Here is a 144,179-nt window from a genome sequence, read left to right on the forward strand (position 1 = left end):
CTGTCAGTCATGATCGTGAAGGTTGTGTTTGGGTCCCAGGTGAGTTTTCTGTCAGAATCATCATTGGTCCAGTTCTTTTTTAACATTAAAATAAAATGATACACAGACACCCAACTATGATGCTAATATTTAAAGCTGTCTTAATTATGAGTATGTTGGCTACCCATGTATGTTGGGTGCTGATTTCTGCTGTTATGTCCTCACCAATGTCAAAATCAAACCTACGCCCTAGCAGTTTTGTTTATCTGCTTCTACAATTTGCTCTTTTTTACACCATCACTGAATAATACAATCAGATACAACAATAATTTCTCAAATATTTATTACAATATACACTGAGAAATTATGCACTTCAATTGTTTGAGATGACTGGATGCTTTCAACTTATTGACACGCTAAGCAGTTATCTTCGGAATGGAAATATATGGATATTATATTTGTAAACATAATACTTTTTTCGCTTATTTCAGTTATTATCATAGCGAGCTAAGCCAGTAGTTGAACTGACAGTGTCGTGTAAACATGGCTGAAGGAGAGAAAAGTGGAGGAACAGACAAACCGTGTATATTGAAAATAGCAGAGGGCCTAAGACAGATCCTTGTGGCACTCCATACTTCACTGGCATTAATTGAGATGATTCCCCATAATTGATAACACTTGGACAGGTAGGATCTAAATCATCTTAAACTCTGCTCTTATAAATATCATTACATATACATTTAGCAGATGCTTTTATCCAAAGCGACTTACAAATGAGGACAACAGAAGCAATCAAAACCAACAAAAGAGCAACGATATGTAAGTGCTGTTACAAGTCTGTTAGCCTAACGCAGTACACTATTATTATATATATATATATATAATAAAAAGAAAACAAGTAGATAGAATAGAAAAAGAATAGGGAACTAGTGTTAGAAGACCTTTTAAAGAAAAAAAAAAAAGCAGTTAGAAAACAAATAATGTTAGAGGTTCAAGTGTTTTAAAGGAAAATAGGATTGGTTATATGTAGACAGACACCATGACAAAAAGGCCATTTTTATTCATAGAATTAAATAACTCATGAGAACATTGGGATTAAATCATACATTTTATTTAATGTCAAAATATTAAATATTTACATTTTTCGTCTTTGTTTTGTTTGTTTCTGTAGGCACATTAAGTGACAATTTTGATACTGTAATCATAAGTTAACAGGTGTTACACTTCCTGTGTGTGATCATGTGATCTGAATCTGGCCAATCGCAGCTGCCAGAACACAACATATACTCCCTATTTGTGTTTATATACAAATACAAATTTGACATAAATAAGATTTTGAACTAAATGGTGAGTGACCAGAGAGATCTCTGAGAGATATAATTTATTGGAGTACAGTATTTTTGGAGAAATAAAAAGATAACATAAATAAACAAACATATAATGTCCAAATATACATAAGGGGAAAATAAAAAAGGACTAACTCATTGCTAACGCTGAATACGGCAGCACCACGGAGAAGTCGACTGACCCTGACCTTATGGAAGCACATTTCCACCACAGACTTGCAGTAATTGTGACTTTTTATCTCACAATTTAGAGAACAAAGTCAGAATTGCAAGATATAAACTCAGAATTACGGACATAAACTTTTTTTTATTTATTTTTTTTTATTCGGTGACAGAAACGGCTTCCATATGACAGAGAAGTCACGAATATCTCAAAAGATTTCTTGTAAAGTATGTAAATTCACATATTGTTATCACCTGGGAACATTTAAAATGGTTTCAAATAACAATGTCACAAAAAAATCCCATCAAGTATCCTTGTTCTTCCATTTCATGTATGTGAGATACTCGTGGCGTCTCTTTAAGGGTCACGAGCGAACTTTCTCCTTAACGTATAAAGTATATTACGCCGATGTGTAACATAACTTATCAACACACTGTTCATATAAATTAGGCATTTTGTTGTGATCGAAATGACCAAATGCAAAAGTACAACAGAAAAAGCCAGCACAAACAAACAACTTACGGCCAGAAACATACTGCACGCAAATACACCAATGCAAACGACTGACTGATGTAGCCTACATAAAATTATGCATCCTTGTGTTTCTGAGGTGCTCAAAGTGATTCCTTCAAATGTCTCGGTCTGTAGCTGTTTCCATCTAAAACTTGCAAAAAAATTCAAATATCGCATGAAACATTTGTGAATAAAATGATGTTTCTATGCCGTAAGGTCAAGCAAACAAAATCTTCACTTCCTGGGAAACTGGCGCAAAGTATCAGTAATAAAATAATAAAAAGTTGCGGTAAATGTGTTTCCATCGTAGTTTATGTGTATGTTTTCTTACCGAACAATAAAGTAGCCCCCTCAATACATTTTTCTGAGCATTTTAAGATTTATATGCACTTCTTGGAGTTTCCATCCAGCATTTTTATACGATACCCAATTTGTTTCATGTTGTTAATGTGATCCCCCAATTTTTTTCATTTTTTTATGTAATACCCAATTTTTTAAGATTTTATGTGCTTCTTGGCATTTCTATCCAGCATTTTTTTTTGTGTGAAACCCCAGTTTCTTTTAACATTTTACACATTTTTTGTCATTTCCAGCCAGTGCTTTTATGCAAAACCCCAATGTTTTTACGAATTCATGGACTTCTTGGCATTTCCATCAAGATTTTTTTGTCATTCCCCAAAATTTTCAGATTTTCTTTTTTTTTTTAGACTTTTCCATCTGGCGTTTTTTTTTTTTATTATTATTTTTATGTGATACCCCAATTTTAAAAATGTTATGCGCTCCTTGGCATTTTAATTCTGCGTTTTTTATGTGACACCCCAATTTATTTAAGATTCAATGCACTTATTGGCATTTCCATCAAAATGTTAAAGAATTTATGCACATCTAGACACTTCCATGAAGTGTTTTTTATATGATGCCCCAATTTTTAAAGATTTTATGCACTTATTGGTGTTTCTATCCAGCATTTTTATGCAATACTCCAAATTTCCTTTAAAAACACGTGAAGGGAAACATAGGTAGTGTTCTTATAAAAATCGTCTATGGATTAACTAAATTTATCTAACTTGCTTAGCAAGACTGCCTTTAAACTGCACCTCCACCTTGATTTAAAAGAAAAATTGACTGTAGAAGACAAATTGCAAAACACAATGATGCACCAAACGAAGTTTGCATTCGTGTACTTTCGCAGAGCTTGTTTTGGGCCGGATGCACCTGAACGCAAGCACCTGTACGTGAAAGAGGTAGAGCACCGTCTAAAGAGTCCAGGTCGGCCTTTTCATAGTTTGCTAACAAAATCAACCTCGTCTGACAGTTTATCTAGCAATGATTCGAGATCGAATGCACAATCCGCAAGGACTTTGCACTCGGGCTGGAGACGCGCTTGTTCTTCGGGAGGGTTTTAGAGACGTCCCAGGATCGCTGCCATCGCTCAGATCGCCACTGGTCTGATTTAAGGATCAGGACCGTTTCAAGTCCTTCAGTGATTTCACAGGAAGCAAACAGGACCCACTTCCACGTGCCGCTGGTCTCCTGGACTTGAGGGATGGAGACCTTGAATGTCCACGATGGGAAGCTGCTGAGTGACCTGGGTTTGAAACAGGAATCGTGACTGATGCCAGCTGCCATCACGGATCTGTTCAGAAAAACAGGCAAACATCTAGATACATTTTCTGGAAAGTAGGTTACCCTGGGTCAAAATTGCAGTTAATAGAAAAAAAATATAGATAAATCCATTTTTTTTGTATTATACCCCAAAAAATATTTGGCCTGAATTTAAAATGTATGTATATGAATAGCTTGTAAAATTAACATACATTTATTACACAGTTTTAACAAACTATTAAACTTGTGATTCATATTTGTCAGTCATGCATAAATTAAATTGGTAAGATTTCTGCACTCAAAAAATCATGGCATAGTTTGTTATTAACCATATGCATCTATGTGATTTGATTGAAATAATCAGATTTTCAAAATGCATTTATTATAACCAGCATAAATCTATGCATTGTGAAAACAATTACATTTATTCAGTTAAAAAGTGTGAACATGGCAAAATATGACTAGCTGTGGAACAAGCAATATTTAATGAGAGCTCTAAAATGTATGAGATTGAAACAAATTTGTTTTATTGATAAATATATAAAGCTGGTTATTGTGTGTATTCAGTTGATTAGTACTATTACAGAAATCTGACCTGTTTCATTTATTTATGACCAATAAACATGAATCACATTGGGTTTATTAAGTTGTTTTTGGTAAAACTGTGCAATGCAAATGGATGTAAATTTTAAATTTTAAAGTACAAAAATCTGAAAATTTTCTTGAGTGTACATTCAGAAATAATGTAATATACCGGTAAATTAAAAAAGAAAATACAAGCGTTATAAACACTATTTTTTTTAGACATAAATCCTTTAAAATTAACATTGTGGTACTCTCCATATTTCCATAATGGCGGTAGAAGTTGCTCAGGGGAGAAGAATTGCTGAATAAAGTCGTTATTTGTGGGGGGGTTTTGCGCACAAATAGTATTCTCGTAGCTTCATAAAATTAAGGTTGAACCACTGATGTCACATGGACTATTTTGTTGATGTTCTTGGTACCTTTCTGGACCTTGAATGTGGTAGGACCCTTGCTGTCTATGCAGGGTCAGAAAGCTCTCAGATTTCATCAAAAATATCTTAAATTGTGTTCCGAAGATGAACGAAGGTCTTACGCGTTTGGAACGACATGAGGGTGAGTAATTAATGACAGAATTTTCAACTTTGGGTGAACTATCCCTTCAATGAACTGGTTCAATTCACTAGTTTGTTTACGTAATCACAAAATGATGTAACATATGCGATTATAGTATTAAAGCATCCAATAATGATGTGAAACAAGGATGTTTTAAGTGCCTAAATCAGATGAAGTGAATAAACTAGTCTTCATCAGCTCACCTTTTTACATAAACAGTGAGAAATCATAAAAACATGCGCATATCAGTGGCTCATCAGTCTTCAGCTGGAGTTGAACAGTTTCCTCAGTTCAGCGACTGTTGGAGCAATTGGAGCGCTGAATCAGTTCATTACATCATAGGATCAGATTTGCCGCTATTTTGGCTCATTTCGAGTCGCAGTGACTGTCAGGCGTCTGAAAGTGAGTTTGATTGAGTAACTTGTAGATCTGTGCGGCTCGAGCCGCAAACTGTTTCAGTTGTTTCAGTCTGATTTAGAAAAAGAACCAGTTCAAAAGAATGATTCGTTCTCGAACCAAAGAATGATTCACTCCGGATCGTTTACTTGAGGCTCTGGATTACAGGTAATAATGTTGTAAATAATGTTCATGTTCTTGCACAGACTGATTGTTTTGCTTCATAAGACCTCAATATATTGTCAGGAGCCATGGATGTTAATTTTGTGTCGTCTGTGTGTGCTTTTTTGACTCTCAAAGTGCCGGTAGCCATTGACTTGCATTTTATGAATCACCAAGGACCACAGTTTCAGCTAAAAGCTCACTGGTGACATTTAAATTTTTGGGTGAACTATCCCTTTAACTCAGACTCCGCTCACCTCACAGTCGTCCAGAACCACGTGTGGACTCAGAGACGAGTTTTCCTTGAACACCTGGCCGCTCCAACCCCGGAAACGCAGGGCTCGAGGCGTCTCCATGGCAACTGTCGCCGGGTCACTGAAGCAGTGGAGGGAAACAGTCTGGGTCGCCGTGATGCTCAGCAAGTGTAAGAACTTCATCTGGACTTTCCCGACATCAAACGCGGCCTGTGAAGTCAAACATCCAGCTTCTTAAACTGTTTAGATAATCAACATTTCTGCGTTTTGGCAACTGTGTGTTTATGGCTGAAGCTGACAAACGATCAGGCTTACAGGAAATCAGCTATTAATTCAAATCAGATTCGCCTTTCAGAGGAAATGTGATATCGCAGCTTGACATCAAATGCTTCTCATTTATTTTCTCTTTAGTTTGTCCGTGATTGCATGAACCCGTCGAATCCTGTCTGCACAGTCATGTTCAGTGTGTCATACATCTGGACTCATTTTTACAGTAAAATCTCAGCAGGGTTAACCAAAGCTTCACGGAAATAATGCCATTAAATGTGCAGAATTACCAAATAAAATGTGTGAGTTCATCATAAGCACTCAATATCTTCACAGAGCGGCTTTACAAAATAAACCATTTTAATTGATTCTCACAGTGTCATTTTAATATTGCATTTTAATATTTTCTCTTTTCATTTTAATTTCAGTTCAAATTTGTGCACTTTTTTGGAATGAGAGACTAAAATAATTTTTGTTTTGGACTGTTGGACAAATGACAAAACATATTCAAAACATTTTTATTCGTTTTTGTTTTAAATATATCTAGTTATTTTAGTACTTCAACTTAACTAAATGAAAGAGAGAAATGTTGCCTTGGCAACTAATTGATACACATTGTTTTTTTATATAATTTATTTCAGTAATGTTTATTTCATTAAAAAGTATTTTTTGAATAATTCTAATTTTAGTTAAAGTCTTAGCAATTTTGTTATGTGTTTTTGTTATTTTCAGTAGTTTTTGTTTTTATATATGCCTATATAGAATTAATTAAATTAATTCTATAATTCTAATAATTAATTAATTTTATTTCAGTTATAGTTTAAGTTCAAGTTAATTAATTTAGTTTTTGTCATTTTTATCAGTTTTCTTTTTAAGTTAAAATCATTACTTGAAATAAAATAAACATGAACTAAACTTTATTATTTATATATTGTATTTCAGTTAATGTTTATTTTATTTCAAGTAATGATTTTTTTTTAGTCTTAGTTGTGATGGTTTTAATTTAGTAACATTGAGAGACTATTATATTTCCAGTTTTCTTTTTTCTTTGAAAGTTTTAGTAATTTTGTTATGTGTTTGTAGTAGTTTATATATATATATATATATATATATATATATATATATATATGTCTGTATGATTTTTATTTAAATGTTGTTATTTTAGTACAAACTACATTAAAATGAGACATTTTACTTTGGCAACTAGTTGAAATGAAAGGTTTTTTGATGGTTTTAATCTTAGTTTTAGTTTAAGTTTTAGTTAACTATAATAACTCTAGGTTAAAGAGAGTAACCCTGCTTCTCGTATGTGTTTATATGCATGTATCAGCTGGACAGTATGTACAGTAATAGCAATGGTAGTATGTATATCACAGTACCTTATCCGTTGTAGCGGGGTTTAAGCACGTCTGTCCTCCTGCGGTGAAGTTACAGAACACCTGGATGGCGTCAGACGTGCAGCCCACATTTGGATCGATCCAGAACAATCCTGATCAACACAGATATGATAAAACACTCAATCAGTGAGCTGTAGAAAGAAATCAGTGAGTGATTTAATGCAGCGGTTTTCAACCAAGTGACCGCAAGATGATTGAAAAGTATTTAAAATAATACATTATTATTATTATTATTATTATTATTATTATTACACTACAAGTCGAAAGTCTGGAATATTGCATATTTTGGTTTTCACAAAAATCTGAAGCAGCACAACTGTTTTCAACATTGATAATAATCAGCAATGTTTCTTGAGCAGTAAATCGGCATATTAGAATGATTTCTGAAGATCATGTGACACTGAAGACTGCAGTAATGATGCTGAAAATACAGCTGCACATCACAGAAATAAATTATATTTTAACAGATATTCACATAGAAAACAGTTATTTTAAATGGCAATAATATTTCACAAATGTACAATTTTTACTGGATTTTTGATCAAATAAATGCAGCCTCGGTGAGCAGAATAGACTTATTTATAAAATATTTAAAGATCTTAATTATTCAAAACATTTGAACGGTATAATCTAAGTTTAATCTAAATTAAAAGGCTAAAAGAACACACCCCCACTTAATAACTATTTTCATGGAAGGACATATATTTCTTGAAACTTTTGGACCATGAAATGAATCCTGGTTAATTAACTGAATATATAAATACTCCCAGATTCTCTTAATAAAAAAAGTTTTAAAACAAGCCACTTTGTCTTTACTGCTAAATACTGCAAATATAAAGGGTGCCTTTAAGTCAGGGTTATTATCATTAACTAAAACCATAAAAAAATCTGTTACTTAAAAAATAAGCATTAACTTAAAAATAAAACTTGATTTATTTCAGCTAGTTTCCAATGCAACATTTCTCCTTTTCATTTAATTTGATTTTAATAAAATTTTAATAAAAACTACGTAGATATATTTTAAAAAAGCGAATAAAAAAGACAAAAAAACGCAACAAATTTACAAAAATATTAACTAAAATTAAAATGAAATCAAAATCTAAAAATAAAATCTAACTGAAAGTATTAATAAAGCTACACTACTATCTGAATGCTACTCAAATAACACTGCTTGGAGTCAGAGAGGTCATGATTGGTTTAAGCAGGTGTGGATCTCACCGTCGCTCATCTTGTGTCGGCAGTCCAGCAGGTCTCTGCAGAAGCGGGCCGGGTTTTCTCTCGTTCCCAGCGGTGTTTTCATGCTGTCGATGACGCTGCTCAGATACTGCAGCGTCCTGAAGATCTCAGCGCTCTGCTCCGACAGAGACGTGTCTGTGTTCTGATAACTCTGAGAACAGCGAAAACAAGAACAAAAACCGCAACAATAAAGTAAAAGTGTTTTGGTTGTTCTTCATTAGTGCACATTTCAGAAAGCAATCTAAAAGTCTTCACCTCCAGCTCTAGATGTGCACTGGACTTGATCAGCTCGTGAACGTCCATATCGATGCGTATCTGTCAGACAAGAAAAAATGAGGATGAAGAAACATCCTCAAAGAACCTTCCAGAAACCTTCGAGTGCATCTTTTCTATTTCAGTAGTGTGTGTCCTTGAAGACGACAAAAAATCAGGTTTATTTAAGATGATTCCATCACTCGCTCTCCAATGGATGTGAATGGGTGCCGTCAGAACGAGAGTCCAAACAGCTGATAAAAACATCACAATAATCCACACCACTCCAGTCCATCAGTTAACATCTCGAGAAGACAAAAGGTGCATGATTGTACAAACAAATCCATCATTAAGAGTGTTATTAACTTAACCATTAACAAACCTTAACTTCCAGCTAAAATACTAGTGTAAAAGTGCATCTCCTGTTGTCTCTCACATCAAAATCCAGCCACATATTTGTTTAGAGCTGTTTTGGCTTGTAAACGCTGCTTGATCTGCAGATTTCTCTCCTGATTCACACCAGAACACTTTCTCACTGGAGGAAGTGTTATTATGGACTCATATTAGTTAAAAACATGTTAATGATGGATTTGTTTCATCTTTTGTCTTCTCCAGATGTTAACTGATGGACTGGAGTGGTGTGGATTATTGTGATGTGTTTATCAGCTGTTTGGACTCTCATTCTGGCGGCACCCATACACTGCAGAGCATCCATTGCTGAGACACTGATGCAATGCTACATTTCTCCAAATCTGATGAAGAAACAAACTCATCTGCATCTTGGATGGCCTGAGGGTGTGTAAATCCTTGGCAAATTTTCATTTTTGGGTGAACTATTGCTTTAAAGCAAACTTACATAAGATAACCAGTCTTGTTGTCGGAAAAAAATGGATCATAATTTAGTGACTTTATGTTTAAATCAAGAAAAAATGTCTGCCGTTTTTCATGCTCCATTGGCAGATATTTTTCTTGTTGTAATGATAAAGTTACTTCATTTTGAGATTTTTTTTTTAGTGAACAAGACTTAATATCTAAAGTCATTTTGTTTCTCAAGTAAATCTTGATTTAAAAATGTTTCGATATTTGCACAGGAAAACAAGACTTGTCTGCCAAATGAATGAATGTAAATAATGACACGTGTAAATGTTTAATGAGTGCAATTACACAATTACAGTGAGTCAGATGACGGGTTTGAGTCTTACCGACGGGCCGGGTAAACCTGGAGGCCCCTGTCAAACAACACAGAATATAAACAACATTCATATTTTATCATATGATAAACGAACCCTAATGCATGTCTGTAGCCAAATTATATAATGCTATGCTTAGGCTTGAATCAATGTTAAAAAGTAAATATTCTGATTAATACAGAATCAACATTAAACATGATTATCTTTATCATTTGTCTGTGTGTATGTACCTGTGGCCCTGGACTGCCCTGCGGCCCCTGAGGCCCCTGTAGAAAGAGATCATCAAAAATTGACATTCACTCGTTTCTCTAAAACATTTATACAAACTAGCGCTTCAGTCGTCCAGTTTAATGAGTATAATGAGCTTTCTGGATTGGAAATCCTGAGTCTACAACCTTACGCTTATGAATTCTGTACTTCCAAAAACACAACATAAAACTATAAGAGTATATCAGTGACAAAAGCACAGCTGATGTGTGATGGAGCGCTGGCGCCCCCACAGGCCCCCACAGGTACTGCAATCTGAGATGAAGTGAGATTGTTTATCCTCACTGTTCTGTGTGAGCAGTTTATACAGACGCTGTTACACAACCGTTACACAAGAACAAGCGGATATTTCATTATGAGATGATGATGATGAAGAGATTTGTGATCTGGCAGCAGACTAAACAGTGCTGATTTATGACGAGCATATCTTACCATCTCTCCACGGCTTCCTTTGTGTCCCCTGGCACCCTGAGAAAGCATCAAGCACATCCTTTATTTGACATTCATCAGGCACTATTGTGAGGTCATAGACACAAATAAAGCCTCAGAATACTTACAGGCTTCCCCACCGGACCGATCATACCCACCGGACCTACAGGACCAGAGAAACCCTGAAACACACACACACAGACACACCATTGAGACGCATTAGATGACAACAGACGTTTACATTCACACTGATTTCCTCAGAAGATGAAGAGACTGACCAGAACTCCCGCCGGCCCTTTGAGTCCAGGAATACCAGTGAACCCCAAATCTCCGTTTGGACCCTGAAACATACAGAAAATGATGCATTTAATAACCATTTTCAGTGGTTGGCTGAAAGGTCGATTGGTTATTTTGACCGTATGAAGTGTGTCTTGAGTTTGTGAACTTGTGAAGCATACCTGAATATTAAACATTCTGGAGTCATTTTGTTAATGGAAATAATACTCATGGAAGTAACAAACAACAATTCATATACTACATTAATGATTTGCAATTTGCTATGATGAGAAAAAAAAAAGATTATGATTATATATTTGTGTGTAGATTAATATTTATGTTAGTAGATTAAATTAATGAAATAATTTAAATAATAAATACATTTTAAGTAAACGATAGATAAATAAATCAATGAAATCGTTAAAATTATATTAAATGATATATATACTTATATGACTTATACTTACTTCTAATATTTGTGTCGATAGAAAATGTTAATAAAATGAAAAAAAATCATGAAATAATTTAAATAATACATTTTAATTAATAAATGAAATTAAATAATTAAAATATAATTTAAATTATGTTAAATCATTTAAATACATTTTTAAGCTAATGTGTTCAATATTTATGTGTAGATAGACAAAAAAGACAAATTAAATTAATTTAAATTGAATGAAAAAATAAATGCATTTTAAGTAATACACAGATCAATAAATAAATGAAATTAAATAGTTAAAATACAATTGAAATTCTATTATATAATTGAAATTCAATTTCATATACATTTTTAAGCTACATAGATAGATATGTAAGTGTAGATAGACAGATTAAATAAGGTATGAAATGAAAAAATTCACTTAACTTAATTTAAATTAAATTAAAATAAATAATAAATACATTTTAACTAATAGATAAATACAGGTGCTGGTCATATAATTAGAATATCATCAAAAAGTTGATTTATTTCACTAATTCCATTCAAAAAGTGAAACTTGTATATTATATTCATTCATTACACACAGACTGATATATTTCAAATGTTTATTTCTTTTAATTTTGATGATTATAACTGACAACTAAGGAAAATCCCAAATTCAGTATCTCAGAAAATTAGAATATTACTTAAGACCAATACAAAGAAAGGATTTTTAGAAATCTTGGTCAACTGAAAAGTATGAAAATGAAAAGTATGAGCATGTACAGCACTCAATACTTAGTTGGGGCTGCTTTTGCCTGAATTACTGCAGCAATGCGGCGTGGCATGGAGTCGATCAGTCTGTGGCACTGCTCAGGTGTTATGAGAGCCCAGGTTGCTCTGATAGTGGCCTTCAGCTCATCTGCATTGTTGGGTCTGGTGTCTCTCATCTTCCTCTTCACAATACCCCACAGATTTTCTATGGGGTTAAAGTCAGGCGAGTTTGCTGGCCAATTAAGAACAGGGATACCATGGTCCTTAAACCAGATACTGGTTGCTTTGGCAGTGTGTGCAGGTGCCAAGTCCTGCTGGAAAATTAAATCTGCATCTCCATAAAGTTGGTCAGCAGCAGGAAGCATGAAGTGCTCTAAAATTTCCTGGTAGATGGCTGTGTTGACTGTGGACATCAGAAAACACAGTGGACCAACACCAGCAGATGACATGGCAGCCCAAATCATCACTGACTGTGGAAACTTCACACTGGACTTCAAGCAACATGGATTCTGTGCCTCTCCACTCTTCCTTCAGACTCTGGGACCTTGATTTCCAAATGAAATGCAAAATTTACTTTCATCTGAAAAGAGGACTTTGGACCACTGAGCAACAGTCCAGTTCTTTTTCTCCACAGCCCAGGTAAGATGCTTCTGACGTTGTCTCTGGTTCAGAAGTGGCTTGGTAGCCCTTTTCCTGAAGACGCCTGAGCGTGGTGACTCTTGATGCACTGACTCCAGCTTCAGTTCTCTCCTTGTGAAGCTCTCACAAGTGTTTGAATCAGCTTTGCTTGACTGTATTCTCAAGCTTGCGGTCATCCCTGTTGCTTGTGCACCTTTTCCTACCCAATTTCTTCCTTCCAGTCAACTTTGCATTTAATATGCTTTGATACAGCACTCTGTAAACAGCCACACCTTTCAGTAATGACCCTCTGTGACTTACCCTCTTTGTGGAGGGCGTCAATGTTCGTCTTCTGGATCATTGCCAAGTCAGCAGTCTTCTCCATTATTGTGGTTTCAAAGAACAAGAGATACCCGGAATTTATACTGTAGGGATGGTCATTTATTCAAACTCAAATGTAAATATTCTAATTTTTTAGATACTGAATTTAGGATTTTCCTTAGTTGTCAGTTATAATCATCAAAATTAAAAGAAATAAACATTTGAAATATATCAGTCTGTGTGTAATGAAAGAATATAATATACAAGTTTCACTTTTTGAATGGAATTAGTGAAATAAATCAACTTTTTGATGATATTCTAATTATATGACCAGCACCTGTAAATCCATTCATTACAATAAGTAATTAAAATATATTCTAAATAAAATAAAATAAAATAAAATTGTAATGTTCCTGATTAATGAACATGATCTGTTGCAGGAGTGAACTGTTGTGTGTTTGAGTGACTCTTGTGATCTCGGTTAGTGACCCGTCCGAACACATCTCCGCCGCTCTGCTCTAATGCGGTTTAATGCTGAACACTAACCTTGGGTCCCGGAAAGCCCTGGAGTCCCAGCATGCCTGCGTCTCCCACCTCACCCTGCGGGAAAAAACAGAAAACCGGGTAACTATCCAGACTACAACAACTTCCTGTTCCCTTCTCCCTCTTCCTTCTGTCAGATCCTGTCACTGCTTCCTGACATGATTTCACTGACGGCACGGATCACTTTCGTCTTCAAGAGGACATTATTTAAGTCAACATCCACAGTCGCACCCGTTCATTCATCCACCCGCGGCCTGTAAGACGATATTCCCGCTCCGGACGCTTGGAATTCCTGCTAGCTCTTGGCCTTTATTGTCTTTTCCTGAGTTATGTAAGAAAGTGGAGCAGCTCGTTTGTTTCATGTTTACTCAACGATCTGCTTACAATCACTCAAACTCTTACATAAGAGACCCGCTGACATTTAGACCAAGTCCAGGAAAAAAACAAAACCTGGATTTATGATCATCTGTCACAAGAACGCAATCAGACGGCCAATTTTTTTTATGGTAGAAAAATACATAAATAAATCACACGATATCAGATTCAGAGTTATTTTAGTACCACTGAGATAATATTATAGCTTTTGCTAATATTTTGAATGTTTCTATTTTTTGTTTTTACTTTAATTTTAGTTATAGCTTTAGTAATTTTGTTTAGTTTAGTTTTTTCCTTTTTTCTTATTTTTTCTATGTATATACGTTTTTGTATTATTATTAATTTATTTTTAGTTATTTTAATACCAGTTAAACTAAATGAAAGATATATATATATATATATATATATATATTTTGCACATTCATACATATTTTTTTATTAATTTCAAAATAATGTAAAAGTCTGAAATTTCTGATTAAGCATTTTTTCTTATCATTTGGGATGTGAATTATTTTAGTATTTTTAATATATATATATATATATATATATATATATATATATATATATATATATATATATATTTAAATATTTTAGATTATTTTATACATAAAAGCTTTTTCTAGCATGACCAGAAAAATATGTACTTTAAAAATTCTGTACAAAATTATTATAATAATTTTATGTACTTTTAAATGTAGTTTTAGTAATTTTCTTGTGTACTGTTGTCATTTTTATTTATTTATTCATTTATTTATTTTAATATGTCTATATGGCTTTTTATACATTTTTATTTCAGTTTTAGTTATTTGAGTACTTAAACTAAACAAAAATGTGAAATTTCAGAAACTAACCAAAATAAATAGTTAAAAAAAAAAAAACATATATATACATATGTGTATATGTATATATTTAATTTTAGTTAATGTTTATTTAATTTCAAGTAACAAAACTGTTTTTATAGTTTTAGTCAATGATAACCTTTTCATGGTATATACACTATAGTATACTTACATCTCCAGAAAAGCATGGTAATACCATGGTACCATTCAGTAAGTGTTGCCTAAAATGATGTGAGGTTGATTAAATACAGACAGGAGAAATGACGACACTCACTGGCTCTCCTTTGGCACCTTGCTCTCCTTTCACGCCCTGGTCTCCCATCGCCCCCTCCATGCCTTTAGCACCCCCGTGTCCTCTGTCACCCGCCAAACCCATCTCACCCTGCACAGGTCAAAGCTCAAGGGTCAAGGGTGCATACTGTAGTATATACTGTGTGTGCTGCACAGTGCACATGTTGACATATATAATACTTTATGAAAGTAAAAATAAAAAACTAAAGGAAGAACTCAGGGTTTTTGACCTTTGACCCCGCTGGCCCTCTCTCTCCGATGACACCAGGAAGTCCAAGCTCTCCCCGCGGGCCAGGAAGTCCCGCCCTCCCCTCCAGACCGGTATCACCGCGCTGACCCTGCACACACGTCAATCAAAGCAGCAGCCAATCAGAGCTCAGTAAAGAATCCAAAACACTGTTCAATACAATTCCTATAACAACATCTTGCAAAAAGCGTAAGCAAGCATGAATTGCATGATTGCACAAAAAAAGAGAACGCGAGCTCCAAGCTATAATTGTATAATAATGACATTTGCTGTTCAATGACAAATAAAACACAAGCTGAACTGATGGAATGGTTTGCATGTCGCTCAGACGCAACATTAAACTTCCTCACACGCTTTAACGTGCCTAAACCAAGACAAGGCTTTCATTGTGGGGAACAAACACATAAAAGAAGAGGAAAGAACATGAGCTGATGAAGGACAGCGCTGAGTCTGGGATTCGTCTGAAAGAGTTTATGAGTGTTACGTCAAACACAGAGACAGAGCCAGTTAAACACATCCAGTGATGTTCACAGGAACAAACACTGAGAGAGACACTAGAAAACAACACTGGACTCTTTGAAGTTCACTGGAGCACCATGTAAACGCTGGGGTTATTAGTGTTCAGTAAAACTAAAACTATAAAAAGAATTGAAGAGTTTATTTGCAAAAACAGATAACCCCATTTTTATTAATTTTCTTAAATCATGTTTTTTTTTTTTTTTTTTGTGTTATGTTTTATTGTGTTAATTAGCTGTATTTTTTTTTATTATTATTATTATTTAATCAAAACAACCAAACTGTAGTTTGATTGATATTAATTGGAATGCAGGACAAAAAATAAAATAAAACATGATTTTTTAACATTTTTAACAGAGTTACCTGTTTTTGCAAATGAACTCTTCAATTATTATCATTTAGTTGCCAAAGCCACAATTTACATGGAAGTACTAATTATTTAAACTAAAACTGAAATAAAAACCATATAAACTATAATATATATATATATATATATATATATATATATATATATATACTGTATATATATATAAGGAATTATTAAAATAAAAATGATATCCCCAAAACTAATGAAATATAACAAAATGTAAACTTATTTGGTTTCATTTAGCTGCCCATTTTCATTTCATAAGTTGAAGTCTTAAAATGACTAAAACTGAAATAAAAATGAATAAAGGAACTATATATATACATATTTAATATATAGACATATTTTTAAAATATATATAATTATTTTATTTTTATTTAGTTCTAATTTTCTAATTTCTAACTTCTAATTTCTAACTTTTTTTATTTTGATTTGGTTTATGTTGAAGTACTAAAAATACTAAAATGAAAAATAATTAAACTAATTAGACATATAAAAAATTAAATAAAAAAATAATGAAACAAATTATTTTAATTATTTTATTTCAGTCAGTTGGCCAGGCAACATCTATAATTTACTTTAGTTTAGTTTCATTTAGTAAAATAAATAAATAAATAAATAAATAATTTTAAAAAATGTATAAATAGAATAAATATATCTGTAGAAACTTTTTTTTTGTTTATGTATGAGTTGGACCAGATGAAAGCATAATTAATTGCTCATAATGAATGAATAATCACACATGCTCCTCCTTCAAAATCATTAAAAGCATTAAAAAAGCATTGCAAAATTAAAAGCATCCCAGGATGCATCAGTTGAAGTTGATGAATGTCCAGAGAAGAGCTGCAATCCTCAAATATGAGAGAGTTTTCAAGTGCTTTTGTTCTGATCATTTCATCTTTCCCAGATGCCCATCCATGTTATTTCACAGTCTTCAACACTTCACCATTAATCTAACATCTGCAAATCAGTCAGAATAAACTCTTGAGCATAGTGAATATGGCTCTGGTACCACGGTATTCCCTCGTTAGACTGCTTTAAATGTGCTCATTATAAAAGCTTCACTCATTTGGCTGTTGGTTATAAAACCACACACTAAAGTGGTGTCTGAATGAGGCTCTAATGAGGCGTCTGCAGTCATGTACAGCATTTACACACGGGACGGGAAGAAAGAGCTGAGAATGAAAGACACGGCAGCAAAATCAGCAAATCATCTGTGAACGCTTAGCAGAAAAAAATACAACAATGAGTTACAGGACAGCGTTCATTCATCTGACGCAGAGAAATCAAGCAGCCAGTGCAGATCGATCATGTGAAGAACGTCACATCAACATCAAATCAGCCTGATTTACATGAACATCTGATTAACAGCCATTCATTAGCACACATTATTCTAAAGAAACTAATATTTATCTTCACAGTCGTTCATCCAAGTGTAATGACTTTCCTGTTCATCCTCAAGAAAATCACGTCCTCATTTCTGTCATGTATTCATTGTTTCAGAAGGTGAAATGGGCTGACTTTTTAGAGGATTCTGTGAAGCCTTGATTATTTTCAGATATTTTTACATTTGAATTATGCAGAAAACTAGAATGTGGAAAAGTAGAATATGGAAACAAAATACAGTTTTGGTTGAATTTAACATGCTAACATGAAAGCGAGATGGTGCATGCCATTCAACAAGACAATGGGCAGAGATATTGCAATTTAATGCCATAAAATCAAGAGTTTTCTCCAATAAAAATACACAAAACAAAGACACAAAAATGAACTAATAAACTACCAAACTTACACATTTCTAATTTTCATTTAGTTTAAGTTGAAGTACTAAAATGACTAAAACTAAAACCAAAAGGAAAAAAAAGAAAGAAAAAAAAAACATATAGACATATTTAAAAAAGATAATAAAACAACAAATGTATTTAATGTCTAATATTCATTTAGTTTAAAATTAAGTGCAAAAAATTAATTAATTTATTTAATTTTAATTTATTTTAATTTAAAGCACTAAAATTACTACAAATAAAACTGAAAATCTTTACAGACATTCAAAAAACAAAACAAACAAAAAAAAACTACTAAAACTTCAAATAAATGAAAATAATAATAGAAAATATAAAAATAAGAACTACAAAATATTAACAAAAACTATAATAGTATATTAATGATACTAAAATAACACTGGTAAACACCACAAGTCACGTTTGCAAATTATTTGCTGTTTCCCTGTAATTATTTGTGAAATTTACTATCAATTTCTTCTACACCATTTTTTTGTACATATAAAGTCAAACAAGGTTTATCGTAACTCCCTACATGAAGTCACGAAATCACGCAGTCCGTGACTAACAGATCGTTAATGGCTAGTCTATGGTAATATAGTACATCGGGCAGGACATCCAAACACTCGCCTATTATTCATCGACCGCAAATATGGCTTATCATCTGAAACATGTAAGTAGCAGCAACTATACATGGCCGCTCAATCTAATGTTAACCTAGAGATGTATTGAAGTGTCTGTGCGAAGTGTGGAAGCTGAATAGTAGCACTCACTGCAGGACAGATGGAGGCGCCGGTGCGCTCACTTGCTCCTAAAATACTCCCTCATTTTTTCTCATACAGATAAGAGTAATACATCTTTAGAATCTGTAAAGACTCTATGTTTATTTGTGTGCACTCACAATAACAACAAAACATTGCGCTTTTGTAAAATAATGAAAGCAACATGATGCGCTATCTGCCGTCTCAGTCTCTGTGAACTTGAGCGCGAAGCTCAGTATATATCTTTGTCTTACAGACATTAAAAATATATCTATAGAGAGCGAAATATCTACTTTCAAATGAACCAATTCAAATGGAAAACAAATATTCTAAAATTATGTAATCCGTATGAAACAGGCATACAGGCGCATCCACTACTGCGGAGATGAGTAAGTGTTGCCGAATTTATCTCTTAAACTGAAAACAAAGAAAGCACTAGTGTATCAATACATTATTAAAATGTTAATGCAGCCTTCTTACGGTTTTTCCCTGACACATTCATAATCATTACTTCTGCCGGTGAGCTGTGGCAAGCTTTATGTGTGTGCTTAAGCGCTTATTAGTCTATGTAGGCAATTAAAGCCTCATTATAATGATTTAAATGGTTTATTAATAAATATGCGATTAGTTGACTAATGCTTAAAATGAACGACTACTAGTCGACCAGAAAAATCTTTAGTTGAGGGCAGCCCTAGTATCGGTTACTTCACACTCACTGTTCGGCCTTTGGATCCAGGCAGACCTGGTAAACCGGGAAGACCAGGAAGCCCGTCAGATCCCGGATACCCATCTGTCCCTCTGGGCCCCGGCAAACCAACCGGACCCTAAAACACACGACAGATACATAAATCTTAAATGTAGGTATTTAAAAAGTATTTTTTGAGTGTTTTTATTTAATTTTAATTTAAAACAAAATTATACAATGATTGTATGATTGATTTATGCAGTGATTTGTGCAAACATAAAAATGTGGTGTTAAAATACTCACTTCAGGGCCTGGAGCTCCAGCAGGACCTCGGGATCCTTTCTTCCCAGTGAGTCCCTAAAACACACACACACTCTCTTATTCAAAACCCTTATATAAATCTGTTACCTAAGAATGATTGGAGTGAATTAAAAGAAAGATTTTTCCATGGCGTGATAAAGAAAGTGCTATAATCATCTCTTATTCAAGCATCTCTGAGCACACAATTCCTTTAATGCTCTGGATAACAGAGGAAATAAAAATAAAGTCACGCTGGGTGGCCAAACGCTATGATTGTGTTTCGCTCAGGTTTTTAATGCCGTTCATTGGCTGATATCTGAATGGGATATTTGTGACGGTGAATGTGCCTCTGTAAATATTTCCAGGAGCTTTCCAGGATGGATTTGCAAAAAGAAACAAGCAGACAAAAGAATATAGAATTCATTCTGTTACACAACATGTTTTTCTACTTCAGAGACGACCTGCCATTGACTTCTGTTGATTTTAAATGAATATATTTATGTTTGCTACAGTCTGACCCTAAACTTTTGCCATTTTAGATTCATGAAATACTAGCATATTGCTTACTGAATATGCTGTATACTATTTTTTTAAACTATGGGAAACAGTATGCAGTATGAAGATTTTTCAAATTTCAAAAATGCTACATTGTTGTTATACTGTATGACCTCGCTATGTTACATGCTTAATTCTTCTTGAAAATACATATCAAGATATGTTTACTTTTGGCAGTTTGATGAGAGAAGCCAAGAAAAATGTAAAATTGTTGTTGATATTACAAACACTGAAAACTGAAGTTAAAGCACATTGTGATGTACAGCAGCATACCAGAATTACTATAGTTAACTAAAACATTAAAATATAAAAACATAAAAAATAAATAAATAAAAAATTATTAAAAATAAAATAAAATGTTACAAATAAACTTAAATATAAAAAAATTAACTTATTTTATTTTAGCTAGTTGCCAAGGAAAAAGAAATGATAAAAATCAATTTAAAATATTAATAAAACTAGTAATATCTCAAATGTACTAAAATAACAGTGTGATCTAACAGTGTGATTCAAGTGCGTTGCTGTTGGAAAGAATAGGAATCATGGAGGACGCCAGGTTTCCTGGGAAAATCTTATTAAAGCCAAAATCGTAGATATTTAAGATATTTAATTTTGAATAAAATGTAGCATCCCATTTGTTGACAACTATCTCATCATTCACAGTGCTATCTTTACAGTTAGCTTGTTGATGATTCTGGATTTTCAGTCAAATACATGCTGTTTTGCTGTGTATAAACCACAAAATGCTTGAAATGGTTATTGCACTACTGTGTGCATGACTTTAACATTAAAACAAGGTGATCTTGCTTTTGTGGGAGAAAAAAAAGCATACCTGTCCCAGCAGGTAAAAAAGAGCACTAGCAAGGGGAACATAGCATTAGCACTAGTCAGTCTTGTTAGATTTTTTTTTGGGGGGGGGGTTGGTTTTATCAGATTTTGGTTTTATCAACTAGTCAAATGTCTTCATTAAACTTTAATCATTACTGCTTGCTATGGCGATATGACAATATATATGTTGGCGATGATATAAAGTGTAACTCGATTGAACTTTTTCTATATCATTTATATATCATCGTGGTATGCAAATATATCTGTGGAGCTTTTAGTGGGCAGGAGCTATTGACACGTCAGAGCGATAAAGAAACATGGATGAATGAGTAATAAGCAGCTTTCTGTGTGTGTACCCCAAGACAAAGATAACTATAATGCTAATAATAAAGATATAATTTAAAAAATAATTGTTCTAAGGGTATACTCACACTAGGCACAGTTGCCTTGTACTAAAGCCCAAGTGCGATTGTCCTTTCGCTAACAGACAGATATCACAGGATTATTACAGAGGCAGCTGAGGTTATGGTGGAATTTGCAGCTTTACTCGCAAACTACCTGTTCATCAGTAAGATGAGAACCAGACCCATTATAAATCTAAATGTACTCGAAATTAAATTAATTGAAAAGTGTGATATCCAAGTAGTAATAAAGATTTTTGCTGTCATAATGATAACAATAGTGCACACAAAAATAGTAAATGAACTGTTCTATGCTCCGGCGCGGTTAGCGATCACACTACATGTGTACCGCTCCTGAGCCTGGACAGCCAACCGGAATCATTTCTGCTTTGAAGAGCTTGAGCATTTAAAGTCACAGATGACACAACTGCATTGTATACTTAGAATACACTAATATAGTTATCTTTATAATTATCATTCTTGGTGTAAACAGCCTTAATAGTGTTACTTCACTGGATGGCCAATTTCAAATGTATTTTGAGTATTTTCAAAATACAAAATACTGTATTTGTATTTAAATACATTTTCCCACACAGTATTTTGTATTTTTTATTTTAAATACATTTTGATGTATTTGTGCCCACCTCTTTATTAAGATACTATTATAGTTTTTTTTTTTTTTTTACATTTTGAAGATTTTATTTTTGTATTTTCCATTTTCAGTTTAATTTCAGTTAAAGTTTTAGTAATTTTGTTAGTTTTTTTTTTTTTAGCTTTTGTGCATTTTTATTTATACATTTTATTCATAAATATGTATTTCATACATATTTTATTCATTTTTCATTCAGTTTTAGTTATTTTAGTACATCAGTTTAGACATCAAGTTAATAAAAATGAGAAATTAAATAAAATATATGTTTTTCAACATTTCTTTTACTTCAAGTAACAAAAAACTTTTTATATGGTTTATTTTAGTTTTATGTAACTATAATAACCTTCAGCTCATCCAGGGGCCATATTCATGAAACATTCTTAAGAAAAAAGTCTTCTTAACTGCCTTTTTCTTATTATTTTTTAACTTAAGAAAAAAGTTAAGAATATTTTGTATTTCCAAAAATTCTTCTTAAGAATGTTCTTATGATTTTTCTTAAGATTGTTCTTAAGACATAACTTAAGAAGAATTCTCATTCTTGAAAAGAATCTTCTTAAAAATCATTGTAAATAACTTCTTAAAGTTAGGATAGTCCCACATACAGTAGTCACACATACCGGAAGCGTTCACTCGGAAGAGAGAGCAAAAACACAGCTCATAGATGACGAAAGAGATCGCTGCCACTGGAGACAGGCTCTTTAAAAGCAACTGTTCAAAAACACGGCGTGTTAAATACGCGATGCCGAGAGTCTGTCAAGCTTGTCGTGATGAAAATAGTGTGCGCGCTTATTATGATTATTAGGGTAATAAGCAGGAAGCACAAAAAGACGATCCTTGAATTGTGAGTTTATCAGTGAGTCTTCAGCCATGTATTCAGTCAGATAAAGACTGAAGATGTTAAGATTAAGATGTTCTTAAGAACATGTTTGAGAACTTTCAAGAATTGCACTTGAGAGCATTCTTACAAACTTTGTGAAATTTATCTTAAGACATTTCTTAACTTATTTCTCAAGAAGGTTTTCATGAGTCTGGCCCCAGCTGTTTCATGCATGCAGAAAAAAAATCACAAACTGCTCACAGTATATGAACTACACACAGCATAAATAGTGTGAGTACTGTGCTAGTCACAAACCTGAACTCCCTTCTCGCCTATGGGTCCTGCTTCACCAGGAAGCCCTGGAGATCCCTGGGAAAAAATGAAAAGATTGTACTTTAATTTCATTATGCAAGCAGACATTTCAGTGTGATGTTCCGCTTGTCTGGAGACGTGTGGCCAGCATCCAAAATTAACCAGAGAAAAAAATGCAAACATTAGCTTTGGTATGTCAAATTCTCCGGCAACTTAATTAGGAATGTTATGCAACTAAAATTCCAAATCCTAGTGAGCCGCCTACCTAGACAACATTTGAAGGCATCATAGGGTACAACTTCTGATGCAAAGACATGCATGAAACACATACAACATGCAAAGGTCAAACTCTATTGTGAGCTGAATTTCCAGTGCACTATTAGCATGATGCACTGACTGCTGTCTATGTAGGTGGACAGCAGCAGTTTTGGACCAGAGGTGCAGTGTTGGTCACACATCAGACTTACAGGAGATCCCTGCTGACCGATTGCTCCACGGGCACCTGTGACTCCTGCGTGACCCTAAAACACACACACACACACACATTACTGCAGTGTTGACATAAAAAAATATGATTGTGAGTGTGGACTGTTTGCGACAGAAACAGGCCTGCAGCACTGCAGGATCCAGACCAGTTCAATCTAGATCAACTGGAAGGAAACCATCTGAAGAACAATCAGCAAAAGAACACAAGCGGAGTCTCCGGTGCTCCAAAATGTTATACTGTTGCTAAGGTGTTTCCAGTGATTTTTTGTTGCTGTGTGGTTGCTACAGTGCTGCTATGCAGTTTCGGATCATGTTGCTGTGTGGTTTCTGAGGTGTTCTGAGTGTTTTTATCATGCTGCTGTGTGTTTGCTAGGGTGTTTCTATGCAATTTCTGATCATTGCTGTGTGGTTGCTAGGGTGGTGCTATGCAGTTTTGGATTATGTTGCTGTGTGGTTGCTAGGGTGTTGCTATGCAGTTCCTGAGGTGTTCTAAGTGGTAGTTAAGCTAATTAGTGAAGATGAATGATTTTTACAAAGCATGAAATTCCTCCTTACAGAGACACTAACCTGATATCCGTCATCTCCTGGTTCCCCACGTTCACCCTTCTCTCCTGAAGCGCCCTATACGCACACAAACATTGATATGTTGTCTTATTTCTTTAATAAAGTAATGTAAATATCACTGCCTCTTTATTTACTGATTTCAGTCCAGGTGTTGGACAAAAACAGGAAGTTAAAGGAAATTAAGACCTACTGGTTCACCTAAGGGCCCGGGTGGTCCTGCTGTTTTACTGTCTTCTCCTGGGTAACCCTGAAAAACACACATAATCAGTCAAACTCGGATTCTAACACTATTTTTATTTTTTTTTAACTCTGGCTTTATACCAATTATAGAAACATTCACAATATGATTTACTGCTTTGAAAAAAAAAGCATATTTGCATATATTGCATAGAATTATAAGCATTATATGTAACTCAAGTATGGCATTTAGACCGAGATTATCATTCAAAATATAAAAATATGTTGAATAACCTTTTCTCCCTTTGGCCCTGGGAGGCCTGCTGGACCTTGCTTACCAGTGTGACCCTATAGTTAAAGAAAAACAGAGAATAAAGATAAAAATAGACAATTTCCTTGTCTAATCCAAAGTAATATTTTTTAGGAATGACGATAGACTGTCTGGGCCGAATAACCGGCAGATATTTGAACATTTTGAGATAATTCATCGGTAATCATGTCTGGTTGGTCTACGTTCATAAAAAATAGTGAAAGACTCCTTTATTCAAACATACACAAAAACAATAATTAAGGGGTTCACTTACAAAACTTTCAGAAAATGTGAGTGTGATTTTGTAATCATTCATAAGTGCATATATTTGTATGCATGAAACTCACTGTGTAACCTTGAAGTCCTGGCTCTCCCTGAGGTCCCATAACTCCTGGTCGACCCTGAAAGGTAATGAACAAAACACACTCATGTACGTTAGCTTGTGTTTTGTGGCATACTCGTAGTACCTCAACAAATAACCTGCTAAAAATAACCTGAGTTTCCTGTGCTGAAAAACACATTATTGGATGAAGTCTTAAAAAAATGACTCCTGCTGCTCATCCCATTATGACTTCTTGGAAAACAATTTGCTTATGAAAACAGGACGCTAAGTTTCCCTAACTACACTTGTTTTTACATTTAAATTATGTTAAACCCTGAGGGAAAAGCAGGGGCAAAATAAAACAATCCCAGACATTTTCTCTGCTTATAAAATCCGGCCTAAAACCACCAAATCAGCAGGCGCTTAACTGCATTGTACAAGAAAAGCGGATTAGTCCCTAGTATCTCTAATGGCATTAGTGTAAATCCCATCAAAAAGATTTGGTTCAATTCCAAATCCTGCGAATGTTTACACATGCCTTAATTGAGCCTGTAAAAGCAGCGAGTTTGAACATAAAACTCATTCTTAGCATGTTAGCAAATTATTACGCTCTTGTAACCCTGTTATAATAGTGCATATTTTTAATACCTAATTACTTTAACAAAATAACCCACTAACATGTCTGAACCAATCACATTTGTACTGTAATTGTGTGGCAAAAAAGCAGCAGTTATTCATATAATACACTATTGTCTAGAGCTCCCCTAGTGGTGAAATCATATACAACAGCATAATTCTGAGGTTGTGGGTTCAAGCTTCAGAACACTGTGAAATTTCCCTTTGTTAGTAAATTTAGTGCATCCATTTCTCTCATTCGTACTGTATTATTTTGCACTGCTATTGCAGTCCCTTCGTGATGGTGATTAAGTTGCTTAATCGTCTTTGGGATTTGCACAGCCATTTCTCAACATCAGAAAGAGTGAAGGGATGCAAGACAGGAGAAAGCACACTAACTGCGGGTCCTCTGGTTCCTCGAGCACCTTTGAGTCCTCTCTCCCCCGTTTGTCCGATTTCGCCAGATGAGCCCATTTCTCCCAAGTGACCTGGCGGCCCTTTTTCACCCTACCAAAGAGTAAGATGGAAATATCAATGAGCAGGACTAGTTTGAGTTGTTTACAAGTGAGAATGACAAGAAAAAAAATGACCGTATTGTGAAAATAGAGAGCAGAATGCGTCCCAAATAAACCAAAGTGAAAAAGAGTTCCACAGGGCTCTATTCTAGGTCCATTTTATTTCTGACACAATACTGCTGATTGTAAAAGACTTCTGTTTCCACCTTTGTGCAATTAAAATGAAATGGTCTCATATATTGTTTGAATGCTATTTAATTCAGATTAGTTGCCATAATTTATTTTGATCCACAAGTTTTGGTTACCTTCTTTCCTGGACGTCCACGGTTACCCGGCAGACCCTGTTTGCCCTCAGGTCCCTGATGAAGAAACATCTGCTTTAACTTCACATTACCAGAACAAATTTCAGACTCAAAATCATCATCATCATCATCATCATCATCAAATTTCATCTCAAAATACACTTGCATTATCTAAAGAGCTGTTTGGAGAGATTTTGTCCACTATACACAATGAAATGACAAATGCAGATTAGATTCACTCCATCACTCTTTCATCACTCACTGGGAAGCCCTTTTTCCCAGGATCTCCAGGAGGTCCTATTGGGCCAGGGTCACCAATCTCACCCCTTTCTCCTGCTTCTCCCATTGGTCCATGGTCGCCTGGCTCACCCTGAGAATTATAACAGAATAAAAACAAACCTTAAATGTGAATTTTTTTCCAAAAAATGTGTGGGTTTCGGTACAATGATTTTGGGAATCAACAAAATATGGTGAATACAACACAATGTACCCAAGAGCATACTAGGACAACCAAAGAAAAAATTCTCAGCAAACAGTTTTTACACAACTTATGTACTGTTGGTAGGGCTGGACAATAATTCAATATCAATATGTATCGCGATATAATTTTTTTCAATAACGGTGATATGATTTTTAAACACATTTCCAATATTTCGATATACATTACCAGTGTTTCCCATACATTGATTTATTTGTGGCGTTTGACTTCGTTGAATAAACATGAGCACTGCACATTTCAAAAAGAGGGTGATTTATATGAATGTACCTCTGAAGGTAACATACTGTCTTCAGAATAGTTTTGATGGCATTTTCATTTTATCTGATAAAGTAGCGTTCATGAGCGGAGCTGCTTAGATTACAGCCATAACTGGGGAAACCGCTAGTTCTACCGCTCTCAAAGTGCCTCCTACTGGCAGAGAATCAGATTCTACTCCGCTGTTTTCAACATAATAATAAATGTTTTTGAGCAGCAAATCAGAATATTAGAATATTACTCCATCATGTGACTGGAGTAATGATGCTAAAAATTCAGCTTTGAAATCACAGGAATAACTTGCATTTTAAAATATTTTCAAATAGAAAACAGTTATTTTAAATGGTAAATATTTCAAAATGTTACTGTTTTTGCTGTATTTTGGATCAAATAAATGCAGGCTTGGTGAGCAGAAGAGAATTCTTTAAAAAACTAAAATCTTACTGTTCACAAACCTTTGACTGGTAGTGAATGTTAGCCTATAGTTTGAAGTTAAAGATATTAATATTAATAAGGTGAGTCTGAGATGTTTATTTGACAGTGAATTCACATTTCTTGTTTGTATGAATGCTAAATACAAATAAAAGGTGAACATTAATTTTGTGCTAAGACTAAGTTTATAGGTACAGACATCTGTTGTGGGCATTCTTGGCCGTATTTATGAGGCTTTTTTTAAATAGTGTTCATATTGAATTATATCGTATCGACTGAAATTAAGAAATGATATAAATTTTGGCCATATCGTCCAGCCCTAACTGATGGTGCTGAATAACTGAAAAACAACTGAAGTATTTACTTTGTAATTATTTATTAAATTTACTAGAAACGACAAGTAACATTGAATTAAACATGAAATTTTGAAATAGAAAGAAGCATTTTCTTGTAAAACGTACTCCAAAAAAAACTTTGTTTTATTCAGTTATTTATATAACTTTGATAAATCAATTTTGACAGAATATTGATAAAAACGGCCAGAAAATGGTTTATGATGCGACAGGTTTGTGCAACAACACATTGTGCATTTGTCATCATTCTCTAAAATAGATCAAATAGAAAATAAAATACAAAAATAAAATAAAAAATAAACTGCTAAAGTAGTAAAGTTTTAACCAAATTTTTGTTGTATTAATGCTTGCAAGAATTTTAAAAACAAATATTAAAATGCCTAATTTTATTCAAAAAGCAAAACCACTTGAACTTGTAAAAGCGTTCCTGTAGCTCAAATGATAAAAGCATGGTGCTAGCAACGCTGGGTCATGGGTTTGACTCCCAGGAAAAGCATGATAATATGTATAAGTGCAGTGCAAGTCATTTTACATAAATGCATTAATGTAAATGCAAATGTAAGTAGGAAACTTAATCTGGAGCCTCACCTTTGGTCCGTCCTTCCCTTGATGCCCGTCCTCTCCAGGTGGCCCTGGAGGACCCTAAAACAAACAGTAACATGTAAGACCACGAAAGCATCATGGGATTCATCCCAAAAACCAGCTGAAACTGCAGCAGAAATGTGCTTATTAGTTTTTCCTATTAACTATTACAGACATTTTTATTTGTATTACTAAATCAACATATCTGATTGCAATATTAGCAAGATTGTGAATAAATATTTTACAGTTTGAATAACATATAAACATTTTTCCACAATGTACTGAGAATGAAATTTATGATTTATTTTCGGGTGAAATACGAGCCGGAAAAATGCATGACAGGTTTCATGAGATTCACTCGGGTAGGACGCTGCTCCCGATGCCATAATATCCAATAACAAACACAGATAATTGCTTGAATAATTGAGGAACCAGAGACAAAGACATCCAGTGTGTGTGAGCCCGAGGGTCCTTCTGTCAGATTATTGACACGGTTGGCTCACGTCAGTTAAAGCAATGAAAATACACTGATGGATCACGTTCACTCGAAGGTTTTGGAGTGGGAATGAGGTCGCTTCACTCACTCTGATGCCCGGTTGGCCCAATTCACCCTCCTCTCCGACAGGCCCCATTTCACCCTGGAAAAAGACAGAAATACACAGTTGCAAATGCCAACAGTTCTCGCTTTAATACTGTTTTTATTGGAGCTTGTCAGTAGACATCATCCATTTCCATTGCATTTCATTGCAAACAGCAGCTTGGACATTCTGCTTAATGTCTCCTTTTGTGTTCCACAGCATTAGAAATATGATCTTTAAACCAATAAAGCCTACTGTATCATATATTTTCAGTATAATTGTACAAACGTCCAGCTTCAGCTGCTGCTTCAGTGTCTTTCTGCTGTCAAATCTTGACTGATTTTGATCAAGTAAACATCAGAATATCTGTAGTAGTCATATTTCCAGATGAACACTTACTGGACTGAAGCAGCTCAGCTTTACTTGATTCTCAATCAATAATTTTTTAGAAAAATCAATGCATCTCAAATCTGATCATCAGGATCTTTTGAGAAGCGTTTGTTTCCAGAAGCTTTACTTTCACTGTTCCTCAGCGGAGGAATGATCTTCATCTCACATCTTCTGAGGAGCGTTTATTTCTTCATCTCTCAATCAGCATTGGATTGCATTGCATTATGTGTTTGGATCATTTCAATCTCATCTTACTAAGACATATTATTGGAGATATAGAGTGACCTGACATTTTATGTCAGTATCTGCTGTACTGTTATAAAGATCTCATTGATTTACAAGCAGCAGAATTTCATCTTAATTTTAGTCCATATAAATATCAGCATCTGCATCAAATTGCATATTTCTGTCACTTCTACAGGGTTTTGCCTCACCTTGATTCCAGGTTCACCCACAGGCCCCTGCTCTCCTTCAGGTCCTGGAGGTCCCTGTGCATGCACAAAAGAGGGAAAAACACAAGCGGACGACAACAAGAAGTCAAAATAACACATGTGCTCATATATCGAGCTCGAAACACAGAAATAATGCTAAACTAAATAACTTGCAACATAATTAATTTACTAAACGATTAAAATGTGCTATTATTAACGGTTCTGCAGAGCACTGTGTTGTTTTACACTCCTTCGGGTGCCTATATTATGTCATCTATATTAAATTTAGTATTATATAACTCTGCACTGTACTGAATTATCCCTTTTTTAAGTTGCATGTTATTGCATAATTGAACACAGAAGAAATCCATTGCACACAAAAATTCTGTTTCTTTCAGGAAGTACCTCGTGACCTTGCTCTCCATCTGGTCCTGGGTCCCCCGGAGGGCCTCTGGAGCCCTAAACAATCAAATAAACATGAAATAATGAAGTCATGCACAATTCAAACACTTTTCCCATAAACAGTCTTGTTTTGATATTATAAATGAGATTTACATGAATCGCCCTTGGCGCAGGATGTGAAGAGATCTTTTGATTACGCCTGGCTAGAGCTGAATTTTGCTGTGCATGTTTTAACGCACACGTGAACAGCACAAAAGTGTGGATGCATGTTTAAATGTGCGCATAAGCGTGTGTCAACATGAGGACATTGAGATGCACACGGCATCAAAGACTGGAAACACAAACCCTTTCCAAAAACGCTGTTAAAAGTCTTTCATCTGCTGACAGAGCGGCTGATTACGTTTAGACGTAATGACACGAAACACTTGCGCTCAACGCCAGAAATGCCACAACAAGCAGCAAAACGCCTCACAAACCCTCGGAGGTCTTCACATCACGATCAAAAGATGCATCAACGAGTCACGTCATGCATGCTTGCTGAGACTACACACAGCACATTTCTGAAGCTTTAGCACATTGCTAGCCATATGAACACAATGTGCAATGCAAACAAGTATCCTTCAGTTGATGCAGTTTTAGATCTTATACAATCTACTACTATAATCTATTTTATTTAAATATGACGTGCAGGTAACTTAATTAGGTCGCTTAATCAGGTTTGTTTTAGTTTAAACTAAAGGCTAAAACTATTAAAAATCTTTTTTTTTTATTAAGTGAAATAAAGCTGAAATAAAATAAAATGTAAACATTAGATGAAAAAAAATTACATTTTCAAAGTGTTATGGGAGTGTAAGTACTAAAATGACTACAACTAAAACTGAAATAAAATTAAAGCTATATAGAAATTTTTTAAACTAATAAAAATGACAATATACTCAACAAAATAAAAAACATTAACATCAGTACAATAAAAATGTCAATATATATACATATATATGAATTAAGTTTAACTGAGAAAAAACAGAGATTTAAAAGTAAGAAAAGTGACAAAAGCACTCAACAATATATAAATTATTATAAATTACACACACACACACACACACACAAATACTATAATAGTATAAAAATAATAAATAATATTAAAATAACACGAAACCTGGCACTATATGTGCTGCTATAAAGCTGCATCATGCATAATAAGTCGTTTTAATTAATTTTCTACATAAGAACAGCCCTTTTTATGTAAAGGAGGCTCATTTAAGAATGCAAACTGTTGTATTTTGTGTTGTAATACTCACAGGTTCACCTGGAGGACCTTTTTCACCTGTGTTTCCGGGAGGACCTGCTTTACCCTGCAAAACACACACACACACATTTGTTTTTGTGAATTGTAGGGACATTCCATAAGCGTAATGGTTTTTATACTGTATAAACTGTATGTGCTATCGTCCTACACCAACCCTACACCTAAACCTACCCCTTACAGGAAACTACTGCCATTTTTACTTTTTCAAAAAAACTCACTCTGTATGATTTATAAGCCTTTTGAAAAATGGGGACATGGGGTAATGTCCTCATAAATCACCTTCTCCTTGTAATACCTGTCATACCCATGTCATTATACAAATTTCTGTCCTCATATGTCACAAAAACGCGCAACACACACACACACACTCTCTCTCTCTCTCTATAAATATATATGTAATTCATACACATGTTCAGACATCATAAAATTAGATTACACATTATTCAGTTTAAAAAATGACTCACAGATCAGAAATACCACAAATGAAATATCTATAGTATCATGTTCAGAACTGCTTTCCACATTCATTTTACAGCTCTAAACTTATATTGGATGACAATGACTGTCTCATTTGTGTTTTGATTTCTCCAAAGGAATTTTAGGAGACAAAACTGATACTTAAATGACACCTACTGTATATTAGCTATGAAAGAGCAAAATCTGAGCAATGCAAGAAGATAAATATTAACACAGGTGCTCAAAAGTCACAAGCTATTGTCCAAATAAGCATATAAATTATTAGTGATTTGTTAAACACATTTTATGATTTAGTAGTAAAAGATTGCTCCTTTACAGAATGGAAACGTCTGAGTTTGTGTTTGTTTCTATGATGGAAATGTAACCATGAGCCGTAATCCAGCAGGGACTCACAGCCTTTCTGCTCTAATTTTCATCTGTTTTTCTTTCCGTCTTTATCAGACACCGATACGCGGAGAAACAGGAACCACTGGCTTTAACGTCCACCTGTCTTATCAGAATATTTCTCAGTGAAATCTCACTGTTCCCACAACAGCGATGCTCGACGCTCAGTTTCCATGACTGCTCAAACCAACACACCGCTGATACTGTGAGTGCCGGAGTGCTTTAATAATATCAACGGCAGATTTTTATCACCCCATTCATCAAAAGTCATAAGTGCACTTCATTTTCCAGCAGTAAATATGACTTACACAAAGATGCATTAATAACAGTCATAAACGCTTCCATATGTGCCCCTCTCAACTATACATTCACTTCACAGGCTTCATATTCAAGCAAATCAAGTCACGATAAATCCACTCAGGGAACATTTTAAGGCATGAACCTGGTTTATAATTGGCTAGTTTCAAAGTCTTGAATATTAAAATATAATAGGATTTATTTAAACAAAAACAATATTTTTGGCAACACATTTGACAATTGTAATATCATTATTTTAATATTTCTGATTATCGAAATAAAATAATAGTATTTATTTTAACAAAACAATCATATTTTGGCAACATTTTGACCATTTTAATATGAATAATAGTATTGATTTCAACAACAATAATAATATTTTACATATATTAACATATCAACATATTTTACCATTTTTATTTTTAAATAAAGCATACAGATTTCTGAAGGATAATGTGACATTGCAGGCTGGAGTAATGATGCTGATAATTCATGTTACATAATAGCATTTCACAATATTACAATGTTTTTAAATCAAATAAATGTAGCCTTGGTGAGCAGAGGAGATTTTTTTTTTCAAAAACATTAAAAATCTTACAGACCCTAAACTTTTGAACGCTAGTGTATATTTTGCTGTTGAATGAGCCGCTAACAGTCTGTCAACATTCACCAGTCATCACTGACAATATTTGCCTATCCTAGTGCTCTGATTCAGTATTATTAAACAGGTGTGTCACTGGATCACATCACCACACATCTGCAACATTAAAGCAGGGATTATCTATTCACAGGAAGCCTGCGGTTTAAACATCATAATTCATCTGAGTCATGAATGAATCCGCAGCGCTTTAATGAGGCTCTGAAACACCGAACAGCACAGCTGCCAAAACTACACGTTCACCATCACTAGAGGACGCTGTGAGCTCGAGAGCATTGAAACCCCTCAGGCCTGTGTGAACACTAACTGCTTCGACACACACTTCACACTTCCTGACAGCAAACACACACGTGCTTTATTACAGGAAAACACAGACACTCCACACAGCGTCTCAGACCAGATACATCTCAACATCCTGCTATATGTGTGATGAATAGGGATGGGAATCATAAGGAGACTCCACTATACAATTCTGGTTGCTTAACAATTAATAATTTTGATCATTAAAACAAAATAATAGCAATTATTTAAGAAAGAAAAAAAAAGTATTTTTGACAACATATTTTATTAATTTAGTAAGATTGTTTAAATACCTAAATATAAAATAAAATAGTGGTATTTATTTAAACAAAAATAATTTTTGTTTTAAATATTGTATTTTTGGCAATATACTATATTTTAATACAATTATTTTAATATTTTTAAATATTAAAAGAAAATTTTATTAGTAGTATTTTTTAAATAGTATTTTGGCAACACATTTGACTATTTTAATATAATTATTTTAATATTTTTGTTATTTTTTATATTTTATTTAGCATTAAATTTTATTTTCTTAAAAAATAAAAAAAACCTTTCTACGTGTGCTGCGTTAGGCTAACCAAGACTTGTCATAGCATTTGCATGTTGTTGCTCTTTTGTTGGTTTTGATTGCTTCTAATGTCCTCATCTGTAAGTCGCTTTGGATAAAAGCGTCTGCTAAATGACTAAATCTAAAAGAAAACAACAATACCTATTTAAACAACAAATATATATATTTTGGCAACATTTTACAATTTTATTATGATTATTTTAAAACCTCTGAGTACTCAAATAAAATAATAGTATTTATTTAAACAAAAATAATAGCATTTTTGGCAACGTATTTTACTTAATACGATTATTTGAATACTTTTGAGTATTAAAATAAAATATTATTATTTATTTAAAACTAAGAATATTTTTGGTAACGTATTGTACTGTTTTAAACTGATTATTTAATACTTTTGAGTATTAAAATATAATAATATTATATATTTTAGCAACATACTGTACTATTTTAATACCATTAGTTTGACACTTTTGAGTATTAAAAGAAAGTAATAGTATTGATTCAAACAAAATATTAGTATTTCTGACATAATATTTTACTTTAAAAAAAATAAAAATAAATAAAGTATATTATATTATAAAGTGTTTTTAAATTAAGATGGTTGCACCACAATTGTTAGAATGAGACTTACAGGCGCTCCCGCTGCTCCTCTCTTCCCTGGAGCTCCAGCTTTACCCTACCAAACAAACACAAACACACATGAAAGAGTTCAACTGAAGCTTACTGATCTCCTCTGAACCAAAATGAGCTCAAAACTGTCTGCGATTGAAATCTACATGATGTGAAATGAAGCTGTTTTTCCATATGAAAACGTCCCAAGTGAAGATTTAGTCAGATTCTTCTAACATCTAGAGAAAATATAATCTAAATTTCACATTTTGATTTGATTTTCAAGTGTTCAGTGTTACTTACGATGAATCCCGGAGCACCATTTTTCCCTGGCGACCCCTTTTCACCCTGCAAAACAAAAGCAGTCGAGCTGTCAAGCATGTGTGATGTGTGTCTGTTCATCACAATCACTGAGTAGCTTTGTAATGCAAATCACAATGCAATTGTTTTGGGTTTTGCAGTGGTGTGAAAGGCACCATGAAAGTGCAGTTTTCTATCCTGTGTGATATATTTCCCATTGGAACAGGAAGTTGGTGTACGACACAGAGAAAGAGACATAGATGTCATCACAATGTTTTCCCAGAACAAAAGATTTTACCTTTTACATAGCTATATAATTCTCTATGTGTGTTTATGTTTTGGGTCTGTAGAGACGCTGGTACCTTTACGCCCTCAGGGCCCAGCTCTCCTGGAGGGCCGTCAGGTCCCCTCGGGCCCTAAAATACAAAAACACAATAGGTGAGCAGAGTAAAAAATGTAACTAATAGATATCACCATACTTACCAGTTGATGAATTACATTAAGAATGGCAAAAAAAAGTATATTAGAAGTTCTCTAAAATGTTTAAATGTGCAAATGATGTATTATCTAATTGAATATGCACTAAATTGCATAAAATTCCAGAAGATAAATCTGAACATTGCATAAAGCCAGATTCAAAATTCTTGTTTGATTTTGTTGACATATTAGAGTTAAACATTTTTGTAGAGGGGATATTGGATATCTCTTTTCATCACTCCATAAATCAGAAAAATACTGTCAGCAGCCAGAAAAATATATTTTCACCATGTTTTTAGTAATAAACTGTTGTATAAACTCAGGTGAATGATATATGAACAAACCCTTCAGTAAAAACCTTCAGAATATAGAGAGGAATAAAACTGTTAAGTTTGGTGTGTGTAAGTGCTGCTGAACTGGAGAAAAAACTTTTAAAGATATGTTTTTTTCATTTAAATCTACAGACACAAATAGATAATATGCAATAAAATAAAAACTCTAATGTGTATTTTGGATATTTTCTTTCCACTAGTCTAAAAGAAGATTCTGTTTTCACTAAAACCTATGAAATTCAGCAAAAAAGAATGAAAGTAACAATAAAAGATAATATAGAAAAAAATCACCATGTTTTTAGGGATAAAATATTGTATAAATCAGTGTGAATGATATATGAACAAACCCCTCAGTAAAAATCTTCAGAATATAGATAGAAATAAAACTGCTTAGTTTGGTGAATGAAAGTGCTGCTGAAGTGGAGGAACATTTTTTTAAAGATATGTATTGTAGCTGAAATTTACAAACGCAAAAATGGATAATGTGCAGTAAAATAAACCTGAAAGTGTATTTTGGATGTTTTCTTTCTTCTAGTTTGAAACAACATGTAATGAAAAGCCAAACAGCCCAAAATCTATGAGATTTATTACATCAAGTTCATCCTTATAAACAGTCCAGCTGGTTGATCAATGAGCCAACAGAGCGGAGACGCCTCACGCCAGACCAAACACACCGGGAATCAAGGACAAGCCAAACCAAACCAAAGAAGAGAGGATCTGTTACAGAATCTAGTGAACTGCTTCGCTGTCTGTTGTCTACTGTCTATACAGTAAGCATAACCAACATGCAACCTCATTAGTTACCACACTATATAGACCACTTAAGCTCACAAAGATGCAACTCACTATTGATTATAATAGTTTGGTGTTAGGATGTTACTAATATGCGATATGTATAAGTTAGCGATGTTATTGTGAACTAAAACTAAAACTTTTAAAAAGAATTTTCATTAATTGACAAAGTAAAAAAAAAAAATATATATATATATATATATATATATATATATATATATATATAATAGCAATTAAATGATAAACTTATATCATCAAAATGTACAGTAACTTAAACTGTTGCATTGGCAACTCATTTTTGAAAATTACAAAATATATTAGAGAACTTAAAGTGTATTATTAAACTTAACATCAAAACTTTCAGCAACGTAAAAAAACAACAACCTTCTGATTAAATATCGCATTGGCAACTAACTAAAATATGTTGAAGAACCAATATTACAAAAATTAAATAAAATAAAGCTAAACAGAAATATTTAAAGAAAAATAATAAAAAATTACAAAAGCACAAAGCAACATTACCAAAAAAACTTCCATTTAAAATGAAAATAAATTAAAGCTAATTATAAATATTAATAAGAAAAACTAATAAAAATGATTAAAGTACATATCAAAACTAATAAAAATTACACTAAAATGAAAATGAAAACTAATTTTCAATACAATATAATAGTACATAAATAATATACCTACAATAGTATATAAATAACAGCAAAAAATACAAATATCACATATCATTAAACAATTCAATTCAATCTATCATTTTCAGTACTGAATGAATTATAAAAGGGATTTTTATAACAAAATTGTGCTTATTTTGTCCACAATCTTGGACTGAGCTTGTTGCAGTGCATTCTCAAATAAAATGCCTTAGTATTTATTCAAAATAAGGGATCTTAAAAGGCACTATAATGTATTGAATAGCCACTGCATTTGGAACATGCTTATAATGTGTTAAAAGCTGTCTATGCAGATGCATACTAGGTTTTGGAGCAGAAGCACAGAGCCAGAGAGTCTCGTCTGTTGACTTTGGGTTCATGAACGGAGACTCTCAACGCTCTGTTCAGGACGTGTAAGCGATCTGTCTGTCATGTTTTCACAAGGGGGTTTGAAGCGGCCCGTTCTCACCATCATTAAAATCAGATCTGCTCTGTTTTATATAAACAGAACGGAGGGGAACGTTCTGCTAATTGCAGAGTTTGGCGTGAACCTCAAACCTCTTTTCATCAGCTTCTGTGGCCCCTGACAGACTTCATCCTGTGTCACGTCAAACATGCTCTTTTTCTTTGTCATTTATTATGTTAGTCAAGCTTTCCTGCAAGTAATTGAGTTTTCCTTAAACATTTACCCTCACGGTGACCTGTTATTAATTAAACCAGCTGTTTCTGCTACTGTACTTATAAGACAGTTACTTTTTGTTACATACATTAAACACTTTAAATGTTCAAAAAAAAAAGTTATTCTGCCAGCTTTATTCAGAAAAAAGTAAATCAGAATATAAATAATGTAAAAATACAAATAATATAAATAAAAATATAGAAATTAATATAAACATAAATATTAAAATGTAAAAGTAATCCAGAAATCATTCTGTAGCATCATGGTTATTATCATTAACTAAAACATCTTCATTACTGGAAATAAAATAAAACATTTAAAAATATATATTATATTTCAACTATTCTCATTTTCATTTAGTTTAAGTACGAAAATAACTAAATAAACTAAAACTAAAAAACTAAAGTTTAACAAAAACTACATACACTGAAAAATAATTGTAGTAACACCAAGAAACACATTGAATTAAATGTGAAATTTTGAGGTAGATAAAATGAAATAGTATTTCTTTTTTTTTCTTTTTTTGTAAAATGTACTCCAATGACCTTTGTTTCATTTACAACTTTGAAAATCTATTTTTAAGAACAAAAACTAATAAAAATGACAAAAACTTAATTACCAAATTTTCAACAAAAATTTAAATTAAAAAAAAGAAAAGGAAAATAAAATTGACATAAAATTAAATACAAATGTATTTATATTTTGGATTCAGATGTATTAGCCTCTCAAATAAGTGTGAAATAAAGACCATCAGTGGTGACTGTGTTTATATTGGTCAGGTGCATACAGACGACATATTCGTTTTGACCACTAGAGGTCCCTGTGGTTTATCTAGAAACACAATTCACTCGGTCAGGGAAAAAAAACCAAAAAAAAAAACAAAACACTAAAACTTCTAACCACACTGAACAGATAGAGAGCTGAATCATTAGCCTTAAGCATTTTTAGGATCATTAAGAATTTTTTTGCAATGTGACATTATTTTCAATAATGAATTGTTATAAAAAATACAGCCACAAAGCAACACAATATTAATGGTCTTTTTAAAAAATGCCTAATTTTCTTTATATTAAAATATTTAATTATATTAAATTATCATTTCGTCTGTGTCTTATAAATCTGAGTTGAAACACCTGGTTATTTCTTGGTAACAATCACACAAATGAGCTTATAGGCCAAATCCGCTGTCAATCAAAGGTTTCCACCAATCGAATCTCTCTACTCCAGTTCAGATTCCTGTTTGCTTTGTTCTAGCTGCATTGACATCATTAGCTAAACAAAAAAAGCATTCATTTCTTTCACTAGTCATCTTACCCTTCGTCCTTTCGGCCCGGAAACACCTGCTTCTCCTCTCGGCCCTTGTGGACCCTTGAAAAAAAAAAACAGTAAAGTTTCAGATTTCAAGTGGAAAGTTACTCTCAATCTCAATCTTTCAAACCAAAATCTGCATCTCAAACCGCAGAGGATCATGGGTAAACTTACAGGTGGACCTTGCGGGCCGAAATCCCCAGGACCTCCTGGAAGACCCGGATACCCCTTAAACAGACACACGGTTAACACCATAATCCCACTAACCAGTGACCCAACTAACTAGTGAACAAATTCAGATTGGACTAACTCAGTTTTATAAATGATTTCTACAGAAATCTGTTCTAAATGTGTTCACAAATGATTTACACACGTTTTGCATCACACAACAATTTACATACAAGAAACGATTCGTTCTGCTGGTATTTCACGAAAGAGTTTATCATTATTAATTATGTTCTTTCTCAATATTTTTGCCTTGTTTTTCAGTACAAATATCTAAACACTCTCATAATGTGTATACTTGTGTAAAATGATGTATTATTTGAAGAATTAAGAATGCTTTTAATAAATAAAATAAGATCAAATAAAATTAAATTTGGAGTCTGTAAGGTTTTTTTTGTTGTTGTTGTTATTCATTTAAGAATGATCTGGTCAGAAAAATGTTTCTTCTTTTAAGCATGAACACACTTTTTTCAGTTTTTTTAAATAAGACTTAAAATCTTATGTTATTTGGCTTCTGAAGTAAATGAATCTTGATTTAAGAATGTTTAGATGTTTTACTGGAAAACAAGACAAAAATAATGAGTAAGAATATAATTTTTTGCAGTGCAATGCATTTTAATATATGTTTACTAATGTGAAATAAGTTCTTACTGTTGAACCTTTCTCTCCTGGAGGACCCAAAGGACCAGGAGGACCTCGATCACCCTGAAGAATAATTAAAAACACAAACATAATTACATTTTCAGATCTATTTCAATCTAAAATCAGGTTTCACTGTACACCGTCATGTTTAATAAAGAGATTTTCTAGCAGAAATCAAGTAACACTGAGTAAATGTGGATCATGACGCTTGTGTGGTTTAAGATGCAGACTCTGTCTTGGTTTTACCTTTTCTCCAGGTTGTCCGATCACTCCGGTTATCCCAATCAGTCCCACCAGACCCTGAACAACACAGAGAACAAGAGCTGGTTAAACACACACACACTCCTGCATTCCTCATGTCAGATTTTGGAAAGCGTTCAGACAGGAACTGAAGAATTGCTTTACAAGAGTCCATGGATGTGTGTGTGAATATAATATAATATAATATAATATAATATAATATAATATAATATAATATAATATAATATAATATAATATAATATAATATAATATAATATAATATAATATAATATAATATAATATAATATAATATAATATAATATAATATAATAATATAATATAATATAATTACAACAGTTTAAAAGTTTAAGGTCAGCAAAATGTTTTTAAAGTAATTAGTACTTGTATTCATCAAGGATGCATTAAATTGATCAACATTGATAATTAATAATGTTACAAAATATTTTTTAACTTTCTATTCATCTGTGAATTCTGTTTCCACAGGATTTAAATAAATGCAGCCTTGGGGATAATATAATATAATATAATATAATATAATATAATATAATATAATATAATATAATATAATATAATATAATATAATATAATATAATATAATATAATATAATATAATATAATATGACTCATGCACTATATTCTAATCCATATGATAGCTTTAGGTATTGACCATATTTAGTCTTTAAGACCTCTCATAGCCATAAATTCACAATTTAGTGAAATTCACTAATTTAAAAATTTTTTTTACAAATGCTTTGTGAACCAATGACATTAAACAAGTCACGGCACATCTAAAGATGCTATTTTGTAATTAAATACAAGTGCAACTGAGATTTGCATCATATGACTTCAGAGGACTTGAAAAATATGAATCTGATGGATGAATGTTAGGATGCTTTTATGGTATTTTTGGAGAGTGATAGTTTAAATGAATTGAACGGTAGAAAGTAAGTAATACATGAGGGTGAGTAAATGATGACTGAATTCTCATTTTGGGGTGAACTGTCTCTTTAAGACATCTTCACACACTGATTATAATGATCTGTAATGATTCCACAGACATTTACTAACATGCTAAACTGCTCACATCCATCTTGTTGACAACAAATTGATGTATTATGACAGTGTGGATTAAATAAAGCTCTGTTTCCAGCGCCGCACTAAACACAATGAACTCAATGTGCATTTACACTCCCAGCACTCATAAATCATCACAGATGTGGAACGTCACACTCCTGTACAGGATTTTCCATCGCTTCCATGTAAGTTGGTACAGTACAAGTACATTTTTGGGACAATTCCCAGCATGCACCATCAGCCCTGGGGAACTTTCCGAAGCATTCGACGTCCCTCTGACAGTTCATTTGTCACAGAACAATCATTACATCAGATATCTTTGGCTCGTCTGACTGAAGCGCCTACAAAGTTTTCCATGTCAATGTTTCATGCAGGTCATTCCCCATTTTCAATTTCAAAAACAAAGAACATTATTGTAAGGGTTTGGAGGCAAAGTGTTAATAAATTGCTCAAGATAAAGGCTGCATTTATTTGACTAAAAATACAGGAAAACAGTATTTGTATTTGAATATATTGTGAAATATAATTGATTTCTGTGATGCAAAGCTGAATTTTCAGCAGCCATTACACCAGTCATGTTCTAGTGTTGAAAAGAGTTTTTTCTGCGTCGTATTTCAGTGGAAATCTGGGATTGTTTTTGATTAACAAAGCTCAAAAGAGCAGCATTTATTTGAAATATTCATTAGAATCTTTAGTAACATTATAAATGTCTTTACTGTCACTTTTGATTTAATGCGTCCTTGCTGAATAAAAGTATTAATTTCTTTAAAAAAAACTTTTGAACTGTGGTGTGTGGTTTATTGTTGATAGAATTTATATATAATTTATAATTTATATAGTGGTTTACTGTTTTAAAAAGAAATAAAAAAAACAGTCTCAAACTGTGTTCAGATTTGCAACGATGCCAAAATCGGCAATCAAAAACGAATTACTCATGAAACTCCTCCAAGATTAAATGATCTGAGCTGCTGTCCACATTCATTTCTATATTTCTATACCTCCGGACATATTACATAAGAATGAACTACAAGGGGATTCTGGAGAAACAAGAAATAAAATAATGAGCTTTCTGAAAGCATGCCAGACGCCACAGATGTTCTTCAGGAGAGACACCGAGTGCACGCCGGGATTGACGAGGCTTTCCATATTTTCCTGGAAGAGCCGAGCGACAGCCAGCAGTACATAGATCTTCTGTAACAGTCACTACATCAAAATGTTTCATCCAAACCTCAGAGGATGGATATTCTGCAGCTAAAAACACTCTAGACACGTCAAAAGCCATATAAAATCATTTGCATCATTCAGCAGCTACTTTTTGATTACACCTGAAACGATTCCTTTACTCGGAGTCCTCAGAGAAAATGCTTGCTGAATGATTTTAGCTTTATATCAATCCTAACGTTAACTGAAATCCATGTTCCACTGCCGTCTGCTGGATGAAGATGAAGCTACAAGAAATGAAAGAAACGCCATTCTGTATCACACTTAAAAACAGGCAACAATTATATCAAAAAATAGAAAGACATTAAAAATGTTATAGAAGTTTAAATTTACTGTAAAGAAATTGTAGTGTTCTTTTAATTTTTATATCAAATAAATATTTTACAAAATATTTTGAAACCTACTTTTGCTATAAAATTAAAGCCATATGTCTAATTAAATTATGTTCCAAATTTGAAGTCGATATGAAAATTTAGGTTCCTGTAAGATTTTGTTTAGGTGCTATAACAAAAATAGCCACCAGGTGACACCCAAACTCCATTGATTTTTTTTAATGCATATTCCTGTAACAAATTTCTACATTTCTATCACAATGTTAGTTCTACTACAATATTTAACCACCAAATATAGCACCTTGAGGCTTCAGACATTTCTAAATTAGTTGTCAAAATTAGCAAAAGTTTTGATTATAAATTATTATAGAAAATTTTGCATTTGACACTAGACACTGCACAATAGAAGGAAGAGCCTGCTAAAGGTTTTTAAAGTACCATTTCCACGGTAACAAAATGTCCAAAAACGAGTGTTTAAGCTTTCAAATTACATCTAATTTAGGATGATTATTAAAATATGTGATGGCAATAAAAAATGCCAAATGTCCTGTTAGCGGAAAAACCCAGAGATTAAAATACTGCTCTGAAGAACCAATAATGACTTTCAACTTTTAATCTGCAAGATTTTGTGCTGAAAAGTCAGAGTTAGTGTGAAGGACTTAAAGAGGTTGAGAGCTTCAGCAACTAATCTGCAGATTTAAACCATTTCCCCCTCTGTCTTGATCTTGTCCTGTTCATTTGGAAAGTGATGTCATGCATTCATTAAAGACCTTGTGTTCTCCAGATTGCTGTTCTTGAAGTGGGGCCGTCGGGGCCCCTGTGCAGATTTTCTGCGGCTGATCTCTAATGCATCACATATGTGAGCTCGTACACTATAGACGAACACAAACCAGAATGCAAATATTATGACTGAGATCATCACAGAAATACAGCGCACATGTTTTCTGTGTCGTATCTAAAGCAAATCCTCCTCACAGAGACGCGAATGCAGTCTCGTCTTCCCATCGGAAGATGGAGAGAAACCGCGGGATAAACGTTTTTCCAAGGGCAATCGCTGTGTGTGTCCTAAATCTCTCTGAAGAAGTTCAAGAGAGGGAGGAAGTTCTCATGAAACGCATTAAAAGGCTCTTTTTAAAGCTCTGTTTTCTCACACAGCATTAGATCCTCTCTGGTTTTACAAGAGCATAAACAAACACACAACAGGAAAACAAACACGTTTGCTCAATGAAACTTCACAACTGTGAAACGGAAAACAGTGATTCAACAAAAAACATCATAACTAAGAGTTCAATCAGCGTAACAATATTTTTAACAAAAACACGGATGGATGGATGGATGGATGGATGGACGGATGGACGGACGGACGGACGGACGGACGGACAGACGGACAGACAGACGGACGGACAGACAGACAGATAGATAGATAGATAGATAGATAGATAGATAGATAGATAGATAGATAGATAGATAGATAGATAGATAGATAGATAGATAGATAGATAGATAGATAGATAGATAGATAGATAGATAGATAGATAGATAGACAGACGGATAGATAGATGGACAGAAAGACAGACAATTAGATAGATAGATAGACAGACAGATGAATAGACAGACAGACAGACAGATAGATAGATAGATAGATAGATAGATAGATAGATAGATAGATAGATAGATAGATAGATAGATAGATAGATAGATAGATAGATAGATAGATAGATAGATAGATAGATAGATAGATAGATAGATAGATAGATAGATAGATAGATAGATAGATAGATAGATAGATATTTGTACTTACAGGGGGGCCGTGTTTCCCAGGATTCCCTGGGTCACCAATTTCTCCCTGGGAACAGAAAGAAAAAAGAGAAATAAATGAACATCAAAACACAAATGAAACACTTGCATCATCAAGAAACTATGACTGTAAACCAAACTCTAATATGAATTTATCATCTGTGATCAATCTCACATTAGTACGGATGGTTGATATACTGGCCAATCAGAGAGTGATGTGAAGAATCACACAGAAACATTTGGAAATACTGAATATAAGACTGCCGTTGGGTTTTTTGCATTTTTGATGATGGACAGCTGGGATCATTTCTGCTGGTGATGAGACACTTACCTTCAGTCCTTCAGGTCCTGGTTCACCGATGAAACCCTTCCGACCTATTCGTCCCTGTAGTGGATGAACATACACACACATACACAGGTGTAATTGTAAATGCTTCTGCGTGCATACATTTACAACAAATAGCAACAAACAAACATGAATCTTAAAAAAGAAAGACACTTACAGTGGGACCAGGCTTTCCAGGTGGACCCGGGGGGCCTTCGTCTCCCTGGAGAAACACACAAGGAATCGGTTTAGTAAACATTCAGTGAACAAATCCCACAGAACATCGCCCGTAGACAAGATAACATTCCCTCACTGTACACATCACACCACAATCTCGTAAAGAAACGAGGCGATGAAAGAAGAGCAGAAGAACATTACTGAACTGTCTCTACTGCAGCTCTATTCTACTGCAGAGTAGATTTCACTCACTTTATACCACTATACACACTCTGACAGACTGATAGACTGATAGACAGATAGACAGATAGATAGATAGATGGATGGACGGACAGACGGACAGATGGACAGACAAGCAGGCAGGCAGACAGGCAGACAGACAGAAAGACAGAAAGACAGAAAGACAGAAAGACAGAAAGACAGAAAGACAGAAAGACAGAAAGACAGAAAGACAGAAAGACAGAAAGACAGAAAGACAGAAAGACAGAAAGACAGAAAGACAGAAAGACAGAAAGACAGAAAGACAGAAAGACAGAAAGACAGAGGATAGATAGATAGATAGATAGATAGATAGATAGATAGATAGATAGATAGATAGATAGATAGATAGATAGATAGATAGATAGATAGATAGATAGATAGATAGATAGATAGATAGATAGATAGATAGATAGATAGATAGATAGATAGATAGATAGATGGATGGACGGACAGACGGACAGATGGACAGACAAGCAGGCAGGCAGACAGGCAGACAGACAGAAAGACAGAAAGACAGAGGGATAGATAGATAGATAGATAGATAGATAGATAGATAGATAGATAGATAGATAGATAGATAGATAGATAGATAGATAGATAGATAGATAGATAGATAGATAGATAGATAGATAGATAGATAGATAGATAGATAGATAGATAGATAGATAGATAGATGGACAGACAGACAAACAGACAGACAGACAGAGGGATAGATAGATAGATAGATAGATAGATAGATAGATAGATAGATAGATAGATAGATAGATAGATAGATAGATAGATAGATAGATAGATAGATAGATAGATAGATAGATAGATAGATAGATAGATAGATAGATAGATAGATAGATGGATGGACGGACAGACGGACAGATGGACAGACAAGCAGGCAGGCAGACAGGCAGACAGACAGAAAGACAGAAAGACAGAGGATAGATAGATAGATAGATAGATAGATAGATAGATAGATAGATAGATAGATAGATAGATAGATAGATAGATAGATAGATAGATAGATAGATAGATAGATAGATAGATAGATAGATAGATAGATAGATAGATAGATGGACAGACAGAAAGAAAGACTGGTGTGTGAGATTGGAGATTAACTGTTTACCTCTGTTCCTTTTGGCCCTGGTGGTCCCTGGGGGCCCCGGGCTCCTTGAATACCCTAAACACACACACACACACACACAGATTCTGTGCAGTGAGGAACACTGGGAAAAACATGTCTTTCATTCAAAGACTCAGAAACATATTGGGTGAGCTGTCTACTATTGAGGCAGCACCATGAGTGAAACTAAACCTAAAACCTCAGAAGGCAGCATAAGATTGATGCCCACCTTTTGGAACAAATATGATGTTGTATAGGCGTCTAGGTAGGCAGCTTTCTAGAAAGTCATGATTTTAATTAGAGAACATGTGTACCTTTGGTCCCAGGGGGCCGTTGGGTCCTGGTGCACCAATGTCTCCTGGGAAACCCTATAAAACATGGAGAAAAACACAAAGAATGCATTATGAGCTTAACTTTACACTCTATATACATATTTATATATTTACATATATAAATTATTAATTAATTGTAATTATAATAAATATCATTTATAATAAAATTCTTTTTTATTTTTATACTAATAGTATATATTTAATAACAATAATAATAATAATCAGGAACATGCATTAACAAAAGTAAAAAAAAGTTATGTCAAGTTCTTGTTGACTTATAAGAAGGATATTGCTCCAAACAGTTCCTTAGAAATGATAATGAAATTAATTTGCAGGCAGGAATGTAGCTACAGCATGACATGAGCATGAAATAACACAGAAGTGCCACTAGAGGGCAACTTCCTAGCCACCTAGTTGCTATCAAACTAGCACGCGGGACGTTAAACTCTTGCGCTGGATGAGTTTCATCCATTTGCCGCACAGATGCTTCTGCGTTTACTCTGATAAAGCTGCGACGAGCCATGATCGTGTTCGGAATTAACAAAAGACAAACGCAAAAATCAACACAAATAACAAGGAAGTAGACATGCCTTCCAAAAAAGACACAATTCAGGCTATTTATCGGAGACTATAAACAGCTCTAATGTGATTAATGCTTTGTTGTACCGAAGGTTTTGAGCGTCTGACGGCCACATGCACTGATCTAATAAGAGCGTCGCTCTCAAGTCTGCTCCAAATATTTCAGCAAATTTAAACATAACCAATACAATTATTGACATTCTTCTCAAAATCAGTGCAGAAATAAGTAAGTCAATTGATTTCATCTGCTTATTTGCAATATTCTTTAGTCTGTGAGAAGCATTTGATGTGAAATCTTCTGATTTTGATCAAGTAAACGTCAGAATATCTGTAGTAGTCATATTTCCAGATGAACACTTGCTGGACTGAAGCAGCTCAGCTTTACTTGATTCTCCATCAATCATTTTTTAGAAAAATGAGGAGCGTTTGTATCCGGAAGCTTTACTTTCACTGTTCCTCAGCGGAGGAATGATCTTCATCTCACATCTTCTGAGGAGCGTTTATTTCTTCATCTCTCAATCAGCATTGGATTGCATTGCATTATATGTTTGGATCGTTTAAATCTCATCTTACTAAGACATATTATTGGAGATATAGAGTGACCTGACATTTAGATCATTTTATGTCAGTGTCTGCTCTACTGTTATAAAGATCTCATTGATTTACATTACAAACAAACTGGATATTTGTTCCTGACTCAATCAAAACCAAACCTCCACACAATCCTGACATTTTTCTTGAGCTCTGGTTCTCACCTCAGGTCCTGGTGGCCCCGGAGGCCCCTGTGGTCCCCGGTCACCTGTTTTCCCCTTTCAGAGAGAGAATATCAACCATAAACATCATATACATACATCAAAAGAGATCATAGTTCAGTCTCTCTCAGATTTCTAACCAGATTTGCTGGTTTACTGACAATCGACAGCATTTGTATTGAACTCAAGTGGTCTTACGAGAGGTCCTGGTTTTCCACGTGGTCCTGTCGGGCCTGGATTACCAGCCGTCCCCTGGAAGAGAGACACAAACGAAACACAAGTCTCCTCGCTGTCTGCATAAACCACCCAATCCATCTACATGCACAGCATTCCCACACATTCAGACCAACAAATCTCCATCACTTAACCAGTAGCTCGTGATATTTTCAGATGCCTCACTCCAAAAATATGTACAATTTTTGTATATGAATTACATATAAAATGTCCATCCATTTGCATTCCACTATTTAAACTTAATATGATTCATATTTGTCAGTCATACAGATTTCTGTAATAGGACTGCTACTATACTGAATGTGTTTTAAACAAACAATAACCAGCTTAATATATTTATCATTAATAAATCAAAATTGTTTCAGTCTCATACATTTTAACTCACTGAATATTGCTTGTTACCCAGCTAGTCATATTTTAACCTTGTTCACATTTTTTTAAAGGAATAAATTTTATTGTTTTCGCAATGAACAGAGCTATGCTTATTCTAGGCAGTTAAAAGTACATTTAAAAAAGTTAAAATATCTATATGATAATCGAAAAGAATCTCTGTAATAATTTAAACTATTGTTTTAGTAATTAAAAGATTTATAATATTTTAAGAATATAAAAATTAAAATGTGATATATATCACAATTTTATTGTTATATTGTTATTTTTAAAACAAACACACACACACACACACACACACACACACACACACACACACACACACACACATATATATATATATATATATATATTTCCTAAAAATAGACTTCATTTTCTATAGCAAAACACAATTTATTTTAATTTTATGATGAATATGGATATATAAATAAAATAATAAATAAATAAAAATAATATAATAATTAAAAATTGAAATGTTATTCTATTTAAATAGCAATAAAAACCATGCTAAATATAAATTGTATAAAAATAATACAAATAATATAAAACAATTTATTATTTAAATAGATGCAAATAGTTAATAATAAACTATGCCATGACGTTTTAAGAGCACAAATCTGACCTGTTCCATTTATTTATGATTCACATAAATGTAACAAAACGTATATTAGTTTATTAGTATATGTTAAAACTGTGAAATTCAAATGATTGGATATTTAATATGCAACTCAAATGCATAAATCTTAAAGGCCTAATAATGCATTTTTTGAGATTTCTGCAGCAGATTTCTATCATGCACCAAACTTTCAGACACAAGGGAATATACTAATCAATGTACAAATGTCTCCAATAAAACCTTTAACAGACAGACTGATGCTATTTCATGAACATATAATCCAAGCGCACTGTTTCATCTTGACGCTCACCTTGTCGCCCTGATAGCCAGTCTCTCCCGGTTCACCCCTCAATCCAGGTTCACCCTAAATCATACAGCATCAGGATTACAGAATAGAGACGAGATGCCAAACACTCGCCGCCGTTTAACACAGCATGCCTGAACTGGATTTCATGTCTGCATATATGCTGTATAAACAGCAGCAGTCAAGAGTTTCCACATGTTAGAATAACACTGCAGTGATGAAAACTCAGAAATAACACAAATGCCTGACTGGGAACGATGTGATGAAAAGGTTGCATAACTTAAAACTCAGCCAGTGTTATTTTATTACCATTTTGAATAGTTTTTATTTTTGTATTTTCATTTTCATTTTCATGTTAGTTTAAAAATAATTGTCATTTTTATTTTTATTATTTATTCATTTAACTTTTTTTGTCTTCAGTTTTTAATTATTTTAGTACATCAAGTTAAAATAAATGAGAACGAGAAACGTTGCAGGAAACTATCTGAAATGAAATGAGTTTAAGGTTATTTAAGGTTATTTATTTTATTTCAGTTAACATTCATTTTATTTCAGGTATCAATATATATATATATTATACTGTATATATGTTATTACATTACTGTTGTTACTATATGTGTATATTTATTTTTTTCCCATTTTTATTGTAATTTTAGTTTCTGTAAGTTTCTGTAATTCTGTAGTGTGTTTTGATCATTTTTATTAGTTATTGTTTTTATTTTTAAATATACCTATATAGATTTTTTAATAATTACCTTTAGTTATTTTAGCACACCATTTTAGTATTTCATACACTATTTCAGTACACCAAGTTAAGAGAAATGTTTGAAACTAGATAAAATAAAATAAATATTTTATTATCATTTTTTCAATATTGTATTTTATTTCAGTTAATGTTTATTTTATTTTATTTTATTTCAAGCAACAAAAATCTGTTTTTTTTTTTCATTTCAGTTATACTTCTAATATAGTTACATACCTGTGGACATTTCTTTGATTTATCTACAGAACTAGTTTTGTAAGTTTTTAAAATCATGAGAAACATAAATGTAGTAATTTAGCAGTTTTAAAAAGATTTCACAAATGAACAGATCTTCTATTGCTCAATAAATAAAACTAGTTTCAGAAGCCAAATGAATTCAAGTGTGCCGAAACTTTTGATCATCTATGACATGTTAGTCCATTTCTCCAACACATTAACCTCATAAGTTTGCATGTTCGCTGCAATAATAGAAATATTTAAATCACCTTATCACCTTTCATTCCAGGAGGCCCCACCCCTCCGGTCAGGCCCTGCCAATGAGAGAACAAGATCTTCAGTGTCCAGCCAATCAGGTTACAGAAACACTGAGCCGTGATGTGAGGGGACGTTACCTGAGGTCCCACAATGCCAGGAAAGCCGCGGGGTCCCTCGGGCCCTGGATCACCCTGAGAGAAGAGACAGAGATGGAGCATTTGGTGAATAATTCAGTGAATGACCGTCCACCATCATGATGTCAGTCTGCGGTCAGTTTCTGGCTTTTTACAAACAACATGTTCGAAACGCAGAGCCCTGCAACCGCTTTATCTGTGATTGAACTCTCACACGCACGTTTACACAAGTACTCCTGGAAGAGTAGCATTAACCCGCTTCCCACTGCGGTAAATGTAATTTTACAGTCACTCGCGGTCAGGACAAAAGGTCAAGGGAAAGATTTAGTCAATGTTATCTCACAGGAGGAACATTTTTATTTTACAACCACATTCTTTGGGAAAAGGTGGTATCAAAGGAATTAAAGTACTGTAAGCCATACAAACTAAAAAAGTCCGTTTAAATAATGTAGTGATTTTTAAATGTATTTAAATTGAATATTTAATTAATTTAAATAATAATAATAATATATGAATGCACATCCATGACATACATATATATGTACACACACACGCACACACACATATAATATTGTAGCAGGGAAAATAACATTTAAATATAAACATATCAGAAAAAAACTATTCAAAACAATCAAAAACAACAAAAAGCAGGGAAAAATTTACCATTTAAATCTTTTCCATTTGAAATACATTTACTTATATAAATAAATTACTTTTTATGAACACTGAAAAATATCAGTCGCTGCTTTAACTTTAAGTTGAATCAAATTGTCTGTGCAAGTCATTTTAACTTGAATTATATCATAATGACATAAAAAAATCAAGTTGAATTTTGAACAAGTTGAAATTTGTCAAATTATTTAACTTATAAGTTAAAGTAACAAATACACATGTTGCAATGAGTCATTGATCATAATGCTGTAATATCTTTCTACAGTGTAACAATATATTGTCTAGTCATATCTGTATATAAATGCGTCACAAACACGTCTGCGCTCAGTGTTTCTGTGAAAGCAGCAGTAATAGAAATGGTCCTGCAGAGAAATGCTGTTTGTGAGGCTGTTTCTCATTAAAGGGCCATCACTAATAAACCGCTCTCATGTCTGCACTGATTCAGGCGTCTTCTGCACAGTCTTATGAGAGAATGTGAAGTAAAATAATGAGAGGTTCAAATATACGAGAGGATCCAGACTGCTAACAAAGCCAGTAATGGCATCAATATACCGTGGTATTACCATAGTACATGTACAAAATCATGGTAATGCCACGGGACTTTGTTTATTTAGCTTGTGAAGACATGTGGCTTGAAGGAGAGCTGCTCATCTGGAGCTGGTAGATGATTGTGAAAGACTCACAGATCACAAACAAATCACACACTGTCCATGAAAAAGCTCTTCTGTCCGCTGCACGTGATAAAAACGACAGAAGAAAGAGAAGAAGAAGGTGAAATACGACTCATTTGCTATTCTAATGCCTGCAGAAAACACATCAGTCTGGGAATGTTCAAAAGCATCCCATGTACAGAATCCCCAACAGAGAACCATAATGTGACGAGGGGAAGATGAGATGCAAAACAAACTGAGGCTTCTGAAGTTAGTGGTAGAGTGTTAATATATCAGGTTCAGAGATAAAAGTCAACACAAACTGATTCTGGGATCTTTAGACAAGCAGGTTAACATGTTAAAAGTTATCAAAATAATATACACTAGCATTCAAAAGTTTGGGGTCGGAAGTCTCTTCTGCTCATTAAGGCTGCATTTATTTGATTAAAAATACAGCAAAAACAGTAATATTGTGAAATATTTTTAGAATTTCAAATAGCGGTTTTCTATGTGAATATCTGTTAAACTGCAATTGATTGATGTGACACAGCGCTGAATTTTCAGCATCATTACTCCAGTCTTCAGTGTCACATGATCCTTCAGAAATCATTCTAATATGCTGATTTGCTGCTCAAGAAACATTTCTGATTATTAGCAATGTTGAAAACCTTTGTGGAAACCTTGATACATTTTATTTTTCATGATTCACAGATGAACAGAAAGTTGAAAAGAAAAGCATTTTTTTTCAAATAGAATTATTTTGACTTTTCTGTCACTTTTGATCAATTTAATGGGTCCTTGATTAATAAAAGTATTCATTACGTTTTTTTCTAATAATAAATAAATAAATAAATAACTGTAGCGATGACAAACAGTTTTTCAGTATTTACTTAAAGTAAAATAAGAATGGGGGTAAACATGTTTAATTGTCTTTAAAATTACTCTTCAAAATTGTTTAAAAGCCAAAAATGTTGTTAATGCAAAATATAATAATCATTATTATAATTTATAATTAATAATGCTATTTTTAATGCATCTAACATTGAATAAATTCATTTCATGAATAGAAAGTTCAAAATAATTTATTTGAAATAGAACATTATATTACTGTATTATTGTAACATTATAAAGATAAAAATTAAAAGTATATGGTTCATAATTTATTTATATGTACAGTAACATATAAAAGTATGTAGACATATTTTCCAAATATTCATACATTCAAACAAAACAAAACGAAAATTCTAAGATTCTAAAACTATATTTATACATTTTATATAAAATGATATTCTTTAATAATATTTATATATTGAATAAAATTTAATAAACAGTTTTTAACAAAAAAAATATATATATTGATATATTTTCCAAATATTAATATATTTCTATTTAATGTTTAGTACAAAAGACCAGATTTTTATTTTTATTTTTTAACAAAGAAACACGAGTTTTATCTCATTATCAACATAGACTTCACACAACTAAAAACTTAATAAAATAATTAATCTAAATAAAGTTATTGAACAGGATTGAACAGTTTGTTTCTAGATTATCAACTGGCATGACACAACAGATCAGAAACCAAACCCAGCCTCTGTTTCTCTATTATTGTCTTTATTTCATGTGCTTCCCATTTCAGTGAGTCTGACATATCAGAGCTGGAATCAACCTGATCCTCTTCAACAGGGCATTTATTAGCATAAAAGCTGATTTTAACGGCTCTTAAAGACATTTCATGACCTCTCTGATCATCAGCTGATCCGTTAGAGACAGAAACAGCAGTGAAAGCATCATGAGAAGCAACATCCTGCTCTAAATCTGCCGTCTGACACCCTGACGTCTCTGTCCAGAGCTTTATACGGCTCTGGGGGTTTGGTTTTAAAGCCGGAACGAGACGAGCAGACGGTCCTCTACTGTTAGTACACACGCACAATCATTCGCTTTCTGACACGTGAACGGCTCCGCAGAGACTCAAAGAAGAGAGACACATGCAACAGACTGAAACACACACGAATGAAGGAAACTTAAGAGTGAATTTAACATTTAAAGTTGCCACAAGCAGGGTTCTTGTAGTTACATAAAACTAAAACTAAATCAATAAAAATAAGTTTTGATGATTGAAATAATTCTTTATTTCGGCTAGTTGCCAAGGCAAAATTATTTCATTTTTTTAGTTTAACTAAAATAGCTACAAGTAAAACTTGAAAACAATTAATAAAAAATATATAAACATTTATAAAAAAAACTATAATAAAAATGACAAAAAACATACATTCAAATTAAACATAAAAATAAATAAAATATAAATACAAAAATGAAAACTAATTCAAAATATTGAATAAAAACTATGGAATCTTGTTTTGGCCACATAATAAAAAAAAAATAAAGAAAAAAAATAAAGAAAAGAAAAGATAATTGCGACTTTTCATCTCACAATTCTGGCTTTTTTTTTCTCAGAATTGTGAGATATAAACTCATATTGTATCTTATATCATGTGTATACATACATATACGTATATATATATATATATATATATATATATAAAATAATAATAATAAAAATTACCTTGTTTGTTATTCAGAAACAAGCTTCAATTAAAAAAAGCCTACAGTATAATAGTATCTCAATGATACTAAAATACTCCTGTCACATGACATGTCAAATATTGATGGAAATATTTTGCTGGAGATATAATGTGATGATTGTGGTTGTGATGATTTTAATGCACCTTTATGTTTTGTTAGATTTGTTTTGTGCTTGAAAAAGCAACCTGCTTAAACCAGTTTAAACAGGTTTTCTGGCATTTCAAACTGGTCTACAGCGCCAAACGGCTCAAACCTCAATAGACCAGCCTGACCAAGTTGGGAGACCAGCTAAGACCAGCAAACCAGTTTAGGCCGTTACAGGATTTGTTTGAGCATTTTTTCTATTATTATTATTATTAATAATAAATAAATAAATAACATATGTAAAACATCTTAAACGGGTCATATGATGCGATTTCAAGTTTTCCTTTCTCTTTGGAGTGTTACAAAGTTGCAAAGACTAAAGTCTCAAAACCAAAGAGATATTCTTTATAAAAGTTAAGACTTGACCACGCCCCCCTAAAACGGCTGATTTAAACACGCCCCTAAATGTCTACGTCACGGTTTGGGAAGATTTGCAAAACACCACCCAAACTTATACGCAATGAAAGAGGGCAGGAATTTTATTCTCGCTGTAATATTGTTGCTGCTGCCAGAGCCATATCCTGGAGACGCTGTGTGTTTTGTTGTGAAAGCGAAACTACTTTGTTTGGGCATCCAAAAGAGGACACAACTAGAAATCAGTGGTTGAGTTGTATTTACAACACTGTTCTAGAACAGTTCAACCCAAATATTAGAGTGTGTGCAGTGCATTTTAACGGAGGACTATTTCCTGAACCTGGGAGTAGCCTGCCAGCTGCTCAAAGACTGTTTCTATAAAGTGGGGCAATTCCATCTTTGCAAGGACAGTCTGGTGCTTCTGACTCACAGCCTGTAAGTATGTTTTCATATTTAAAGAATTTGCCACTGACTATTCAAATACGAGTTTTGAGCAGTGTAGATTAGCGCTTATTGTTTGTCGTTTCTCCGATCACAAATGCAGACATGGTAATGTTTACGCGGTGCAATGCAACACGACCCGTAAAAAGACAGTATAAGTCATTATAATCAGTAATTATGTCCCCACTGGATGCAACAAATGCCTCTTTTGTAATGGGTTTTCTTGGTTTTGTGTCATTGCACCGGGAAATGGCATCACAATACGGTAAGTGGCGTAACATTTCTGTCTCACGCTTGAGGTATTTGGCCAATCACAACGCACTGGATAGCTGGCCAATCAGAGCACACCTCGCTTCTCAGAACGATGAGATTTGTAAAAATCGGCGCGTTTCAGACAGGCAGGGCATAGAGGAGCAACAATAATGTACAACATGTGGAAAACAATGTGTTTTTTTAACCTTAAACCGCATAAACACATTGCATTAAACCAAATACGCAAAACAATGTTCTTTTTACCAACGTCATATGATCCCTTTACAAATATTAATATTAACTGTTAATATTAACGTGCATTTTCTGTTTGACTCATGGTTGGAGAAATGGATGGAGATGCTGAGAATGTTGCCAACTTAGTGACTTTTCAGACCCCTTTAGCAACTTTTTTTTTTTTCCCAAAAAAGCGCATAGTGACCAATCTTTAGGGTTTGCCCAAACCTTATTTAGTCTCTGAGACTCGCGGGTATTGCGACGCGAGGTCTCTCTTTCCCGCTGCGCACACCTCTCTCTCTCTGCGTCTGCTCTGTTCAGCTAGCGGCTGAGAGGAGCAGCTCTTTCAGTTAAAACACATATTATGTTGCTTCTCTAATTTTATATGCAAGTAGCTGAAATCACAGCACAGCTATTGTCTTTATTTTACGTGTAGCCTATTTGAACTCAATGTTTCTCCTTGCACATGTACAGTACTTATCTGAAGCATTCGTATAGTTTGTATAGTTTGTATTTTTTAGTTTGTATAGGTACTTTTTTATAGATAGTATATTTATATTTATAGTCAAAATCTATCAGTAGGATAGTTGTGTATAGGTTTATATTGTCTTACTCCATTGTTGTATGCCTGTATTTATGTAGCACCGTGGTCCTGTGAGGCACGACATTTCGTTCCACTGTATGCCCCGCATGTAGCGGAATGACAATAAAGCTCAACTTGACTTGACTTGACTTGACTATTTGATTTTATGAGACGATGGCTGGATTATAAATCAGGATTTTTGTGCAGATTAACATCTTGGAAGGGAGAGCTGGTTATTTAGTCTTAATGTGTTGCGTTTCAGTCACTATTTTATATTCATTCTGTTGTCTGACAACAGAAACAGTAAAATATGTAAATGAAAACAGTTTTATTGAGAATTTAGCTGCTTCAAAATACAGTACGTGGGCACATAGAAGCAAACAAATGTAGGTTAATAATAAATAATAAATGTACATTTTGCATGCTCAGAAGAAGTGAACTGCCCTGTCATGTGAAAACGTAAACAGGCTTGTGTAAATTAAATTGTATAAATACTTTATACTTGTGTAAAGCAAATTGCTCAGTGTAAAGAAAGAGAAGTAATGGGAACCTGGTATTTCTATGTTCTTTTTTCATGTGTCTAATAGACATGAACAAGTTCTTTATACATCTATGACCTTTGTAACATGTGTAGTCTTCATGCTCTATGTTAACTATGGTTTCACTAATAATAAACATACATTGCATAAAGCATCCATATTTATCCATGCCCATGTTGATTAGAGTATTAAAAACTTGAAAAGTATTAATTTAAGGTATATTTAGAACAGATAAAAATGTGTGATTAAGTTGTGATTAATCACAAGTTAACTCATGACAATCATGTGATTAATCGCGATTAAATATTTTAATCGATTGACAGCCCTAGTTTTAACAGTTTTTTAAATATAAAACAGCTTTTGCAGTTTTTTTTTTACTTGTCATAACTATTTTATTCGGTGCATGAAGTAAAATCACCTGCAAATAAGCAGTTACATTTATTAATATTAATAATCAGAATAAACTATTCTTCTGACAAGTAATATATTGCACATGAATATAAATCAGATTCATTGTTGGGGTTTTCTCTGGTTTTTCGCTGGTTTTCAGCAGCTTATTCTGCTACTGAACAGAGTTGAGTCCCGCCAGCAGCTCCTGCCAAGAGGATATTAATAATGCTCAACACTTCAGGAGCAGAGATCTGCTGATAAACCGCTGCTTTTGGCCAAAATCTGCTCTTGTGGGAGAGATGAAAGAGCCGGGATCACAGTCACTCAACATCACTTCAGCATGAAGTTCCCCAAGCACATCACTGTACTCACAGCCAGTCTTATTTCTGCACAGAAATACACATCATTTTTATTAACCTGTTATTTTAGTTTTAGTTAATTTCGTATATCAAGTTATGGCCAAAATTAAAGGTGCATGACAATCATCACAAACGTCGCATTATATCTCCAGCAAAATCACAAGTCAAATATTATTATTATTATTATTATTATATAATTATTAATAGCATTATTTTAATAAATTTGAGATCTGTTTTTGAGTTATCTGTAGTAATTTCACCGTTTTTATTAGTTATTGTTATATATATATATATATATATATATATATATATATTATGAAGTATATTTTAGTACTTCAAGCTAAACTAAATGAAAATGAGAAATGCCTTGGAAACTAGCTGAAATAAAATAAACGTAATAAACTGAAATAAATAAAAAAAAAAAAAAACTAAAACGTTTTGGGCCCTATTTTAACAATCTATGCGCATTTCTAAAGGTGCACTGAATCCACTTTTGCTAGTTTAACGACGGGAAAAACGGTCGGTCGCATTGTCTAAAAGGGTTGTCCCTATTCTCTTAATGGGTGTGTTTTGGGCATAATGTGCAATAAACCAACCAGAGTCTCATCTCTAATCACATGATTCCCTTTAAGAGCCAGTTGCGCTCACGCCATGGCGGATCCGCTATTACACCGTGGAATTTGCAAGCGCAAATTAACTGAACGGAGACGGAGCTTCTCATGCGAGAGCAATCCATTAATCCATTATCCATTATGACATGTAGGCACTTTTATATTTATGTAGCCAAACAATAATAATCTTTTACATTGTAATCCTTTCATTTTTAATATTTTGCATGTTTGTATGCTGCTGTGTGTAATAAGCAAAGTATACGCGTTATGGACCCACCTATAGGCGCATATTACTAATGTAGAGCGCATTAAAGGGCACCTATTATGCCCCTTTTTACAAGATGTAATATTGGTCTTGGGTGTTCCCAGAATGTGTCTGTGAAATTTCAGCCCAACATACCCAACAGATCATTTATCATAACAGCTGGAAAGTGTCATTTTTGGGGTGTGTCTAAAAAAGAGCTGTTTAGGAGTGTATCGCTTTAAATGCAAATGAGCTGTATATTCCCGCCCTGTCCCCAGAAGAGGGCATCGTGTATACATCTCTGTGTTTGCATATCTAACTTACAGAAATAAACAGCCGGTAGAAGCAACATAACTGAGAGCGAGAGAACCGGTGTTCAGCTGTACATATGGGAAGTCAAATGCATTGATTAAAAAATGAGGAGTGGGTGGATTTTTATCATTGTAGGTTAGTTGTGTTCACACACTGCCAACACACATTTATGTCCAAACACCACGTAAAAAATCCAAGTGGATTTTGCATAATAGTTGCCATTTAAATAACTTTTTCTTTTTGTGATTGTGATTATGAGTCTGCATTTTTACTGTGGTATGCAACTGTATATGAAATGATTGTTTATTTGCTTTTGTCATTGTGAAGGGTCCTTGAGCTTGGGAAAGGCGCTATATAAATTAAACTTGTTATTATTAAAAAAATACTGTGCCATTGACTTTAGACCAAGTTTTAGTTGGTCAATGGTACAGTATTTCAGTTGCCTCAAATAGCAATGCGCCAACAATGCGCCTGAACACACCTCATTTTCAGACCAACACGCTGAATTGCACCGGGAGTATGACAGGGCCCCATACGTAACAAAACATTTTTTATGGTTTTGTTTTTAATTTGATTAATCCTGCGTGACACAGTATATTAATGATGCCGGTCTTTAAGAAAACTTTTCTCCTAAACATTAGTGATGAAGAAGAATCAAGGACAGAATGTGTGAACAGAGATCTCAAAGCAGCATCAACGCCTGCTGTAAGAGTGTGTTTTATGCAGTACTATCCGCACGGTGAAGCTGAGTTACCCTTCTCTGTTTATACATGTGTGTATGTGAGGACTCACTCTCAGGCCTGGGAATCCACTGCTGCCGGTTCCTCCGACGGGCCCCTGAAACACACAAAACACAAGAAACTCAATCCCACAACGCATTCAGGAGGAACAGGTCTGATGATTTGTCAGCATGTAGGATTATTTTCAAACATCTTTAAACTGTCTTGACCTGAAGACATCAAAGATCTCTACAGCTGCAAGGAGTTTCAATATTTTGATACATTGTACTATTATCAGAAACACTGCATTATTTTTTTATTTTTTTTATTTTGGATATTGTATTATTATCATCAGAAACCCTACTAGTTGACGTCTTAACAGTTAAATGACACACACAGAAATTTTAGGCCTTTCATAATCCAGAAAGATATTCTTAAATTCAATTTGATGTCCTATTGATAGTCTTAATGGATGCATTGATGACAAAAGAACAGCATTTATTTGAAATAGAAACCTTTTGTAACATTACAAATGTCTTCCTGTCACTTTTGATCAATTTAATGCATCCTTGCTAAATAAAAATATTAATTATTATTATTTAATCTAATTTAATCTTATTTAATCTCACCAAACTTTTGAACGGAAGTGTATATACTATGGTACTGAATATATACATTATACATAATTATTGTATATTAAAAACCATAGACTTGTACAACTGTGGTCAACCAATATGACTTTTTAATAGCTTAGGCTGATATCAGTATATCCACAGACTATCTACCTAATACTACTACTACTACTAGTAATTATTATATGATTTAATTATAAAAAATAATATGTACATACAATTTCTGAACCTTAATGTTAAATATTTATTCATACAATTATATTATAATATAAATACGTAATTATTATACATAATTTTAATACATTAATTCATATACATCATTTGTACATCACAGAATACCTTTGTACTACTGTCCAAAAACAATGCATGGGATACTTTGGCTTTCCTTGAATTAAATTTTGAATATAGATCTATTGTCCCAATTTCTAGCAAAGGCCCAGTAAATCTGAAACGAATGAATCCTAACTCTATATAACTGTGTTTATCTGATGCCAGAGAGACTCGTACCTCGTTTCCGTCCGGTCCGGGCGGCCCTCGCTCACCCGCATCGCCAACAACACCCTGCAAAAACACTGCGTCAGTCTCACATTGTTACCGGTTGTGGTTGTGGATGAACAACGCACGACAAAGGGGTAACGAAACAGAAATCTTTTTAATAAGCTTCAACACACTTATACCATTAGTCAACATATAGCTCAGACAAGGACTAAAGAAAACTGAGAACTTCTAAAGGAAACGGAACAAAGGAGCAAACAAGATAATAAATGCAAATCAGTTGGGGATGATAAACGATGATTAACTACTGACAAAGACCGGAAAAAACCCAAATAAGGGCAAACAGGAAACTAGAAGGGCAAACACGTAACACACATCAGACACACAATGCTTTTCCATGAGGTCAAATCACACATCTGAGCACATCGTCTGGCTGTGAAGCTGATGTTGTACAGTAGTTTATTTCATGTCTTTATACAGTACATGTCTCCCTATCAGTGCATGTTACTGTAAAGGATCTGCTGTGTAAATGGCAGCAGTTTGCAGTTCAGGAGAGCGTCTGCATGTTTGTTTGTGTCTTTGAGAGCCCAGGGGCCTCTGAACGTCTTCCAGCAAGCTTTCATCCACGCTGGAGATGCCTGTGATTAATCATTCTGCTGCAGACGGCGGGCGGGAGCCCAGCTGGCACACCGGCACTGTTGTGATTTTAACAGGCTCGTATGTTTGAGACTTTCTCAGGACCAACACTTCCCAAAACTACAACAACATGAGCTGCTCTCCAGGGTTTAAAGAAGCTGAGAGTGACTTTCTGAGAGTCTCTGAGAATCTGATCAATCAAGGAATGATTGATCAAATGTCTGAAGACACCTGGTTAAAAAACCAAAGACTTGTACTCAACCAATTTGATTTTTGGCAGATGCTGATACCAATATCTATAGACTATCTATAGGATTAAATAATAATAATAATAGTTATTATTATTGATGTTGTTTGTTTGTTTGTTTGTTTATTTAATATATGTCTTATTTTATGATTATGATGATGATTATTATTATACAGCATTAAAATATTTTCTTCTCGCATTTATTTGCAGTTGTACTGGTGAATCCAGATCTCAACAAGAGATCACAGCAATTCACCCGAGCACCTTACGAAGGAAATGTGCAGTGCCCATGAGTGCGATCCTTTGCACTTCACTAACTGACAGATGGCTTGGGAGCATTTTTAAGTTAACCTAATTTTTAACCTAAATGTTAAATATTGTTATAAATGTTAAATGATCCTAACCCTAAATCATTACAAATAACTAATTAATATTGAACTAATTTATCATTATTATTACTATTATTATTATTAACCCGTATTATTAAATGATTTTATGGTGAAAATAAGATGTACATAAAATCTAAATGAACACCTATTTCACATAATATTTACTCAACATTCACAAGATGAAACATTTAAAACAGAAAATGTGCTATTGCTGATAATTGTAAAATACTGGCACATGCTAATCATAAAATATTCTGGTTCATCACTATTGTACAATAATTTACATGATTCTGACATGTATGTATATATATATATATATATATATATATATACACACACACATATATGTCATAAATACATTTTTACCACATGCACATCGGTCTGAATGACCCTCACAACCCCTTTAAGAAATGAAGCAATGTTTCTGTACTGATGTAGACTTTTATACGTTTCATAACATCTTCCACCAGGATAATGCTGTCGCCTTTACAGCTGGACGGCAGATGACAAGAACAGATTCTTTGTTCATTTTCGTGTGTTTTCCCACAAGTAACTTCATCTGTTATAAATATGCATCACTCATTTGCATAATATCCCCTGATGACAGCTTATGAATGAGAGAGCATTTACCTGTCTTCCTTTGGGACCCTTGATTCCTACAGGACCCGGAATTCCCTGAAACACATCGAGACGATAGCGGTTACCAAACGATCCAATCTGACGCACATTGATCAAACTGAGCCGGGGGGCGTCATCAATCTCAACGCTGTTGTCTTGTGTGTTTTCCAGCTCATGTCATTCATTTGGGAATTTGAGTCTGTCAAATCGCAGCAACTCTCAATACAACATTCGGGCCTTAACAGCCCATGTGTGTTAGTCATTCTAACATGTCCGGACGAAACCGGCATTATGCTAATATTAAAAGAATACTGATGGATATAAACAGCATCTGTGGCCTGTGATCATTATGGCTCATCCATCATTATGTAAACTGAGTGAAACATGCTTTTACAGCAGGGGCGTAGAATTAGGGGCGGACGCTAGGGACGTGTCCCTACCAATATCCAGCCACTACCAAACTGTCCCTAGCAATAATTTTGATCAAATAATTAAATATATGTATTTATTTTTGTCATTTCAGATGCATATGAAACGTCATATCATTGATATTACCTAACAAGTTAAAGTAAATATGTTAGAAAACTGTGCGCTCTCAAGGTGCTGATCTCAGTTGGTGCTGATGTGATTTTGCTGGTTCACAAAATCGTAATTGTAATATATACAGCAGAAATATACAGAATTATTCAGTAAAAATGCTTTAAATTTGAGCCATTAGATGTTTACAACATCCTGTTGTGGTAGAACTAGTTTTCTAGAATTAATACAATTTTAATTAAAAAAAATGTAAATTGAAAAATATAAACTTATTTTAGTTAACTAAACCTAAAACTATTAAAAGCATTTCTGTTAATTGAAATAACTGAAATAAATAATGAAATATACTGTAAATATTAGATTAAAAACTTTATTAAAAATATATTTTTTTCTATTATTATTATTATTATTAAAACCTATTTCAGTTAGTTGCCAAGGCAATATTTGTAATTTTCATTTAGTTTAAGTACTAAATAAATAAATAAATATTTATTTACAAAATAATACAAATAAAAAAAAAGCACAGAATAAAATTACTAAAAACACAATTAAAATTAAACTGATAATTCAATATATTAAAAACTATAATATTACTGTAGCTCAAATAGTAAAGCATGACGAATGTAACGCCACAAACATGGGTTTGATTTGCATGGAATGCATGAACATAGAAAACGTCAATGCATATATGCATAAATGTAAATGTAATTTCTGAGAGTGAAGTTTGCTGCATGTACTAAATGCCATTACAGATACCACTGAGACCAAGCGAAAATGACCAGGTTAAACAGGTTTTGTTTGATCCTGACATGAGACAGGGTTGGTAAATGATCACACCCGTCTCATGTTAACATGAAATATTACATCTAGTTGCAAATTTCAGCCACTTAATCACATTGCTGCATGTTGGACTAATTGATATACATTCTATGTGTATTAATGTAAACACACTTTTGTGACTGTACAAATTGATAGATGATTCAAAATGACTTTCTGTAGCAATCAACAGCATGTTACTTTGCTTCAATTCATGCTAATGACATCTGCTTGCATGTTATATGTGTTAATGTGACATTATGATGTATAATTATGCATTTGAACTCACTCTCTCTCCCTCCAGTCCTGGTGCTCCTGCAACTCCTGGAGGTCCGATGAAGCCCTGATACAGACAAACAGACACACGTCACCAATAGATCAAAACAACATGTTTACAGTACAATTTTTGAACTCCTCCTCCTACATCTTTCATCAGATTGAAATTTGGTCAGATAACCCTGATACCATACTGGTCAAAAGTTGCGCTCTGATGTACCATCTACATAATAATGCACTAAGAAATTCAATGACAACGAACAAAAGGCAAGGCCATATCTTTGAAACGCCTTGGCTTATTGGAACGAAAATTGGTGCAAGTCATCGCCTCCATGCCCTGATGACACTAGAGCATTTTAGAGACAGCGCCACCAACTGAACAACAAAAACTGAATTTTTAATAAGCCATGAGCCTAAAATCTCTACCTCCACTATGACTGAACAAATCTACTTACAATATTTATACCATTGGTTTGTTTGGCCACATAAATGCAGCTTGCTGTATTTTGATTTCAAAATTACTTGCTAAAAACATGAGTGATCTTATTTTCTCACCAGATTTATAACCTTGAACTACAAGATACAGGCTCATTTATCATCCTAATTTCATCAGTCACCTTTCAATACTGTATATTGCTCTTAATCACAGTCATTTACAAGTAATGTACACATAATGCAGCTTACATCCTTCAATAATACACAGAACAATATGATCATGTCAGCGTCAGGTTATGATAACCTCATTTTTTCCACGTTTAATGCACTGGACACAAATCAGAGCGGCGTGTGAGCGATTGGCCGGTGTTTTTGTTTGCTGTAGGTGGACGGAGCACTATATGTGCTGTCCTTCTTTCTTGTTAAGTGAGATCACATGTACTATCGGTCAAAGATGAAAGAAACAGCCCTCCTCCCATCTCTGCACATTCCTGTGCCGCGGCACTCTGCCAGATGTTGAAAGCAGTTATTGAAACAAGCAACATCTCTGAGATGCAGTAGTCAGATCTTGACTTCATGCAGCTCACTGATTCTTGAGTACTGGGGCACAACAGGTTAGAGCAGTGGTTTTCAATCCTGTTCCTCGGGACCCACTGCTCTGCACATTTTGCATGTCTCCCTTATCTGACACACTCATTTGAGCTCATGGAGCTCTTTGCTGATGAGCCGATGATCTGAATAAGGTGTGTAAATTAGGGAGACATGCAAAATGTGCAGAGCTGTGGGTCCCCAGGAACAAGTTTGAAAACCACTGGGCTAGAGGACTGCAATAATAAAAGATTTTAAGATGACTGCTGTACATACATTGACACCTTTAGGTCCAGGGTTTCCCTCCGGTCCTGCCAAACCCTGCAAGACAACATTATACACATTCACATATAAGACAAATACACACATCTTGAAACCTGCCAAAAACATGTCAAGGTCATATTTTATCACAATCAAAATGAAAAAAACAACAACAAAAAACCCCTCAAAATTATGTCAAAACCCCCTCCCCCAGAAATTATACTTTGCATAAAGAAAAATACTGGGGAAAATTGGGGAAAAAATTGTTTATATGATGTATCTTACTCTTATAATACAGTTGATAAAGTAGATTTCTGCAAAAATAGAATGGAAATGTGATAAATGCTTGGAGTAACACTTTGGTCTTTATGTTTAAATTTCTAATCAAATAACTGTTAACATTCACTAAAGCAAAACTAGAATTAGATTAAGCTGGAGATGAATGGAATACTGCCATACTAAAGATACTAAAAATGCTGTATATACACTGAATAATATCATCTGTGATTCTCTTTTTTAACTCATTACATGATCAGACTGTCAAGAATTAAGAAACTTTTACAGCAAACTGCATCCCATCCAATCGATTTGGAGATTTTGGGCTGTTTTACTTTCATAACAGTGGAAAGAAAACATCTAAAACACAAGTGTTTATCTATTGCACTATATCTATTTGCGTCTGTAGATTTCAATTATAAATCATATCTTCAATAGTTTTTCCCCACTTCAGCAGCACTTACATAAACCAAACTTAGCAGTTTTATTCCTATCGGTATTCTGAAGGTTTTTACTGAGGGGGTCATATATCATTTACACTGATTTATATAACATTTTATTCCTAAAAACATGGTGAAAATGTATATTTTCTGGCTGTTGACAGTATTTTCTGATTTATGAATTGATAAAAAAAGAGATATTCATAATCCCCTCTTTAAAAACCCTTAACCCTAATGTCAACAAAATCATCTAATGTTCAGATTTATCTTCTGGAAATGTAAGCAAATTAGTGCATAACATTTCAGAAAACAGTACAAAATAATTGTCTTAATGTACTGTGATTGATCAGTTGGGGAAGTGTGGCAATATCTATTAGTTTAAATTTTTATCCTATTCACCTTGCCTTTAAATGTTTATGCAGTGTTAATCGTTGCATATTGTGTATTATTTCACAAACTACTTTTAAAAATACCTGGCAACACACAGTATACTGCACAGTACATTCTAAACAGCTGCCTGATATTAAATTTCTATTTAGAATCCAGTTTAATATTTCAAATTCAGGATCAAGATGAAGTAGCAGTTTCAAAAAGCCTTTTTTTGCTGTTTTTAGTGGATATTGGTCACTGCACCTGCCTGCCAGGGTAACCTGCCGCCCCAGATACGCCCGGCAATCCTGGCAAACCCTGAGGAGAAAAGAAAGAAAAACGTGAATGAGAGATGAGAGCGGCTGCCAGCGGACGAATAGAGCCACTATTGTTCCCTGTGGCATCTCTCTCTCAAAGCATCCACGGGCCGGACCGGCTCTCCGCGGCCTGACCCTGGCTGAAGTCCAGACGGCGGCTCCTCTCCGCTGCAAGACTCCAGCGCGGATCATCTTTGCATCAGATGACTGCATATAAAGACTGCGCTTTGTGACTGAATGAAACTTTCCATGTATTGAGTTCCAAACCTTCCGGACTCGGTTATTGAGGAGGTACAAAGGTACAACTCATAGATCTGTTTAATGCCATGTCAAACATGTAGGCAGGGATTGAGAGAGAATTAAAGCCGATTGCACGGGTAAAACATGTGCAACAGGATGGCTGTTATGTGAAAGGGAGATTAAATTTAATGCAAAAACCTAACTTCAAGATGTCTGAAATTGATTTTCAGCTCCATCTATTGAGGAAAATCTGACAGATGTTGACAAAAAAATATGCATTTTGCATTTCATACATGCATTACATTAAAAAGGGGACATCACTGTGAAACAGTATAAAAGATGTATCTGAATTATAAATTAAACTATCTGAAGTATTGCTTTATTGCTATGCAGTTGCTAAGGTCTTGCTTACAGGATCACTATTATACAGAAAATTACATCAAAGATGAAAAAACATTTTTATGTCAAAGATGCTTTCTGCATAGCATTTCACTAAAAACACTCAAAATCGCTTAGAATCTGCATTGTTTATTTAACAAATCATAGCTAGTGTTACACTTGATACTTTAAAACAGCTACTGAAGTTAATAAAGAATATTTGTTGAGTCTCTGACAAATTTTTTTTTTTGCCCATTTTATCGTCAAATTTATCAGTATGATTAGCAGTAATAAAAGTGATACTTGACTTAGCAAACATGACTAGTAAAATATGGCTTGTGGTCTAACAAACCACAGCCTCAAAGCAGCTTCACGGACACTAACTAATAGAAGCAGCAGTTGAAAATGTCAATGTGAGGACCTCACAAACAGACAAACATCCACCTGAGATGTGTTTCATCCACTCACCTGTTCTCCGGGCAGACCTGCTGGTCCTGGATAGCCTTTGGGACCCTGCAGATGAAAAAAAAAAATGAAAGCAGATTATAACCCGTCTCTTTTACAGAACGCCGGTAAGAACACAGAGCAAAGAATTTTCTCATTTCCCTACAATGTTAAGAACAAGGAGAAACAGAGAGACTTGTACTTGACGTTCTATCTTTTCCACATTTCTGGGGATTTTGTTGCCTAAAGTTCCAGTGGCCTCAGATAAGACTAATAGCCCTTAAGAATTTCCCCAGAACTGTCAAAACCCTTTAAAGCTTTCCCCGTCTGACAGCTCCAGTTTGAGCCCATGAAAGAAAGACAAGTCACGACAGTGAGACGGGGAGGGGAGGGGAGGTCAGAAAACCTCACCTCGAAACATTTCTTGTGCACTGGAACCGATCTGTGCCAAATTTACTGAAGCACAACAATGCAATCCTAAAGTCAGTTGTGCAAATATATCTCTGAATTGAATATTTTGATATTCAAATGCCTGATTTGATAGAGGTACTGACATCTGTTTGCCAGCAGGTGGCGCTGTGTGTTGGATCAAGTGAAGAGGCTCAAGTGTGGGCAATCCTCTGATTTGGAAAATTCCAGGCCTTCTGCGGAGCAGCCGAGAGGACAATAACGCATCAGAGGTCACTGTGATTTACACCTGACCTGGTCTGGACCTGCAGTACTATTTCTGCTCAAGCTCTTTAAATGTTTTACTGCAAAAGCTGAGTGCTTTAGATACTAATGACCTATAAAAACAGCATTTAAACGGATCACTTAAATTTAGCACGCTCAAGATCAAAGGCATTCGGCAGAGAGGTGAGGTGGTTCAACAAGAAATTAAAGTCAAGACAACTATATCAATTCTACTATGGACTTTTCATAATCAACTCCGGTTCTGCATTGTTCCCTCATTAAGTATCTTGTTTCACTCTGATAAGTCACATTATAAAAGTAAAATCGATTACCTTTACTTATGCGGGTAAACAAAAAGTTGTGCAAGAAATGACTCTGTAGCTTTTAGGATTGATATCCCAGCCCACAGCTCAGATGGGTTGATAAAGCAAGAAACTTTCTTAATGAAACCTGGACGAACTTAATTTGATCAGCTTCTAAGTCTTTGGAGGCCATTTGTCTTTGGAGGCAAATCAATGACTTCTGTCATGACTTGATCTATTCTATCAACGGTTCTCGTTTCACCTCCAGATCCCTGTGGTTTTCCCACTCTCAGATGAATCAGGCCAGGATCCACAAACCTAACCATACAGATCTGCTTTTTATCACTTAACGGGTTGTGACAACTGACCTTTCAAAACCAACTAAAAGCCCCACACAATAGAAACAAGCTCTTTCCAAAAGCCCTCCATTTCCAAAGAAAACTCCACTTGGAGAACATTAATTTTCTGAGAGCTGAGTCACATAAACAGTCTCAACTGTGCTCTTGGGATTGCAAGTGAAAATCCAATTACACTTGGCCACTGTTAGCAAAAGACTGACCTAAAACAAGCTCTGGCCAACAATTTGTAGTCAAGCCTGAAAGGACTTTACAAGGCCTTTGGTTCTCTTCACCTCACAAACCAAATCAAGAGCTACTGCATATCCCTCATGATATCTCCCAACAAACTACCCTCACAAACTCAAGTCACAGACCTTAAATATTACAGAAACACATTCTCTAGCTGAGTTACGTTAGCAAAAACTTGCACCAGTTGTGCTTTTGAAGATGCAACACGGGACTGTTCATGTCACCAGGAGCATGTCACCCTGTAGAGTGCCTTTCCTCTAAAAGACGACCCTTGACCTCTAGGGGGTCTCAGGTTCTAACGGGAGTTCCCAGGTGACGGTGGGTCCCCGAGCAAAGCTACGTCTTGAGAAGTGTGAACAGATTTTCTCCTACCCCCAAAACATCACACAGGGTCTTTATTCTGGTACGTAACCTAATCCAGCCGCTGCTCAGAGGGGCCTTGCCGCCGCAGTGGCGGTAACAGATACTGTATGAACGCTGTGGAGAATGAAACACTACATCTCACCAATACAAACAGCCCATAATTCAGCCGAAACGGGCTCTCCGGCAGTAAGGTGGGAGAGTAGGTCTTACCTTTGGACCTGGTTCACCTTTGGGACCCTGTGGACCCAGCCGTCCTCTTTCACCCTGAAATAATAAAAGAGAAGAAACTTAGTGTTGTCCTTCATCACCTGAGGGTCATACCTGGATGATGAAAACAGAAGCAATTTAAGCACAAGCGATTCTGTCACTGCTTCTCTTCGCCCTCACGTTGCAAAGCTTTTCTTTCAGGGAAATCAAACAACCACACATATTTTGTATAATTTAGGGATCCAAGATTTTTGCTGATATGTAGATATTTTTTAAATCATTTTGGCCGATAACCGATGCCGATACCGATATATATCTCCTTTTGTTTTGAAACAACACCAAATCTTTCCAGTGCAGAAATTATGAACAAATTATTTTTAATTTTGGTTAGTTTTGTGCAAAAACTTATAAACATTCTTAGGCCCCGATCACACCGAAGACATTTTTTGCAGTGAGAGAGTTTATAATTGTTTTCTGTTAGCAGTGAGCGTTCTGCGCGCTGTTTATGCGCCCCAGGCGTCTCACGTTTTTGCAAGAACGCTCTGAGCGCCTGAAGTTGAAAAAAAGCAACTCTGAGCAGAAATGAGCTTCGCGTTTTTTTCCATTGTCCAATTGAGAGCCTTCCGTTGTGGTGATGAAAGTTTACACGTTGCTTAGAAAGTCCGGAGACTGCAATGATGCAGGAGAAACTTTTGGTGTCTGTCGTGGGTTACCCGGAGCTGTATTTTTTAAGGTTTTTGCTAATATGTCAGTTTACTTAACAGCAAAACCCAAACATTTTAGAGCGCTCGTGCTATAATCCTTTGATTAGATTGACAGGACAGCTGATTTGTTGGTTGCCTAGCAACATAAAAAGGCAGCGCACTGCTCTTTTTTCAAAAGTCACCAAAAAAAAAAAAAAAAAAAGGCAGTGCGGTGCAGTTGAAACCATTCCATTTTATTTGTAGATTTAGTATTAATAGATTTTTAAAAATTAAAAAAATCAGAGCTCCTTGTAAATATATTAAATATGAATGTATAAATCTGTATATATTAAATCATTTAATTAACAAGTGTCATGTTTGTGATTTTTATTCATGTAAGCTATAGCTTCTGACCTTTGAAACAAAACAGTCTCGTGATTTTAATGACATTAATTACTGCTTTATTTATTTAGAAACACAAGTATTTTAATGCTATTTGTGTATTTTACTTTGCATTTTATTACAAGTAGGCCTACAGTGCCCCCTTAATAAATAAAACGCCTGACGAGACACATTTTGATTGACATTTGAATTAAACGTTGTAATTTTGGGAGCCCAGTTTTCCCAACCATTTTCACTGTCGAGCAGCTCTGCACAAGTATTGCTTTAGCTCTGTATTCCGTGCAACAAGAAAGTCCTACGGATTTGGAACGACATGAGGGTGAGTAAACTGACAATGTTCATTTATGGGTGAATGATCCCTTTAAAGGCCAGAAAACCAATGAGTGATTGCAGTAGTTTAACGTATTAGGGCTGTAAATGCAAAGAAATCTCAAAGGACTCTGAGAGAAAAGATGCTGTAGTTCGTCTTTGTGGATCATTTACCTTATCACCTGCTGGCGCTTGACCTGGGGACAGTCCAGGATCACCTTTTGCTCCCTGGGACATAAATAAGGTGCACTATGTTAATTCAGTTTGATGTTCTACATGCCATAAAACGAGCTGTCAAAGGAAAAGCAAAACATGTCTAAAATTCAAGAAGACACATGCAAACCATGTTCTCCTGTGCTGACAGATTAAGGCAAGTGGTGACAGTGGATCTGGAGAGATTTAAGGGACAAAAGCTGCTTTCTATGTGTATGCAAATACACTAAGCCTCAGAATAATACAGAGTTCAACCTATTATATATTGAACCATTGATATCTGAGCCTATTTATTCAACACTTTATCAATCCATCCATCAATGCACCAATAATCATCCTCAATCATTTCATCCATCCACATCAGCCGTCAATCACGTGTCGATCAACATGAATCATCCACCATTCATAATCTATCATTGACTGACTCATTCAATCTGATTTTGTGGATTCAACCAACTGTGCAATATTGTGCTTTTGCACTACAAAATACTTTTTAATTACATTTAAAATGCATCTAAATCCAAAGGGAGTCACTGGAAGTTCACTGGAAAAAAAGTCTCAAGGCATGGACCAAATTTAGCATGTCAATCAAACTCCAAATCTATTCAGGCCTGAATGAGAGTTTGAATCCTTGAAACGAGCAGTTCGACGGAAACACAATTGCTGCCAATCAACACTAGACAGCACAGACCTGTGTTTACTAAAGCAAACCCTGCCACGATCCGCTGACTTTAGACTCAAAAACGTCAACAGAGCAGATGAGCTGTATTCAGGTCTTCGATAAAACATGTCACAGTCAAACATCTCAAACTTGTGAAGCCAATCTCATCTCGCTCTCTATTTCATCCCTGAAGTCTTAAGAAGGGATATAAAGCACAAAGCGCTACAGCTCCTTCTTGTTTCTCCAGATCCCAGCAGACACATGACTCATCTGTGGGCTGCACTGAGATGCTTCACAGTTTCCACCATCGGCTCAGATCGGCCCCCGGTGATGATATCTGCAGTGCACGACCCTGCTGCCCACTCAGGTCATCTCTGAATGGACAGAGAGATGAACACTTTGTCCTGAAGCTTGATGGGAAAATCAGATTGGCGTATTTGGCACTTGTGAATATGAAGGTCAAGCATTCAGATTAAGGAAAAAACACGTTCTCTTTTGTTTCTCAAAGATAGCAAAATAGAGGGCAAAAAGAGTCCTCCAGTTTCTCAGATGTTTCTGTCTGGTAATTTCACATGTCTCCTATAAGACAGTGGTTTTGTCTCTAAGGCCCTGCAGATGTCCACAACAATATTCAAAGGCCCTGTGACTTTTAGATTTGTCTGTGATTTTGGCCTAGAAAAAAGTTAAAACACACACACACACACACATACATACATACACACACACATATATATATATAAGTAACTTTTATTAAATAACATGACTTTTGCAGGTCTTAAAATTTCACTGTTAAAATTAGAAAACCAGTTTATTCTTACTTTATTTTTATTTATTTTTTGTTAAATTATGTGACTTTTCCAGCTCTAGAAAGCACACTTTTATTATCAGAAAAAAATGTATATTCTTAAAATTGCTATTTTATCAGTTCATGTAATTAGATTACATAGTTTTTTATTACATTACTTTTCAAGATCAAGAAATTACACTTTTAAAAATGTATATTCTTTTTAAAAAGGTAATTTTATTAATTTATGTCATTAGAGTACATAATTTTTATTTAATTACATGACTTTTTCAGGTATAGAAAACAGTTTTATTATGAGAATTTATTTATTATTATTATTATCATTTTAATTACATTAGCCTATTACATTACGTAATTCTTATTAATTTATGTGAATTTTCTAGGCCTAAAAATCACACTTTTAAAATGAGGAAAATGCATATTCTTTTTTAAAATGCAATTTTATTCATTTATGGTATTAGATTACATACTTTTTATTAAATAGTGTGACTTTTTCATGTCTAGAAATCATACTTTTGTAATGAGAAAAATTTATATTTTTAAAATTGCAATTATATTAATTTCCAAGCAGACTACGTAATTGTATTAAATTACTTGACTTGAAATGACACTCTTAAAATTAGAAATAAAAGTATATTCTTATTTGAATTTTTGTGATTAGAATACATACCTCTGGTTTCACAGACAAGGCTTAAGCCTAGTCCTAGACTAAAATGTAAGTCTGAGCTGCTTCAACTGAAAGAAACTTGCTCTGACTGATCTTAAAACATGTCAGTGTCTTTGTTTTGTCTTAAGATTTGTCTTTTTTTATAAAAATTACAAAATGTCCTAATTGAACTATTGCCTAATCCTGGCTTAGTCTAAGCCCTGTCTATGAAACTGGGCCCTAATGTTTTCTTAAATTAAATGACTTTTTCAGGTCTAGAAAACACACTTCTATAATTAGAAAATGTATATTATTTTTAAGATGCAATTTTATTAATTTCCGTGATTAGATTATGCAATTTTTATTAAATTACTTGACTTTTTCAGGTACTAAAATCACACATCTGTAATTAGAAAAATGTATATTTAAAAAAAAAAAAATGCAATTGTATTAATTTACACTTGTTGAGGGAGTGAATTACAATAGGAATTACAATAAAAATATCTCAATTTGATTTGTTTTAGGCTATTTTAATGCTTGTTTCATTTCATTTTAAGTGATGTTAAACCATCTTGGTTGAGAACCACTGCCTTATACACTGGAAAAAACAATTCATTGAATTTACTAATCTTTTTTTTTAAGGTAAGCTGTTGCAATCAATTTATTTTAGACACATTTAAATAAACAAATTTAGCTGACTAACTTTCAACATTTTTTAAAATTTATTTAAATGTAGCTAAAAGAAATGGTTTGCAACCACTTACCTTTAAAAAAAAAAAAATTGTATAATTGTTTTCAGTGTAGGGCTTCAGAAGAAATCTCAATGTCTCAAACTGTGCTCAGCTTTGATATCGACAATATAATATATTGCATGTTAAATTAATAATGCAATTAAAATATTGCTCATCAAATTCACTTAAGATTAAATGAACTGCATTCCATATTTGTATTTCTCCAAATGAATTATTAATCAAGATATTTAACTTAATTATAGCGGTGGTCTCTTGATTCTCCTGAGAGATAAATCTCTGCTGTGGGAAACCCTGAGCTGTGATTAGTGGTGAGAGCGAGCGAAGCGCGTGTGAAAGCCGCAGACGTCTGCTGCGGTAAATAAACCACATCCACACGGGCCTACGCTCAACGCTAACGGCCCGACAGGCTTTACGAGCCACATCACTTCCCGCCGGCTCGTAATAAAACACGCAGGCCTCCTGTGGAAGCGTCCAGTAAAGACCAACACATGTTCAGCGTGACAGACGCACATGCAAACAGAGAGACAGAGATGTAAATATAGCTTGTTTAAGAACTAAAATTACTAGCTGGAAATAAATAAAAACTAAAACTGAAATAACAATAAATTTAAAATATTTAGAGCTAAAGCCAAAAACAAAACAAAACATAAACAAAATGACTAAAATTACAATGAATGACTGAACTGAACATGAGAATACAAGCTGATTAAAATATTAATAGAAACTAAAACTTAAATAAAAATAAATGAAAATTATTTAAAAGCTAATGAAAATAACAAAGCACATTACAAAATTAAAATGAAAATATGAAAAGGTTGATTCAAAATAATAATACAAATAAAACAATAAATGAAAACTGTAGAAATAGAAACATTTTTAAAAGTAAACACTAAAAAATGATAAAAGCACATCAAATTACTAAAAAAATAAGCCACAAAATTCAAATGAAAACCAAAAATATCAAAACAAAAGGTGATTCAATATATTAATTTTACACTAAAGCTAAAATAAAAATAAATGAAAAAATAAATACTGTTTAAAAAAATAACACTAAAAGTGTCAAAACTGCACAACACAATTACAACATAAATTTAACTACAATTAAAAATAAATGATGAAAAAATAATTTATGAAAAAATAAAAATGAAAAAAAAAGTTAAAAAAAATAAAAAATGAAAATAATATTTTCAATGCAAAAACTAATATGACACACATATAAAAAAAAAATTTTTAATTAAAATGAAAACTGAACATATGAAAAAAGCAAATTCAAAATATTAAAAATAAAAACTACTAAAATCTAAAGCTGAATTAAGTATATGAAAACTATCTAGAAATGTTTTAAAAGCATACAATCATTGTCAATGCTGAAGATTTCCATTGACACACAAGTCTCATCACTATGACAGATGTGTTTGTTGGACCTTTTTTCCACTGCTGGAAAAACTGCACAGATTCATCACCCTTCAGGACACACCTGCATCCTGATGTCCCCCCACTCTCACCACTCATGAAGTATCATCACTGAACGGCAGCAGGTTAAGTCACAGGTTCAGTCCAGCTGAGTTTATCATCTTTATCAAGAGCACAGGGGTGAAAGGTCACGGATGAACCCTTGAGGAGTTTGAACCTGCAACCTTTCAGCCACCGGAGCATAAGCCTAAGTACATCGTAGACCCATTGCCACCAATGGAGCTATGATCAACTTAGGCTTACGATGCTTTTGGGAAACACTGCCCAGATCTTTAACCACACCGGCCTTATTCTCACTAACTAGCTGTATTTCCTCCCTTCCAACCGGGTTTGAAACAAACAGCTGCTAACCCAGGACTGCATGACTTTCATTAGCATTATCTGACACCTTTGAAGAGAGAACGGCTTGGTTTTTTGAATGGATATCAATGGAGCAGAAACAGTTTACAAACACAGCACTGTTCCACTGTAAAAAGTGATAAGTTGACTTAACTTAAAAAGTTTTTTTTTTTTAATTATTATTTACTTAATAATTTTAAGGCAACGGGTTTCCTACATTTTTTTTAAGTTAAGTCAACTTATCACTTTTTACAGTGTATGAAAACCTCAACGCAACCTTTGACCTCTATGAAATCAGCGCAACATGCCACAAGTTTGACTGAATGCCGACCTCTCTGACATCACTCTACCGTTAACAAGCCACGCATTTCACAAGAAACACCACATCTACAGCAGGGTTATTAGAATATTATATTAGAAATAATAATAATAATAAAAAACTGTTACTTAAAATATATTTTTTTTAAATCAAATCAAATAAAAAAATAATAATAATCAGCTACTTGTCAAGGTAACATCTCCCATATTCATATAGTTTAATTAAAGCACTAAAATAACTAAAACGAAATAAACTAAAGCTAATAAATAAAAAAATAATAAAAACTATATAGACATATATTAAAAAAAAAAAAATTACCAAAACTTTAACTAAAATTAACGTGAAAACAGAAAATGTAAAAATAAATTCTTTATATAAAAATATAATATAACATGTTTATAAAACTAAGAATGTAAAATATCAACAAAAACTATAATAGTATATCAATGATACTAAAATAACACTGATCTAAAAAATTAAATACAAATGACATAAAATTGACAAAAAAAAAACTCATATTAAAGTAAAAGTGAGTCCATCTGTTAAACCTGCAGCTCTCGCCTTCACCAGGTGTGCTTTACATTTCTGACTCATCTCCACGTTCTGACTCATGGATTCACACACACACACACACACACACACACACACAGACAGGTAACAGGCTCATAATGTCGTGGCACAGATTTATTTTCCTCTCATCTCTAGAAGATCAAACTGTCAGTGTCTCCCCGACGGCTCTTTCCAGTGTTTTCCGAAGTCTCGTCGTCACACACACACACACACACACACACACACCATAACAAACGTTTATTACGAAACGAGGGCTGTTCAGCTTGAGAACGGCGAGTTTGAACAGGAAGAGCGTCTCGAGCGGCCGCTGTGCTCGTGTAACGGCTCAGACTTGTTTCAGAAAGCGGGATATTATCGTAGCGCCGGCCGTAAGTGGACAGACAGAGAGCCCAGGACAGGAACTTACCTTCGGACCAGGTAAACCATGTGGCCCGGGACTCCCGTGAGGACCAGCTGAACCCTGAGAGGAACAGAGACAGACAGTTCACACTTCACACACCATCCTGCATTTCAATCATCTCAAGAACAGATTCCTGGAGGAAAACTGGGTGATATATATCTCATATTTATCAATATTAAATGATAATGTGCTAAAATGAAGTAACATCAGTGACACTGTGGTGACGTTTCTGGGCCCTGGTATGAAACATGCAGTTTTCCAGATCAAATAAGCTGGATGATCTCAAATCCTGTACTATATTTCTTCTCAAATACCCTTTTCACACTGAAATACATCTTATTACAGAAATAAAATGGGTTGCAGAGGACGCTGTTTTGTTATTGTAAAGGCCATTGCACACTGAGTCTGAAATATTCGTCTGAAATATTTGCACGTTGAAAAATACATACGACCTCACGTTGTGTCAATCACATTTACACACTGCTTCTGAAACTTTCGTCCGTCATAAAAAAAAAAAAAACGGACCAGGTGCAATTTTCTGTGTTTTCGCATCCGTAGAAAGCATTTTGATAGGAAAGGATGGCGAATATGAAAAATACAAAAAACCCATACGAAAATTTCAGACTCAGTGTGCAAGGACCTTAAATCAAAAATAAACTAAAATTATTACAATTTGTTTTCATTATTTGACATAAAATATAAACATTCAATGAAAGACTTACATTTAAAAACATAAAATATTAAAGTTAGAAATGTTTCCATGGCAAATAAATAAAATAAAATAAAATAAGTTAAAACAAAAATGACTAAAACTAAAACAAAAATAAATTAAAGCTGAATAGAAATATTTAAAAAACTAATGACAATTGCAAAAGCACATATTTAATAAAAGTTAAGCTAAAATTAAAAAGAAAACTGAAAACATAAAAATATAAAAGCTAATTTGAAATATTAATAAATACTACTTTTATCAACTACGTTTTTATATTACAAAAGTAAAATGTTCCGCAAATGATGCAGTGTTTTAATTGTTAATTAAAAAAATATTAAAATTCATTTTGTTAACTGAATTAAAGCTACAATAAAATAAAATAAATAAAAATAAAATATCAGATGAAAAACTTCAAAAAGCTAAAATTAGAAACTGAAATAATAACTAAAGTAAAATAATACATAAAATATTAAATAATCAGAATAAAATTAAATTAATTAAAACTAAATAGAAATATGAAAATATTATAAATATTAAACTAAAATTAAAATTAAAACTGAAAATGTAAAAAGTAAAAACTAATTCAAAACATTAATAAAAACTATATTTGTATAAACTACTTTTACAAACTATTTTTTTCACACTATGGAAGTAAATTTGGTTGTGAATGATGCTGTGTTGTTATTGTTAACTAAAAACAAAACTATTAAAATTTGTTTTTGTCAATTTAAATAAACCTGTAATAAAATATAAATATTAGATTTTTTAACAATTGTGCCTTGGCAGCTAACTGAAATAAGTTAATAAGCACAGAATTACTAAAACCTAAACTAAAATGAAAATGGAAAATATTTAAATAAAATGTCAAAAATATTAATGGCTTTATTAATGATAATACTTATATTAAAATAACACTGGAATGATGTTATTGATTTTCCATCTGCATCAGAAGAACAATGCAGACAATCAAGAACTGCTATCACAGGAAAAAAGAAAGCAGTTTCTGAAGTTTCTGAAAGTCCTGAGTAAATGATGAGCGACTGTAATGATCATCAGTGTTTCTGAAGAGATACTTTGTGTCTGGGATGATCAGGAATGATCCCGACAGACGGTGTCTGAGAATAAAGCATCAATCACATCTATCTATCTATCTATCTATCTATCTATCTATCTATCGAGAGCCCATGCTGTATATTTCTGTGATTCTTTCTCTTTCTCAGTGATACGTCTTACCCGTGGTCCTCTCTTTCCAGGGGGTCCGGGGAGACCTGGGGGGCCGATGGAACCCTGCAGAGACACACAGATGAGCAGAAAATGAGAATGAGAGGTCGATTACTGAACAACTGCTTCTGAACAGCACAAGAAGGACAGTGTAATTGGAAAAGCGTGTCTGACTGCTGCTTTCTCATCACAGAGAAACACGAGCACGGAGTAATGAACACCAATGAGTCGATTCCTGCAGGATTACTGAGACACCACCAGCTTTAGCGGCTAGAGATCTGAGCTGTGAGCATGACAGGATATATGGTGTGAAAACTTTCCACCAAGTTTTAAATAAAAATAATATAAAAAAAAATTTTAAGTCCAAAATTTCCAAATCAAAATAAAAATAAAATGTATTTATAATTTAATATAGAGTTATTATTTATGTTTTCTTTCATAGGTTCACTCAACGCTGCGTAGCTTTACGCAATGGGAACACCCCAGGTGTGACGATTGTCTGAAGCCTTCATAGAATCACGCCAATTCATTGGCTGATGAGGCGAGATACCGCCCCTACGTCATACGTGATTGACATAGACCTGCGCTCACGCCACCTTATCCTCAGATTTTCCTCTCTTCAGAAGCGTTCGCTTCTCACGGTTTTTCTGGCCCATTTCTTCACAACGTTTTAGTCTGGAATTCTTTCCACTTCAGCGACCGCATCTGTGGAATTGTTATTCTCCTAGCGGTGAGTGGAATGGACTTTAGTCGGTGCCAACCGCTGTGCTCTCACCTCATCGTGAGTGACGACCAGCATGGTAAGTGTGTCAGATGTGTGGGCCTGGCCCATGCATGAGACACTATCTTTGGCATTTCTAACTGCAAGTACTGCGAGAATTTTACTCTTAAAACCTTGAGCTCTAGACTCGCGGTTTTTGATCGGGAATCTGCCGTTCTCCCCCGCCGTGCTGCTCCGGAGGCCTCCTCCCTCCGCGAAGCCGCGGCCTGGATTTCAGATGTGGAGCTCGAGGCTATGGAGAGTGAGCAGTTTTCACTTTCTCTCCCTCCATCGCCTGGGTGTCACCACACGAATTCTCTGGTCCAGTTTTCTTGCACCTGTCTTGCACCCAGCCCGGAGGCACGGGATGCCGTTTCCTTCGGGTTGGAGGATATTTTATACACTGCGGCCTCCGACTCCGAGGACTCACTCGACGCTCTCCCACCTAGCGGCCAGGAGGCGTGGCCCTCTCTGGCCTATACTGAACTCGTGGACGTTTTAGTGCGCACCACTGAGAAGTTGAGCTTAGATTGGCCGGACGAGCCTCCCGAGTCCCAGTCATCTAAGCTCGACGAGCATTTCCTCAGTGGCTCTGGCTCGCGCCCAGCGAGGAGAGAGCTGCCTTTCTTCCCTGACCTGCATCACGAGATTTACAGGTCTTGGAAGCAGCCTTTCTCCTCCCGCCTCACTAATGCGGCGGCCGCTGACTTCACCAACCTCGTTGGTTCTGTGGAGCAGGGGTACGCCGCAGTCCCGGCGATCGAGGACACGTGCTGCACAACTCTCGCCAACTTCCACCCCCTCGTGGAAGTCCCGCCCTCTCCTTCCGTCCAAGCCGTGTAGAACCACTTCTGCTTTGGTTGGCAAGTCCTACATGGCGCCGGAACAGGCAGGTGCGGCTCTCCACACTATGGCCATCCTTCAGGTCTACCAAGCGGAGGTACTGAATGAGATGGATGAGGGGGACGGTGTGACCCCCGAAGCTGTTAAGGAGCTTTGCAGGGCTACCGACTTGGCCCTTCGTGCTACTAAGCATACAGCGCGGGCGGTTGGACACAGTATGGCAGGTTTGGTGGCGGCTGAGCGCCACCTGTGGCTGAATCTGACAGAGATCAGGGAGAAGGAGAAGGACCCTTCTGGAGGGCGATCCGTGGGAGATTCCAGTCAGGAAAGACCTGCTGTGTCAGCTTCAGGGCAGAATTTGGCACCCACGTCCAGAGATCTGGAAGTTGTGGGTATGGCCGATCTTGGGTCGCCCTTAACTTTTGATCTCTCAGATGGAGTTTGTGAGACTATTAATAGTGCCAGGGCCCTTTCCACGAGGAAGCTTTACTCCTCCAAATGGAGGGTTTTCGAATCCTGGTGCTTAGTTCATGTTGTAGACCCAGTTACCTGCTGGTTGGTTCAGTGCTGGAGTTCCTACAAAATATGTTTTCGGCTGGAGCGGCCGCTACCACCCTGAGAGTCTACGTTGCGGCTATCGCTGCTCGAAGGGACTCGGACGATGTCCCGCTGGGTAGACATCCTTTGGTGTCCTCCTTTATGCGTGGGGTTAAGCGCTTGAGGCCCGTTCGTCCTCCTAGTTTCCCTTCTTGGGACCTTCTGTTGTCCTGAAGGGGTTGCTGGAGCCTCCTTTTGAACCTCTTGAGTCCGCTGCCGAGAGGATTCTCATTCTAAAGGTTACTCTTTTGCTGGTGTTGGCCTCGTTTAAGCGTGTGGGAGATCTGCAGGCTCTGTCTGTCAGTGAGTCCTGCACTGAGTTTGCTCCTGGTCTGGTCAAGGCATTTTTAAGACCTAGGCCTGGTTATGTCCCCAAAGTTCTCTCTACGTCTTTTCGTTCACAGGTGGTAGTGCTGCAGGCTTTCTCTCCCTCCTCTTCGAGTGAGGGCGATGATCTTCATCTACTCTATCCTGTTAGAGCCCTGAAGATGTATGTGGACCGTTCCAGCCAGTGTGGCGTCAGTCCCTACAGCTCTTGGTGTGGTTTGGTGCAGGCCGCAAAGGGCTAGCCGCGTCTAAACACACAATATCCCACTGGGTTAGGGATGCTATTTCGTTGGCCTATGAGGTGCGCAGTCTGCCTTCACCTCTAGACATCAGAGCTCATTCCACCAGAGGGGTGGCCTCCTCCCAAGCTTTGTTTAGAGGGGTACCCCTGGAGGACATTTGTATGGCGGCAGGCTGGTCCTCTGCCCATACGTTTGTGAGGTTCTATAACCTTGATGTGAATACAGCTCCTGGTTCCCAGGTTCTTTCTGTTTGAGCCAGCTGTGTTTTTGGTGTTCTGGTCTGTAATGGGCCAGATCTGGCAACGCGTTAGCTTGGCGTGTGTGGTATATCGTTCCCATTGCGTAAAGCTACGCAGCGTTGAATGAACCTATGAAAGAGAACGTCTCGGGTTACTTACATAACCCATGTTCTCTGAGTAGTGAACGAGACACTGCGTCCGCTGCCAAGCTCCTCTTGCTGTTGACCTGCTTCTTCGACAGGAAAATCTGAGGATATGTTGGCGCGAGGATTGGTCTATGTCAATCACGTATGACGTAGGGGCGGTATCTCGCGCCATCAGCCAATGAATTGGCGTGATTCTATAAGGGCTTCAGACAATCGTCACACCTGGGGTGTTCCTATTGTGTAAAGCTATGCAGCGTCTCGTTCCCTACTCAGAGAACATGGGTTACGTAAGTAACCCGAGATGTTTTATTATCATTCTGTACGACTGTTTTTTTAATCCGTTGATTTCTAAATCTATTGATTGATCCATTGATTTTCCATTTATCTATCTATCTATCTATAAGAAATAAAATTATTTAGCAAATAAATAAATACTAAACATTAGCAAAGACTTAAGTGAGTCTAAAATATCTGACATAAACTCAGGCAGTTAGAAAATATTTGATGTTTAATAAACCTCTATGTGCAGCAGTATTTAGGATCAATGTACTACCCGGCATGAAATAGAAACCAATAAACCAAGAGACTGAGCAAATGTCCTGTCAGACAGAGATAACAGAATGAAAACATCCTTCCAAATGTGGCTCTTGTAAACGCAACTATTTAGGAGCAATTGCACGTCTATAAAAACACTGCATTAAAAGCTTCCATTAACCTGTGCGGATGCTCATTAGCCTTTGAGGAATGACACACAGCTGAAGCATCGCTAACTAAACAACCCTGATTCGTTTAAAACAAGCGTTTTAAAAGCCTCATAAAAGGACATTAAAAACTCCCACTGACCTGCTGTTCTTTATTCATCGCAGCGGATCACCAGCGAATCATTTGAGCTGGATGCTGGTGAAGCTTAAACCTTGTCAAACAGCTTCATAAAAACATGGTTTCACTGGTATGTTCAATCTCAACTAACACCTGTTTTTTTCCAGATGAAACCAACAAAATTGTTTATTCGCTCTGTGTGTCCACAGGTGGAACCGCTACAATCGCGTGTTTGATGTTTGACAACACTTGGAGACAATAAAAGTTTAAAGTTTAGTGCTTGCAACAACATACAGCTGACAACTATCTAGACCAGATCAGCTCTTTTGCCAAGATGGCCAGGGATTGATTTGTAGCCAAGGTAAGGAGATGGTTAAGTGTGACACCTGCTATAAACATGCAGTACAATGAGTGTCGACCAGCAACACTTTATTGGAAAAGACCAACATTTTTTGTCAAGTACTTTTCAATTTTTTTTTTACATTTTATGTATTACTTTAAAGCTGCTTAACAGAAAATAGTGCCCTAGTAGAGTTGGGCAATATAGCTTAAAAATAATTCAATAAATGCATGGTAAATAAGAGTAAATAATTAACAATAAATTTATATTAATAATTTTAATCAGTGTTAATATTAAATGAAAACATATTATAATTATTATGCATGAATAAAAAATTAATTGCAAAAATATATGCATAAATGCATGCATCAATGAATAAATAAATACATGCATACATAAATAAATGCATGCATGCATAAATAAATAAATGTGTAAATAAACAAATGCATAAATAAATAAATGCAATCTTCCTTCCTGGTATTGTAGTACTTTTACTAACTGTACTTTAAAGTTTTCTCACCGGTGAATGACACATGATGTAGCCCAGCGGTTCCCAATTCCAGTCCTCGCGCCCCGCGCTCAGCATATTTTGCATGTCTCGCTTAGTTAACACACCTGAATCAGATAACCAGCTCATTAGAAGAGAGTTACGTTCATGAACTGTGTTCCAATTGACATGCATCCGTTGAAGTTTAGTTCACTTCGGAACATTCATTCACGGATTTGCACTGCGCAGCGTCTTTACACACAGACGAAACTTACTAGAGAAGTGTGTGAAGTGTGACATAATATACCTCTGTAAATAAATTCTATTTAAATTTACGTCTCGCACATGTCCACTTCGCAGGGCACTTACGGTTGAATAGATCAAACGTTGCACATTATAATAGATAAATATAAAATATAATAGATACATATGAAATGTGAAAGGTGGGGTGAAGTGGGGGGGTGCGAGGACTGCAATTGGGAACCGCTGATGTAGTAATGAGCGTATGCATTTAGGGGGTGTGGACGGCGATTGGTGGGACATATAATTGAAAAGACATATGCATTAATGAATAAATAAATACTAAATATATATATAAATATATAAATATTTAATACTAAATATATATATATATATATATATATATGTGTGTGTGTGTGTGTGTGTGTGTGTATATGCATTTGCATGTATGTATTTTATTTATGTGAATTTATATATATATATATATATATATATAGACATACACATACATATACATATACATATACTGTACATATACATACATACATACATACATACATATATAATGCCACACTAGACTTGTGTATTGTGTAAGATGAGAGTGGCAGCAAAGAAAATTCCCAGACATGGCTCTGTGTTATGACAACCATTATTCAAGACCCACATAAACAAAGCCTCACAGGTTTTGAAAGCCCTAGTCGTCCTTCTAATGTGTCTCTTATGTTTTGGCTGCTTATTGACAGAAGTGTGTGTAGGAACATCTGGAACGGAGGTTAGTCGCGCTCAGCCTATCAGAGAAGACGAAATGTTTCAGGGCCATGCAGCTGCACTCAGGGCCGACAGAGATCTGTGGAAACTCTGAGACAGCAAACCGCCTAAACACCACAGGTGAATCTGCATGTTCAGTAATCAAGCCCCTGTTGAAAGAGATGTACTGGTCTACCATTTGGTCTCACATACAGTTACGACTCCAAAACCATCAAGACAGACCAGGTAAACTCCCTAAACTGGTTTAAGCTGGACAGCAAGAGTGCTCTGAATAAATAACAGAATGAATTATTAAAATGATTTCTGGGCTCTGGAAACAAAAATCATAAAGCTATCCATCTTATTCATTGATTTGTACCTTCAAGGCATAATTAGAGTTACAACAGGAGAGGAAAGCGCAATGAAATGCTGACTTTGGATAGTCCCAGCTGGTGAATTTACCTCCCCCAGTTCTTCCAAGACAGGAATGCACCATATCCCTCGGCCAAATGAGAGCACTTAGGGTGACGTCCAACAAAAATATCCACAAAGTCATGTCTCATATCCACATATCCTCACACGAACCACTTATGCAAACACCTTAGTGTTCCACACATAAACGTGCAGGCAACTGTTTAAACATGAATAAAACATTACTTTAGAGGAGCTTCGGGGCGTCATCGTAATCTTTTCCAAAAAGATCATCTGGTTTCTGGCGTTCGTTTGTTGGCGTGATTGAATATATTCTGGAACTGAGGTTCACAATGGCCTACTGACCTACACTTGATATACAACTGCGCTCCACCCTGCAGTTCTGCTGTTGAGAGTTTATTTCATGTACTTTTCTATATTTAGCATTTGCTCTAAGTAAATCAAGCCAATGCTAAAACAGTGAAAAAGGTAAGGAGAAAGAAGTCATGCTGTATTAGTATAGCAGAGCCATAACTGAGAGCTAAGCCAGTACTATTTCATGACAGGCCTATTTACCATCATTCCCTCTGGCAGCACACAAATTATAAAATGTATACATCAAACTTTATTAGAGCACCAAATCTGATCATTTTGTACTGAAATACCATAAGCGTAAACTGAGATCTAAGCTAGTGCTAATAATTTTTAACCCATAGACTCTGGCATTATCAAGTTGCCCAAAGTCCCCTTGGGAAATGTTTTTGGTCAGAATAAAAATGGACACTCTAGAAAAATTCTTCTCTATTTTTCACTATCCAACACAGGAATATTTATGCTAAGGCCAAAATAGCCTCATATCTTTGATGGGTGGTGAAAAAGACAGTAAGGAAAATCTAAGATGCAAGTTAATCTATGTACTTCATCATTTGTGTACTACTACAAAGTAGAGGTCGACCGATTCATCGGTTTTGCCGATTAATCGGCACAGATAGTTGATTGCAGCAACTATCGGTCATCGGCAAAAATCCATGCCGATAGTTTTCCGGTTTGCAACCGATGCTGGAGTGGCTGAGAAGGGTCTGCTGTCATTATACAGTACGAGAGTGGCCTCTAGAGGCGGAAATCACTGACAGCATTTGTTGTTTATTTTGACACGTAACACTGCGCGCTGAACAGAGCGGGAAACTCCAGACGCGCATTTAAATACAGCCGACAGAATATCCTGCCGAGGAACAGAGCGCCATTCACATAGTTTTCTATTAAATTACATTATATGTGTCCCAGATCGTTGTGAATGTACATAATGACTTCACCCTAGGCTATACATTATGAATTGTGCATTTATCAGCAAAACGTTTGTCTTTCTGTGGCTCTAATACAGTCTGCATGCTTCATGTAGAGAGCTGTAATCGATCGCGCGTTCTCTTTCCGCTTGCTCTGTGTTTTTTAAACACCGAACTTCAAACTCATTTATGCCACATTGTTCATTCTTGGAGCAAACTTATGTCCGTTTGGTGATTAAATAAATTGTTTTAGACCGCCACTCGATTTGAACGCAAAGCGTCTGGTGTGTGTGTGTGTGTGTGTTACCTCCGAGTTCTCCTAGACGCAGCGCTGCGCTTTTGCCCGGTGTGAGACTAACTTTTTTTTTATTTTATTTTTTTATTAGACAATTATCAAGTGTTAAAAAATAGAAACAAATAAAGTGTGTGAGTACAAATACAATATCCATATGTATGTAATTTTAATGCTATGGCCTCGTGTAGATATTTAAAGATGGCCATCTTTAAGCATGACTGTTGAAATTAAATGGTAATACTTAACAATAAGAGTCCATTCGTAGCATTAATGAAAACTGTAGAAGTATTGTTCCTTGTTAGTGTGTTCATTTCAACATTCACTATTAACTACTAATAGGCTACACACTGCAAAAAATGCTTTTCTTACTTAGATTTTTTGTCTTGTCTCCAGCCAAAATATCTAGAAATTCTTAAATCAAGAAGCATTTTCTATATCAAACAGAAAACAAGATTATTTTTCTTACCCCATTGGCAGATTATTTAGCTTGTTTCAAGCAAAAACTCACTTAATTTTGAGTTGTTTTTACTGAAAACAAGACAATAATTTTTACTTGCCTAGAAAATGCTTCTTGGTTCTGGAAACAAGACAAAAAAGTAAAGAAAAGCATTTTTTTGCAGTGCATTTTTAAATTGTAAGGTTTCTTCTTCTTTTAACTTTAGCAAACTATGAAATAACTTTAATGATCAATATAGTAAATAATATTTTTATTCATTTACAAAGTATGGTTTAGTACTGTTACTGCTTTTTTTTTTTTTTAAATAGTAAAGCACTAGCTTTCTTTCAGTATCCATTTTGAAAACTATCGGTTGATTAATCGGTATCGGCCAGTGTGGTCCAGCCTAGCTATCGGTATCGGTAAAATCCACTATCGGTCGACCTCTACTACAAAGAATGATGGGCAATGTAGGTTCACCTAATAGGCCTGGCATCTCATAAATGGGCTAAATAGATAGCATTTTTCTAGCACTGTTCATCAACAGACAAACTAAACTGTACCATCAACATTCACCATAACAGCTTATCTTGATGACTAGCAATGATACGCCTCCGGCTCGGAAAGAAACCCCAGAGTTTCCCCACAACTAATTACAACATTGTGGTGGCATTCGTGTATGCTCATCTCATAAACATGATCATCCTGACATGACTTTGAAAGCAGAATTAGACTAGACTGAGTGTTTTGACATCACCTGGTTATCTTGTTGCTATGTGAGGCAAACTCCATTACAAATGGAGGCGTAACTTAGCACATCAGTCAAATTACAGTACAAGCAACTGGCGGTGACTTGAAACATGCTATTATAACCACCTGTAAGTCCGGGAGGACAAAAACAAACTATCACCTTGCTTCTAAATCAGTACCTGTCACTGACAAATTATTTACTTCTTCTCTTGCCCAGTAGACGCCTGATCAAATATGAATCACAGAAACACAGCCAAGTGCACGCTCTCTCTCAAAGGAGCTTTTCATTCTGCCCAAGAAAAAGCCATAAATTAGCCTGAACGCTTATGCATTGTAATTTGGATAAATTCTCAAGTAGAGCTTTGCTCTGGCTTGCAGCGACTTGATTCTGAAGATTATGGAAGTCATTCAAAAACACAAGAAAGATAATCAGAGAGTACTTACTGGAGGACCCGGTTCTCCTTTAGGACCAACAAATCCATCGTAGTCAAAGAAATATTCGTCCTCTTCAAAACCATAGTCATATCCGTAACCCTCCGAGTATCCTGTGTCGTGCACCCCCTCCTGGACCTGTTCCTCAGATTGGTCCACAAGGTTGTAGCTGCTCTCTTCACGGTACAGAATGGTGCTGTTCACTTTAGGATTGGCCTGCAGAAGCTCTTTGTTGGATTGGTGGGATCTACCATCATTCCTCAAGGCCTCTTTCAAACGGCTCTGCTTGACGATGGTGATCAAGTCCGGGGTGGCCCGAGTTGCTCTGGGCTTCTTGAGAAGTGGCTGATTCTCAGTGTCATTTTCACCGTCAAGCATATTCTCTGTTGCGGGGTTGCTTGTGGAAGTCTCTGGAGTGAGGTCCAGGGATTGCACCTTGCTGAAAGTTCTTGGAGATGGGTTCATGTGCCTAGGTGTGCTGGACCGAAACATCGGAGAGCTTGTGGTTGCAAACTGGTCAAAAAGTGCTGTGGGAATAGAGTTGGTGGAGTGATCAGCAAGAGTTGGGCTAAATGTGTGTGATTCCGAAGAGCTGTGGTGGAACTTTGGGGAAGGTGAAACTGATGGGAATGGGGACTCTGAGCTCCCTGACAGAGATCGGAAGGTGTCGGACAGTCTGCACTGTTTTTTAACATAGTCGCAGTAGTGCGCCGCAGCTTGGGCAGAGGGGTAAATATCCAGCTGGCATAATGCTCCTTCAAACTGCACCGCCCTGGAGTCCATCCTTCCCACAGAGAGGCGGCCTTCAGAGCTCAATGTCTGTGGACGGGTCAGCGTTTCCTCGCCGTACTGCACAGCCCCGCAGCGTGCATGGAAAGATACGGAGCGTGGCCGGACCCCGACAGAGAAGGAGTGCCAATGTTTATCTTGCACATCGTACTTGAAGTAGATCGACGCTTTCTCACCTGTGTAAACCACTACCCTTCCAGGCAGGAGCTGCAAGCCAAACTGCAGTCTGTCCCTGCCATCACGCACACTAAAAATAAAGGCATTGTTCGCTCGCCAGGAGCTTAAACTCACTATGATAGAAAACTCCTCCTCCACGCCTGCGGGGAGCAGGTCCACAGATGGGGCCTCAATGAGGGCATCCCGTCCGAGGATAACCCCAACACCAGGGGGCAGGATGGACAGAGATGAAGCAAGGGAGGTGAGGTAAGTTGTCCCGGAAGAATGTATGTCTCTGCGACCAGAAAGGCCCAGCTGATGAATAAGGTCTACACCTTAAGAAAAAGAAAAAGACAATTGTAAGCAACAAGGAAGTTAAGTGGGGTTTGGCTAGGTAAACACCACAAGAAAGACATTCAATGCTAGTTTGTTATGTGGTTGGTTCTGCTAGGGTGTTCAAAGTGGTTTTTAACATAACGCTAGAGTGTCCCAAGTTTGTTCAAATCTCTAAACTAAAGGATGAGCACTAGAGATGAGCGACTAGTCCACACACTAGGCCACGGCTTTAATTTAAATCTGTTAAATAATTTAATTTGGCTGACAGTCACCATAAAACAATTTCTGACTTAGAGGGCCTCTATAATAAAAACCACACAAATGGTATGAATATGTGCTTTGACATCCATGACATCACAAATTACCCATGAGCCCTTGCATAGCATCTGTGGTCCAGATGAAGAGAGACAATGAGAAGAAAGTAGGGGTCTCAAACCACACATCTCTTTTCTCTCTTTCTCTCTCTGTGTGGATCATTATCTTTTTTTCTGTCAAATGTTATTACTGTGTGCATCTGAGAGACGAGAAAGGACATTTTAAGGAACTAATTTGTCATCATATCTGTTTAGTTTAGACCACGGCTCTTCAATTCCAGTCCTAGGGGGGTGTCCTGCAGACTTTAGTTCCAACCTAAATTAAACACACCTGTATGTAATTTTCAAGTAATTCTGAACACCGTGAAAGACTTGTTACAGGGTGTTTGATAAGGTTGGATCTGAAGTCTGCAGGACACCATCCCTCCGGGACTGGAATTGAAGAGTCCTGGTTTAGACTCAGTTTAATAAATATCACACATAATATCATTAGGTTTACTTATTGAATAGTGCAAATATCCATTAGCACCATATATGAGCTATCCGTTAGCATCAAATTTATCTCATACTTCATTGCATATTTTGACTTGGATAAACAACAAAAGTCACAGACATTTAGGTGGAGGCTCTAGTGGAGCTTCAGTGAATGCATATTACTTACTGATGTTTTTAGGACAAATTAGCTTTACCTAAATTCTTGCTCCTAACCCAGACTTACCCACTTAGGCTGGCCGCACACTAGAGGATTTTAAGGCCGATTTGCACCCCTGAACTATCGGGGTGTGTGGCCCGATTCGTGGCTTGTAACAAGCGATTTTTTGTCCAAAAATCCTCTAATGTGTGGTGCCATTACGATTATTTATCTCTTCCCGATCGAGACGGAGCGTCACCGAACTCAAATCATAAATATCAAACGTGTTTAATATTTACAACTCTTGATTGGGCTGCCTCTGACATGATACCCGCGATAGCCAATGAGAGCGAGCAAGCGTCACCTACCGGATGTTGCGTGCTTCTACAGCTGAAACTTGGCAGCCACAAACATGACATGAAAGCAGAGAATATCACCCATACTCTTTTCTATACTTTGTTTTTCACTGTGAAACAGAACGCGCGCCAGGAGAGCCAGCTGACAACGTCGATTGTCCTCTATTTGTTTTTCTCGAGTGTCCGTGAGATCAAGTGTCATTTGTGAAATCGTTCCAACAATCTTCAAGTGTGTGGTCTCGTGATCTGGTCTAAAAACCTAGTGTGTTCGTTCAGAGGATTATAAGGCTAAAAATCGGTTGAACCGTCTTCATGTCTGTGGTCTCCAATGGTTTTAAAATCGTTTAAGATTTGAAAATCGTCTAGTGTGCAGCCAGCTTTACACCCATCAACTGATAAGGCTCTGGTTCTCTGGAATTTGGACTTAAAGGTGAAGTTTGCAATTTCTGCACCACTTGAGCCACCAAACAGAATTGCAAACCTTAAATATTTTCAAGACCAACAGATAGTCCCATGCATTGGATGAGTCCATACTGCTGTGTTGGGATGCTCATGCAAACGAAGAAATGTTTAATAGTGCCACAGAGTTTTAGGCTTACATTTTTCAGGGAAATCAACCTACAAATGGTTTACCTGTTTACCTGTTTGCGCATATTAAGGTAGAATAGAAGCATTTTAACACTGAAGAAATTAGCATGACTGGGTAAGCAGCAGCATTAGTTAAATGCTTGCTTTCCCACTTGTACCCATTAACTGATAAGGTAAGCTCTTGTTCTGAGTGGAGGTCAACTTGTCCAAACTGAATTTGGATTTAAAAGCGACGTTTGCAATTTTCACTCTATTAGAGTCACCAAACAGAATTGCAAATATTCAACTTCAAATGTTTTCAAGCCCAACAGATAGTCCTGCACCAAACTCACGTCATCAGTTGAGTCCATATTGCTGTGTCGGGCTGTTTGAGATGCTTATGCAAACTGAACAATGTTCAATAACAACATACTTTTCAGGAGAATTAACCTGAAAATGGTTTACCTGCTATCTCTGTATATTAAGCTAGAATAGAAGCATTTTAACATCGAAGAAATTATATACTCCAACTTTAAATACATCATAAAGTTATACAGGCCTGAGGGCAGCAGAGCAGATCCGCAAGGAACTACTGCAAGTCTGTTTTTGAGATCAAGTGAGCAGGAAAGCTTGTCTCCTATCAGCAAACACAGAAAAGCTTTTACATGGTTTGAGAATGTCCATAGAGAGATCTCTGAGGAGCTGTGCTGGAAACCGGCACTTTCATTACTAATCCAGACTTTCTGCTTTTTGTTTAAACAGATTTCTTCATCCTCCGCTTAAACAGATGACAAGCAAAAGGCAACAACGGTGGAGGCACAAAGTTACCGTTGTTCTCTCTCGTTCTTTCTGTTCTTTGAGTAACAAGTTCAGCGCAGGCTGTAACTGTGCCTCGAAACTCGTTGTTGCTTGATTCAATGTGGTTTTAAAAACAGATGGGATCTTAAACAACCATGAAAAAAAAAAAGAGAATTAGACTTCAAAGCTCAGTCAGCCATGTTTTTGACTGGTAGCACATGGGCGACCCTGTGAACTTTCACCTCTTTGGCAGTTCAAATTGAACACTGAACAGCCAATAACTTATTTTTTGAGTGTCGCTATCATGAACGATCATGAAGAGATGCAGAGAAACCAGCCTGGTGGCAATTGGTTGCAGTCTGGCCATCTGGAGTACCAAACAATTTATGTTAAGAAGATTAGACTTGTGTGTCTTGCAATTTTACCTAGTAATCAGAGTAGACAGTTGGTGGATGATTTTTTTGTTTTTTTGCATTGAACCAGTAAGAAACCACCTAGAAACCACCCAGAACACCCTAGCAACCACACAACAATGTGCTACTTAGCAATATAGCACTGCTTATTACAAATATAGTAACACTTTTTCGTTTTGATAAATCCAGAATGTTGATAAACAAACAGTTACTCAGTGTTGGGCAGTAGTGTCGCTACAAGTAGTGACGCTACTAGTTTAACTACATTTCTCAGTAGCGTGGTGGTAGCATCGCTGTTTTCTGAATCAAATAGCTTTTCAGTATCGAAGCTCTATTTTTGATCAAGTAGCGCGGTAGCGTCAACAAAAGCTAAAGTTACATTATCCAAAGAATTCTGAAGCTCAAGCTCAAATCGGAAATATAACTGCGACGGATCACTGATCCTGGATCAGCAAAAGTGACGCCACTGCCACTAAAGCTCGTAACGCCATTGGCTCCTCAAACTGTCAGTCAAACCTCATTATTCCTCCCGCCTCTCTCGTCAATGAAGTGCGGCGCAGTTTCGGCATCTCAGCTTGTTTGCTGTCTGAAGGTAAATAAAGAACTGTTGATTGAATAAGTACAGTGTTTTCTTTACTCAAAAAACACTATATATATATAAAGGCTAATTGATTTATTTATTGTTTTGTATTTGAGGAGCGGAAAAGAGTGTCGTAGTCTAGCATTTGTTGTCAAGTCACAGCCAAATAGCTTGTGCAAAGCGCTGAATCTTTTACAATATGATACTTTGGCCAAATAACAGAAAAAACTGAGCGCCCACATAGTGACAGGTAAGGACGGGAAAAAACATTCACTGGTCAAAAGCTTGAACTTGATTTTGGTGAAATGTTAATAATATGACACATGTAACGATGCAAATAAATGTAGCCAGGCCTATACATCTGTATGGTAACACTATACAATAAGTTTTCATTAATGTTAGCTAAAGTATTAACTAACATGAGCATACAATGAACTATACATTTATTACAGTATTTATTAAGCTTTGTTAATGCTAGTTAATGAAAATACAGTCGCCCATTGGTAGTTCATGTCAGTTCACAGTGCATTAACTAATGTTAACAAACACAATTTTTGATTTTACAGTTTTTCTGTCACTTTGGTGCATTTCTTGAATCATCTGTAATATTTGCAAAGCATGTGCATTTCTCAAAACAATTTGTACAAACAGCACCGCACAACGGATTACCTGCAAAAGCCTGCAACTTATTAAAAATCTTTAGTTCATCTCTCAAAAGTAAGTATTTATGTCAATGAACATATATACAAAATTAATATAAATAAATAAAACAATTAATAATAAATAATAAAATACAAAATTAGAAAGGCAAACACAGACAGAGCTTTGCTTTTGCATGCAGCACTGTATGAGGAATTTCAGAGAACTGATTTATCATTGGTTGATCTACATTCTCTTCATTAGTGAAAGTCAAGATTCACCTGCACAATCCATGGCAAATTTACAAAAAGACTAATAGAAATGTGTATAAAATATGCTTGACAGTTTATGACAACTAGATCAACCATTTTGCATTTAATGACTTATACGATGAACTAATGACTATAGATGTTTTGATGGGTAAGACTATAGCACAGAGAACTATATAATACATTTTGAGCAACATGACATTAGTAACTGATAATGTAGGAAAACGCAGACAAATGTACATAATCGATTGCATGAATGTAGCAACGGCAACTTGTTCAAAAGAATGAGAAACTGCTTTTATGATGTGCACAAGTGACTAGATGATGTGGAGGTTGAACAAGTAGTTTTGAGAATTTCATTTCCGATCTGAGAAATGCACCAAAGCGACTGAGAAAAACTGTAATAATGCATTAGTAAATGTTGAAATTAACATTAATAAATGCTGCAGAAGTATTGTTCATTCTTAGTTCATGTTAACTACACTAGTTAATTAATGTTAACTAATGGACCTTATTGTGAAGTGTTACCATTTATATAAATGTATCTGTATACAATAAAGCCACAATACCAATTTATTTTGCCTATGTCACAATATGAGGTACAGTAAATCCGGCCCTGTACATGATACTGATTTTTGTTGCCAAATTGGTTTGGAACAGTTGTTGAATAAACAATTAAACTGAACTATTGTGCCTGTCTATCTGCTTGACTGACAGTTTTATCGATCACTTGAGAGAGCATTGACTTTGAGTATGATTTTGGTTAGATATGTTGCTGTAGCTTAGCTTGCTACTGTACATTTCCCAGGGCTGTAGCTTTAGTGTAGTGAAGCTTCATTTAGTAACTGTTAGCTTGGAGTAACTGTTAGCTTAGCTCACTACATTTTCCAAGTAGCTTGCCCATCACTGCAGTTACTAGTATAGCCATTGACTTCCACAGTATTTTTTTTTCCATACTATGGAGATCAATGGCTACCAGCAACTGCTTGGCTACACTGTAAAAAGTGAAAGTTGACTTAACTTAAAAAAACTGAGGAAACCCGTTGCCTTAAAATTATTAAGTACATAATAATAATAAAAAAAAAGTTAAGTGAACTTGACAATTCAATTAACTTATTTTTTTCATTATCATTTACTTAATAATTTTAAGGCAACGGGTTTCCTCAATTTTTTTAAGTTAAGTCAACTTATCACTTTTTACAGTGTACCAGCATTCTTCAGAATATCTTCTTTGGGATTTGTGAATAAAACATCACTAAAAACATTACTTGTAGCGCACCTGCCATCCAATAATCGCAATAAGATTAGTGCTTTGTTACTTTTGATATGAAAAAAGTCTCAGCTCTCAAATTCTGTCAGTATTTTGAACTTAAACGTGGCATGTTAGCAAGTTTTTGTTAGAGCCACTGTTTAAATGTTTATATTTCAAAAATGAACTGGTACAGGAACATTTTAACGTGCATTTTAAATGTTTTTATACACCTCAGTTTTTTGTTTGAGTGTTGATTAGACACATTTGATTAATTAACTGATTATTTCAGTAAATTTTTGTTCCAGTTAATTATTTTGGTTTTCGCCTAAAATTAAAACTTTAATTTTGGTTTCTGTGTCGTTACATTTCATCATTTCTATGTGCTCTTCTGTTTGCACTACAGGAATGGACAGTAGATCGTAAACAATCTTCTGTAAGCTCAAACATGCAGTGTAATGATAGTCGAGCAGTTTTCTAATGATATACTTTAAGGCTTCAGGATGTTGTGCAATCATAATTCATGTGTGCTTGTGTAACATCTTTACTGCAGGCTGTCCTGTATTGTTTGAAGGTGTTTTAATTATTTTTAGCAGCACGTTTAGTCTCTTCATACAAATGGCAGCTTGAACAGCAGCCAGACAGTGTTTTGTATCTCAGCGAGCGTTTGATCTTTATATCGTCTTTGTTATAGTGATGTTTCCAGGTAAAGATCAAATGATGTAGAAACTGTAAGGCTATGCTATCAGCGGGCCAACACAGAGTCTGTGCCTGTAGAAAGAGCTGCAGATTTCTGTAGAATATGAACACTCGTGAGTTTTACTGAGTGTTTTGCGGCCTTATGTCATGCATCCCATGTTCGGGCTGGTCACCTCGTCCACTCCCAACCCTGAGGGTCACAACCTCCACCCCTCCATCTAGACCAGCGGCAGCTGTCGTTAATGTAGCACTGAATTCTAGAGGTCTGAACTTTATTTTGAAAGAAACCAATGCTTTTATTCAGCAAGGATGCATTAAATTGATCACAAAGGACAGTAAAGGCATTTATAATGTTACAAAAGATTTCTATTTCAAATAAATGCTGTTCTTTTGAACTTTCTATTCATCTGTGAATCCTGAAAAATAAAATGTGTCACAGTTTCCACAAAAATATGAAGCGCCACAATTATTCTCATCATTGATAATAATCAGAAATATTTTTAGAGCAGCAAATCAGCATATTAGAATGATTTCTGAAGGATCATGTGACACTGAAGACTAGAGTAATGATGCTGAAAATTCAGCTTTGATTACAGCAATAAATTACACTTTTTACATACATTCACATAGACAATAGTTATTTTAAATTCTAAAAATATTTCACAATATTACTGTATTTTTTTAATCAAATAAATGCAACCTTGGTGAGACTTGTTTCAAAAGTATAAAAAAAATCTTAAATGCCAAGAATCGTTTGAATTGCGACAAATTGCTGAATCAGAGTCTTGAGTCGAATCACTGAAACAGATCATTTGAAGTGATTAATGAACTTGCCAACCTGTCAAAACATTTGCTGAAGCTTAAATCAGTGATGCTATTAAAACATCTCTGTCTGAACAAGAACGGATTGTGAAATTTGTATAATAGCATGCTCTTCTTTTGGAAACTTAATGGCCTAAAAAAGCATGTTTAATACATTGAGATATGCACAATTACTGTATATATTTAGATCAAAATCAATTTAAATATACTGTATTTGTATCACTGTTGCCAATGTTTACCCCTCAATCTCTCTTCCTGCGATCTTATTTTATCTTTTCCATCTCACACAAATAGATGCAAATGCCAAAATACTCCCACCAGCTTAGATCAGGTTTCCTTCAGGAGAAAAGCAGCTCACCGCAGGCTAACCTGGTTGACCTGTGAGTCCATCTAAACCAGCCTGAACCTGAAGTCTCTATCTCCACCTCTTCCTCACTTCCACACTGTATCTCTTTATCTGTACAGTCTTCAACGAGAGAGCAGAAATCTGGAAATGACTGATTAAGACTAGAGCGAGAGAAAACGTGACAGAAAGCAAGAGATAGAGAGTCACTCAGAGCGCAAGAACAGACATGCCGACCGATTCAATGAAGAGAGAGCAGCACGTTCACAATCGCATGCAATCTGACACGAATTCTTTGGTTGAACATTTGTAATTCCTTCCTTTTGAACTTCCTTTCCTGCTTCCGAATGCCCTTCCTTCGTTTTCGCTTTCCTTCTGAATAGCCTCCCTTCATTCTACAGTAAATTTCATGGAAGCTTGTTTCTGCCACGGAATAAAAAACAAAACAAAAGATAATTACAACTTTTTATTTCACAATTCCGACTTTTTCCTTGCAATTCTAGGTTTACATCTTAGAATTATGATTTTTTTTTTTCCTAGAAAATGTCAGAATTGCCAATTGCGAGATGTAAACTCAGAATTCAGAGAAAAAAAGCCATAACTACGAGACACATAATTGCAAGATATAAACTCAGAATTGCGAGAAAAATTCAGAATTGTAAAATATAATGTCAGAATTATGAAAAAAGTCAGAATTCCGAGATATAAACTTAGAATTATGATTCTTTAACTCTGAATTATGAGAAAAAGTCTGAATTGTGAGATATAAACTCAGAATTACGAGGAAAAAGTAAAAATTATGAGAAAAAGTCAGAATTATCGAGATATTAATTTAGAACTACGAGAAAGTCACAATTCGAGAAAAAATGCAATTTGAGAAAAAAAAAGTCAGAATGGCCGATTTAAACAGAATTATATATGATTAAAAAAAAATGTTGCAAACTTTGTGGTGGAAACAAGCTTCCATAAAAATCGTGCTTTTGTAAGTTGTTTTGGATAAAGCATCTGCTAAATGCATGAATGTAAACTTTGTTCACAATATGAACATACACTGTTTAATCTACTTATAAGCGCTCAGTAATTCACACTGATTGCAATGCATTACATACGAGAGCCGATCATATATTATAGCTCATATAAAAGCATTACTATACACAAATGGCCCTTTGGTGCCTGTAAAATGTTTTATGAGTTTCCTCATTGCTCACTTCTCCTTTCTTCCCCCATTACTCTTTCTCTGTGTGTTTATATCCAATCTACATAGACATTTCACAAAGTCTCAGTTTCATATTAGCAGTAAAATATGCGCACTGGCAGATCGGTGTTTCCGTAGAAACAGAAATACAATCGGAATGAAAACAAACAAAACGCAGTCAAACCGAAGAACTGAAACTCCCGTTTTAAATATTACAAACTATTTACTCTGAGTATTAAACTGGAATACAAGGAAATATTATATAATTATTATATAAAATCCAAAGGACACGTGTCAGCTTTAAATCAGAGAACTCTTGAGTCCGTGCAGAAGTTCAGAGGTCAAAGGTCAGAGGTGAGAAGGTGAAGGGTGAGAGGTGAGCGTACCTGGAGCTGCTGATGGCTCTTCTGCTGACAGCAGCGCCGCACATGTTGACAGGAGGAGGACGAGGAATCTCCTGTGGAAATCAACAACAAACACTTAAACAATCAGAAAACACCAGCGTACAGCTGCACGATTTGGGGGAAAAATTGTGGAAAACTGAATCTGACCAATTTGAAGAATTGAACTGGTCTGATTGTGGCAGATTGATTAATGACTGAATTGCAACTTTTCTGATAAAATGCGATTTTCAGAAGATTTTTGGCTTGCTCTTTCTGTTTGTAGGGCTGCAGTTTGCAATTTGGCCAAAACTTAGTGATTATATATCAATGTGGCTATAATAATAATAATATTAATAATAATAATAAATAGAAATAAAATTGCAAAATGAAAATATGTATTTATATTATTAAAATAATAATATTATTATTAAAACTGAATTATGTATATTGATATAAATACAAATACGTAATAATATAATATAAATATAATATTAAAAAATAAATATATTATTGTGCTGATAACAATTGAGCACATAAAAAATAACAATAATATTAAAAGTAACATTAATAATAATACACTTTTTATTTTACATTACAACTGTAAAATTACAATACTAATATTTATGGCTTTTTTAATTTCTTCATCTTCACATGTTAAAACAAACTTTTATTTTGACAGAATACCGCAGGGTTAAAACTTTTTTCCATTTCAGGATTTTGTTTTGATTTTGATTAATCGTGCAGCCTTAGTGTAGTATATACTGCAAATCACATGCCGTTTCTTAATCATATGAATATATATGCAGCATACAGTATTAAACATTTCAAACTGATCGAACTATGTTGCATTTAATTTAGCAGGTTAATTCGTTTTTGCATATTTAACCCAATTTTTGCTATTGTAGGTACAACATGTCTTAACAAATATTTTCCACTGGAATCGGAAAAATAAACGTTTCCCTTTGAATGAATTCTGACCCCATTTTCCAGTTATTTTCTTGGTTTAATCATAAAATCACTTCGTCGATTTCTCATTTTAAAAAAGACTACTCTTGTGTCATTTTTGCATCTCTAGTAAATGCATCTTGATTTAACAACATATTTGCACTGATTTGGAAAATCACTTTTTGCAGCAAGACTGCTCGTTTTGCACATATAACGCTTAATTGTTTTTAGAAGGCTAGTTTTGACTGGAATTCCTGCCAAAATAAGGGCCTTCACACAAACCGCTGTCAGATGTTTACATGCTTTTCTCTCTAAAATCTCCACAATCTGACCCACATCATTGCGACCTTCACACCGAACCGAAAGCGAGCACTCATGTACAGTAAAGCCATGCATGATGCTTTCATTGTTTTCCAGCATGAATGGAAAGCATCAGACGTGTTTAAGACATTCCTGGTGTACGTGAAGCCCTCAGGCCTGAATTCCTGCAGGAAGCCTGTTCTCCAGTGACTCACTACAGGAACCCAGCATGTGCTCCTCAGATGTACAGAATCAACAGAACACGGTCCAGAATCAAACAGTAAACCACTCGAAGCCGTGCAATAAGAGATGTTCCTATAAAACGCCCTTAATCACAGTAAAACCATGGTAAAACCTCATCCTAACCGGGAGCGATGCAACATGTTTCCAGCGACTAATACACCGACAGAAATCAAAACCAATCAGAATACTGAGAATTTGATCCAACAAGATACCACAGTGGGCGGGGCTACAAACCAGAAACCTCAGAGTAACATCTTGTGCAACAGTGATTTTAAACGACATGAAATTCATTAACAATTATAATTACGCTAAACAGATCTTGCAAGCATTACTTCTGTAGGCTACATCACACTTGTGTGTATGAGTTGTATTACAAGGGCTTCAAACATGCCGTAATCAGAGTCTGAACTCTGTTTTAAATTTGTCTGATAATTGATGACAATAAAATAGATACTGGAATCATAAGCAGCATGAACATATTACAGAAAGAGAGTTCAAATCTTTTACCAAGATGACCAACTACACTATGTGACCTGTACTACATGAATGCTAATACACACTGTAAACTAGCTAGAAATGAATGTATTAGGCAACAATGCAAACATTATTCTGCATTATTATTTGCAACATGATTGCCTCATGTTGCTTGTTTAATTAAGCTATTCAAAAATAAATTTAGACTGCATTGCATATACAGTTGTTACTAAAACTAAAAACATATTCGTTAATTGCAATTAGGATGAAAAAATTATAAATATTTGATTAAAAAAAAAAATAGAAATGTGGCACCGGAAACTAAATAAAATACATTCAAGTTGAAGTACTAGTATTACTAAAACTAGACCTGAAATAAAAAAAAAAGAAGAGTACAAAGAAATATTTACTAAAAAATGTTATTGTAAAAATAGCATGAATATACAGTATATGCAGAAAAATATTACATGTTTAAAACTGTGGCATGATATATATTGCATTTAGCAATTTTCTTTTGCAATTGTAAGTATAACGTCTTAAAAATATCTGCTTGTGGGGTCTGAAAAACAAACTTGTTTACCCTTTGAATTCATTCTTACCGATTTAATTATTAATGTTCTGATCTCACTGGCAAATATTTTCATGTTTTAATCATAAAATCATTAATAAGTTTCTCATTAAACAAGAATATTTTATCTTAATCTGTAATTTTCCCATCTGTATATTGATTTAAAAATGTTTAGATATCGGTATTGATTTTCTTTTTTTCTACTGAGGAAAACACTTTTTGCAGTGATACTGCATAAACATTGAAACAAAAAAATGTTACTGTTTCCTTGGCAACTAACTGAAATAAAATAAAATTAAAGTCAAATAAGTATTTAATAAAAAAAAAAAAAAAAAACTAATAAACATGCAAAAGCACAAAACAAAATTTTCAAAACATCAATTAAAATATAAACTGAAAACAAAAGTGAAGTCAAAATATTAATATATACTATAAAGTACACAAATAATACTAAAATATTATTCTTAATAACATAGTATAATATACATGTAAACATAAACTGCATTAATATATTATGGTATTGCAAAAAAAAAAAACAGCCATAGACACCACATAACATGAATGCACTGTGATAAAGAAAGTGTTTCCCAAACTGTACTTTAGCTGTTGAATGTGTGCGTGAAAGCTCAGTTTGTGATGATGAGTGTGTTTTGGGAGGTCCTGACAATATAATTCACATGAAAAATGAAACCCAAACAAAGCGTTTTATGACTGTGACGGAGCGGACTAATGGAAAACTGTAATTATCCTTTCGACGAGAGAACGCTGCGGGTCACAGCAGAGGAAACGGCCCTTCACTTCAGAAAGTGTGAGCAACCGCTGCCCCGAGAAGGATTTTACAGTATTTGTATGGCTAAAATGGAAAGAACAAGATTGCTGAGTCACAAACAATTTGATAACCAGCATTTTGATGCAAAACAAACCATAAACTCTGGATGCTTAATCTGACAGTTTGACAGCTCAACCCTAGGTGGCGCTAAAGAGCCAGATCAGTTAGCTAAAACATGTCTGTCTACACAGAAACCAAAGGTTTAGTCTGCCAAATTAAATAACAGCATGTCTCACAATGAAATATTCTTCTTGAATAGTGCTATATTTCTTTAAAATCAGTCTCACTTGGCGTAATATTTTTTTAAATAAATGCCAAATGTGTGGCTTAAATCATTTTTGTAGGCACTTTATGTGACTTAAACATGCATAAACTATATCTTTGTATAAACATTGTATTTCTAAGATTAAGTTCAAGGTTTTGAACGTGTGGAAATATTGTTGATCTTCCCAGTAATCATATCTTTGTAAAGCAATGCCAAGTCATTAAGCACAGCATAACAGTGTTATATTAATATAATTGAGATACTATTATATTTTTAAATATTTTAAATATATATATATATATATATATATATATATATATAATTTATTTTTATATTTTTAAAAATCAAATTCAATATTTTTGAATTTTTATATTTTCATTTTCATTTTATTTTGTTAGTTTTAGTAATTATATAGTGTTTTGTCTTTGTACTAGTTTTTTTATGCATCTATATACTTTTTTATAAATTTTTATTTCAGTTTTAGTTATTTTAGTACATCATGTTAAACTAAATGAAGATGTGAAATGTTAGCTAAAATAAAATATTTTTATATTTAATTTATTATTATAGATTTTTATTATTATTGTTATTATTAGTTTAATAACTCAGAAGAACAGATTTATCTCAGAACAACTATTTAGACTAGTCTAAGCTGGTCACCTATTTATTTTTTTGGTAGACTGGTTATAACTTCATGTCAGTTACATAAAAAGTAGATTTGTCTAATTTGAATCCAAAAACTAAGACCGATTAACCCTTGACTCGCTGCTAATTGGTTAGACTACTTGTTAAGACACAGACTTAACATGCAAGAAGAGGAACTGAAGATATACATCAACGAAGAAACCTCATCCTCATACAGGACTGACAGTCGGTTATATAATCCTTCCAGAGAATGTGGAGTCAGAGAAACCATCATTCATCCTGACACAGTGTTGAGATACTTCCCTCATAACCCTTAAACCAGCAGCCTCAGGGAAGTCTATCTAGTCATCATACTTGATTAACACTAACCCCAAGAAATTTCATCCTCCACCTGATATGCTGACACCAACAAAACCTTCAAGATACACCTCTAAGCACAACTTCAACCACAACCAACAGCACAATTGATAAAGACAATCAAAGACCTCAGACCGCAGAGGGTTAAACAAACAAAATGGCTCTTTTATGCATTTGAACTTCTCGGCTACTCTAGAAAACCCAATTTCCCATGATAAATGAGTTGTTATGTTTCTCATTTGTAAGCATCTGCTAGATGTGCTCAGGTCCATGAAGCACCTTCGAGGAAAACACACGATTTCAATCAAAGTTACCTGCTGTTTTGTATTGGTCAGCCTGATCGGTTGGTCAAACTTGTTTGTTTTCCCACAGTTCTCTCTGAGACGATGCCACCTGTATCCGCTCGAGAGGACGGTGTGACATTCCACAGCCCAAGAAAAGAAAAGAAAAACACAAACAAAACACAGCGGAATAAAGAAACGGAGGAGGTCGAATCTAAACAAGAGTTTGTCTGTGCGGTTAAAACAGCAACTGTATGCTGTATCCTTTGATGATTCACAGGACGTCATATTCCTCAACATCTGAGAAAATGCTTTTCATGAACATGATGAAACAATCTCCACGCTCCTCGAGGAACTCTAAAATCTCTGGATTTATCCATCCACATATGTTCAAACTTCATTAAACAGGCTGTGGCCTCATTAGTACAGCGATGCCAGAGCCTAAAGTACTCTCACGTCTGACTACTGTAGCGAACAAAACTAGTTTTGAAGCAATGTTGGCTTGTTTAAATGGTTACTAGCAGTGTTGGGGGTAACGGATTACAATTAACATGAGCTATGTAACCAGATTACTTTTTGAAATAACTAGTAAAGTAATGCATTACTTTTTAATTTACAAGATAATCAGGGTTACTTTTTTCAAATAAGTAATGCCAGTTACTTTTCTCATTCATTGACTGACCGCTCTCATGTTGCCATGTTGAGAGAAATCGGGAGTAATTGCATAGACGTTGTGTGCGCTGTGTGAACATGATGGTTATATTTGCGTTTGATGTTTTTTATTGCTGAAGAATGTTGAACTTTCTTCTGCATCCTATTCTTCGTGCAATCCAGAACAGCAGCAGAGCTGAAAGGGTATGAAAGGGCTTTTCACATTTGCCAAAAATATAACTTTTTTTATATTAAAACAAGTAAGGAAGCCCAACCCAGATTTTAAAAAGTAACGCAAAAGTAATGTAACAGATTACTTTCCATAAAAAGTAACTAAGTAACATAATTAGTTACTTTTTTTTTAGGGAGTAACGCAATAATGCATTAGTTTTTAGAAGTAACATTCCCCAACACTGGCTACTAGTGTTACAAATATTGCAAGTGAACATGTGACTCCCAAATATAAACAGCAGATTCAATATATAAAACTAGATACAGAAAGTTGGATCCGCTTTTGTGGGTCATGAAAACTTTTGCAAGTCAAGAAACATTCTGGTACTTCAGAGTTTTGACCAATGAATTTCCAGATTTGACAGCTTTCATTGGGTTCAAGCTTATGAAAGTCATTGTCAGTTGTCAAATTTAGGTTAAGGTCCCCACACTTTTGGGCTGCTAGTGCTTCAAATATTTTAACTGACCAATTTATTCAATATATAAAACTAGATTCAGAAATTTGCATCCGCTTTTGTAGGTCAAGAAAACTTTTGCCAGTCAAGAAACATTCTGGCTCTTCAGTAGCATCTGCAAGATTTCCTGAAACCAAGATTCCCTGACCCTTATTGACCTGTAAGTATTTTATATTGGCTTCTTGACCTTAAATGTGCATAGCATTGGGAGATATCTGATATTACAGCATCCTAAAGCAACTGCTGTGACGTTTCACTTGCACTTGACCCCCTGATTGTTCGTCTATCTTCAATTCTAGCAAAACAAACGGCTTTACAGCTTCACAAAGCCGAACGGAAAGATACTCAACCAATCATCTTTTAGGGGTGTGGCTAATGTAGATCACTCTGATTCACAGCGCTTGCATAATTGATGCTCATATCAGCCCGTGCCAGAGCTAAAGCCGTGTTCTCAGCATACTGAGCAGATGCTCGGGTAGCCGAGATTGTTCGCTCACTGATCGGCTGCCAATATCTGATCCTGTTGGCATTGGTTTCTCACACCTGCAGCCAGAGCATGACTTCATTACTAAAACACTGTTCTGTTGGTAACCCAGGGTTAGATTTAGATCTGGGCCTTCTAAAAAGACCTGTGTATTGGATGTTAAGCTTCTTCTCTAGCCAGACTGACTCTTTAAACGACTTAATTTCTCTGGTGAACGGCACGGTTATGCAGATTCAGCAGCACCAATCCAGCCTGGAAATTCATGCTGGTTTAGGTCCAGTCTATTTGACAAGATGAGGAACAACACGCACACAAAACAACGTCAAAGACACTGTAAAAATGTCTCCACAAACATGGACCAAGAACAAGTAGAGCTAAAGTAGCCTATCTGTGAACATCTCTGAAAACTAAAGTGCAATGTTCCTGGAAAGTAAACAAAAATTCCCTAGCTATGTAATGGAAATCTTGTGCAAAACCACAAATAAAGACATTTCAATTTATTTATTGCATAATAAATCCCATCAGCATTATACAAGACTCTTTTGATTACCCTGCTGTGTTTATTTTGCAATAATGACAGCATAACTCTTAGAAAATAACTCATTCTCTTCTACTGTACGTATATGATGATATGGTCAATGCTAGCAGATTGTGCTGTACATTATAATGCTTCTGAATACATTGAATCTCTCCTCTGTTTTGATCTGGTTCCAGTGTTGGATGCACAACAACACTGAATGAATTCATTAAATGTGCATCAACGCTCAAATGCAAACATGCATGCATAAGTAACTGTGCTAATGTCAATCAAATCAAATTGATCAATCAAACTGATTACATTGGGTTCAAGCTCATGAGAGTACTTTTTAGTTGTCAAATTTTGCCACACTTTTTGACAAATAAATTGGTTCCATTGAGACACTCAATGCTCAACTAACAAATGCAATCATGCATGAACATTGTAATGTCAAGAATATTATTTATTATGACTACTCAGATCAATTACATTGGGTTCAAGCTTATGAAAGTGTCTTTTAGCTGTTTAATCAAGTCAATGTACAATCCCATGTATTTTGACCAGTGAATTGCTTCCAGGTTGGAGGATGTGCAATGTCACTCAATGCTCATCTAATAAAATCAATCATGCATAAAAAAGTGACTGTTGCAATGTCAAGAATATTATTTAATATGACCAAATCCAAATGATTACACTGGGTTCAAGCTTATGAAGTCATTTTTAGGTGTCAAATCAGGTTTCCACACTTTTTAACCAATAGATTGCCAAGAGTTTTCCATGATTAGACATGAACAGACACAAACAATTAAAATAATAGTATACAAAATGTCTCCAATGAGACCCTCAACATCTGTCATCAATTAAATGTTTTAGAAATTTATATTACTTTCCATCATTTTTCCCAATTTGACCCAGTTTTACTTGATATTTCCATATTTTTTCCATCAAAGCTGTCATGGAGAAACATCTATTGAAAGGCAAAGTTCACCCAAAAATGATCATTCTGTCATCATTCCAAACCTTTCTTTCTTCTGCAGAACATAAAACATGACATTTTGAAGAACAATGGGGTCCAAAACACTGAGACATTCTTCAAAGTATCTTCTTTTTCCACAGATGTAAGAAAGTCACACAGGTTTGTAACGACAACAGGGCAAGTCAATGATGACAGAACAATCATTTTTGCATGAAAAAACTACACTTTTTCAGTCAGAGGCCCCTAAACAACATTTTACAAGAAGTAACGTTATCTAATATTAGTGTTTTGAGATAAACCGAGGAAGTGAGATCGCAGTCAGGTGCATGAGTGGATTTGTTGGGATTTCATTGACTCAGGAACGGCTGTCCAGATGTTAGAGGTCAATGCTCATCTCCATGAGGAATGTTGCTGCTGTTGTGTGTCGGTTTGGGGACGGGAACTAACAGCGCACAGTAAAACCACTCATATTTCACAACCACTCCAGCCAAATCGACACTTTATCAAACCAGTTACAGTTCATAAATGCAAACAAATAAGCCAGTAAATCACAAAGCCTCCTCATCTGGTGCACATTTGGTTCTAAAGCAGGAGGAATTTAACCCTGGATCAACATATGGAAAATACAGCAGCAGACAGAATGAAAATCCCAATTGATTTGTGATCATTATGAAGGCTATAATGTCAGAAGTCAATCTGGTGTTGGAGTTACAGACTGAGATTGTTAATAAGTATGAACGAAACTCCAGCATTTATTTAGGAATGCATGTCTACTGTGCACGAGTTAAAACACTTCTGTAGTTTAAATGATTAATGCACGCCACTAAATGCATCGCGATCTGATCAGATCGGCTCGTTCTTTTTATCATCAATAGCGCGCAAAAAAAAAAAAAAAAAACCTAACAGATAAGTATCGTGTTCTCTCATGATTTTTCCCCCTTAGAATGTTAGGAAGAACCTGAATGAAGCTTTGCACAGCGGGTCTCCAGAAGCCTCCGAGACAGAAAGTTACTCACGTTGTCGATGTGGGAGAAATTTGTCCACTCCTTGTCCGTTGGGCTCCTAAATGCATTTGTATGCATTTGTCCAAGCAGCAGTTTTCAAAGCGAAAACAGAATTCCACAGCAGAAGACACCACCGGCTCATGAGACCAGATCCAGCCTGATCAGCAGCGTCCACATCTCCGCGAGCAAGCGCGCATGGAGAACTTGACGGATCAGACCTCGAACATCAAGCGCGCTGCTGGAAACACGGGGCGACGACGGGATACGGCGGGTTTATTGAGAGAGCAGGTCAGAAGATCTGTATTAAACCGGACTGAGAGCTAGAGCGAGGGAGGGAGAGGGAGAGAGAGAGAGAGAGATAGTCGCTCCGGGCTCTGAGCTCCGCATGTGTCTGGACTTGCTCGGTTCGGCGCATCTCCAGCTCTGCTGCGCTGCGCGCTCGGTGTTGGGTTTCACTCATTACTGCCGTGACATCATCCATCCGATCCGTCCCGTCCGTTCATATACATCCAGAACACTCGGGAACAGACTTTGCTTTTTGGTCAAATTCAGAATAGCAATGAAGAATAAACTTATTACTAATAAAAATAATTAAGCTACAGTCAAGTTAGTACCACTAGGCTGCCTTAGTAGTGTCTTGCAAAATATTGCATATGATTTATCCGGCTTAAATTGATTATACTATAGCCTACAATTCTGCGAATGTGTTTAATCGTCGTCTCCATTCGAGACGGAAGGCTTATACTGGGTGGAAATTTGGATGTATTAAAAGAATTAGTCATGTTTTAATTTAATATCAGAATTTCAAATGCATAAAGCTTTATTTTAAAGATCCAAATACTTATGTAAATCATTAATTCTTGAGACATGGGACAAAACATGGACAAAGCAATTGTAAGTGCTATTAGGTTAAAAAAAAAATAAAATAAATAATAAAAAAAAAAAAAAAAAAAATATATATATATATATATATATATATATATATATATATATATATTCAATTGTAAATGTTATGGGGATTAATAATAGAATGTATTTAACACAATTATCCCCTTCAATTTAATTTTATCATTATTATGTGAAATTTATGACGCTTATTGTCTTCTCACTACATCTAAAACAGTATCTCCACAGAGAAGGGTTCAATCATTTATACGCTATAAAATGGATAAAAATGTTTTTTAATGATGAAAAAGACCTTGTCTTACGAAAAGCAAGTCTTAATAACGTCTCAATAATGTATCAAAGCAAGTTTCTTTTTCGGTGACACATGCATGTTTCATAAGGTTTCAAAATTATGTCCCCACACCGTCAGATATTTATTAAAATGTAAAATCAGGGAATATCAGGGGCAGCTGTCACTCTAAAGGACCCCTCGCCACAGTCCTCCTCTGCAGAGTACATCAGTGTCAGACAGGCTTTGCTAAGTTTAGTTTTAGAATATTTTAAATCCTAATGTTAATATTTCCTGTGTCACAACCATGATATGTCAAGACCATCTTCCAATTTCTGAGGAAATTATTTGAAATATTTAGATCATTTAAATCTCCTGAAGCAGGGTCCATTAGAATCTAGCAACAACAGAAAAAACAAAATGGCTACTACATGAACATGAGTTTTGTGAAAGAAATGCCAAATTTGTCAACACCGTCAGATGTCACCACCATAAGATTTTGTGTTCCAAAAATACTTAAATGTGACTCTTGAATAAAAGCTTTATGAACAATAACATACTCTCTGTTTGTTTTAGTACGGTAATTGATTGATTCAGTGTATTTGATAGTTAAAAAGACTACAAATTCAGGTTTTCGTCACCACTGTCAGATGTGTCAACTCCGTCAGATGAATATTTTGATAATATTTCACTATGATATTTTATATTTATTGAGGAATTGTTGTTCACATGTGAAAGTGTAATCTATCTGCTAACATGAGAATGATTTGAAATGTTAAAAACATCTTGAATGATGTTAAAGATAAAGTTGAAATTATATTACACAGTCCAAGGTAAAAAAGCACATTTTGTTAAAAAAAGAGAAAAGTTTTATTTTTTTCAATTTTGCACCCTGTTTTGACCCACTTCTCAAGAATGACTGAAATACAAATTATATTATAGTTTACAGCTTAAGCATATGGGGTAAGCATTGTACAGGTGCATCTCAATAAATTAGAATGTCGTGGAAAAGTTCATTTATTTCAGTAATTCAACTCAAATTGTGAAACTTGTGTATTAAATAAATTCAATGCACACAGACTGAAGTAGTTTAAGTCTTCGGTTCTTTTAATTGTGATGATTTTGGCTCACATTTAACAAAAACCCACCAATTCACTCTCAACAAATTAGAATACTTCATAAGTATTATTAACCAATAATAATAATAAAAAAAACATTTTTAGTGAATTGTTGGCCTTCTGGAAAGTATGTTCATTTACTGTATATGTACTCAATACTTGGTAGGGGCTCCTTTTGCTTTAATTACTGCCTCAATTCGGCGTGGCATGGAGGTGATCAGTTTGTGGCACTGCTGAGGTGGTATGGAAGCCCAGGTTTCTTTGACAGTGGCCTTCAGCTCATCTGCATTTTTTGGTCTCTTGTTTCTCATTTTCCTCTTGACAATACCTCATAGATTCTCTCTGGGGTTCAGGTCTGGTGAGTTTGCTGGCCAGTCAAGCACACCAAGATCATGGTCATTTAACCAACTTTTGGTGCTTTTGGCGTGTGGGCAGGTGCCAAATCCTGCTGGAAAATGAAATCAGCATCTTTAAAAAGCTGGTCAGCAGAAGGAAGCATGAAGTGCTCCAAAATTTCTTGGTAAACGGGTGCAGTGACTTTGGTTTTCAAAAAACACAATGGACCAACACCAGCAGATGACATTGCACCCCAAATCATCACAGACTGTGGAAACTTAACACTGGACTTCAAGCAACTTGGGCTATGAGCTTCTCCACCCTTCCTCCAGACTCTAGGACCTTGGTTTCCAAATGAAATACAAAACTTGCTCTCATCTGAAAAGAGGACTTTGGACCACTGGGCAACAGTCCAGTTCTTCTTCTCCTTAGCCCAGGTAAGACGCCTCTGACGCTGTCTGTGGTTCAGGAGTGGCTTAACAAGAGGAATACGACAACTGTAGCCAAATTCCTCGACACGTCTGTGTGTGGTGGCTCTTGATGCCTTGACCCCAGCCTCAGTCCATTCCTTGTGAAGTTCACCCAAATTCTTGAATTGATTTTGCTTGACAATCCTCATAAGGCTGTGGTTCTCTCGGTTGGTTGTGCATCTTTTTCTTCCACACTTTTACCTTCCACTCAACTTTCTGTTAACATGCTTGGATACAGCACTCTGTGAACAGCCAGCTTCTTTGGCAATGAATGTTTGTGGCTTACCCTCCTTGTGAAGGGTGTCAATGATTGTCTTCTGGACAACTGTCAGATCAGCAGTCTTCCCCATGATTGTGTAGCCTAGTGAACCAAACTGAGAGACCATTTTGAAGGCTCAGGAAACCTTTGCAGGAGGTGTTTTGAGTTGATTAGTTGATTGGCATGTCACCATATTCTAATTTGTTGAGATAGTGAATTGGTGGGTTTTTGTTAAATGTGAGCCAAAATCATCACAATTAAAAGAACCGAAGACTTAAACTACTTCAGTCTGTGTGCATTGAATTTATTTAATACACGAGTTTCACAATTTGAGTTGAATTACTGAAATAAATGAACTTTTCCACAACATTCTAATTTATTGAGATGCACCTGTAATCGGCCTATGTAGACATGACTGGATGAATTATAAATGAAGACGAATTATATTTTATTTGCTATTTAGGAAATCGTTTTCATTACAGCTTTTTAAATACGAGGACAGATAAGGTACTTGAAAATATAATTGGTGATTTTTTTATGGATAAAGTGATTATCATATAAAAACATTTTTTATTTAATAATCACTTTAATTAACAAATGTTACCACGAATAATAACAATAACAACAACAACAATAACAATAATAATAATTCAATTTAATATTTCATTGTGGCCAATAAAAATCTGTATAACAACAACAACAACAACATTAATAATAATAATAATAATAAATAGTAAAATCATATTTTATATAGCTTTTTCAGTACAGCATTTTAAATATGTGGACACTTGCAAATAAAATCACATTTTTATGGCTAAAGTGATTATAAAATAAAATAGTCAGTTTTATTTGATAATCACTTTAATTAGTCAATTATTATTATTATTATAAATTGCACAAAATTTATTCTTTAATGGCCACAATGAAATAGCCTAATATGTTAATCATAACCATATAAGAACATTTTTTCACCATTCAATTCCTCATGGATAAAAGCCCTGCTCTATGTTGTTTTCTCATTGAATAACCCGTTTGAGGGGCGTTCACACTGACAATGATTTGGAGTAAAATAGTATCTAGACATTAATCCAACACCAACTACAACCCGCGGTCTTGACCATCAGATGCTAAAGTGTCATTCTCAGTCCTCAAGAGCTCATTCAATCTGACATTTGACCTTCTGTTTGACCTCAAACTTTACCAGATTTAGCCCGAACACTAAAATAGCTCCATCCTCCTAAAAATCCAACAGGAACAGCTACACCTTCACACACAACCACTGATTCACAGCACGACTAAAACTGGAATAATAGGCTGTTCACACCAGATGTGTTCATGCATTTAAAAATAGCCCCAAATAATACCCTAAGTACCCTATTTTAAGATGCATTTCTAAACTTGACAATGCATTTCAAAAGCATGTATTCATAGACTAGCTATTAAAAAAGGTGTATAGAATGCATTATCAAATCATTACTGTTTAACCTGAATCAAGCGGTGACCGTGTTTTTTGTGCTGACTGTCACAATCACTCTTGTAAAAACAGGATAATGGGTCTCAAACGAGTGTTTTAATTTCACAGCAAAATGACCCATTAACCCAGAGCAAACACGGGCCACTGAACCGCAGATCAGCAAACCTCATCATATGTTGTGTTTGAGTTAAAGCACCACTGCAGGTTTCCTAGTTCAAATCCCAGTTGGTGATCGTTTGATGTTCTAAAATGGCAGCAAAGCAAAAACGTAACAAGTCTGAGTGTCTAAAACAGATTCAGTGCCTCGTTCAAACCCTAAACCTTCCTGTATGGATCTCTGCTGGTGGGAGACGGGAAATCAGACTTCCTCCCATGAGGAACGTAATGGATGGAGCGCGTGCTGGTGCATGGACTGATGACAAACCCAGAATTCCCTGCACACACAACAACATGATTCAAACCGGGGGCCGAATTCACAAAAATGTTCCTAAGAAAGAAGTTTAAGGAAAATTTGCTAAAAATGTGCTCACCCTCAGGCCATCCAAGATGTAGATGAGTTTGTTTCTTCATCATATTTGGATAAATGCAGCATTACATCACTTGCTCAGCAATGGAAGTGAATGGGTGCCGTCAGAATGAGAGTCCAAACAGCTGATAAAAACATCACAATAATCCACAAGTAATCCACACCACTCCAGTCCATCAGTTAACATTTTGAGAAGCGAAAAGGTGAGTGTTTGTAGAAACAAATCCATAATTAAGATGCTTTTAACGTTAAACCATTGTTTCCAGCTAAAATACAAGTCCACAATACATAATAATGCTTCCTCCAGTGAAAAAGTTGTCTGGTCTTAATCAGGAGAGAAATCTGCACAAATCAAGCACCATTTACAAGCCAAAACAGCTCTAAACAAATATTTTGACGTGAGAGACAACAGGAGATGGACTTTTTCACTGGAGGAAGTGTTATTATGGATTATGGACTTGTAGTTTAAGTTAAAAACTTCTGAATGGAGACTCATATTTTAGCTGGAAGCAGTGGTTTAAATATAGCCACAATGATGGATTTGTTCCTTGCAAACACACAGCTTTTGGCTTCTCAAGATGTTAACTGATGGACTGGAGTGGTGTGGATCACTTGTGGATTATTGTGATGTTTCCATCAGCTGTTTGGACTCTCATTCTGACGGCACCCATTCACATCCATTGGTGAGCAAGTGATGTAACATGGACATTTCTCCAAATCTGATAAAGAAACAAACTCATCTAGATCTTGGATGGCCTGAGGGTGAGAACACTGACAGCAAATTTACAGTTTTGGGTGAACTATTCCTTTAAGATATGTTTTTAGAACTTTTTTTTATTTTATTTATTTATTTTTTCAGGAAATTACTAGTTTCAAAGCAAATCTTAAGAAAGTATTAGCCCTGCTGAATGAAACTGGTTAAAACTGCCTAAGGTGGTTAGTTAGTCTACTAGTCTTGGTAATCTGGTTGTGCTGGTCTGATTTATGGTTTTAGAGGGGCTAAAACCCAGCTTTATGGGTTGTGATACCAGCTAAACCACCTTAGCTTGGTTTAAGTTGTTTTTTCAGCAGGGAAAACAAACACTTAAACCAAAAACACAATATATTACATCTACAGCTTCTGTTAATTTGACTATAACATTATAAATGTTAATAATGCTAATGTACACTAACTGTTGCTTTGCAACCAGTTCCAATGAAGCTGTCTTTTAATATTTTTAATTGGCACATTAACTGGCTTATGTATATGATCATACGCTATAAACTCACATGCAGAGCACTGGCATAAACACCACATGTGGAGCTCCATTAAAGCCAAACACTGGTGGTCCTCATCAAATCTCATGGGAGCCGATAAGAGATCGAATGAGCTGGAATTCTGCTTCGTTAATATTGCGGTTAATGCAGTTAAATCGTTCAGTGTGTTAGTGTGCTAGTGTGTGTGTGTGTTTAAAGATCTGTGAGCAGTTTTCACTCACAGGAAAGCACAACTACAGCTGTTAGCATTGCAAACAAACATTCATACGCACAAACCAGAGCTCAGTTCTTCTTTAAAGGGGTAAATCACCCAAAATGAACATTCTAGTATGACTTTCTCTTTTCTGCCGAGCACAAAAGAAGATATTTTTTGAAATATTCCACAACATATCTTCTTTTGTATTTCCGCATAAGAAAAAAAAAATCATAAAGGAGTGACATGATGGTGAGTAAATGATGACAGAATGATGATTTTTGGATGATTTATCCCTTTAAATTAAGGACTTGTTTGTGGCATGGTGTCGATTACAAGCAAAAATGGTAAATGGTACAACAGCAATGCAAGAGCAATGGGCTAGTAGCCCAGAGGGTTTAAAAGTCTGTGTTTTGTTTCTTTTTGTTTTTTTTGCTAAGCAATGTACATAAATAAATATATTATGGTCTACAGTACGCTTCCAAGATGCTTCAAGAAATCTACCTGCAAAGTTTCCTGAAAAACTATGCTCAAGTGCACCGAGGGCAAAAGCTGCTTTAAATGCAAAGGATGCTCACACCAAATGTTGATTTCATTTACTTAATAGAAGTTAACTGATAAAGAAAATCTATTTATGACAGTATTTTTGACAGCATCCTCATTTTACAGCATTTTTACACAAGTGCCTATAACTTTTAACAGTACTGTAGGTTTGCAGGTAGGTTTCTTGAAGCATCTTGGAGACGTTGTTCTCCACAGTTCTTCTGGATTCAGTCTGTCTCAGTTTATTCTGTTTCTTCATGTCATTCCAGACAGACTGGATGATGATCATCAGATCTCTGTGTGGAGCACTGGCTGCTGTCAGACAAAAATCTCACTGGATTATTACAATTAATGGCAAAATAAATGTTTGGAAATGTAAACTGCTACTTCCTACTGACACAGTACAGAAAAAGATAGAAATAACTGGCTTAAAAGCAGATACAGAGGGAGCAAGTCTAATTGTGACAGGTAATTTATTCCAGAGTCTGGGGGCAACTACCGAGAATGCACGGTCACCTCTACACTTATACTTTGGCCTAGGCATGAACAACAGTCTCTGATTGGAAGACCGAAGTGATCTACTGGAAAAATGTTCAATCAAAAGGTCAGAGAGGTAAGATGGGGCCATACAGTTTAGAGATTTGTACACTATAAGTAATATTTTAAAATCAATTCTGTGGCGCACAGGCAACCAGTGAAGAGAGCGTAAAATTGGAGTGATGTGGTCCCGTTTTCGAGCACCTGTGAGCAGTCTGGCTGCTGCATTTTGAACTAACTATTTTTAGCTGCTGAAAATACTAGTGTTCTAATAATTTTGGCCACCACTGTACATATATTTAATCGTTTGAACAAAATTATTGCTACAACTTAGTAGTCACTGGATATTGGTAGGGACATGTCCCTAGCATCCCTACTAAATTCTATGCCCTAGATTATTATAATAATCTGTTGTCATTCTGTCATTTTTTTCCCCCTGAATGTACAACAAATGAGCTGCCGCTGGAAACGCGTTGCATTGCACGTGTTGGAATCTTTTGTCTTTTTTGGCACGTGCCGCCCTGCTGACGTAAACGCCTCAAAAACGCCTGCTCCTTTGAAGTGGAAGTGGAATAATAAAGGTCCGATTCATAATGACCCCAGATGTGTATTAATGAGTCCGTCATGGATGCTGCTATGGAATGACAGGCTGGAGCCATTACTGTCCCAGCCCTCCTGCTGTACCCCAGACTTCCTGTCCATCGGGAACATATGGGGAGTCCCGACGCTGGCTTTGCTTTACAGATCCAGTCTGGTGCTGTTGGGAGAAAAGCATATGGATGCTGGTAAACAATGAGGAACAAGCTGTGTTTTGGAACTGGCTTCTAGCTGGTTTAAGATGGTCCAGTTAGCAGCTTAACCTGGATTTTCCAACAGGAAAAGGCTCATGATTACATGTCATGATCATATATCACACTGATGCAAATTTCCTTCGCATCTGTTCTTCACATTACCATACTGTGATGAGAACTGCAGAGGGTCAACTTCCTCTCTGTGCAGGAAAAAGCACCTCAGCAAAAAATGGTTTCCTTTCGTTACAGTTTTAGCCGAGAGCCGGGAATCCTAGAGAGACTCTGTAAATCCCAAATCATCCCAGTCCAGCTGAAGGAGACGAGAAGAGAGATGAAGAGATGCAAATTAAAAAGAAAGTGAATTAAAATGGACATATAGATATTGAAAATCATCATTTACTTATCTTTATGTAATTTCAAACTTGCATGACTTATTTTTTTCTGTGAAAAGCGTTGGGCAGAATGTCTAAGCTGCTCTTTTCTATTTATGCAAGTGATTTATATGGTAAAAAAGCACCTTACAAAGTATTTAAAAATGCAAGAGACATTACTTCAGAAGCATCAGGAGTTTGTTTCATGGGAACAGATTTGGAGAAATGTAGCACTGCATCACTTGCTCAGCAATGGATCCTCTGCAGTGAATGGGTGCCGTCAGAATGAGAGTCCAAACAGCTGATAAAAACATCACGATAATCCTCAAGTAATCCACACCACTCCAGTCCATCAGTTAACATCTTGAGAAGACACAAGCTGAAACAAATCCAGCATTAAGACATTTTTTTAACTTTAAACTGTTGCTTCCGGCTATAATCCACAATAATGCTTCCTCCAGTGAAAAAGTGGTCTGATCTGAATCAGGAGAGACATCTGCACAAATCAAGCACCGTTTACAAGCCAAAACAGCTCTAAACAATTATGTGGCTGAATGTTGATGTGAAAGACAACAGGAGATGCACTTTTTCACTGCAGGAAGCTTTATTATGGATCATGGACTCATATTTTAGTTGGAAGTGACGGCTTGAAGTTAAAAACGTCTTAATGATGGATTTGTTTCAGCTTTTGTCTTCTCAAGATGCTAATTGATGGACTGGAGTGGTGTGGATTATTGTGATGTTTTTATCAGATGTTTGGACTCTCATTCTGACGGCACCCATTCACATCCATTGGTGAGCAAGTGATGTAATGCTACATTTCTCCAAATCTGTTCACTCACTTAATACCTTAGATTTTGCTTCTCAATAAAACGTATGTTTGGCTTTTAAGTATGTTTACATATTTGTACTGGAAAATAAGACAAAATACTGAGGAAGAATATCATTTTCACAGTGTGTGCATGATGTGATCACAAAATATAAACTATTTCTTTAATCTTGACCTTTGATTGGTTTAACATCTGTATTATTAGGGTTTGACAATAAAAATGTTCTTTGTTTATGCTAATTACACACACAAGAATTAAACAGATCAAACTATTGCGATCTATGTGTGAACAAACCCTGAGTCAGAGTTACGTAAACCGCAGATGTTCCTTGCTGATGTTGCACAATACATTGTTTTTTGTATAACTGGTTCTTTAGAAATTATCACAGAGTTTGTTTGCGTGTAAAGATATTTCCAACATAATTTCTTCATCAACTTGCCTGATCAAAGAACGAGCCAATGAAAAGATGCTATACGTTAAAAAATGCATGTTTTGCCAAATACAGTGGCACATCTAGGTATGAAAACTTAGTTTATATAGTAAAGCATACTGAAAAATATCATGAGTAGCATGCTATTCTGAACATCTTCGAGGTGAAAAGCTAAGAAATGGGTGGTTCTCAGAAATAATTCACAAACAAATAAAATAGGCAGGAAAATTCTTGCTTTGATGGATCTCAAACTGTAAAGACTGATTTATTTTGTTCATCTTGCTCTTGAAAAATGATGCTCCCTTAACGTTCTCAATAAGTGGGTTTGAAGCGTCAGATCGTGCCTGAGAGCACAATAAATCACACCGAAGAGACAAAGAGAGAATGCAACATTCTGTCTAATGGAGGAAAACACCAAAGAAAAAAAGCCTGCTTTCTAAACAAAGAATTATAACTTTGATTTATAATTATGAATGGATTGTCTTTTAGATGGATGATATTATTAAAATATTTTAGGACAAGAATTAAGGTGAAAACCATACCTTATGCTGCTGCTAGTCATTCTGATCATCTTCATACTCCATATTCATTTCCTTTTATTTTTTATGTCTGATGGGATACCAGAGGCACCTGAAACACACATTTTACCTGGTATGTTGAATGAATTGAATTAATTAATTAATTAAAAAGTGACTGACTAAACTCAATGACTAAAATACATAAATAGATAAGTGACACAATAAATTAAAAAATAAATTAAATGAACAGGTAAGTAGATTAATCAACAAATGACTCACTGAATAAATAAAGAGATTAATAAATAATTGAAAGACTAAATTAACAAATAGATTAATAAACAAATACCTGACTAAATAAATAAATACATAAACAAATGCCTGACTAAATAAATAAATACTTCTTAATAAATACAAAAATCTACTGAAAACATTTTTAATCTAAAACAAATGATAAAATAAAGTGACTAACTGAATAGATTAACAAATGACTAAAATAAATAAATAGATAAATAAATAAATAAACGAATGATTGATTAAATAAATTCATTCAAACATAAATCACAAACTAGACTATCTACACAGGATCACTCTTTTCCGCTGAACTAAGTGAAAACCAGTAGTTGCTCTGCGATTTTTTATTTTTTTTAAACAAAGTTGTGTGATAAAAACATAATTAACTGATTAAAAACAACAAAGTACGTTTGTGAAACACATATTTACTATACGCTCTTTATGTCTGGGAAAACTAGTCTGTTATGAATGAACGAATACGGACCTGAGACAAAGAAGAGAGAGAAAGAAAGACTGATGAGCTGTCTCTCTCAGTAATGTATGTGTTTGTGCTTTACAAACTATTTCTCCGTATTGTCTGAAGTGACAGCTGAAGGTCTCTGGATAATGTGGCATCTCAGAGAAGACACTTTGATGGTTTTACCTGTCTGGATAAAGGTGAATCGCTTTATCTTCCTGTTCTTCCAAAAGCAATACATCTGCTCACAGACAGATGAGAAACACTGTTAAAAACTTGAGGAACATTCTCCCTGGAATCTCTGGGAAGCAGATCTTGGAATGATTTTCCAGTAAAGGTGGATTTAAATGCCATCCGTCTCTTTCCCAGAACATCCCACATGAGCCAATCAGAGAACATACAGTTTTCCGTACAGATCCGTCCTCCAACAGACTTGCTGTAAACAGCAAAGCTGCGCCAATATAACTGTCATCGGCCAATCAGGTGCTGACCTGTAAAAGTCAAGAGAAATAAAGTTAAAAGCTTTCAAGTCGCTCTTTAAACTCAACTTATATGAGAAAATGCATTTTGAGTTCAGCATGATGGGAATGATCAAGAAACTCAAATGTTTGCTGCTCATCTGATCTTTATAGAGCTCATCAAATCATAAACTTGTCTTTTGTGGCTTTTAGTTTATGTGCATTAGCTTTGAGTTCATCTATATGCTAGTGAACTCACAAAAGTAAAGGTTAAAGTAATGGAATAAAGGCTCTTAAAAAAAGTACTTTATTTAATATTTAAAATATATATAAATATATTTATTAAAAATATATATAAATATATATTTAATATAAATATATATTTAAACTTTCAAAAAAATGCTCTTTAAAAAAAAATATCTAAAAATGAAAAAATTAAAATATTTCCTAAAATAGTGTATTAAAAATATATTTATTTATATTTAATATTGTTTTAATATTGAACATATATGTAAAATATATGTCCAATGCAAAAAATATATATTTTAGATATATTTTTAAAAAGCTTTTAAATATGTAAAAATCTAAATTAATTTGTTAAAACATTACCTTTTATATTTGTGTTTTAATATTTAGAAATAATTACAAATCTTTAATATATCCAACTCAAACCTGTTTTTAAAAAACTAAATCTTGAAAAACATCTGCTAAATAAGTAAATAAATAATTGTTGTATGCCTCATCTTTTTTGTACCAACTAAGTAATGGTTGGTAGTTGGCTTCAAATACACTCAGTTGACATGTCATGCTGCTCAAATAAAACAGATCAATATGTTAAAAGTATCACAGAAAGTTTCACCCTTTACCACCCTGAACATTAATCTGAGATCCAAGAAACTAAGTACAACCCGAATTACAGAAATGTTGGGACATTTTTTAAATTGGAATAAAATGACTTTCAAATCACATGAGCCAATATTTTATTAACAATAGAACATAGAGAACATAAATGTTCAAACAGGGAAATTTTACACTTTTATCCACTAAATGAGCTCATTTCAAATTTGATGCCTGCTACAGGTCTCAAAAAAGTTGGCATGGGGGCAACAAAGTTTTTGTAATTTTCTAATTTTGAAAAGATTCAGCTGGGAGAACATCTAGCAACTAATTAAGTTAATTGACATCAGGTCTGTAACATGATTAGCTATAAAAGGGATGTCTTAGAGAGGCAGAGTCTCTCAGAAGTCAAAATGGGCAGAGGCTCTCCAATCTGTGAAAGAGTGCGTAAAAAGATTGTGGAATACTTTAAAAACAAAGTTCTTCAACGTCAAATTGCAAAGGCTTTGCAAATCTCATCATCTACAATTCATAACATCATCAAAAGATTCAGAGAAACTGGAGAAATCTCTGTGCGTAAGGGATAAGGCCGAAGACCTTTGTTGGATGCCGGTGGTCTTCGGGCCCTCAGACGACACTGCATCACTCATCGGCATGATTCTGTCATTGACATTACTAAATGGGCCCAGGAATACTTCCAGAAACCACTGTCGGTAAACACAATCCACCGTGCCATCTGCAGATACCAACTAAAGCTCTATCATGCAAAAAGGAAGCCATATGTGAACATGGTCCATAAGCACCGTCTTGTCCTGTGGGCCAAGGCTCATTTAAAATGAACTGTTTCAAAGTGGAAAAGTGTTCTATGGTCAGACGAGTCCAAATTTTACATTCTTGTTGGAAATCACGGACGCCGTGTCCTCCAGCTAAAGAGGAGGGAGAACTTCTAGCATGTCATCAGCGTTCAGTTCAAAAGCCAGCATCTCTGATGGTATGGTGGTGCATAAGTGCATATGGTATGGGCAGCTTGCATGTTTTGGAAGGCACTATGAATGCTGAACGGTATATAAAGGTTTTAGAGCAAAATATGCTCCCCTCCAGACGACGTCTATTTCAGGGAAGGCCTTCAGCAGGACAATGTAAAACCACATACTGCAGCTATTACAACAGCATGGCTTCGTAGTAGAAGAGTCCGGGTGCTGAATTGGCCTGCCTGCAGTCCAGATCTTTCACCTATAGAGAACATTTGGCACATCATTAAATGAAAAATACGTCAAAGACGACCACAAACTCTTCAGCAGCTGGAAACTTATATCAGGCAAGAATGGGACCAAATTCCAAGACCAAAACTCCAGAAACTCATAACCTCGATGCCCAGACGTCTTCAAACTGTTTTGAAAAGAAGAGATGCTACACCATGGTAAACATGCCCCCGTCCCAACTATTTTGAGACCTGTAGCAGGCATCAAATTTGAAATGATTTTGTGCATAAAATTGTACATTTTCTCAGTTTAAACATTTGTTATGTTATCTATGTTCTATTGTGAAAAAAATATTGGATCATGTGATTTGAAAGTCTTTTAGTTTTCATTTTATTCAAATTTAAAAACACGTCCCAACATTTCTGGAATTCGGGTTGTATTAAAACACCCAAAACATGACACACTCCACATTTAAAGTGCCCCTATTATGGATTTTTGAAAATGACCTTTCATGCAGTGTGTAACACAGCTCTAAGTGAATGAAAACATCCTGCAAAGTTTTAAATCTGAAAGTACACCATACAAAGTTATTGTCTCTCAAAAGAAATAGTCGACTCTGAATCATTGAAATGAGTCGTTTTTAAAACAAATCCCAAGCCGTTTCATGTTGACGTCAACATGAAACATTACCATATTGCCCGCCAAGTTGTTGGTCTTTTCGTGTTGGTCTGAATGAAAATGCAAATTCTTTCTTTGCCTCTAGATGCCGCTTTTGGAGCGGTAAGAATAGCAGTTTCCCCGGTAATAGCTGTACACTAAGCAGCACTGCGCTAACAAACATTGCTTTATCAAGCATTACAGGCGAGATGAGATGAAAATGAGACCAATCGACCAATTACCCAGATTAGCGTCATGCAAAGGAGGGGTTTGGAAAAATTAATCGTTGAGCGAATTGTTTGGGAGTCGTTGAGCAAGTAAGGTAAAAATAAATGCATATTATAAGACAATGAAAGTGTTTTTTGACCTTGCATGCATGTCAACCTGTTGTTGGGGACTTCCAAAACCAAAATATGAATTTTTCAAAACCCATAATAACTTTAAGTGACGGTCTATTCGCCTCTATGTAAAAGAAGTCTGTTATCATGAGATTATCTCATCTGCAAACCATTACAACCCAGCGCATGTAACTCGCCCTACTTTAGTTAATTGCCATGGGCTGAGAACAGCCTGTCAGCGCATGAGAACAAGCTCTGGTTTTCAGAGTACTGTGACATGGATTTGAAGGCCAAAGCGCTCTCGTAAAGACCTGTAAGTCAATACTCATCAGGGTCTTTGAAGTGCTAATTGTGTGGGATTGAGATGATGGGTCTGTTTGACCCCGATCAGAGAATATCAGTGTTGCTTTTGGACTTTACAACGACTCTGGAGTGTCATGAGGAAAATTGACAATTGAGGAAACCAGATTAAATGCAGAAAAGACCAGAGCGTTTCTTCTTATTCAGATGCAGCTCTCTGACACGTCACCAGTTGTAATTACAAGTCACAAGAACAATGAGATGAGTACAGTTTGTAAACAAACTTTAATGTTGTCTTGACAAAGCCGTGTTTGACCGTTTGAAATAACTTTGAAAACCATGACGTTTGAAGATTTTACTCAAAGTCAAAACGTTCTAGCACTTTGCTAAAATGTTTAAGCAAGTTGCTAACACGATTTAACATGCTTATAACATTTTAGCACATTGTAGCACAATTTAACATGTTAGCACATTGGTAACACAATTTAACATGTTTCTAACATTTATTAGCATGCTTCTAACATGTTTTAACATATTAAAAAAGATTTAGCATGTTGCTAGACCTAGAGACACTAGTATCAGTGATACTCGACTTTAGTCATAAAAAAAGATGCCACTAAACAAATATTAAAAATATACGATCTTTATATTGTTTCTACATTAATTTGAAGTTTGAATGTGAAATTACTGCAATTTAAAAGTATATTTAAAAAACGTTAATGTTAGGTGGGATTAATCGTGATTAATTTCAGAAAAAAAAGGAGTGATTAATTAGTTGATTTTTTTTAATTGACCACTAATTTTAACATGTTGTTAACATGTTTAAATACTGTGCTGAAATGATTTAATGCATTGCTAGCATGCTTTTAGCACATTATTAACATGTTTTAACATGCCGTTAGCATGTTGCTAACATGATTAGCACATTCGGTGTCCAAGGATAGTTGCTTGTCAAGCCAACATAATTACTTTCTTTGATTGTATACCAGGAACAAGCAGCACAGATCTGATGACAATATCAAATAACAGATTATTAGTGATGAAAAGAGACAAAACAAGAAGAGATGTTGTGAACGTTGGGGGAGAAACACAATTGACCTTCATTTCATGTGTGCGTTTGATCCATTGGTTTCCACAAAGACGGTCTCACGCTCTGGAAGAAAGAAGAGCTTTTGTAAAACAACAACAACATGAAAGCAAAGAGCTCATCTTATAGAGTACTGACTCACAAAGCCACATCTCATGTGATCTGCAGAAACTCTCATGGACTTATATTATGACAGAGATGGAGAACAGCATTGGAACTGCAACTGGAGACTCTGAGGGAAATGTTTATTGCTCAGAGGTTCCTGTAGGTCAAGTGGTAGAGCATGACGCTCACAACGCCGAGGTCAAGTGTTCAATTCACAGGGAACACATGCTAGTAAATGTACTGTAAGTCACTTCAGATAAAAGCATCTGCCAAAGGAATCCAAATGTAAATGTAGGTTTCCCTTTCATGGCTGGAGAGACGAAATGTTCCCAGTGATGTTCCAATCAAACATCAACTTTGTCCCAGACGTTCAAAAGTTGTCAGATCTGGAGAAAAGAATAAAAACAGAAGTAAAATAACTATGAGTTCATATTGAGATCCCAAATATCTTGACAAATATGACGTTTCTTCTAAAATTGCAGGAGAAAAATCTGCAAAAGTTTCCATTTCAAAAGATTTGAGGCAAATTTGAGCAAGGTTTGAGAGTTTAGACTAGTAGTAAAATACCTTTGTAATTGAATGACGATGATGGTTTTCTTGAAGCTGCTGCATCAGCTGCACGGTTACATTAAGATCTTTATCATGCTCATTAAAGAAGCTTGTTAACCGTGATTCATAGATGACTCCCAAACAGCAGGACTGGAACCATCAGCGGTGGGAATCTGAGCAGGACGTGACCTCAAACTGCTGAATCATCACAACTTCTAAACAACTGAATCAGCAGAGAGACTTTTACTGGAAAAGCTCTCAGCCGTTCTCATGATGCTGAGAAGGAGACTTTACACTGGAAAGAAAAAGATAGGCTTCTTCAATTTTTTCATTGTTTGTCATCCGGATCTAGAGCAACACTTCAACCCTTACGCTCTTAAAAATAAAGGTTTCAAAAGGAAAAAAAGAACCAGTTTTTGTCTTGGCGTGAAGACTGTTTTAATCCTGTGGTGCTCTTTGGTCATTTTTGACCAAAAATAAGGTAAAATATGTGACATATGTTTTGGTTTTTCAATCTTTTTTTACTTCATTGGAATGGTAAGAAACTTGGTTATGGTTGTTGCTTTTGCTTAGTAAATCCAAAAAAAAAAAAAACTAAAATTCGAAACAGTCATGATTTTCGATAGTCAAAATGAGAAATGAATTTAGTGGAAATGTTTTTGGTACTGCATCCAAACTAACAAATCTTACAGAAAGCTCTTTTTTTGAGATTCCAGGCTCAAATTTGGAGCATAACTTGTTTTAAATTGATTTCTTTGAGTTTCTTACAGTGTTAGAGTAAAACATGTTTTAGATAATATTTATATATTCATATTTCATATAAAATTTGAAAATATTGTTGTGCATTTTTCATAATAATAAACTTGAACTTCTATAACTTTTTTAGTTTCACTTTCTTTCCCTCTTCTTTTTTCTACTTTTCACTACAGCAATAATTTGGCTTTTGTGTCTTCTTTAAAAATACACTAAACTTGAGATTTATGACAGCTTAAATTGGAAATTTAAGGACTATGCTCAAAAAGTGGTTAACAGGTAATCATTTAAAAAAAAAATGATTATACTACTTCATAAATATAATTTAGTACCATAAAATCCCCTAAAAATACAAAATATTAAATAAAGCATTACTGAATTAAAATATAGTATATATACAGCATCAGAGGGATGATAATTTAAATAAACTTTGTCCTCTATAAAGAAACTTTTGTGCAATGGAAAGATTAATGGAATGGAATGTTCTTCATGGAACCATCAATGCCAATAAAGAATCATTATTTTAAAAGTGCAGGAAAGAAACATCTCTATCTGATAGACAGGAAATGGAGAAGAGGGGCATTTTGCTTCTAAGATTTCCCTCCTGGGAAAAAAAAGTCTCCAATAACCTCACACGCGTCTCCTCTAGAGTATCAGAAGAGATCTCAACAACGTCTCAAACTCTGCAGCTCTGTGACAACTATTTGCATTGATGGGATTTTATCCCTCAATCAACTCTGCAGATACACTCTGATTGGCAACCCAGCGGGAAACAATGAAGTGATGGTCAAGTTCAAGAAGGTTTCCCGTCTTTCATGGAGAAGGAGATCCGCCCCAGGAGAGAGTTCACACTCCTCTGTCGGCGCTCACACCGTACTTAAAACGACTCGGAGACATTTCACACGTCTACTGATAAGTGAAGGCCAACTCACTTCCACTTTATCCCTTTAAACCTGGATTTAGAGTATCTGGAGGGCTTTTAAAATCAACCCACTCTACAGTTTATCTCATACAAAACCAACCTCTCCTATTAAAAACACTAAATACTCACCTCACAGCTCCATATAGGAGGCCTGGCCACTTCTCTGGTAACTTTACTGTTATTTGCATCACTGTCAAATGTTTAAGGATTGGTTGAAATCTCCAGCTGCTGTAGCCCTCCACATTTAAACTCTCAAAGTATGAACACAAAACATGAAATATTTCAGTAAAAAAGAGACAATACTGTAAAAGAAATGGCAGAATCACAAAACATTCATCAGAGATTCCATATTTCACTTTCTTTATAATTTTTATTTGGTGATGTTAATTTCAAGGAACATCACATACAATTACAAAGAAACGGCAATCCGAGAAATTCATATAACACACTGAATTAAACATGAAATTCTGAGATAGAAAAATAGTTTAAAATACTATTTTCTGGTAAAAGGTCTTATTTACAACTTCAAAACAAATATTTTTTAGTTTACTCACCCTCATCTCATTCCAAACATATACACTGTATTTTATCTGCGAAACATGAGAAATACATATTAAGGCGTTTTTCTTACAACAAAAGTCCATAATTGATCAGTGAATGTTAAGAGATGGTCAAAAATGACAAAAAAAAAAAAAAAGCACAATAAAAGTACCATAACAGTAGTCCATGTGACTTCATATTCAAAGTCTTGTAAAGTCAAATAAAAGTTTTGTGTAGGAATGATATATGAACAAACCCCTCAGTAAAAACCTTCAGAATACAGAGGAATAAAACTGCTAAGTTTGGTTTATGTATAAGTGCTGCCAGAGTGGAGGAGAAAACTTTGAAATTGAAATCTACAAACACAAATAGAAAAAGGGTAATAAAATAAACACTTACACATGTATTTTGGATGTTTTCTTTCCACTAGTTATTGAAGCAAAATAGCCCAAAATCTCACAATTGACCAGTTCATGAGGGAGGTGGGTGTTAGGGGAAGTAGTGTTTTGCCTTAAATCATCCAAAATGCAGAGCACATTTTAAAAACAAACCAATGTACGGATCTCTTGCAGCTCGACCTGTGTGGTATAAAGTCAGGATTATTCAGAGGTTTTTATCTTCTCACCTGTGGTCCGTATGGAACGAGCACATGCCCTCGCTGACAGTAAACACTCGTTGGGTGCTCAAAACATCAGGCTCTGGGAGAAATTAGGAGCAACTGGACTAAAACAATTCCGGAGGGGAGGAAGTGTGCGTTTACATCCAGCATGCAATGCTCCTGCTGGGAACAGAACACTTCCAGAAGTAGAAACGCAGTGAGATACAGGTCTGGATGGAATCTGCAGATCGTTCTCACATTTTCTCTGCTAATTTCTTTGAGAAATCTGCACAATGATTTCAACACAGTGAAATGTGTTAAACAGAGTGTTATAGGTAGTGGGAAAAAGTTTCAATCAGCTAAAATAATTGCTCGTGCAATGTTGTTTAAAGGTTTTAACATGGTGAAATGAGTTAAACAGAACAATTAGTCAAGAAAACTACCAAATTATCTAAAATGCACCTGCTACATTTTTTAAAGGTCATTTGATCGTAATTTGAGCCCCCATTAGAAATATTTTCATTCAGGACCAGTCAAAATATGCAAAACAAGATATGACAAATCATGAATAAAAACAACTTTGTCTATTACTGTTGCTCATAGATTTGGTTGGTTGGTTTTTACCCTCCTGTTTTGTTGGTCAATTTGACCCAAATTTGATTTTTGTTTTTTAATCGCTTGAAAATTGGCTGAACTATGTACTGTATTTTTTCTTAAAATTTGACTCTCTCTTTCAGGGTGATATTTTTTTGAGAAGGTGCAATAAAGATTTTCCGTGTTTACATGTGTCTTCAGTTTGTTTCGTGGTGTCAATTTTTGTAGAATGGAAACCAATGGTTGGTCAATCTGACAATAATTGTACCCAGATATTCAGTACAATAGGAGAGTTAACAAACATTTATGCTTTGGAATGAAAAATAAATATAGCTTAGCAAGCACCGCTTATAAAACATACGGGTGTAAGTGATAATTTCAGGACTTTGTTTGCCATTTAAACTTTTCTAAAGTTGAAGAATGTGGGTGTCATTAGTATGATCCAATGATCAACGCTTCTCGTTGTTAAAAATGGCATTAATAGAACACTTTGCAATTGATTTACTAATAAAATCCTTCACGCAATGCATCAAACGCAAATTCCCAATTGCCATGACCGAGATCCTGTTTCGAATTTAACTGTTATCGCGCAGAAGTGTTTCCCAACAGCAAAAGTGGCCAATTATCTCAGTAAAAAGTGTCCTGTTGCTCTCGGCTGGCTCGATCCTCCCCACGTCATCCATTATTCAACAGTCGCTGTTTTTGGACCGAGTCGAAAGGCACAAATATAGCCTTGTGTTTGCCGGATTCGTCATCCCAGAGGCTTTAAACGCAGTTTATTGTGTTTACTATGATGACATATTTCAACAGTTCAATTGTAGACACCCACAGAACTTTCTGCCCAACAAAAGCGACGTTAGAAAGATTTTCCACTCTGATGTTACTTGTCAATACAGTGCAGACTGTTTGCTGGCTTAGCGAACTGACATATTGTTCCTTTTAAAGAGGCGGCTGATATTTGGCCTGGTTTAACTCTGCTGATCTAAGCGCGAGCTGCTGAAAGCTGCGCGACAGGCTCTGTGCTTCTCATGTAAAGTCTAAAGACGACATGGGCATGTTCTGGGCTTTAGCAGACAGCTGGAGGCGACACAACGCGCCTGAAATTATTCACAGGTTTAGCGTTAGAGCAGCAGAAACGTCATTTTCCACCTCAAGTGTGTGTGTGTCTTCTGAGAATCCTTATTGTTCCCATGTGGGATCTATAAAGATTTCTCTCCATTGCCCTTTAGCCAGAGATGCATTACTGCACATAATAAAGAACATCAGCCGCGCGGTTATAAAAATAGCTGCTCTGTAATGTAAAGTGTTTTGAGATGTTCAGCTTTTGATTGACTGCCAGACGATAAAACCTGAACAGACTTTTAGATCAACAACCAAAATGAAGACTTTAAATGGTTTGATTGGATTTATTTGTAGTTTGGGGTCAGTAAGATTTTTCTGTTTTGAAAGAAATTAATCCGCAAGGACGCGTTAAACTGATCAAAAGTGACAATAAAAACATTTATAATGTTACAAAAGTTTTCCACTTCCAAAAAAAAAAAAAAAGCTGTTCTTTTCAACTAAAAAATAGATTAAGATTAAGAAAAGATTAAGTAGTACATCTGCTTATAGTGTTGATAATAAAACAATATATTTGACTTATTTAAAATATTTTAATATATTTTAAAAGAAAACGGTTATTTTAAAATGCAATATTATTTTAATATTGATTTTATTTGAATATTTTAATGCTGTTTTTACTGTATTTTTGATCAAATAAATGCAATCTTGGTGAGCAGAAGAGACTATATTTAATTAATATTTTAATTATTAAATAATTAATAATTAGCCAACTAAAATGGGTCACAGGGCAGAGAGGGAGAAAAATACACACACATAAATATATACAACGCTGTGAAAAGGTTTTTGCACCCTTCCTGTTTTTTAATTTTTGCATATTTGTCTCACTTAAAAGATTCAGATCATCAAAGAAATTTTAATACTGCACAAAGATAACCAGAGTAAATACAAAATGCAGTTTTGAAATTTCATTTATTAAGGAAAAAGCTGTCCAAACCTGCCTGGCACTACGTGAAAAAGTGATTGCCCCCTAAATCTAATAACTGGTTGTGCCACCCTTTGCAGCAACAACTGCAATCAAGTGTTTGCGATAAAACTGTGGAGGAGGAATGTTGGCCCACTCTTCTTTGCAGAATTGTTTTAATTCAGCCAAATTGGAGGGTTTTTGAGCATGAATGGACTGTTTAAAGTCATGCCACAGCATCTCCATTGGATTGAAGTCTGGACTTTGACTTGGCCACTCCAAAACCTTAATTTAGTTTTTCTTGAGCCATTCATAGGTGGACTTGCTGTGCTTGGGATCATTGTCCTGCTGCATAATGTAACGGGACACACACCTTCCAAAAAGTTCAACTTTTGTCGCACCAGTACACAGAATATTTTCCCAAAAGTCTTGGGGATAATCAAGATATTTTTTGGCAAATGTGAGACGAGTCTTTGTGTTCTTTTGCCTCGGGACTCTCCCATGGATGCTGTTTTTGCCCAGTCTCTTTCTTATTGTTGAATCATGAACACTGACCTTAATTGAGGCAAGTGAGGCCTGCAGTTCTTTAGATGTTGTTTTGGGTTCTTTTATGACCTCCTGGATGAGTCGTCTTTGTGCTCTTGGAGTAATTTTGGTAGGCCGGCCACTCCTGGGAAGGTTCACCACTGTTCCAAGTTTTCTCCATTTGTGGATAATGGCTCTGACCGTGGTTTGCTGAAGTCCCAAAGCCTTAGAAATGGCTTTATAACCCTTTCCAGACTGATACATGTAAACTATTTTGTTTCTCATGTGTTTATGAATTTCTTAAGATCGCGGAATGATGTGTTGCTCTTTAAACATGCTTCATTTTGTCAGACAGGTTCTATTTAAGTGATTTCTTGATTCAACAGGTCTGGCAGTAATCAGGCCTGGGTTTGGCTCGTGAAATTTAACTCAGCTTTCTAAAATAATGTGGTTAATCACAGTTCTTTCATGATTTAATAGGAGGGGGCAATTAATTTTTCACACAGGGCCAGGTAAGTTTGGACAGCTTTTTTCCCTTAATAAATGAAATCATCATTAAAAATCTGTATTTTGTATTTACTTGCGTTATCTTTGTGTAATATTAAAATTTGTTTGATGATCTGAATCTTTATAAGTGTGACTATATATATGATAGCCTACATATATACAGTATATAAATATTGCATGTATTATAAATATATACACATACATTTTTATTCATGCAAATTATAAAATGCTATACATTTTAAACTATATGATTGTCTGTAGTTAAGACAGCAAAATAAATAGCAACTTTTAAATGGGAGAAAAACATTTGTCTAATCAAACTCTACAGTATTTTGGCTCAAATTCATTTGTCACTTGAAAACTACACAAAACTACTCAATTAAAGTAAATACGACCCAATCAACTTTAAATACAGATCCTTTTGAAGTGAGAATAAACTTTTTTTTTTTTTTTGTGAGTTGAAGGCATGGGCTGGTATGATAACCTTAGATAACGGTTTCACGATTACATCTCTAAAATATGATATTTTTAAATGTCTGGGTAAAAAACAACTTTTTTTCCACTGAACACAATAGATTTTATTTTTAAGAAACATATAGGCCTAGAACATTTTGGAAGAGTAAACACGTCAAGCTAAATAATTAAAATAAATGAATTCTTCTTAATTAAAGTAAGTGCAGTCACTTAAGTGAGCCTAAACTTGCAACTCAATAATCAAAAACATAAATACACAACAGCATTTCTGTAAAAAGTTTATAAATAAATAAATAAAAAACAAATCCCGTACACTATCTATGCAAAAAGTATCGGTTTCGGTCGCATGACCTTCATCAGAAATTCTTTCAAACATGACAGTCACAACGCGCCTATTTATTGCTGTCAGGTGTGCGGAGGTTAATTGTTAATTGATAAATAAATAAATAAAAATGCAGTCATTAAACCTGCAGCTCAACAAGGTTTTTGGAGACATGCTCACTTTCTACACATTCATCTTTCAGTCCAAGTTATGATGCAGGAATTTTCACCTTTCCTGAATAAAGTTTGTAGCTGTGAGGAATGAGGATGTGTGCACACACACATAAGGATAGAGTGAGTGCGAGTACACACACACACACACACGAGTCAAGTCAAGTCAAGTCAAGTCACCTTTATTTATAAAGCGCTTTTACAATACAGATTGTGTCAAAGCACTTAACAGTATCAAATTGGAGGATAGAGTGTCAGTAATGTATAATGATAAGATTAAACACTCAATTTTCAATTTTCAGTTAAAGGCATTTCATTATTGAATTCAGAGATGTCATTGTCTAGCTCAGTTTAGTTTAAATAGTATCTGTGCAATCAAATCGGCGATAATCGCTAGAAATTGAGTGTCCCCAACTGAGCAAGCCAGAGGCGACAGCGGCAAGGAACCAAAACTCCCTCTGTGACAGAATGGAGAAAAGAAAAACCTTGGGAGAAACCAGGCTCAGTGCGACACACACACACACACACGGTCTCTCTCCGTACAACACTCAAACAGTGGCAAAGACACCTGAGGGCAAGCAGTTTGTTTGTTTTTAAATGTCGTGATTTTGAACAGATGTAAACAATGGCAGGAGGCTTAAAAGTATAGAAGTGATGCCACCTAAATTTTATTAATTGCACTAAATCACAGAAACGTAGTACTTTAGTCTCTGTGAAGTAACGTGAGGGAGGAAAGTTGACTTTAGTTAATTAGTCACGTTATCTGCCTCAGTAGCAAGCCAAATAGTATTAGTTTCAACACTGAAACAAACGGCGGGTGGGTCTCTGTCTTGATCGAGGGTGAAAGGAGGAGAAATGAAGACGACACAGATATATAGTTTATGTACGACCTGGAAGTATTTATTCAGGGATGGGCGCTAAAACGTCATCTGTACGGGACATCGTTATGTACGGAACATGGTTAGTCTACGTTACCCGAAAAATTCCTATACAGCATATTTCGTCTTTTTCGACAGGGGAAAAAGTTCCAGGAATTCACCTCCTTCGACCATCATCCTACACACAGGTGACTCTCACTGACCGCTCGCACCAGCCGGAGGAGGACGGGTCGTGTGACTCGTTACGCTCTTCACTGCTCACAACTGAGTCCTGCACTTTCCGTCTTTGATGACACGTAAAAAAACTGAGCATACCGCAGGAACCGGTTATCGTCTCATGCCTACAAGAGACATTTGGAAACAAACTTGATGCATGTTGTTGAGCCTGTGCAGCTCATGGAAATATAAATGAGTTTCAGTGTTTGATTTGTTCGGCCCTCGGCAGTGTCTATAATGACGTCACATGAGTTTGGGTTTCCGACGTGAAGTCCGAGCAGAGAGAATCTCCTGACCTGTGCTGTCAACCAGGACCTGCAGCTGACGGCGGCCTGAATTAACTCTCTGCCCGACGGCTATTTTTACCCCAGTAACAACAGGAACAGCTGAGCAGCTCGAGAACACAGAGGTGAAGGCCAGGCAGAAAAGATGGCATGAGGGAAATCTTTAGATGACATCGTAATCCTGTCGACTGACAGAGAGATCCATCATTTGACCAAGTTAAGATGTGCTGATCGCTAACACTATAAATCGGTCGTTTGATTTTAGTATCAGTTGATACACTAACAAAATAAACAAGATTTTGTACATTTTCTGTAGAAAAAAAATCTAAATTATATATTAATTATATATATAAAATTTATATACATAAAAAATGTGTGACCCTGGAGCACAAAACCCATCATAAGTCGCACAGATATATTTGTAGCAATAGCCAACAATACATTGTATGGGTCAAAATTATTGATTTTTCTTTTATGCCAAAAATCATTAGGATATTAAGTAAAGATCATGTTCAATGAAGATATTTTGTAAATTTCCTACCGTAAATATATCAATACTTAATTTTTGATTAGTAATATGCATTGCTAAGAATTAATTTGGACAACTTTAAAGGCAATTTTCTCAATATTTAGATTTTTTTGCTCCCTCAGATTCCAGATTTTCAAATAGTTGTATCTCAGACAAATGTTGTCCAAACCATACATCAATGGAAAGAATATTTACTCAGCTTTCAGATGATGTAGAAATCTCAATTTCCAAAAATAGACCCTTATGATTGGTTTTGTGGTCCAGGGTCTCACACACACACACAACAAATTCAAATTTTGCATATAATAATAATAATAATAATTCTCTGCAATTAAATTACATATATATATATATATATAATATTTTATATATACAATATATTAAATTAATTCTTGTCAAATATAAGCAACATTCAGTTATTATTATTATTACTACTACTACTACAACATTTAACTATTTATTGAAAATTGGTTTGAAAATATGTGCTCGCTTATGCAAATGTTTCCGCAACAAATTCAACTTTTGCATTTAAATTACACCCCAAGGAATTAAGAATTAGTGTACTTTTCTTAGGTATAAAATGAAAAAATAAACCACCACTGTATCCCATAATACCCTATCAAACGCATTGCACCACGTGCATGGACAAAAAGCACTCATATTTCTTCATGTTTGGTGAGTTTGGGAAGAATGGTATATAAAGTGAGGAATCTAATACAGCATCTTCAAAGCTTCTGGCACGTAGGTGAGACATCGAGAGACAGACATCACACACTGACGCTTCCCGTAACTCCACACCATACGGCTTTATTAGATGGTAAACCTGCAGTTTGTGTCCGATTTCAGAGAATTACGCCAAATTCTGATGCTTCAAATGTCACAAAGCAATAAAGCACTGGAGGATGTGTGTTACAGTCATTTTACCATGGTAAAGGGATGTAGGTTTACAGCGAGTCATGTAAGGCCTCTCGTGGTTCATATTGCTGTTATAAAACAACAGCATTATGATAACACACAATCTTAAATCATTACAGTAATAATTATGATAAAATAATTTTTTTCTGTATAATGAATAATGTCTACAGTAATATTATAGTTGCATAACATTTTGAGGATAATAAAGATGATAACCGTATATCTGTTGCCGCATGTTTAAAATTACATTACATATAAAATATTACATTAATTTGTTTTTGCAATTAAATTACTTTGTGATGTAGAAAAATAAAATTTTTGATATAAAATAAAATTCTTGGCAATTAAATTACATTAACATGCATATTATATACTATAACAATTAATTTTCAGCAATTAAATTAATTAAATAAAAATTTATATAAGAATATGAATTAGAATTAATATTAAGATTATATTTTATATCTAATAGTTAATATTTATATACAAATTGACTTAATTGTCAAGAATTAACATATTTAATATATAACATTATATTATATAGTCTATGATGTGATTGTGTGTAGATAGATAGATACACACACAAACACACTTTTAATTTAAGTTACATAACACAAAATCATATTTATACATAAGTACATTTATAGTTTCAAACGCAGAGATAAAGTAATATTATAAAAGTAATATTTTTAAATAAAGTAATATGATATTAATTCTTGAAAAAATGTCACATTTTTGAAATTACTGGTGTAGCAATTTTTGCTAGATTTAACAATTTGCTGAACTTTGCTGCATTTTAATTTAAAAATAAAATAAAATAAAATAAATAAATAAAATAAAAACCACCCTTTACATGTGGAGAAATCACTATAATGTGCAACGTCTTGTGGCTTGCTGTTTTTTAACAAGAAAAAAAAAAAAACATGGCTCAACGAATCAGATTTTACAGCCAGAACTATTTGTTTTATAACAAAGATTCTCCTTTGCTAGTCCAGATTTATAATTCATTACACTTTTTGTTCTGTACACACGATCAGATCAGAGTTTAAGCGTGTCGTGGTAATTACCGCGCAATTAGTTCAAGTTCATCTGGTAGCATAACAATCAGCGCTCTCTAATAACTGGTTTCTGCTGTGATTAGTAAGATCAGAAAGCCTCGTGGAATGTGACTGACGTGTGTTCACAGTTCTTTAACGACATGCTAATTGGAGCCTGCTAGCAGCTGAGGGAAGTGTGACATCTCTGTCCGGGACAGAAGACACGGATTAGGCTCTCAGCTAGCGTCTTTGTTTTAGAGATTAGCTCTCTGACCTCGAACTGCTAAAGTGCGTCGCGCTGTGCGATCACGGTCAAGTCAGCAGACGCACCTCTAAAGTACAGTCCTTTAGCTCCAGCGCTCATTAAAAGGACACACATGACCTCTTCAGCCAACGCTGGAGTCATATGCTGCGTTCAGATGCTCATACTCAAACTTCAAGTTCAGAAGTCGTAAATATGATGTGATGTGCGCTGACATAATTTTGGTTGGAAAAATCCACCAAGTCCTATACACTCTCAGAAATAAAGGTGCAAAAGCTGTCACTGGGGCGGTACCTTTTCAAAAGGTACATGTTTGTACCTAAAAAGTCCATTTTGGTACCTTAAAGATACACATTAGTACTTAAAGTGTACATATTTGAACTTAATAGGTACAAAAGTCTATCTTTTGAAAAGGTACCACCCCAGTGACAGCTTTTGCACCTTTATTTCTGAGAGTGTAAAAACTGCTTGCCACACTCACATTTAAATGACATAAGCTACACTGTAAAAAGTGATAAGTTGACTTAACTTAAAAGAATTGAGGAAACCTGTTGCCTTAAAGTTATTAATTAAATTATAAAAAAAAAAATAAAAAATAAAAAAGTTAAATGAACTTGACAATTCACCTAACTTATTTTTTAAATTATTATTTACTTAATAACTTTAAGGCAACAGGTTACGTAAATGTTTTTAAGTTAAGTCAACTTATCACTTTTTACAGTCTATGTTTCTCACTCTGTTTTAATGCACATTTTGAAGTATTGCATCAGAAACGAGTGATGGAAATGGCAAATTTCAAATAAAAATCCCTTAATTCGCAAAAAAATAAAAGAAAAAAGTTTTCACGCTCGTTTGAGGTGTTTTTTGACTTGTGTGAAAAAGGGTTAATGCGAATAATGGAAGATGGAAACGCATTTGCCGAATAAATTCCTCTATGCACAACAAAACAGTTATGTGACTTTGTGCTATGGGATGGCAAAACCTGACTAACCAGCAGACCGATCTCGTTCCATAGCATCTGAAATGTTGAAATGGTCATTCTGAAATGCCTGAGCAAAGTCTCTTGTTAAAGTATTTCTGTATAACTGCCTCCCACACCGGTCTTACACAACTGCGTTCCCAAACAGCTGGCATCCACCTACGAAAGTAATGACCGCATTTATTTTGTTTCGTCTGCTCGCTCTGAGGCACAAATAATTTATTATATATGAAAATTATTATATTCAGTGTCTTCTCCTACTTTTCTTGGTGATTTATTGTGCCAATTTATCAGGAAGTGAAGATTTTGTTCTCTTTGACTCGTTGGATGGAAACAGTGTTTGTTCGCAATTTATTTTTTTTATTTTTTTGCGATATTCTAATTTTGCGCATAAGTTAAATTTGCGACTTTGCATGGAAACCCGGCTATAGTCAAATCAGAAACAAAGTCTGACATGAACTGTCTCATAAATACTGTTTCTTATTCACAAATAGCATTAAAAAGCATACATTTAAAGCAGGACCAGCTAATGTGCATGTGCTATGACTGCTTCTAACGGCAGCTGAGGTGACGTGATGATTTTACCAACTGGTGATTGGCTCTTTTATTCAGAAGGCGGGACTTATTCTGCATCATTTCTACCATTCCTACATTAGGTGAGTGCAGAGCAAAGTACGCATGTAGCGTAAGGCCACCAGTGGGCCCTTCCTCTCAAAGATGATTTAATTTCAGATTCGTTTTTGATTTTGGGTTATGAAAACACAAATGGTTACTTTTAATGCAGTGCGCTGTCGCCCTTTCTACATAACATCCAAATCAGTCAAATCGTGTAACGTTGTATACAGTCTCCATGCTGTTTTTGCTCAATACTAAAAACGAGTTAAAAGCAAAGCTGCGCTCTCTCAAGCGCTTTCCAAAATGTTTGTCTTGGTGAGTTTTCACTAAACACAGTCAGTTATGTCTAAAGCAGTGTTGGGTAAGTTACTTAAAAAAAGTAATCCACTACAAATTACTAATTACTTCTTTAAAATTGTAATTTGTGACCCTGGACCACAAAACCAGTCTTAAGTGTCAATTTTCGAATGCTGAATAAATAAGCTTTCCATTGATGTATGGTTTGTTAGGATCGGACAATATTTGGTCGAGATACAACTATTTGAAAATCTGGAATCTGAGGGTGCAAAAAAATCAAAATACCGAGAAAATCACCTTTAAAATTGTCCAAATGAATTCTTAGTAGTGCATATTACTAATCAAAAACGATGTTTTGATATATTTACAGTAGTAAATTTACAAAATATCTTCATGGAATATGATCTTTACTTAACACACTAATGATTTTTGGCATAAAAGAAAAATCAATAATTTTGACCCATACAATGTATTTTTGGCTATTGCTACAAATATACCCCAGCGACTTAAGACTGGTTTTGTGGTCCAGGGTCACATCTGATTACATTACTGCATTTAAAAAGTAATCAGATTACTAATTACTTTACTTTCAAGTTACTTTCAAGTTTACAAGTTATCAAACCTAAAAAATACACTACAAAGAGAAACTCATCATAGTTCTTTCATTAATTTAATATTGACTGAAAAAAATACACAAGTAGGCCTATTATTTGTATACCCTGATTCACTCCCAATATCAATAAAACTTCTCTTTTTTGGGGGGTTTTGTAAAATAAAGAAAACAAATAGGGTAACCAAGCTTTGAATACTGTGTAACGCGTTATACCCAACTCTGGTCTTAAGTGAACATAAACAGTTCGAAAAGTAGCCTAGTCAGTATACTAGATCTGTGCATCCCGTGACAGCATTATAAACCTGCTGCTGTCTGTTATTTTTGTTAATCAAACAACAAAAGAAAAGGAGAGAATTATTCACTGCTCTTCACTGAATATTGTTCATAACTTTATGAATCAGTTTATGTTTAATTTATATGGTGAATTGTATGCAGTGATTACTTTAATCAGTTTCTGTATAGTAGGCTATTATAGGCTAAACTGTTTGTTTTATTTGTATATTTTTTTCTGTTGTATTTGCCATATTGTCTGTAATTTTCTTATTTTTTGTATTACAGACTTTTTGCTCTGAAAGAATAGGTTAAGGGGTTGGGGAGCATTTTGGGACCCCGACAAGTTTTACTTAGGGTCCCCAGAACTCTAGGATAGGCACTGGGTAAGTGAACAGTCTTTGCTTATCTGAAGTCTATTATCCACTTTATGTTTTTAAAGCAGAAGTACAGTCAGCTGTTTTCTGTGAACGTGCGAGACTTCTGATTCATTAGCTGCTACAGTAAACGAATAACAAAACTACAGTAAACGGTAAAACTATTAGCGCTATGAACCAGAGTTTACAATTATGACAACACAATAAAATAATATAAGAAATACAATGTCAACATAGCGAGCCGTTTTGTACAGCTACAAATAACTGAAAAGCGGATGACAACAGAAGTGCTGCGCTTACGTTAAAAATAAGTTGGTATTTTGATTAATTTCTCTTTCGTTTTGCTCTCTCTCTGTCTCTCTCAGTCAAACTTACTTTCTTTTCCCTCTGTTTTGACTCTCTAAATAGCCAAAAGTCTATCTATATATAACAGACGACATAATCCGTCCCTCCGTGGTTTTGGTTCACATAGTTCTCAGACAGAAATAGACTCGAACACTCTGATGAACATGAAAAACATTTCTTAAAATAAAATGAATGTGCTCTAATTTAAGGATGTATTTCTATAATATTACTGGAGATGTTCAGAAATACACTCTGCTCAATACCAGACACTATACTTAATTATAGCTTAATGTGACAAGAAAAGTTACTTATAAACAGTGCTGGGCAAATTACTTACATATAGCAGTCCATTACGGATTACAAATTACATGACAGAAATTGTAGTTTGTAATGTAATCTTTTGGATTACACATATTCTGCATTGTATTCTGACTACTTTTTGATTACTCTTTTAGATTACTTTTTACATAACTCATAATTCTTCATAAAGTGTATTAAACATTACAGTATGCCAGGTTTTTCCAAACTGGGGTTCGTGGGCTGATGCAATGTAAATTTTTACTTAAATTATTAAAAATACTGAATTAAACCAACTCATTTTAAAACAGAAGCAATCAAAATAAAATACTTGAAAAGTAAAAATAGGAATATAAAAATTTTATGAAAAAAAAAAAAAGTGTGAATCAATAATTATTAATAATTAACAGCCATTGTGTGAATAATATGCAATCATGTAATCTATAAAAAAGTAACTGTAATCTGATTATGAGCATTTTAACCCTCAATCGACCCTTTAGTAGTGTTTACGTTTTTGGTCCTTGGGGTCAGATAGACAACAAACTTTTACAGAGCTTTTGCATAAGGGAATATACATTTTTTATACGACAAACTATATATAATTTTTTTTATTTAGTTCTCAACTATGCATTTAGTCTGTGTATTTTTGGTTATTTGGTAGGGTTTATTTTAGCTATTTAATGCAGAATTACTCTGTTGCGCCATAAATTGGCTTATGAAAAAATATTGTTTTTATGAAAAAATCACTTAAATGATGACCTAAATTAAATATAACAGGCTTCTGGATATTGGCCCAGGTGTTAAGGATAGAACACTGCCATCTGCAGGTTAGAGGAAAAACTTTAGGAATTACAGTTAAAGTGTAATATCATCAAATTACAAGTACATAATTTTTGGAGTCTGATTACATAACCCAGATTACATGTGTTCAGTTACTACCCAGCACTGCATAGAAATAGCTAAAGTTAGTCATTGCTCAGGAAGAGATTGACACACTTAAATTACAACATATGACATTGACCTTAAATTTTATTTTCTTATTTTACATCTTTTGCAGATTTATTACCATTTTCTGCAGATGAATGTGTTAAAGTTTTGTGCTTATACAAATAATAAGCACAAACATCACATAATTCATCAAATGCAATGAAAATACTTACTGATGCCTGTGCTGTGGTTTTCCCTCCAAAATTATATCACTTCATAGAGGATGTTGTCATTAAGGAACTGGCCTTTGTCAGCTAGAAAAAAATTAAATAAAAAAAAAGGATGGAAAGGGATACTGAGAATATTAATGACAGAGGGGTAAATAAATAAAATAAAAAAGTATAAACTAATTATAAATTAAAACAAAATCAATTTTATGTTAAAAGAGATTAATATAATTTATTTTTAAATTGTGAGAAACAAAAATGACAATTTTGCCATCATTTACTCCACTTTATGTCATTCTGTATGCATTTCTTTCTTCTGCAGTGTATAAACGCAAACTACATTTTGAACATTGCATACTGTAGACGGGTGTATAAGTGTATAAAGTTTGTCGTGTTTCTGAGCAGCAGTCATTAAACATGTCTGCAGCAAAGCTTCATCATGCAAATACAAATCAGAAAATGTTTGCATTTTAATGATCTTGTTAAATCTGTGACTTGTATAACACCCCTAAATGTCCCAATAACGCTAATGTAAATTTGTATAAGTAAGATGCTTTTAGCGTTCTCAGTCCATTTTTGTTTCCATGCATCATATATTTAAGCATGAATCTGTGCTGCTGAAGTACAGCTGTTGTTTGGGGGTTTTAGGTGATGGGTG

The 144,179-nt window shown here is 35.1% G+C and overlaps 1 protein-coding gene across 2 annotated transcripts; it reads right to left on the reverse strand.

Annotated features, from left to right (window-relative positions):
- Nucleotides 1-1,074: 1,074 nt before the first annotated feature.
- Nucleotides 1,075-110,395, reverse strand: LOC131532663 (collagen alpha-1(XXIV) chain-like). Of its 2 annotated transcripts, XM_058764506.1 has the most exons (60): nt 109,930-110,395; nt 100,696-100,766; nt 90,166-91,433; nt 80,772-80,825; nt 78,833-78,886; nt 72,823-72,876; nt 71,258-71,311; nt 69,148-69,192; nt 68,009-68,062; nt 66,675-66,719; nt 65,389-65,442; nt 63,759-63,803; nt 61,869-61,922; nt 60,803-60,847; nt 51,643-51,696; nt 51,517-51,561; nt 50,275-50,328; nt 48,923-48,976; nt 48,728-48,781; nt 47,376-47,429; nt 47,065-47,118; nt 45,688-45,732; nt 45,516-45,569; nt 45,189-45,233; nt 40,746-40,799; nt 40,509-40,562; nt 39,807-39,860; nt 39,639-39,692; nt 35,748-35,801; nt 35,389-35,433; nt 35,108-35,152; nt 31,782-31,835; nt 30,487-30,540; nt 30,085-30,138; nt 29,267-29,320; nt 28,689-28,742; nt 26,824-26,931; nt 26,565-26,618; nt 26,144-26,251; nt 25,155-25,208; nt 24,792-24,845; nt 24,511-24,567; nt 24,324-24,377; nt 23,738-23,791; nt 23,274-23,327; nt 19,709-19,762; nt 19,437-19,544; nt 15,279-15,386; nt 15,032-15,139; nt 13,547-13,600; nt 10,872-10,934; nt 10,722-10,775; nt 10,597-10,632; nt 10,128-10,163; nt 9,910-9,936; nt 8,711-8,770; nt 8,438-8,606; nt 7,202-7,311; nt 5,559-5,765; nt 1,075-3,637 (listed from the first exon to the last, which is right to left on the reverse strand). In XM_058764506.1, exons 1-60 carry the CDS (start codon nt 109,983-109,985, stop codon nt 3,491-3,493), a joined length of 5,034 nt encoding a protein of 1,677 aa, XP_058620489.1. In that variant the 5' UTR covers nt 109,986-110,395; the 3' UTR covers nt 1,075-3,490. The 2 variants fall into 2 exon arrangements, 1 of the variants encoding a protein (XP_058620489.1); XR_009268939.1 differs by lacking the exons at nt 1,075-3,637; nt 5,559-5,765; nt 7,202-7,311 and having other exon boundaries at nt 8,551-8,606; nt 9,880-9,936.
- Between the last annotated feature and the right edge of the window lie 33,784 nt (nt 110,396-144,179).

Source organism: Onychostoma macrolepis, chromosome 23 (assembly GCF_012432095.1).
Source record: "Onychostoma macrolepis isolate SWU-2019 chromosome 23, ASM1243209v1, whole genome shotgun sequence".
Taxonomy (NCBI): domain Eukaryota; kingdom Metazoa; phylum Chordata; class Actinopteri; order Cypriniformes; family Cyprinidae; genus Onychostoma; species Onychostoma macrolepis.

Coding starts and splice junctions, on each gene's coding strand:
- LOC131532663 (XM_058764506.1), bottom strand. CDS start 109,985: ATGCATTTAGGAGCCCAACGGACAAGGAGTGGACAAATTTCTCCCACA. Junction 48,977..50,274: donor CTGGCTATCAGGGCGACAAG/GTGAGCGTCAAG, acceptor TCTCTCTTCCAG/GGGACGGCTGGTAATCCAGG. Junction 39,693..39,806: donor TCGGCCCGCAAGGTCCACCT/GTAAGTTTACCC, acceptor TTTTTTTTCAAG/GGTCCACAAGGGCCGAGAGG.